Consider the following 114,919-nt stretch of genomic DNA (forward strand, 5'->3'; position numbering starts at 1 on the left):
TTTATTCATAGTAAGATGGCAGTGATGCACAAAGGTAATTTAAAACTAGAAACTGTAATGTGTAAGCATACAAAAAATTCCCTTGTGCATGTGAATAGTTTTTCGAGGGCACAAAAAAGTTTCTTCTGTGCATGTGAAGGCCTGCTGTTGTTTTTTATGGGTTTTTTTTTAAACACAAACATAAGTTAAAAGACAATATGTGACCCTGAACCACAAAACCAGTCTTAAAGGCAATTTTTCTTAATTAAGATTTATACATAAACTGAATAAATTAGCTTTCCATTTATGTAAGGTTTGTTAGGATAGGACAATATTTGGCCGAGATGCAACTATTTAAAAATCTGGAATCTGAGGATGCAACAAATCAAAATACTGAGAAAATTGCCTTCAAAGTTGTCTAAATAAAGTTCTTAGCAATGAATAGGCTACTAATCAAAAATTAAGTTTGATGTCTTTACGTTAGAAAATGCCTACAAAATATCTTCATGAAACATGATCTTACTTAATATCCTAATGATTTTTGGCATATGAAAGAAAAATCTATAATTTTGACCCAAACAATGTATTGTCGGCTATCACATATTCTAAAGATACCATATTTCGCCATATTTCTTTATGTATTCTATTCCATGGGCTGTTTCCTATTAGCTTCCATTAATAATTATAATTAGCTTTAATTAATATTAGTTTCAAAAATATAAACAACGGAATTAAGTAATAAAAATATGTGAAATTACGCTCAAAATTATGTGTCCTTTTTTTTTGGCATTTTCCATTAAAGACAAGAAATGAGAAGCTTCATATTATGAGAAGATACTTCATATTATGCCAACAATGACTTTTTGTCTCATAATTTCTTTATTTTTATCTGATAACTGTTACTTGTATCTCATAATTTAGACTTTTATGTCATAATTATGACTTTTATGTTAAAATTATGATTTTTCTTTTTCTTTTTCACATGTGGCAGAAATAATTTTTCCTAAAAAGTATGCCTGATGCTGAATATGCTAATTATGACCTAAAATCTCGTATGTGTGACTTATCTTATCTTGTCGTTTTAACTTATGTCATAATTATGATTTTTAATGTCACAGTTGTGATTTCTTTATCTCATAATTATGACTTTTATGTCAAAATTATGATTTACAAAGGCATGTTTTTTTATCACATGTGCAGAAATGGTTATTTATATATGGTTATTATTTGTCTTCCAAAAAAGTATATGTTGCTGAATATGCTTATTATGAAATATAATCTCACATGTGTGACTTCTTATTTTGTATTTTCAAAATATGTCATAATTACAACTTTTAATGTCATAGTTATAATTTTTATATTTCAAAATTATGACCTTTATGTCAAAATTATGATTTACATGGCAGATATGTGGCAGTCTTCCATAAAAAGTATGTATCATGTTGAATATGTTAATTATGACCTATAATCTCATATGTTAGACTTTATTATCTTGTTATTTCAATTTATAATATTTTTAGATTTTTTTTATCTCATAATTATGACTTTTATGTCAAAATTATGATTTATAAAAGCATGATTTTGTGGCAGAAATAGTTTTCTATGAAAAGTATGCATGATGCTAACTAAATATGCTAATTATGACCTTGAATCTCATGTGACTTATTTTGTAATTTCAATGTATGTTATAATACGACACTTATTGTCATAGTTATGATGTTTAATGTCATAATTATGACTTTTATGTCAAAATTATGATTTACAAAAGAATTTTTTTTTCACATGTGGCAGAAATGGTCTTCCATAAAAAGTATGTATGATGCTGAACATGCTAATTATGTCCTAGAGTCTCATGTGTGACTTCTTATCTTGCAATTTCAACTTATATCATAATTATGATTTTTAATCTCATAATTATGACTTTTGATGTCAAAATTATGATTTATAAAAGCATGGTTCTTTTTCAAGTGGCAGAAATGGTCTTCCTTTAAATGTATGTATGATGCTGAATATGCTAATTATGACCTATAATTTCATATGTGTGACTTCTTTTAATTTATGTATGACTTTTATGTCAAAATTATGATTTACAAAAGCATGTTTTTTTTTTCTTTTTCACATGTGGCATAAATGGTCCATAAAAATGTATGTATAATGCTGAATATGCTAATCATGACCTATATCTCCTGTTACTTCTTGTCATTTCAACGTATGTCATAATTATGACTTTTAATGTCATAGTTATGGTTTCATCTCATAATTCTGACTTTAATGTCAAAATTATGATTTACCAAAGCATTAGTTTTTTTCTTTAACCTTTTCTCTTCTATAAAAGTATGTTTGATGCTAAATGTAACCTATACGTGTGTAACGCAGGGAACAAGGAATGCAGGAGAAGATGAGGATCTAAGGGGTTTATAAGTCCAAATGAAACAACAAGGAACATGGAGAACAGTAAGGCACACAAAACTAACAGCAAACATTGACAAAGCACAAGTGAAAACACAAAAGTTATATACACAAATTGTATGTATCTAACAAGATACACCTGGGGACACTAATCAAGGAGAACCAATGAACAAACAGACAACAAACTGACTACAAAAACCACAGGAAACAGGAAGTGACATAAAAGTCCTAAAAAGACACACAAAAAAAAAAACATGTAAGTGTGACTTTTAATTGAAATTTCCGTAATTATGACTTTGTATCTTACACTTTTAATTTAATGTTAAAATTCTGAATTTGTATGATTTACCAATACGTGCTTTTTCATATTTGGCGAAAATGTACATTTATATGCCTGTGTATATCATTTTAATTATATTATATTACAGTGTTCCTTTATTTTTTATTGTTCAATGCTGCCAATTTGTAACATCTGTAAAGCCCAGTGCCATCAGCAGAGCAGCTGTTACTCAATGATTGTCATTTAGCTCTGAACAAAGTTGAGAAAATTTAATCTAAAGCTCTATAGGTCTAATCCTCATGTCTTTAGCTGGCAAACACGATGTTAAATGAACGTTTAGACAACACTGGCTTTCCTTCCCTTCAAGCATCTGTGACAGAAATGGCAACAGTACTCAAGAGGAACAAGCGACCTTTCAGAAAATACATTGTAAAGTTCTGATACTTTCTCGCAAATCCCTCATGATGATGTTTTACTAGTTTGTAAGGCAGAAAGATGCACCTTTAACTTCAACAAGGTATTTTTAACTGTGATGTAGATTCCTCCAGATCCACTGGGGGGACAAAACCTAGAAAGTATTGTGTTATTGTAGAGTACCAAGACAGTGTTCCACATATCTTTTCTTTGGGATACCAGAAGCATTGTGTGTAATCTGTTTCTTTAATAATCTTACCTGTTCATCTGTACCATATGCAAGAGATAAATTTGTGAAGAACCTGATGATCATGTTATCCAGCTAAATTCATAAATGAGAGAATTTGAACATCTGCACAAGAAGATCACACAGTTAGAATCACAAATTTATTTGGTTTTGAATTGGTTTGATTCATGGCTCACTCAGTGAGACTGACAAGTGGGAATTTTTAAAATATTCCCTAATAATTCTGAAAATTTCTTAGTCCTCAGTCATGTCATATGACAGACTGACAGACTCGAAAACAGAAGGAACCTGGGAATGGACACCCAACAGCTGTGAACTTTAATATGAGTGGGCTGTCTAAATGCTTATCATTCAAACATCACTTTAAAACACGGGCACATTTTTGTTTCTTTTTCTTTGTTTTTAAGTGTCCCACTTTCTGCAGCACTGCAGACTTTTCAAGGTACTTTTAGTCCCTTTGGACAAAGTTTGTTATATTCTTGATCACAGAGATTATAGGTCTGATTGATTCTGTCTACCGCCGCCAATAAAGTGGACGCATTTTCCCAGGGCTACATTGAGACAAAAAATTAAATTGAAAAACTGAGATGGGGAGAGAAAATACCAAGACTCTAATTCAGTCGAGCCATCAGGCGTTTTTATGGTGCCTGAACAGATGATTGATTACAGGTTTGAAGGTTTGTGGGAAACAGTCATTCTCAGAGAGCACACGTGAAAACACTGACTGTAGTCTGCCATACTGTAATTATAAAACATGTGTCCCAACGAACTTCTGAAGACTCTCGCCTTTCTTCTTCCTCCTGCATTTTTCTTGAACCAAAAAAGAAACCATTGTCCAAAGTGTCTTCGCCCAAAAATACACACAATAAATCTACTGTCCGTCTTTTGGCATGAGAAAAATATGTAACCTCACAGTAATAGACCTGATTATAATTTTAAATGAATACATTTAGTACAAAAAACTCAAAAGTTATTGCCTTTATGGGACAATATTAACCTACTGCATCTCACATAAAAGCACACATCACAGATTTTTTATATACAGTCAAGCCTGAAATTATTCATACCCCTGGCAAATTCTGACTTAAAGTTACTTTTATTCATCCAGCAAGTTTTTTTTTATTTTATTAGAAATGACACAGACGTCTCCCAGAAGATAATAAGACGATGTACAAGAGGCATCATTGTGGAAAAAAATATTACTCATCTTTTATTTACATTTGAACAAAAAGTAGCATGTCCAAAATTATTCATACCCTTCTCAATAATCAATAGAAACGCCTTTATTGGCTATTACAGCAATCAAACGCTTCCTATAATTGCTGACCAGCTTTTTGCATGTCTCCACTGGTATTTTTGCCCATTCATCTTTACAATGAGCTCCAACTCTTTCAGGTTGGAAGGTCTCCTTGCCATCACCCTGATCTTTAGCTCCCTCCACAGATTCTCAATTGGATTTAAGTCAGGACTCTGGCTGGGCCACTGCAAAATGTTAACGTTTTTGTCTGCTAACCATTTCTTCACCACTTTTGCTGTGTGTTTTGGGTTGTTGTCGTGCTGAAATGTCCACTGGTGCCCAAGGCCAAGTTTCTCTGCAGACTGCCTGATGTTGTTGTTGAGAATGTTGATGTATTGCTCCTTTTTCATGGTGCCGTTTACTGTGATTAGGTTCCCTGGACCACCGGCTAAAAAAACACCCCCAAAACATTAGGTTCCACCACCATGTTTGACAGTGGAAGTGGTGTTCTTAGGGCTGAAGGCTTCTCCTTTTTTAAGCCAAATGAAGACTACATCATTGTGGCCAAACAATTCAATTAACCATAAAACAGAAGACCAGAAGTCTTCTTCTTCGTCCAGATGAGCATTTCCAAAGGCCAAAAGGGCTTTTGTGTGGCTTATCTGGAGAAGTGGTGTCCTCCTTGGTCTGCGTCCGTGGAACCCAGCGGTGTGCAGTGTCCGTTGGACTGTCTGCCTTGAGATTTTGCCACCAGCAGAGCCCAGATTCATCAGGATGGCCTTGGTGGTGATCCTATTTTTTACCTCTCTCACTATCCTCCTGGCCAGCACAGATGTCACTTTTGGCTTCCGACCATGTCCTCTGAGATTTTTCACAGTGCGGAACATCTTGTATTTTTTAATAATACTTTGCACTGTGGCCACTGGAACTTCAAAACATTTCGATACGGTCTTATAGCCCTTCCCGACTTGTGAGCAGCAACAATGCACAGCCGCAGGTCCTCAGTGAGCTCCTTTGTCTTAGCCATGACTGTCCGCAAACCAACAGCAGAGAGCTTACGTTTTTCACCTGTTGAGTTGATTAAAACAGCTGTTCCCAATGAATCAGGGTAATATGGATGCTTTAGAACAGCTTGGACTATTTGGAATGGTATTGAACTTTGGATTTTCCCATAGACTGTGACAGTTTGCAAAGGGTATGAATAATTTTGGACATGCCACTTTTTGTTCAAATGTAAATAAAAGCTAAGAAATATTTTTTACACAATGATGCCTCTTGTACATCGTCTTATTATCTTTTGGGAGATGTCTGTGTCATTTCTAATCAAAACTTGTTGGTTGAATAAAAGTAACTTTAAGTCAGAATTTGCCAGGGGTATGAATAATTTCAGGCTTGACTGTATATTAAAATATTAATAAATATTAATATTGCAGTATGGTTTTCATCCTCATATCATACTTTCAGCTGTCAGGAATAATAGCACTTATAACAAAAATTGTACCTACACTATTTAAAATTGGTAACTTACATCTTTTTTACTTAAATATATTCATAAGCTGAAGTCAAGAGCAGTCTTTAATCTCTAGACACTTTAATGAGATAATGTTCATTACATATTTTAAATATTCAGTACTTCAATTCTGTCATACAATTTTTATTTCATAGCTAGCATTGCCCTAACCTCATAGCTGAGATAAGATCAAGTCCTTTATGGCTTCCAGTGACATTATGAGTATGTAATGCATATATTAACTCTTAAATGGTTTCTGTATCCTGGGGGTTACAGATATTTAAGAGGCTGAAGGCTGGAGGGCCTTATTTCCATGTAAAATATTAAAAAGGGTCCCTGGGGGCAGGTCAAGAGACTTATAAAAACTCTGTCAGGATAAAAAACTCTGCCATTAACATATTGTCTTTATCTGAGTTTAGGGTAAATGTAATTCAGAGGTTTAAAGTATTTAAGTAAATGTATTTCAAACAAAACTTTTTGAAAGATATTGGCAACTTTTACTCTCTACTTCACTACATTTTTGAATGAGCATCTATTACTCTTCACTACATTTGCATTAAGTGTTGCAATTACACATTGCATTTTGTATGGCACCTAGCTTTTTCTGCAGCAGTTTATTTCTTCAGAAGAAGTGTTTACCAACTACACTCTTAAAAAAGGTGCTTTAAAAGGTTCCACAACGAACCATTCAGTTAAAAATTCATTAAAGAATCATCTCTTTCTCACCTTTTTATAATCTGATGAACCTTCTTTCACCACAAAGAATATTTTGTGAAACAGAAAGGTTCCTCTGATGGTAAAGGTTCTTTATGAAACCATTTAAACAAAAAAGGCTCTTCTATGGCAGCACCCTAAATGAAGCACCCTAATTTTTTAGCAAGGGCGATGAGGCTGAAACTAGCTCATCCAGTGTTTTAATTAAACGTTTTATTATTTATTACTATTCATCCATATTCAGATCCTGTTATTGTAAAAGTTCAACAAACAAATTAAGTAAAAAAAAAAAGAAAGAACAAAAGTCTAAAGTACTGAAGAGACTTTTTTTGAAGGATGTGTGTTCAGCTTTATTTTGGTTTTAGAAAATAAATGTGATTGCTCTTCTCGCAAATCAACTCTTTCTTGTTTTTCACTGGCATGGCTTCTTTGACTAGTACATCTTTGAGCTTATATGTGACCCTGGACCACAAAACCAGTCATAAGTAGCGTGGGTATATTTGTAGCAATTGGCAAAAATACATTGTATGGGTCAAAATTTTTGTTTTTTCTTTTATGCCAAAAATCATTAGAATATTAAGTAAAGATCATGTCCCATGAAGACATTTTGTAAATTTCCTAGCATACATAAAAAAGTCATTTTTTATTAGTAATATGCATTGCTAAGAAATCGATTTTCTCAATATTTTTTATTATTTTGCACTTTCAGATTACAGATTTTCAAATAGTTGTATCTTAAATTTTGTCATAACCTGTATTTATTCAACTTTCAGATGATGTAAATTATCTGTACTTTTACTAAAGTATGGATTTCAGGTATTCTTTACACCTCTGATGCATTTCATCATTACACATCTAGCTTACTTTTTTTGTTTGTTTTGTCCTAACTTACATTGCATTTAAGGGTCACATACAGTATTATCACTTCTTCCCTTATGAAAATTACCATGGTTTTATAATAGTAAAAGTGTGGTAACCATGTTTTTTTTTGGTGTATTGATTATATTTGTATAACCACAGATTTACTACAAAATGCCATGGTTAAACTATGGTTAGTGTAGCGATGCCATGGTTAATTTGTGGTTACCATGGTATAACTATATTTTGTTTTATTTTGTAAGGTTTGCATTCCTTGTGAATCGAACCCATCACCTTACTTTTACTAATAAAAAATAAAAAAATCCAGACTGAAAACAGTTATTTTGATGTGTTTCAAAATAGCAAAACCTTAATTTAGTATGCTCTTGTTCTTTAGGAATTAAATCAACAACCTTTAGATACAATAAAATCAAACTCAAATTTATTCGTCACATTATCACAGTTTATTCGCTAGTTTAGAAAATGGTTATAAAATATAACAAGAACTCAGAGTTAAACTGTATCAGAACAAATTCATCTTGATAATCACAAATGAATTACAGTCAAACCAAAATTTATTAAATTTAATTTAGTTTTTAAAAATGGTAATAGAACATGACAAGAACTTTCCATACTTTGTTGACCAATTAACAAGCTTGATTTAGTTCAGTCTGTGGAGAAAAAAGGTCGCAATAAAGAAAAACACTCTTTTATCAGTTATACTGGTAGTCCATTGTATGAATAATTTTTGGTTATTATATGTCGTAGTTGACTTTATTTTGCTATCCTCACTTAGATAACTATATGTGTCCTGCACCCACTAGTAAAAACATATCAAAAATGATATCTGGTGTCTGAATATTTTTTGGTTTGACTGTAGGTAGATTTAAATTCAAATGCATTAACTTTAGACAGCAGGAAAAATAAACTAAACTAAAATGGATATCCAACAGGAAAAAGAGACTTTGACAACTTAAATTCAGTTGTTTTTGTTTCATAAAATTAAAAATAACTTTCCTGAGAACATACGGAATAATTAGTTACAAGACGCGTCTATCAGGTTTACAGCACAACTAAAGAAGAGAGTCAAATCCTGTGAGAACATCACCTGCGAACGTGAGAATGCAACTCTCCCTCCAATAGAATGAGGCTGTGGGCGTGTTCTCCTGCTGCCATCCGTGCACAAGTTAAAACTGAGCTCGCACTGAGTCTGTGGGAATGCCGGGCGAGCATCCTGGCGCGCGTGTGGCATTTCTTAACTTTCTGTATTTGCCTCATCTCCCCTCCTGGATGTAAAGCATAAGAGCGGAAAACCCCATCGAGCTCTATTTGGATATTTCAATTCAACCCAAGAACCTGCTGTGGCTGTGTACATTGCGCGTTCAGCATGGAACTTCATAGATTTCTCATTCTCTTGCTTTCATTGACAGGTAGCTCCGCGCAAGGAGTTGAAACGCACGGATTGTCGTACGCGTACACGCCAGAACTCTCCGACGACGCGATATTAGTGGCAAACAACGGCATACACGTGCCTTTCGGGAGATCTGTTTACATCGATCCGATCAACGACTTGGTCATTGAAGTTCAGCCGGGAGACAGGTGCAGTATCACCGTTCTGGAAAACGACCCGCTGTCTCAGAGACCGGGACATGTGTCTCCAAAAAAGTTCCCGTGTGAATTTGGTCCTAACGATGTGAGATACTCTCATTTCGGTTCTAGGAGCCCTGCGGGTGACAGGGTGAAGCTGCAACTCAGGTATGACACTCAGACTGAAACTATTATCATCCCCTTTATGCTAGAGGTGGAGGTTGTTTTCACACAGCTGGAGATTGTTACTAAGAACATGCCTCTTGTTGTTGATAAACTGCGTGGTACTAGTAATCCAATCGGGAGGAAGGTTTTAGACTTCACCTATGATAAAGACTCTGAACAATGTGAGGTAACATCACTGGCTGCCAGCAGCACGCTTCCTAGATATGGCAAAATTGTAGATGAGAGCAAACTGGAGAAAATGATGGACTGCGACCTGTTTCTCAAATCCAATATCCGCTATGAGCACACGTCTACCCACAAGTCCCCTAATAAGGATTACATCCCCATGGTTGTGGAGCTGCGGAGCAAAGAAAATAATTTACTGAAACAGGAGTTCTTCCATGTGATGATTCGAATAAAAGAGGGAGAGGAAAACACTCCCCCCAGACCGAGTTTTGTGGCTATGATGATGATGGAAGTTGATCAGTTTGTTATGACGGCTTTAACTCCTGATATGTTGGCTGCGGAGGATACAGAATCCAATCCTGATGATCTGATTTTCAACATCACCTCTCCTTTGTCCTTCGAGGAGGGCTATATTGTGAGTACTGATGATAGGAATTTACCTATCACATCCTTTTATCAAAGAGATCTCAAAGATCTGAAAATAGCATACAAACCTCCCTCTTTAGACTCGGATACTGAGAGGATCTTTCAAATTGAGTTTGAGGTCATAGACACAGATGGTGGCATTTCAGATCCTTTTGCTTTCATGATTGTTGTGAAGCCCATGAATACATTAGCGCCTGTAGTCACTAAGAATACCGGCCAGCTTTTATATGAAGGCCAGTCTAGGTCTTTGTTTACTCAGAACAATTTAGAAATAAGTGATGAAGACAACCTGGACACTGTGAGGATTACAGTGGTTGATGGATTGCGTCACGGTCACTTAGCTGTTCTGGGCACCAACAGGAAGTATTTCACACCGGCTGATCTGGAGGTCGGTATTGTGGTTTACCAGCATGATGGCAGTGACACATACAGCGATAATATAATATTCAGAATGTCAGATGGCAAGAATGACGTTGAGTTTTTGTTCCCCATCACAATCGTACCCACAGATGATGAGCCGCCCATTATGAATGCAAACACAGGGCTGATTTTATTCAAAAATCAGATGGTGCCCATCTCTCAGCTCATGCTCAGTGCAGCAGACATCGACTCGGAAGATTCCACCATTAAATTTACAATCGAGCCTCCATTTTCTGCTATTGGCGAGGTCGTGGTGAGGCAATCTGAGGCACCCGAGGACCCATCATCCTGGAAATTTAATGCAGAAGATGGCGTGTATGAGAAAGTAGTGACAGAGTGGCTCCAAAAAGACATTACAGATGAAAAGCTCTTCTATAGGCATACTGGTCCACACATCACAGAAACTGTTACAGATCAGTTTGTTTTTAAAGTACAAGACGATGCCGATCCTCCCAACCAATCTGGTGAGAATTCATTTATTATTAAAATTTTACCTATTGATGATATTCCACCCGTGCTGTTCCCAGGCACTACTTTGCAGATGACGGTACATGAGTACCAGCTGACTCATTTTAACAAGAACGTTCTCCGCTACACTGACTTGGACTCTGAAGACCGTGACCTGAAATACACAATAACTCAAATGCCAACTGATACCGATGAGAATAATCCTATTAAGTTCGGGTCTGTTGTTTTGACTGACAGCCCCGATGTTGACGTAACAGAATTTACCCAAGCACAAATTAACCATCATAAGATTTCCTACAGCCCACCAGACCTTGAGCTTGGCATCACACCTCATGTGGTGCAGTTCCATTTCACAGTAGAGGACACTGCTGGAAACAGTGCTAATGGAGTTTTTACAATTTTCCTCCAGCCTGTGAACAACAAACCCCCACAGATTACAAACACTGGATTCACGGTCCTTGAAAGAGGGGTGCATGTCATCACGAGTGCCGAACTTGACGCAAATGACCTTGACACTGACATTAAGCAAATTTCGTTCACGCTAAGCCAAACTCCACAGCATGGCAATGTTCAGCATTTGTTTGCTGACTTAAATAAAGGAAGTAGTTTCAACTTGATGGATATCTCTGATGGAAAAGTGTCGTATGTCCACAACGGGGATGAAACGACAAGTGACTCTTTTAAATTGGATGTTAATGATGGTGTTCATGTTCTAACGATCACTGTGAAGGTAGCTGTAAAGCTTATTGATGATGAGACACCAACGCTTAGCCTCACAAAAGGCACCTTTGGCTCTCGTTTGGACGTGCTAGAAAATGGTGCCACAGAAATTACCACAAGTGTCATCCAAGGAAAGGATGAGGACACTGATGATCTCAGGTTGACATTCATTGTAGAAGAAGCCCCTAAGTTCGGAGAAATTCTAGTGAGTGGAGTTTCCTCAAGCAGATTCACCCAAGCTGATATCATCAGTGGTCTGGTAGTGTATGCTCACACCAGCGGTGAGATTGGACTCGCTTCGATAGAAGACTTTTTCAACCTGACCCTCTCTGACATGTCTGATGAGTGGACCGTAGGGGGCAACCGAGTAAACGGAGTCCGTGTTCACGTCACCGTTCTGCCTGTAGATAACCAAACTCCAGTGGTCACAGTTGGCCCTACCTTTTCTGTCTTTGAAGGGGATAAAAACACAATTGGCAGGCATCAGATAAGAGTTGAGGATGCAGACACCCTAACTGAGGACATTCTGTGCACCATCATTGTTCAGCCCACGTCAGGATATGTGGAGAACATCTCTCCAGCACCAGGCTCTGAAAAGTCAAGGTCGGGAATGGCAGTAAGTGCTTTCACCATCAGAGATGTAAATGATGGTCATATTCACTATGTCCAAAGCATACATAAAGGAGTTGAGCCAGTGGAAGACAGGTTCACGTTTAGATGTTCAGATGGTGTGAATTTCTCTGAGAGGCAGTTCTTTCCGATTATAATTATCCCCACCAATGATGAAAAACCGGAGATCTTTATGCGAGAGGTTGTTGTAATGGAAGGCATGAATGTAATCATTGACACACCTCTGTTGAACGGAGTCGACACTGATGTTCCTGCAGAAGAGCTGACGTTTATCATCACCAACCCCCCAAATCATGGCTTCGTCCTCAATCAGCTTACAAGTGGCTCTGTCCCAATCACAAATTTCACTTTGGAGCAAATCAAGGAAGCCTCCAGCATCATTTACGAACATGATGATTCTGAAACCACTGAAGACAAGTTTGACGTTCTTCTTACAGATGGGAAACACTCAGCTGAGGCCACCATCATGATCATGATTATCCCTGTGGATGATGAAACGCCAAGGCTTGCTATTAACGATGGGCTTGAAATCGAGATTGGTGAGACCAAAGAGATAAACAATAAAGTACTTAAAGCGACAGATCTGGACTCGGATGATGAGTCCCTTACTTTCATCATCCGCTACGGCCCCGGCCAAGGCTTCCTTTATAGAAAATCACCAGGATATGTGGAGAAAAGATCTGCTGGGTCTCTGGAGAACATAACAGTTGGCATGAACTTCACACAAAATGAGGTAAACAAGGGTCTCATTTTGTACACTCACAATGGACAGGAAGGCATTCGAGACCTTGTGAAGTTTGATGTTACAGATGGCATCAATCCTCTAATTGACAGATATTTTTATATCACCGTGGGTAGCATTGACATGGTGTTTCCAGATGTCATTAGCAAAGGGGTGTCTCTTAAAGAAGGTGGCAAAGTGACACTCACAACGAACCTCCTTAGCACTAGCGATCTCAACAGCCCAGATGAGAACTTAGTCTTCACCATCACAAGAGCCCCAGTAAGAGGGCATTTGGAAAGCACAGATACGCCAGGCATGCCTATTGTGTCTTTTACACAATTACAGCTCGCTGGGAGCAAGATCTACTACATTCATACCGCTGATGATGAAGTCAAGATGGACAGCTTTGAGTTTGAGGTGACCGATGGCTACAATCCTGTGTTCCGCACGTTTCGTGTTTCAATCGTTGATGTTGACAATAAAAAGCCGGTGCTGACCGTTCATGACCTTCTAGTGACCGAGGGACAAAGCAAACTCATTACGCCCTTTGAGTTGACCGTTGAGGACCAAGACACAGCTGAGCACCTACTCAAGTTTAGAGTGACCCAACTACCCATTCATGGCAAATTGCTCTTCAATAATAGTCGGCAGGTGACTTTGTTCACAAAGCAGGACCTGAATGAGAATATGATCAGTTACAAACATGATGGCACCGAGTCGGACAAGGACAGCTTTTCTTTTACAGTCACTGATGGCACCCATTCAGATTTTTTTGTCTTCCCCGATACCATTTTTGAGACCCAGAGTCCTCAGACCATGAAGATTACCATTGTGTCAGTGGACAACGGTGTGCCTCAGATTGTGGTTAACAAAGGTGCACCGACGTTGAAGGTCTTGTCCGCAGGTGACTTGGGTTATCAGATCACAAGCAAAGTTCTGAAGGCAGTGGATAGAGACAGCAGCCCTGATGCTTTGGTTTTTCACATCACCTCACAGCCAGAGCATGGCTACCTGATTAGCCTGGACAGAGGGAATGACTCAATCAACGTCTTCACACAAGGTAATGTATCATGTTCTTACCACCTACCATTGGTTCCTGTGACATCTTGTTACTTTTTCCATTCAGCGTGTTAGAACTTTGCAGTGCAGTGCTTTGTAGAACCATCATTTGAAGAGATGCATGTAAGAATTGTCTCTGTAAGAAATGCTATGTTCAGGACAGGTTCTCTGTTCTTATTAATGCTTAACATAATGTAGGTTCCATGAGAGAACAGCCACTTTGGCCTTTGCCGAAAGCGCAAGCTGTAAGATGTGTCTGTCTTTTAGCCTTCGGCTTAAATTCTTGATGAGACAACTAGAGCGTTCACACATTTCCTTTCAATTATTAAGTTCTCATACTTTTGCCTTCTAACGTCCCTGTAGTGAGAAAGAAGTTACTGGTTACAAGCAAACCGCATTTTAAAAAGAGTTAAAGGTGAAGGGTGTGATATTTCTGCCGCTAGCCATAACAAACAGACTTGCAATCTGTGGGGTTTTTGAGCATCTTGACTGGGTTATACTAGCAGCATGAGTTTTGGGTTTAGATAAATAATTATTGTGTTCATATTGTATTATAGAACACTTTTGCTGTTATTGAGGTGGGATACGGGTAAGGTTGGGGACAGGTTTGGTGGTATGGGTAAGGTTAAGGTGTAAGGGATGGGTCAACAGTGTAATTACAGAAATTAATTACAGATGAAATTACATGCAGGTATTTTTTAATATAAGTAAAAACATGTATGTACACAATAAGTGCATTGTATCAAATAATTAATTAGTAGCTAAGGCCACCTAATATAAAGTGGGACCAAACATTTAACTGGCTATTTAAATCCTAACATACTCAGTGTTAGGATTTTTTGTTTTATAATTTGTCTAGAAGTTTACATGCTCCTTGCAATATCTTTAAGAAGTTTAAAAGAATAATAAAATCTAATCCTTTAAAAATGATAAAATATGATCCTTCAATATACCTTTTTATAATCATTTTTGTCTTAACCATCAATAAATGTAAATGAATGTCTTTTAAAATATATACAGTTTCAAGTCTTTAGTTGAAGTCTAACGTTTACATACCTCTTGCAGAATCTGAAATAAGAGGGATCATACAAACTGCATGTTATTTTTTTATTTATTACTGACCTGAATAAGATACATCACATAAAATACATATAGTCCATAAGAGAAAATAATAGTTGTAAAGTTGTATTTATAAAAATGACCCCATTCAAACATTTACATACATGATTCTTAATACCAAGGGACTCATATGCAACTATTACAGAAGGTTAAAATGCTCACTGATGCTTCAGAAGGAAAAACGATGCATTAAGAACCGGGGTGGAAACTTTTTGAATTTGAAGATTAGTGTAAATTTAACTTATTTTGTCTTCTGAGGAACACGTACTGTAAGTGTCTTCTGTAGCTTCTGAAGGGCAATACTAAACAAAAAAAATATTATATTTAGGCAAAATAAGAAAAATGTACCCCTCCTCATTACATTCAAAAGTTTTCACCCCCGGCTCTTAATGCATTGTGTTTCCTTTTGAAGCATCAGTGAGTGTTTTTACGTACTTTTTGTAATAGTTGCATATGAGTCCCTCAGTTGTCCTCGGTGTGAAAAGATGGATCTCAAAATCATACAGTCATTGTTAGAAAGGGTTCAAATAAAAAAAAAATGAGGGAAAAAAACAGAATCTATGGGACCTGATGAATTTTTCTGAAGATCAGCAGGCAGTTTAACTGTTCAGGACAAAAAAGGGACTCAAAAACAACACTAAATCAAAAAAACAGCTGTGGATCATTCATATAACACTTTATAGTACTTTTGAACAGGGTTATTTGTATAAATTCAACTATTTTCTTTTGCAGACTTTATGTAAACCTCTTTATAGTGAAATATCTTATTCAGGTCAGTACTAAATAAAAAATAAGGTGTATTTAATATGATCCCTCTTATTTTGATAAAATAATTAACATTTTGCAGATTCCACAAGGTAGATCCGTCATATATAATTGTAAGAAACTGTGTGTTTTTTTTTTCATCCTAAACTATTAAACTCTATGCAAATAAGCAAAAAAAAAAAAAACATTTAAACACAAAGATAAACTAGCCTGGCTTTTCGACTTTAAAAATATATCTTTTTGCCCATCCCTATAGTACCTATCAGCCAGAATAAGAAGTTAGTGTATTAATCAGCACCGGTTCATGGCTTCTTAAGCATAAATGCACTCCTTCAAACATGAGAGCCTTAAGTGAGAAGATGCAAAATCCATGTCAGGCTTACTTAGTCTGAAATGTGCCCCAGACATTGGAAGAGGCAGAAGTGTGAGAGGGAGAGACCTGGCAAACCTGACTTGACCTCATCAGTATGAGCAGTGAAGCAGAAGGGACAATCACTTCTCTTTATTTACTTTGCCCTTTCCCCATATTCTGCTACCGCTTGCTCTTTGGCATTTACTAAATATTTCACGACGAGAGTGTGTCCTGGCGATGAAAGAAGACATTTTATTTTCAATATGAAAAGCGGTTTCATCCATGCATAAAGAATCACAGGTTTACATTTTTATGAGGCTTCTTCCTCTGATATCAATAATTTAAAGAAGTGGGTCAGAGCAAAGAGAAGAGAGAGCCAGGTTGATCATGGTACACCGTAACCTAAGCACTGTGTATCAGTGCAGATGTGGTTAAGGGGTCTAATTTGAGAGATGGGGCAGACCAGATGTAGAAGAATCTCAGTCTGTGTTTAACATTCTTGTTCTCACCTGTCATTAAGTAACAGCTTGTCACCTGCTTTGCTGATTGTTTTGTGACTCACTCCCTGCTGCGTTTGTGAAAATTCTCACCTGGATTTATTAAAACCTAAAAAGCCTTTTATCCAAAGAAGTTTTTGTGAAAACAAGCATGCTCTTTGAATTATAATGGAGATATTTGTAAATTGAGCGGCTTATAGAGCAATTTGAGATTTGAGCGTTTCACTCTAGGGTTTGCAGATCATCATAAAAAACAAAGATTTTCATAAACATATTTTCCTCTGAATGAATAATAAATTGCATTGTGCAGTTACAATTTTGTCTTTGTGTGTCCTTAGCTGACATAGATGATCTTAAGATCTGCTATATCCTGAAGAACAAGAGCAATGCCACCAGTGACGCCTTTAGTTTCACCGTGGAGGACAATGGTAAGTCCTTTAAAAAAATGTCATTCATTTTAGAAGAAAATGTGCCAATTTGATTATGCGTTTAGAATTATTCATGAACACATTTAGCCATATAAAGTGAAGAATAATACAGCACTAATCATTTGAATTCATGAGTGATATAATGTCCTCTGATTTTAGGTGTCAGTGCATATGAAATTGCCTTGGGTGATTAATTGTGAACCCTTAGACCAGAGAAGGATATATTTAGATATGTAGCATTTAATTAGGCTTTTTCTTTCCATGGTAGGTGAACTGTCTGTGTGTGCAGCTTATTACATGCTGTGCTACCTTTGACTGCAAAGAAAAGATTAAAATGAGTTTTTAGTACTTCAAAGAACTTAAAAGGGAGTTAGTGTGGGTTAGAATGACCCTAAGAACATATTTCAACAGGGTAGGATTAAATCTGGTGAAGCACAGATAATCATGTATAAATTAGGTTGAACGTGACAATCCTGGAAAAGCTTGCGGCTAAAGACCTTGTTGTGATTAGTGATGATTTGTGTTTTATTTGGAAAGCCAAATATGTGTGATATGCACACTATAAAGCGCACTATGTGAAAGGGATGGTGTGCATTGAAGGGTCTGCGTACGTGTGACACAAAGGACTGTTTGGTATATAGAGCTAGAGGCAGGATGACACATAATTAGTGCCTGTAGTCATGAGTAGAAGACACACCTCTTGTCAGGCTTACAATTACTGAGTATTAGAGGGTTTCTGGAATGGGAAAGAGTTGGGAAAATACAAGTTCTATAGGAAAAACAGCTGGGTTTCATGTTTCTCTCACGCTTAAAATCACCAGTTGTGTCATGAAACAAGATAAGCGTTTTAGTCAGCTAAGCACATTTAAGTCAAGAGGCATTACCTGTTTGATTGAATCGTGATGGCTGCATTTTGTGTTTGAAACTGAAATAATTGCACAATATGCTAATTTATTTTGTTTATTAGGGCCCGAGCACTACAGTGCGAGGACCCTATTGGAATTGCTCCGTTTATTATTAGGGCCCGAGCCCAAAAGGGCGAAGGCCCTATTGTTCTTCTAAGGATTCTTATTTGTTTTTTTTTTTTTTTTTATTTTTATTTTTTTTCAACCATTGGGGCACTTTTGGGGGCCTTAACATACTCAAAAACTCTTGAAAATTTGCACACACGTTGGAATCTGCCGTCGTCCGGACGCCACAGAGGCTGGGACCTGGGTGTGGTTCAGGGCCTCTACAGCGCCCCCTGGAACACAGTTTGAAAACTTGATGTACTGCGCACACATACTTGCACGTATTGATATGAAACTCGGTACACATATAGAACTCATCGAGCTGAACAACTTTTGTACTCTATGTCATGGGCTCCACGCAACAGGAAGTGAGATATTTAGGGCTGTTTAAAAAGCGCATGCTCTGGAATTTAACGTACTCCTCCCAGGAATTCCATGGGATTGTCACCAAACTCGGTCAGCATGATCTCAAGACATTGGGGACGCTAAATTGCGAGGAGATTTTTGATATCTCGAACGGTTTGGCCGTGGCAAGGCGACAAAGTTATGGCGAGAAATGAGAAACAGGAAGTGTCTAATAACTGTTGCACACATTGCCTGATTCTGATGGAACTTCACCAGTTTGTTCCTTGTATGATGCCGATTCCATAAATGTGACTATTATGAGTCAAAGTTATAGCGCCACCAACTGGCAGCAGGAAACGTGTCATTTTCAAAATGCTTTGAAATCAGCCTCTTAATTTTACTCGATTTTCTTTAAACTTCATCAAAATCATGTCAAAACACGGCCGATAAAGAATATGTAAAGGGGTCGATGATAAATCAAATGCTGTTGCCATGGCAACGTGTCAAACTTTAAAATTACATTCCTGTCTTTTCGAGGCAGATAACATGCTTAGAATTTCATGAAACTCAACACACACATCAATATTAATTATAGTTAGACACTGGCAAAAGGTCATAAATGGGCGTGGAGCAGGCACTCTATAGCGCCATCTTTTGACAAAAGTTGGGGGGTTAGTTTTTCCTACAGTCACCAAACTCTGTACTTATATTGCTCTCATCAATCTGGACAACTTTCTAAATCAAACTCATTAGCTAAGACCAACAGAAAGCCGGCTATTTTGATTTGAAGGTGGATTTTTTGAAAAATCAGGCTGTAAACAAATTCACACTACTCCTAAGAACAACCAGCTGTTCACACCAAACTTTTTTAACATGAAGAGAAGATTCTGAAGATGTTAAATTGCGAGCGGATTTTGGATATCTCGAACGGTGTTGACGTGGTGATTTTTTAAAGATGTAGTAAAAAACATAACCCTAATTTTTTATATCTTTAAAGTGCAGCATCCAAACTCTTTAAAACTTTTTTCACACAGAGATCTAATCATTCTGAGCAAGTGCTGGAAATATAAATTTTATACAAGCTTCAATGAATTAAAGAAAATTAAAAAAATAACTCAGAAACCTGCTGTCACTCTGGTGAATGTCTCTACAGTATGTGTGTGCGTTCAGTCAGGCACAGAGAAGCTCATTATTGCAGGGGGGAGGGGTGAGAGGCAGAGAGGGTGACAGAGTAGAGAGCCATTCTACAGACCATCTTTGAACAAAAAATGCACATATGTATTGTAATTACATAAATATGTCTGATCTTTGAGAGTCTGATATTTTCATTGTTCGTATTTTGCAGTTGTTGTTTTTTATTTATTTTTTACTTAACTGTACCATGAACTTGTCCTATTCAGTCACATAGCAAAAGATTTAAAAATACAACTTTTTAGCATGATCAATTTATCTTCATTGATAGACAATATTTACATAGTGTTATTTATTGAATATAAAATAATAATAATAAAAAATTAAGACAGACTTTGACAACAAAACAAACGTTACTGTTATCTCTTCAAAACATCTGAAAACCATAATTTTAAGATCAGTTATATATATATATATATATATATATCACCCCGTTAAAATACTCAACTTGATTTTTAAAGATATTTTGAAAGAATGAAGCGTTTATAGAGCACTTTATTGTGTATTGCTGTACACCCACATGAACTGTGTTCATGTTCATGTTAATTCACAGTACATAAACTTTATATGAATACTTTTTTTAGCTTAATATTAATTAACATTAATAAATGCTATTTATTTATTGGTCATGTTAACTAATATAGTTAATTTTAACAAATGAAACTGGATGGCAACATTTTATATTTTGTGTGTATGTGTCTGTGTGTTGATTTTAAAGTGTAACCCTTTCAATTCTGTAAACTTAAAATCAAAACTAGCAGATGGTTACTGTGAATGCATGTGCCAACTGGGCACCGTCTTCCTTATTGATTCTTAGTTATGTAGCACTTAAGAGTGATGTCTTATAACAGGAGTCACCAGCAAAGCAATATCCACACAAAAATTGTACAGATAGGTAACAATGACATTTAAGCAGAAGTGGTGGACGTAAAGCAAGCAATAATAACATTTTGCTATCATCATGAATCATGTTCTTATCATCATCATCAGAAAATAGGCAATTTGTAGCATACTGGTTCACAGTTGGCATTTATCTGAAGTCCTTGCATTGATTGCATTTAGTTAAATCAACATTATATTTGGTCAGTCTGATCTTGAGGCCTTAGAGATGTTAAATTGTGAAGATCTTGAGTTTTCATTAAAGGGCATGTCCGTGGTGGCCTGACAAAGTTTGATGTTTCTGCATAGACATAGAAGTGGTTATAACTTAGCCTGAAAATGTCTGATCTGCCACAAAATTCACAGGTTTGGTAAGAGTCCTGGCCTGAAGACACCTAAAGACCAATATTCAGATATTATCATAGCGCCACCTGTTGGCAGCAGGATATCTCATATATTTCACTAACTCAAACATACCAAGGTCAATCTGCACCAAACTTCATATGTTTGATAATAGTGCTGGCCTGAACACATCTACATGCCAATAATCAGTTATAGGCATAGCGCCACCAGCTGGCAGCGGCAAGTTTGGCACATTTAAGTGACTTTGACATATTTTTCCTACATTTACTGTATTAAAAGCATACTGCCCCCCGTTTGCTGTTTTCCTGAAGCCACCGGTCGGCGGTGAGCCCGGGTGCGAGGGCCCGTTCATCGCTGCTCGCAGCTTTAATTAGGGCCCGAGCACCGATGGTGTGAGGACCCTATTGGATCTGCTTCGTTTATTATTATTAGGGCCCGAGCACCGATGGTGTGAGGACCCTATTGGATCTGCTCCGTTTCTTATTAGGGCCCGAGCCCAAAAGGGCGAAGGCCCTATTGTTCTTCTAAGGGTTATTATTTTTTAGGGCCCGAGCCCAAAAGGGCGAAGGCCCTATTGTTCTTCTAAGGGTTATTATTTTTTTTTTTTTTTTTTTTTTTTTTTTTTTCTTTTTTTCAACCTTCCGGGCACTTTTGGGGGCCTTAACATACTCAAAAACTCTTGAAAATTTGCACATACGTCGGAATCTGCGGCCATCAGGACGCCACAGAGGCTGGGACCCGGGCGTGGTTCAGGGCCTCTACAGCGCCCCCTGGAACACAGTTTGAAAACTTGATGTACTGCGCACACATACTTGCATGTATTGATATGAAACTCGGTACACATATAGATCTCACTGAGCCAAACAACTTTTGTACTCTATGTCATAGGCTCCACCTGACAGGAAGTGAGATATTTAGGGCTGTTTAAAAAGCGCATGCTCTGGAATTTAACGTACTCCTCCCAGGAATTCCATGGGATTGTCACCAAACTCGGTCAGCATGATCTCAAGACATTGGGGACGCTAAATTGCGAGGAGATTTTTGATATCTCGAACGGTTTGGCCGTGGCAAGGCGACAAAGTTATGGCGAGAAATGAGAAACAGGAAGTGTCTAATAACTGTTGACCACATTGCCTGATTCTGATGAAACTTCACCAGTTTGTTCGTTGTATGATGCCGATTCCATAAATGTGACTATTATGAGTCAAAGTTATAGCGCCACCAACTGGCAGCAGGAAGTGTGTCATTTTCAAAATGCTTTGATATCAGCCTCTTAATTTTACTCGATTTTCTTTAAACTTCATCAAAATCATGTCAAAACACGGCCGATAAGAATATGTAAAGGGGTCGATGATAAATCGAATGCTGTTGCCATGGCAACATGTCAAACTTTAAAATTAGATTCCTGTCTTTTCGAGGCAGATAACATGCTTAGAATTTCATGAAACTCAACACACACATCAATATTTATGATAGTTAGACACTGGCAAAAGGTCATAAATGGGCGTGGAGCAGGCACTCTATAGCGCCATCTTTTGACAAAAGTTGGGGGGTTAGTTTTTCCTACAGTCACTAAACTCTGTACATATATTAATCTCATCAATTTGGACAACTTTCTAAATCAAACTCATTAGCTGAGACCAACAGGAAGCCGGCTATTTTGATTTGAATGTGGATTTTTGGAAAAATCAGGCTGTAAACAAATGCACACTACTTCTAAGAACAACCAGCTGTTCACACCAAACTTTTTTAACATGAAGAGAATATTCTGAAGATGTTAAATTGCGACCGGATTTTGGATATCTTGAACGGTGTGGACGTGGTGATTTTTTAAAGATATAGTAAAAAATATTTTTATATCTTTAAAGTGCAGCATCCAAACTCTTTAAAACTTTTTTCACACAGAGATCTAATCATTCTGAGCAAGTGCTGGAAATAAAAAATGTATACAAGCTTCTATGAATTAAAGAAAATTTAAAAAAGAACTCAGAAACCTGCTGTCACTCTGGTGAATGTCTCTACAGTATGTGTGTGCGTTCAGTCAGGCACAGAGAAGCTCATTATTGCAGGGGGGAGGGGTGAGAGGCAGAGAGGGTGACAGAGTAGAGAGCCATCCTACAGACCATCTTTGAACAAAATGCACATACTGTATGTAGTGTAATTACATAAATATGTCTGATCTTTGAGAGTCTGATATTTTGAGAAAATATAAAGGGTCACTAAGTCTTTCATTGTTCATTTTTTGCAGTTGTTGTTTTTTATTTATTTTTTACTTAACTGTACCATGAACTTGTCCTATTCAGTCACATAGCAAAAGATTTTAAAAAATACAACTTTTTAGCATGATCAATTTATCTTCATTGATAGACAATATTTACATAGTGTTATTTATTGAATATAAAATCATAATAATAAAAAATTAAGACAAACTTTGACAACAAAACAAACTTTACTGTTATCTCTTCAAAACATCTGAAAACCATAATTTTAAGATCAGTTATAAATATATATATCACCCCGTTAAAATACTCAACTTGATTTTTAAAGATATTTTGAAAGAATGAAGAGTTTATAGAGCACTTTATTGTGTATTGCTGTACACCCACATGAACTGTGTTCATGTTCATGCTAATTCACAGTACATAAACTATATATGAATACTTTTTTTTAGCTTAATATTAATTAACATTAATAAATGCTATTTATTTATTGGTCATGTTAACTAATATAGTTAATGCTAACAAATAAAACTGAATGGCAACATTTTATATTTTGTGTGTATGTGTCTGTGTGTTGATTTTAAAGTCTAACCCTTTCAATTCTGTAAACTTTAAATCCAAACTAGCAGAGGGTTACTTTGAATGCATGTGCCAAGTGGGCACCGTCTTCATTATTGATTCTTAGTAATGTAGCGTTTAAGAGTGATGTCTTATAACAGGAGTCACCAGCAAAGCAATATCCACACAAAAATTGTACAGATAGGTAACGATGACATTTCAGCAGAAGTGGTGGACGTAAAGCAAGCAATAATAACATTTTGTTATCATGAATCTTGTTCTTACTTGTTAGCAGCAGGATATATCATATCTTTCACTAACTCAAACATACCAAGGTCAATCTGCACCAAACTTCATATGTTTGATAATAGTGCTGGCCTGAACACATCTACATGCCAATAATTAGTTACAAGCATAGCGCCACCATCTGGCAGCGGCAAGTTTGGCACATTTAAATGACTAATGACTTTTTTCTATATTTACTGTATTAAAAGCATACTGCCCACTGTTTGCTGATTTCCTGAAGCCACCGTTCGGCGGTGAGCCCAGGTGCGAGGGCCCGTTCATCGCTGCTCGCAGCTTTAATTTTTTATTTTTTTTTTTTCTTTTTTTCAACCTTCCGGGCACTTTTGGGGGCCTTAACATACTCAAAAACTCTTGAAAATTTGCACACACGTCGGAATCTGCGGCCATCAGGACGCCAAAGAGGCTGGGACCCGGGCGTGGTTCAGGGCCTCTACAGCGCCCCCTGGAACACAGTTTGAAAACTTGATGTACTGCGCACACATACTTGCATGTATTGATATGAAACTCGGTACACATATAGATCTCACTGAGCCAAACAACTTTTGTACTCTATGTCATGGGCTCCACGCAACAGGAAGTGAGATATTTAGGGCTGTTTAAAAAGCGCATGCTCTGGAATTTAACGTACTCCTCCCAGGAATTCCATGGGATTGTCACCAAACTGGGTCAGCATGATCTCAAGACATTGGGGACGCTAAATTGCGAGGAGATTTTTGATATCTCGAACGGTTTGGCCGTGGCAAGGCGACAAAGTTATGGCGAGAAATGAGAAACAGGAAGTGTCTAATAACTGTTGACCACATTGCCTGATTCTGATGAAACTTCACCAGTTTGTTCGTTGTATGATGCCGATTCCATAAATGTGACTATTATGAGTCAAAGTTATAGCGCCACCAACTGGCAGCAGGAAGTGTGTCATTTTCAAAATGCTTTGATATCAGCCTCTTAATTTTACTCGATTTTCTTTAAACTTCATCAAAATCATGTCAAAACACGGCCGATAAGAATATGTAAAGGGGTCGATGATAAATCGAATGCTGTTGCCATGGCAACATGTCAAACTTTAAAATTAGATTCCTGTCTTTTCGAGGCAGTTAACATGCTTAGAATTTCATGAAACTCAACACACACATCAATATTTATGATAGTTAGACACTGGCAAAAGGTCATAAATGGGTGTGGAGCAGGCACTCTATAGCGCCATCTTTTGACAAAAGTTGGGGGGTTAGTTTTTCCTACAGTCACTAAACTCTGTACATATATTAATCTCATCAATTTGGACAACTTTCTAAATCAAACTCATTAGCTGAGACCAACAGGAAGCCGGCTATTTTGATTTGAATGTGGATTTTTGGAAAAATCAGGCTGTAAACAAATGCACACTACTTCTAAGAACAACCAGCTGTTCACACCAAACTTTTTTAACATGAAGAGAATATTCTGAAGATGTTAAATTGCGACCGGATTTTGGATATCTTGAACGGTGTGGACGTGGTGATTTTTTAAAGATATAGTAAAAAATATTTTTATATCTTTAAAGTGCAGCATCCAAACTCTTTAAAACTTTTTTCACACAGAGATCTAATCATTCTGAGCAAGTGCTGGAAATAAAAAATGTATACAAGCTTCTATGAATTAAAGAAAATTTAAAAAAGAACTCAGAAACCTGCTGTCACTCTGGTGAATGTCTCTACAGTATGTGTGTGCGTTCAGTCAGGCACAGAGAAGCTCATTATTGCAGGGGGGAGGGGTGAGAGGCAGAGAGGGTGACAGAGTAGAGAGCCATCCTACAGACCATCTTTGAACAAAATGCACATACTGTATGTAGTGTAATTACATAAATATGTCTGATCTTTGAGAGTCTGATATTTTGAGAAAATATAAAGGGTCACTAAGTCTTTCATTGTTCATTTTTTGCAGTTGTTGTTTTTTATTTATTTTTTACTTAACTGTACCATGAACTTGTCCTATTCAGTCACATAGCAAAAGATTTTAAAAAATACAACTTTTTAGCATGATCAATTTATCTTCATTGATAGACAATATTTACATAGTGTTATTTATTGAATATAAAATCATAATAATAAAAAATTAAGACAAACTTTGACAACAAAACAAACGTTACTGTTATCTCTTCAAAACATCTGAAAACCATAATTTTAAGATCAGTTATATATATGTATCACCCCGTTAAAATACTCAACTTGATTTTTAAAGATATTTTGAAAGAATGAAGCGTTTATAGAGCACTTTATTGTGTATTGCTGTACACCCACATGAACTGTGTTCATGTTCATGTTAATTCACAGTACATAAACTTTATATGAATACTTTTTTTAGCTTAATATTAATTAACATTAATAAATGCTATTTATTTATTGGTCATGTTAACTGATATAGTTAATTTTAACAAATGAAACTGGATGGCAACATTTTATATTTTGTGTGTATGTGTCTGTGTGTTGATTTTAAAGTGTAACCCTTTCAATTCTGTAAACTTAAAATCCAAACTAGCAGATGGTTACTGTGAATGCATGTGCCAACTGGGCACCGTCTTCCTTATTGATTCTTAGTTATGACAACAATTGATTTTATACAAAAATATATTATACAAAAATTGTACAGATAGGTAACAATGACATTTAAGCAGAAGTGGTGGATATAAAGGAAGCAATAATAACATTTTGCTATCATCATGAATTACATGTTCTTATTTGTAGCATACTGGTTCACAGTTGGCATCTATCTGAAGTCCTTGCATTGATTGCATTTAATTAAATCAACATTATATTTGGTCAGTCTGATCTTGAGGCCTTAGAGATGTTAAATTGTGAAGATCTTGAGTTTTCATTAAAGGGCATGTCCGTGGTGGCCTGACAAAGTTTGATGTTTCTGCATAGACATAGAAGTGGTTATAACTTAGCCTGAAAATGTCTGATCTGCCACAAAATTCACAGGTTTGGTAAGAGTCCTGGCCTGAAGACACCTAAAGACCAATATTCAGATATTATCATAGTGCCACCTGTTGGCAGCAGGATATCTCATATATTTCACTAACTCAAACACACCAAGGTCAATCTGCACCAAACTTCATATGTTTGATAATAGTGCTGGCCTGAACACATCTACATGTCAATAATCAGTTATAGGCATAGCGCCACCAGCTGGCAGCAGCAATTTTGGCACATTTAAATGACTTATGACATATTTTTTCTATATTTACTGTATTAAAAGCATACTGCCCACCGATTGCTGTTTTCCTGAAGCCACCGGTCGGCGGTGAGCCCGGGTGCGAGGGCCCGTTCATCGCTGCTCGCAGCTTTAATTATTATTCTTCTTCTCCGGAATGAATCGCATTTTTGAGGCCCTAAACATACCCGAAAACTCATGAAACTTTGCACACACATCAAACCTGGCGAAAATGTACGTCTGATATGGGTTTCAGAGATGGGTGTGGCAAAATGGCTCGATAGCGCCACCTTTACACGTTCCGCGGTGTGCGCTTTCAGCTGTGATTCACATACATGCACGAAAATCGGTACACACATGTAACTCACCAATACCTACAAAAAAGCCTCTTGGGATAAAATCCGAAACCCAACAGGAAGTCAGTTATTATTAATTTTCTCAGCAAAATTTGTGTCATTTTTGCCATTTTCAGGCGTCATACTTGAACGAACTCCTCCTAGAGATTTATACGGATCAACGCCAAATTTGGTGAGTCTAATCTAAAGCCCTTTGTGACGTTAAATTGCGAAGATCTAGAGTTTTCATCGGAGGGCGTGTCCGTGGCGGCCTGGCAAATTTCGATGTTTCGCCATGAAAAAGGAAGTTGCTATAACTCAGGCATAAAATGTCCGATCGGCCCCAAACTTCACATGTGTGATAACACTCCTGACCTGATGACATCTACATGCCCATATTCAGTTATAGTCATAGCGCCACCTGCAGGCAACAGGAAGTGACATGCTGTACTCTACAACCAACTCCTCCTAGAGATTTATACAGATCAACACCAAAATCAGTCAGTCTAATATAAAGGCTTTAGTGATGTTAAATTGTGAAGATCTTGAGTTTTCGTTGAAGGGCGTGTATGTGGCGGCCTCACAAATTTCGAGGTCTCGCCACGGATATAAAACTTGTTATAACTCAGCCATAAAATGTCCGATTTGCCTCAAACTTCACATGTTCGATTAAAGTCCTGGCCTGAAAACATCTGAAAGCCAATATTCTGTTATAATCACAGCGCCACCTGTTGGTAACAGGAAATGACTTGTAGCAAACTCCTCCTACAGATTAAATGATATCAACATTAAATTTGGTCAGTCTGATCTAGAGGCCTTAGAGATGTTAAATTGTGAAGATCTTGAGTTTTGGTTAAAGGGCGTGTCTGTGGCGGCCTGACAAAATTTGATGTTTCGCCATGGATATAGAAGTTGTCATAACTCAGCCATAAAATGTCCGATCTGCCTCAAACTTCACAGGTTTGGTAAGAGTCCTGGCTTGAAGACCCCTAAAGGCCAATATTCAGATATTATCATAGCGCCACCTGTTGGCAGCAATATATATCATATCTTTCACTAACTCAAACATACCAAAATCAATCTGCACCAAACTTCATATGTTTGATAATAGTGCTGGCCTGAACACATCTACATGCCAATAATCAGTGATAGGCATAGCGCCACCAGCTGGCAGCTGGAAATTTGGCACATTTAAGTGACTTATGACATATTTCTTCCATAATTACTGTATTAAAAGCATACTGCCCACCGTTTGCTGTTTTCCTAAAGCCACCGGTCGGCGGTGAGCCCGTGTGCGAGGGCCCGTTCATCGCTGCTTGCAGCTTTAATTAGGGCCCGAGCACCGATGGTGTGAGGACCCTATTGAATCTGCTCCGTTTATTATTAGGGCCCGAGCACCGATGGTGTGAGGACCCTATTGGATCTGCTTCGTTTATTATTATTATTATTATTATTATTATTCTTCTTATCCGGAATGAATCGCATTTTTGAGGGCCTAAACATACCCGAAAACTAACGAAACTTTGCACACACATCAAACCTGGCGAAAATGGACGTCTGATATGGGTTGCAGAAGTGGGTGTGGCAAAATGGCTCAATAGCGCCACCTTTACACGTTCCGCGGTGTGCGCATTCAGCTGTGATTATCGTACATGCACAAAAATCGGTACACACATGTAACACACCAATACCTACAAAAAAGCCTCTTGAGATAAAATCCGAAACCCAACAGGAAGTCGGTTATTATTAATTTTCTCAGCAAAATTTGTGTAATTTTTGCCATTTTCAGGCGTCATACTTGAACGAACTCCTCCTAGAGATTTATTCCGATAAACACCAAATTTGGTGAGTCTAATCTAAAGCCCTTTGTGACGTTAAATTGTGAAAATCTAGAGTTTTCATCGGAGGGCGTGTCCGTGGCGGCCTCGCAAATTTTGATGTTTCGCCATGAAAAAGGAAGTTGCTATAACTTAGGCATAAAATGTCAGATCTGTCCCAAACTTCACATGTGTGATAACACTCCTGACCTGAAGACATCTACATGCCCATATTCAGTTATAGTCATAGCGCCACCTGCAGGCAACAGGAAGTGTCATGCTGTACTCTACAACGAACTCGTCCTAGAGATTTATACAGATCAACTCCAAAATCGGTCAGTCTAATATAAAGGCCTTAGCGATGTTAAATTGTAAAGATCTTGAGTTTTCGGTAAAGGGCGTGTCCGTGGCGGCCTGACAAATTTCGAGGTCTCGCCATGGATATAAAACTTGTTATAACTCAGCCATAAAATGTCCGATTTGCCTCAAACTTCACATATTCGATAAGAGTCCTGGCCTGAACACATCTCAAGGCCAACATTCTATTATAATCACAGCGCCACCTGTTGGCAACAGGAAATGACTTGTACCAAACTCCTCCTAGAGATTTAATTATATTAACATTATATTTGGTCTTTCTGATCTAGAGGCCTTAAAGATGTTAAATTGCGAAGATCTTGAGTTTTCGTTAAAGGGCGTGTCTGTGGCGGCCTGACAAAGTTTGATGTTTCGCCATGGACATAGAAGTTGTTATAACTCAGCCATAAAATGTCCGATCTGCCTCAAACTTCACAGGTTTGGTAAGAGTCCTGGCCTGAAGACACCTAAAGGCCAATATTCAGATATTATCATAGCGCCACCTGTTGGCAGCAGGATATATCATATCTTTCACTAACTCAAACATACCAAGGTCAATCTGCACCAAACTTCATATGTTTGATGAAAGTGGTGGCCTGAACACATCTACATGCCAATAATCAGTTATATGCATAGCGCCACCAGCTGGCAGTAGGAAATTTGGCACATTTAAGTGACTTTGACATATTTCTCCTATTTTTACTGTATTAAAAGCATACTACCCACCATTTGCTGTTTTCCTAAAGCCACCGGTCGGCGGTGAGCCCGGGTGCGAGGGCCCGTTCATCGCTGCTTGCAGCTTTAATTATTATTATTATTCTTCTTCTCCGGAATGAATCGCATTTTTGAGGGCCTAAACATACCCGAAAACTCATGAAACTTTGCACACACATCAAACCTGGCGAAAATGGACGTCTGATATGGGTTTCAGAGATGGGTGTGGCAAAACGGCTCGATAGCGCCACCTTTACACGTTCCGCGGTGTGCGCTTTCAGCTGTGATTCACGTACATGCATGGAAATCGGTACACACATGTAGCTCACCAATACCTACAAAAAAGCCTCCTGGGACAAAATCCGAAACCCAACAGGAAGTCGGTTATTATAAATTTTTTTAGCAAAATTTGTGTCATTTTTGCCATTTTCAGGCGTGGTACTTGAACGAACTCCTCCTAGAGATTTACTCCGATCAACAGCAAATTTGGTGAGTCTAATCTAAAGCCCTTTGTGACGTTAAATTGTGAAGATCTAGAGTTTTCATCGAAGGGCGTGTCCGTGGCGGCCTCGCAAATTTCGATGTTTCGCCATGAAAAAGGAAGTTGCTATAACTTAGGCATAAAATGTCCGATCTGTCCCAAACTTCACATGTGTGATAACACTCCTGACCTGATGACATCTACATATCCATATTCAGTTATAGTCATAGCGCCACCTGCTGGCAAGAGGAAGTGTCACGCTGTACTCTACAACCAACTCCTCCTAGAGATTTATACAGATCAACACCAAAATAGGTCAGTCTAATATAAAGGCCTTAGTGATGTTAAATTGTGAAGATCTTGAGTTTTCGGTAAAGGGCGTGTCCGTGGCGGCCTGACAAATTTCGAGGTCTCGCCATGGATATAAAACTTGTTATAACTCAGCCATAAAATGTCCGATTTGCCTCAAACTTCACATATTCGATAAGAGTCCTGGCCTGAACACATCTGAAGGCCAATATTCTATTATAATCACAGCGCCACCTGTTGGCAACAGGAAATGACTTGTATCAAACTCCTCCTAGAGATTTAATGATATCAACATTATATTTGGTCAGTCTGATCTAGAGGCCTTAGAGATGTTAAATTGCAAAGATCTTGAGTTTTCGTTAAAGGGCGTGTCCGTGGCGGCGTGACAAAGTTTGATGTTTTGCCATGGACATAGAAGTTGTTATAACTCAGGCATAAAATGTCCGATCTGCCTCAAACTTCACAAGTTTGGTAAGAGTCCTGGCCTGAAGACACCTAAAGGCCAATATTCAGATATTATCATAGCGCCACCTGTTGGCAGCAGGATATATCATATCTTTCACTAACTCAAACATACCAAGGTCAATCTGCACCAAACTTCATATGTTTGATGAAAGTGGTGGCCTGAACACATCTACATGCCAATAATCAGTTATAGGCATAGCGCCACCAGCTGGCAGCAGGAAATTTGGCACATTTAAGTGACTTTGACATATTTCTCCTATTTTTACTGTATTAAAAGCATACTACCCACCATTTGCTGTGTTCCTAAAGCCACCGGTCGGCGGTGAGCCCGTGTGCGAGGGCCCGTTCATCGCTGCTTGCAGCTTTAATTAGGGCCCGAGCACCGATGGTGTGAGGACCCTATTGGATCTGCTTCGTTTATTAGGGCCCGAGCACCGATGGTGTGAGGACCCTATTGGATCTGCTTCGTTTATTATTATTATTATTATTATTATTCTTCTCCAAAATGAATCGCATTTTTGAGGGCTTAGACATACCCGAAAACTCATGAAACTTCGCACACACATCAGACCTGGTGAAAATTTACGTCTGATATGGGTTGCAGAAGTGGGTGTGGCAAAATGGCTCGATAGCGCCACCTTTACACGTTCCGCGGTGTGCGCTTTCAGTTGTGATTCACGTACATGCACGAAAATCGGTACACACATCTAGCTCACCAATACCTACAAAAAAGCCTCTTGGAGCAAAATTTGACACCCAACAGGAAGTCGGTTATTTTTAATTTTCTTAGCAAAATTTGTGTAATTTTTGCCATTTTCAGGCGTCATACTTGAACGAACTCCTCCTAGAGATTTATTCGGATCAACGGCAAATTTGGTGAGTCTAATCTAAAGCCCTTTGTGACGTTAAATTGCGAAGATCTAGAGTTTTCATCGGAGGGCGTGTCCGTGGCGGCCTGGCAAATTTCGATGCTTCGCCATGAAAAAGGAAGTTGCTATAACTCAGGCATAAAATGCCCGATCTGCCCCAAACTTCACATGTGTGATAACACTCCTGACCTGATGACATCTACATGCCCATATTCAGTTTTACTCATAGCGCCACCTGCTGGCACCAGGAAGTGTCATGCTGTACTCTGCAACAAACTCCTCCAAAAGATTTAATCAGATCAACACCAAAATCTGTCAGTCTAATATAAAGGCCTTAATGATGTTAAATTGCGAAGATCTTGAGTTTTCGTTGAAGGGTGTGTCCGTGGCGACCTGGCAAATTTCGTGGTCTCGCCATGGATATAAAACTTGTTATAACTCAGCCATAAAATGTCCGATTTGCCTCAAACTTCACATGTTCGATAAGAGTCCTGGCCTGAACCAATCTGAAGGCCTATATTCTATTATAATCACAGCGCCACCTGTTGGCAATAGGAAATGACTTGTACCAAACTCCTCCTAGAGATTTAATGATATCAACATTATATTTGGTCAGTCTGATCTCGAGGCCTTAGAGATGTTAAATTGTGAAGATCTTGAGTTTTCGTTAAAGGGCGTGTCCATGGCGGCCTGACAAAGTTTGATGTTTCGCCATGGACATAAAAGTTGTTATAACTCAGCCATAAAATGTCCGATCTGCCTCAAACTTCACATGTTTGGTAAAAGTCCTGGCCTGAAGACATCTAAAGGCCAATATACAGATATTATTATAGCGCCACCTATTGGCAGCAGGATATATCATATCTTGCACTAACTCACACATACCAAGGTCAATCTGCACCAAACTTCATATGTTTGATCAAAGTGCTGGCCTGAACACATCTACATGCCAATAATCAGTTATAGGCATAGCGCCACCAGCTGGCAGCAGGAAGTTTGGCACATTTAAGTGACTTTGATCTATTTTTCCTACATTTACTGTATTAAAAGCATACTGCCCACCGTTTGCTGTGTTCCTAAAGCCACCGGTCGGCGGTGAGCCCGTGTGCGAGGGCCCGTTCATCGCTGCTTGCAGCTTTAATTATTATTATTATTATTCTTCTTCTCCGGAATGAATCGCATTTTTGAGGGCCTAAACATACCCGAAAACTCATGAAACTTTGCACACACATCAAACCTGGCGAAAATGGATGTCTGATATGGGTTTCAGAGATGGGTGTGGCAAAACGGCTCGATAGCGCCACCTTTACACGTTCCGCGGTGTGCGCTTTCAGCTATGATTCACGTACATGCATGAAAATCGGTACACACATGTATCTCACCAATACCTACAAAAAAGCCTCCTGGGACAAAATCCGAAACCCAACAGGAAGTCGGTTATTATTAATTTTCTTAGCAAAATTTGTGTCATTTTTGCCATTTTCAAGCGTCGTACTTGAACGAACTCCTCCTAGAGATTTACTCCGATCAACAGCAAATTTGGTGAGTCTAATCTAAAGCCCTTTGTGACGTTAAATTGTGAAGATCTAGAGTTTTCATCAGAGGGCGTGTCCGTGGCGGCCTCGCAAATTTCGATGTTTCGCCATGAAAAAGGAAGTTGCTATAACTTAGGCATAAAATGTCCGATCTGTCCCAAACTTCACATGTGTGATAACACTCCTGACCTGATGACATCTACATATCCATATTCAGTTATAGTCATAGCGCCACCTGCTGGCAACAGGAAGTGTCATGCTGTACTCTACCACCAACTCCTCCTAGAGATTTATACAGATCAACACCAAAATCGGTCAGTCTAATATAAAGGCCTTAGAGATGTTAAATTGTGAAGATCTTGAGTTTTCGGTAAAGGGCGTGTCCGTGGCGGCCTGACAAATTTCGAGGTCTCGCCATGGATATAAAACTTGTTATAACTCAGCCATAAAATGTCCGATTTGCCTCAAACTTCACATATTCGATAAGAGTCCTGGCCTGAACACATCTGAAGGCCAATATTCTATTATAATCACAGCGCCACCTGTTGGCAACAGGAAATGACTTGTATCAAACTCCTCCTAGAAATTTATTGATATCAACATTATATTTGGTCAGTAAGATCTAGAGGCCTTAGAGATGTTAAATTGTGAAGATCTTGAGTTTTAGTTAAAGGGCGTGTCTGTGGCGGCGTGACAAAGTTTGATGTTTCGCCATGGACATAGAAGTTGTTATAACTCAGCCATAAAATGTCCGATCTGCCTCAAACTTCACAGGTTTGGTAAGAGTCCTGGCCTGAAGACACCTAAAGGCCAATATTCAGATATTATCATAGTGCCACCTGTTGGCAGCAGGATATATCATATCTTTCACTAACTCAAACATACCAAGGTCAATCTGCACCAAACTTCATATGTTTGATGAAAGTGGTGGCCTGAACACATCTACATGCCAATAATCAGTTATAGGCATAGCGCCACCAGCTGGCAGCAGGAAATTTGGCACATTTAAGTGACTTTGACATATTTCTCCTATTTTTACTGTATTAAAAGCATACTACCCACCATTTGCTGTGTTCCTAAAGCCACCGGTCGGCGATGAGCCCGTGTGCGAGGGCCCGTTCATCGCTGCTTGCAGCTTTAATTATTATTATTCTTCTTCTCCGGAATGAATCGCATTTTTGAGGGCCTAAACATACCCGAAAACTCATGAAACTTTGCACACACATCAAACCTGGCGAAAATGGATGTCTGATATGGGTTTCAGAGATGGGTGTGGCAAAACGGCTCGATAGCGCCACCTTTACACGTTCCGCGGTGTGCGCTTTCAGCTATGATTCACGTACATGCATGAAAATCGGTACACACATGTAACTCACCAATACCTACAAAAAAGCCTCCTGGGACAAAATCCGAAACCCAACAGGAAGTCGGTTATTATTAATTTTCTTAGCAAAATTTGTGTCATTTTTGCCATTTTCAGGCGTCGTACTTGAACGAACTCCTCCTACAGATTTATTCGGATCAACGCCAAATTTGCTGAGTCTACTCTAAAGCCCTTTGTGACGTTAAATTGTGAAGATCTAGAGTTTTCATCGGAGGGCGTGTCCGTGGCGGCCTCGCAAATTTCGATGTTTCGCCATGAAAAAGGAAGTTGCTATAACTCAGGCATACAATGTCCTATCTGTCCCAAACTTCACATGTGTGATAACACTCCTGACCTGAAGACATCTACATGCCCATATTCAGTTATAGTCATAGCGCCACCTGCAGGCAACAGGAAGTGTCATGCTGTACTCTACAACCAACTCCTTCTAGAGATTTATTCAGATCAACACCAAAATCGGTCAGTCTAATATAAAGGCCGTAGCGATGTTAAATTGTGAAGATCTTGAGTTTTCGGTAAAGGGCGTGTCCGTGGCGGCCTGACAAATTTCGAGGTCTCGCCATGGATATAAAACTTGTTATAACTCAGCCATAAAATGTCCGATTTGCCTCAAACTTCACATATTAGATAAGAGTCCTGGCCTGAACACATCTGAAGGCCAATATTCTATTATAATCACAGCGCCACCTGTTGGCAACAGGAAATGACTTGTAGCAAACTCCTCCTACATATTTAATGATATCAACATTATATTTGGTCAGTCTGATCTAGAGGCCTTAGAGATGTTAAATTGCGAAGATCTTGAGTTTTCGTTAAAGGGCGTGTCTGTGGCAGCGTGTCAAAGTTTGATGTTTCGCCATGGACATAGAAGTTGTTATAACTCAGCCATAAAATGTCCGATCTGCCTCAAACTTCACAGGTTTGGTAAGAGTCCTGGCCTGAAGACACCTAAAGGCCAATATTCAGATATTATAATAGCGCCACCTGTTGGCAGCAGGATATCTCATAAATTTCACTAACTCAAGCATACCAAGGTCAATCTGCACCAAACTTCATATGTTTGATGAAAGTGGTGGCCTGAACACATCTACATGCCAATAATCAGTTATAGGCATATCGCCACCATCTGGCAGCAGGAAATTTGGCACATTTAAGTGACTTTGACATATTTCTCCTATTTTTACTGTATTAAAAGCATACTACCCACCATTTGCTGTGTTCCTAAAGCCACCGGTCGGCGGTGAGCCTGTGTGCGAGGGCCCGTTCATCGCTGCTTGCAGCTTTAATTATTCTTCTTCTTCTTCTTCTTCTCCAAAATGAAAAGTCTTTTTGAGGGCCTAAACATGCCCGAAAACTCACGAAACTTTGCACACGCATCAGACCTGGCGAAAATTTACATCTGATATGGTTTTCAAAAGTGGGTGTGGCAAAATGGCTCGATAGCGCCACCTATAAAATTTCAACGGAGTGCCCCTCGAGCTACGTTTCACGTACATGTACGAAACTCGGTACACATATGTAACACACCAATACCTACAAGAAAGTCTCCTGGTGCAACATCCGAAACTCAACAGGAAGTCCGTTATATTGAATTTCCTGTACGATTTTTGTGCAGTTTTTGCCATTTTCAGGCCTCATACTTTAACGAACTCCTCCTACAGTTTTTATCCGATCATCTTCAAATTTGCTGAGTGTCATCATAAGGCCTTTGCGATGTTAAATTGCGAAGCTTTAGAGTTTTCGTCGAAGGGCGTGTCCGTGGCGGCCGGACAAACTTTGATGTTTCGCCATGAAAAAGGAAGTTGCTATAACTCAGGCATACGATGTCCGATCTGCCTCAAACTTCACATGTTTGATGACAGTCCGGTCCTGAACACACGTCAGTGCCCATATTCAGTTATAGTCATAGCGCCACCTGCTGACAACAGGAAATGACATGTTTAACACTGTTACGGACTCCTAGAAACATATTGAAAAGCGTTAACAAGTCTTAAATAGGCTAGCAACATGCTACAAACATGCTAAAACATGCTAGCAACACTTAGCTAAGAGCTAAAGCATGCTATTAATACAAATACAAAAGGAAATTGCTGTAACTCATGTATATAATGTTGAATCTGACCCAAACTTAATATTCAACATGCTACAAAAATAATAAAGCATGCTAGCAACACTTAGCTAATATGCTAAAGCATGCTAATAATACAATGAAACAGGAAGTTACTCTAACTCAGGCATACAATGTCCAATCAGCCCCAAACTTAACATGTTTGATAAGAATCCTGGCCTAAACACACTCCCATGCCCGTATTCAGTTATAGTCATAGCGCCACCAGCTGGTAACAGGAAGCCACATGTTTAATACTGTTGTGGATGCCTAGCAACATTTTAAAAAAATTCAACAACTGTTAAACAGGGTAGCAACATGCTAGAAACATGCTATAACATGTTAGCAACATTTAGCTAAGTGCTAAAGCATACTCTTAATGCAATGAAACAGGAAGTTACTGTAACTCAGGCATGCAATGTCCAATCAGCCCCAAACTTCACATGTTTGATAACAGTCCTGGCCTGAAGATATCTACATGCCAATATTCAGTTATAGTTATAGCGCCACCTACTGTCAACAGGAAGTGACATGTTTAACACTGTGACACACTATTAGCAACACACTAAAAAAGCCATTGAGTGCTAAACTAGTTTAAAACGTACTCAAACATGCTAGCAACACTTACTTAGTGCTAAAGCATGTTGTTAAAGACATAAAACAGGAAGTTACTGTAACTCAGACATGCAATGTCCAATCAGCCCCAAACTTCACGTTTGATAAGAGTCCTGGCCTGAAGATATATACATGCCCATATTCAGTTATAGTCACAGCGCCACCTGCTGACAACAGGAAGTGACGTTTAATGGTGTTACGGACTCCTAGCAACATAATAAAAAGCGTCAGCAAGTTTTAAATAGGCTAGCATCATGCTAGAATCTTGTTAAAACATGCTAGCAACACTTAGCTGAGAGCTAAAGCATGATATTAATACAAAGAAAAATAAGTGTAACTCATGCATACAATGTCCAATCTGACCCAAGCTTAATATGTTTGATAAGAGTCCTGGTCTGAACACAAGCCCATGCCCATATTCAGTTATAGTCATAGTGCCACCTGCTGGCAACAGGAAGTCACATGTTTAATACTGTTGTGGATGCCCAGCAACATTTTAAAAATATCAACAAGTGTTAAATAGGGTAGCAACATGCTAGAAACATGTTAGCAACATTTAGCTAAGTGCTAAAGCATACTCTTAATGCAATGAAACAGGAAGTTACTGTAACTCAGGCATGCAATGTCCAATCAGCCCCAAACTTAATATGTTTGATAAGAGTCTTGGCCTGAATACATTTACATGCCAATATTTAGTTATAGTCATAGCGCCACCAGCTGGAAACAGCAAATTACTTGTTTTACACTAACTTAAGCATGCAATGTACAATTTGCACCTAACTTGACATGTTTGCCAATAGTCCTGGCCTGAAGACATCTAAAAGCCAATATTTTGTAATAGCGCCACCTGTTGGCAGCAGGATATGTCATGACTTACACTCAAGCATGCCATGTTCAAGCTTCACCAAACTTCATATGTTTGATAAAAGCACTGGCCTGAACACATCTGCATGCCAATATTCAGTTATAGGCATAGCGCCACCAGCTGGCAGAAGGAAGATTGACACATATCAATGACTTTGACATATTCCTCCTACATTTTCTGTGTTAATAGCATAGTGCCCACCATTCGCCACCGATCGGCGGTGAGCCCGAGTGCGAGGGCCCTACCATCGCTGCTTGCAGCTTTAATTATTATTATTATACACTACCAGTCAAAAGTTTTTGAACAGTAAGATTTTTAAAGTTTTTTTTTGCTCACCAAGCCTTTGAGTTTATTTGATCCCAAAATTTTGACATTTTTACCATTTAAAACGACTGTTTTCTATTTGAATATATTTTAAAATGTAATTTATTGCTGTGATTTCAAAGCTGAATTTTTAGCATCATTACTTCAGTCACATGAGCCTTCAGAAATCATTCTAATATTCAGCTTTGCTGCTGAAAAAACATTTATTATAATGTTGAAAACGGCTGAGTGGATTTTTTTTTTTTCAGAAGGACAAGATTTATCTGAAATAGAAAGCTTTTGTAACATTATAAATGTTTATCATCACTTTTGATGATCAATTTAAAGTGTCCTTGCTAAATAAAAGTATTAATTTTTATCATTTCTTTCCAAAAGCTTTTTATTTTAGATAAGTGCTGATCTTTGGATCTTTCTATACATTAAAGAATCCTGAAAAAATTGCTCAACTGTTTTAAATATTGATGATGATGATAATAATAATAATAATAATAATAATAATAAATGTTTCTTGAACAGCAAATCAACATATTACAATGATTTCTGAAGGATCATGTGACACTGAAGATTGGAGTAATGATGCTGAAAATTTAGCTTTGATCACAGGAATAAAGTACATTTTAAAATATAATCAAATAGAAAGCAGTTATTTTAAATAGCACAAATATTTTACAATAGTACTGCTTTTGCTGTGTTTTGGATCAATTAAATGCAGGCTTAGTGAGCAGAAGATAATTCTTTAAAAACCGTATCGTACAGTTCAAAAACTTTTGACTGGTAGTGTATTTTATATTTTTAAATTTAAAAACATTTTAAAAGTTACTTTTATGAACCCTATCATATTTATTTATATTTCTTAATCACAAAATTCAGTTGACCAGGACCAGTATTTTTCATATCTGTTTGTTCCCTTCACTTATTGTTTTTTCTTCTTCCCTCCCCCTTTGGGAGCGTTTGTCCCTCTGTCAGTCATCTCTCAATTCAGGCAGGAAAGACTGAGGAGTAGGAACTCGTTGGTATGCAGCTGTGTTGGTGTCTGACCCCTGAGCCCAGTGGGTCATTACCGGTTTTGTTTCTTTGCATTCCTGTGGATAGTTTCACTCCATTGGTGATGGAGGCATTTATTTTATTGGAAAGACCTCAAGCAGTAAGGGACTATCTGTATCTTTCTCATCTCATTTTACAGATGTAGTGTGCAAACACAAATGGGCTCAGCTGAGCTGTTTTTATCACGGGGTTCCCCAAGGCTTTCTCCTAGGACTGTTTTTTTCTAAAATTTGTGCAGTAATACACAGCTTCAGCATGAAATTCAGTGATTACAAACACTTTGCCACATTATGCCTGAAGAAGCTGTGCTAATTAGACTATCTTCGTTTGTGCTTGTCCAAAAAGCCTGACAACCACAGCCAACATCATAAACTCTGTTTTACTGCCAATTTGCGTTAAACAGCTGCATTTATTTAATGCACTCTATTAGACTGCGACATACGTATTTAGTACAAGTAGTATTCCAGAGGGGTTTAATTAATTGTTTTGTTTTCCAGAATGTTCCGTTCTTGTATTCCCTATAACGATGATGAGGCTGTTTTTCAATGCAAAGAACTATTACCATGTTTTCCACATGCAGTTTAGAGGACTGTTTGGGTTCAAAACAAGATTGTGACCTTCTGTACTTTTTCTGAATTTATAAGCCAACCGTAGTTTTGTTGTAAGGCTAAAGCTGAATGCTAGGTTTATTTTAGTCTATAAACTGCCCATCAGAGTTTGGCCTAGATCATCTAGTTTTTGTTTATCTTTGCCTCTGTCTCTTTTGCTCTGTTCCAAAACCTAGCAAGCTGCCTCTGGAGACAACATTGTAAGGCATCAAAGGCATACTCTTGGTGCTAAAGCTGTTCCAAAATGTGGGCAACTTCATTATTCTGCCTTCTAAAGCCTCATTCACACACATATCAATTCAACTGACAGAGGTCAGTGAGTCGCTGGGCTGTTGGTTTCTAAACAGTCAAAAAAATCACAAACTTTCATTGAAAATAAATGATATCCAGTTTTGCGGACACAGATTGTTGTCAGTACAGTATGAATGTACCTTACATGCATCCTCCACATTACAAACAAAGCATTTATTTAATCAAGCTCCAAAAATGGTTTGTTTGGATCTGAGGTGCAAGGTGATGTCACCTAAGCACAAACATTTGAATAAACACTGCCTCCAGAGCAAGGAATCAAGAAATAGTCTTCTTCTCACCATAGGCTCCGCCCACTGGCGTTCAGTCGCTTAACAGCTGACACGATGAATGCGAGTGTTGTGTGGTGTCAAAAAAAAATTACAATCACTGCTGATATCTTGTCTACACTGGATACAGTATACAGATGTGTTTTCGCTTTCTGAGACAGTCCACACACTTGAGTTTGTCGCGTTTGGTTTGAACGGCTTGTTCGCATCTTTGTACTGATATCAGAAGGACCTCAGCTAAGCATGTTGTTTTGTAAACGAGGCACAGTGTCATGGAGAGTTCACAAAGAAACATTTGCTGAAAGAGGAAGTGGTACTAGATCTGACTGCAGCTGCATCACAAGCTGTAAGTAAATTATTTCATAATGCTTTGTATGGAAATTGCCTTTTTTTATTCATCATGTTGTCAAAATATAATGTTGATACTGTTGCCTATGCAATGGCATTAGCCAATCATAACAGTGGCCAATTCCTGACAAGCCTTAAAGGACCCGCCCCTTAAAACAGGTCATTTTAGACATATTTATCTTTTTTTTTTTGAAAAAAACTTTATTGACATTATATAATATTTTCTTTGAGGTTTAATTATAATTTATATATATATATATATATATATATATATATATATATATATATATATATATATATAAATCCATGTCATGACCCCTGTAATGCAACAGCATTTTAGTGCCACATTAAAAAATAAAAATAATCTGAGATTCCGAAAATAAAGTTGAAATGTTACCAAAATAATGTCAAAATTATGAGAATAAAACTGAAATATTTTGAGAATAAAGTAAAAATTATGAGAATAATTTGAAATTTTTTGAGAATAAAGTCGAAATTACAAGAATAACGTTGAAATGTTTTGAGAATATAGTCGATTTATTTGAATATATTTTGGATTATTAGCAGAAGTCATACAATGTGTTATACTTGCGTGGACAGTATGCTTGGAAATTATATTTCACGTCTTCGATTGCATTCATTAGGCCTATTTTAGTGCGCCAGCCACCTCAGCTTTCAAAATCTGTCAGTTTAAAAGCGAAATACAATGTGTCTTGCAATGTTTTTCACACTCTTTATTGTGGTGGGACAGATCGCTGTATTTTTGTGAATCAATCGTCTTTTCAATTACAATGACACATTAGTTTCATTAAATTATACTGTTTTCTTTGTGAAAATTCCACCACCTACTCTGCAAAAAGTCTGTGTTGTCTAATCTTTCATTCCTCACATGTATTTAATTAAAAACAACAAAACATTTTAAAGTTTGAAGTGTACTCAAACTCGTTAACGTAAGTTATATTGCTGTCTTTTCTGAGGTATATAAATACTATTCACAAGCTGTTTTATTTACGGTCTAATACAGTAAATGATTGGAAATAATATTTAACGTCTTCCATTCATTATTTGTAGTGCGTCAGTCACCCAAGAATCGCAATTTTGCGCTTTGTTGCTTTTAATATAACACAGCTCAGCTTTCAAATTCTGTCAGTTTTATCAGGAAATACAAATTATAAATGTGTTTTTCCTTTTTATTTTAAGTTTACAGCATGATATTAACGTGAAGAAACATCAGAAAGAATGAAAAAAAAAAGTGTAGCCTAATTTAATGAAACTAATGTCTCACTGTAATCGGAAAGATAACTGATTCAAATGCCGCTTAAACTGAGGCGAATACAAGGATCTGTCATGCCACATTAAAAAGCGTGAAAAACATTATTGTGATAGGCAATTGCTTGTACTTCGTTATATATTCGCTATTAAACTGACAGAGTTTGAAAGCTAAGATTATGGAATATCTCCTGGTGCTCCCAATCCAGGCCATTTGCTTTCGCAACAGGCTAGAATATACTCTCAATATATTAAAACTTAATATCGTAATTGCTACGGATTAATTCTTGTAATTTTGACTTTTTTCTCAAAATATTTTGACTTTATTCTCGAAACACTGCAACTTCATTCTCATAATTTCGACTTTATTCTTAAAACATTTTGACTTTATTCTCATAATTTTGACTCTGTCGTTGAAATAATTAGACTCTATTCTCATAATTTCATCTTTATTCTCATAATATTTCAACATTATTCTCTTAATTTCGACTTTATTCTCGAATTATTACGACTTTAATCTCTTAATCTTTAAAAAAAATATATTACGTCGCACTAAAACTTCTATTTCATTCAATACCAAAACACAATAATAATTTGTCTGTCCAACATATTTTAATAGCGCCCTCATTTACTATTCCCTACATTACTCCACTAATATAGTGAAATTAAAAGAGTGAACAAATTCAGCATCGGATGTGCTTTTAGCCAGCATTACAAATAGCTGTTCCCTTAAATAGTGCATTATGTAAAGATATACGGGGCAATTTCGTGCACAACATATGTTCAAGAACAGCTAGGATTCTGCCTTAGAAGGCAGTTGCCTACTGTATGTAGTCAGCAAGGCAGCTCACTAAGTTTGAGAACAGACATTATATCGAAACTCTTTTTAGTCACATAAACATCCGCTGACTGACACTAATAAATGCAGTTCTCCATTTGAGCTATTTTGCAACTTGCGGCTCTTAAACTTAACGGCTAAAAGAGGACAGATTTATCAGTTACCCTTCCTTTGCAAAAGGTCATGACGGGTAGCACTTATTCTGAATCCTCTACACCTCTCACTGCAATCATGCCTCAGAGGCAGAGACAGAAATATGACAGGAACGACTGCAGGGACACACAGAGGCTACAAAGAACAGAGGGAAGCTTTACGTGATGCATCATAGCTCTGGGATGTGTTTTTTTTTTTTTGCTGTGGGGCTGAGAGTTTTTTTTTTACATTTGTTGATGTGAACTTATACCAGTGTTCGTTCTAAAGCAAAAAAAAAACATTATGTACTCAAATATTTTTTCTACGTAGTGTTAAAAAGATAGCTTGGTTTATTTTCAAGATGTCTGACCATTAGGTTGGGAACCAAAACGGTGCCTATTTTAAACCATTTTTTGTTTTCTGGAAAGCAGTTTCGCAGACTGTTCACTGCCTTTTAGGTTGTTCCTAAAGCTCTGTTGTGTCTGGGTTAAAAAAGAAAAAAAAAAATCTCATTGCTGGCTCTGTTTTCCCCGGTGCATACCTTGTATTGTGAAGGCTTTTTTGCAGGGGATTTGTTGAACAGGATCCAGAGCGCTGTACGAACAATACAAAACAATGCTAATCTTAGCGTGTATGTTGATAACCGAATGTTTGTGCTGTTAATTTTTTCTTCCATATCAAATTAACCAGAAATAACATTGCAATGGGATGTTTTTGTAGCTCTGTTTCTCAATGTTGGCTAGACATAAGATTGTGTATTCACATGTGGATTTGCATTGAATTTCCACTGAAAGCTTCGCCTATTCAGACTAAACCAAAGGTGGGATGTTTTGTTTGGTTTAGGGGGTAGCGCAGGTATTTAGGGTCAGTGGATTTCTGGATTAACCTTAGACCTGGATGGCTGGCTGTTTCAGTGACAAGACCACACCTGCAGGTATTCCTGGTTAAACATTCGGAAGTGCTGCTGATCGAGTGGACAGGTGATGGACCACTGAGACGTTTGAAGCCGCTGTCTTCATTCGGTCTGCTGAGAGTCAAAAGACCAGTTTTTGAAACAAAGTTTTTCAAAATGAGGTTATGCAGGTCAAGACAGAGGCGTAGAAGAGAGTGAGTCATTCCACAAAACCAGTACGATTTGGTCCAAAATGTATTACTTTTCTAAACACCCCACAACATTAAAGACATATTTAATAGGGGTGGCACGGTTCACAAAACCCACGGTTCGGTTCGTATCACGGTTTTAGGTCACGGTTTTCGCTTCTGTACGGTTCTTGTTTTTATTTTTTTTATTTTTTAATCTTTAACACTCCAGAAGTTTGTTTTGGCATATGAAATGTAGCTTGATTATCCACAATTTAGGATACATTATTAAAAAAAAAGTTTTATCATGTAATCATGCACAAACTGAATTGGACTTGACTTTAAGCACATTATTGAGATCATCTCTGAGGAAAGCTAGGGGAGATTTGATACAGCAATAGAGAAGACATTGATGACATGCTTTTCATTTATTTGGCAAAAACAGGACAATGTGTATCTCCACAGGAATTTATGTGCCTTTTTAGCACATAAAGATTGAACTGAAGATTTAACTCGCATGTCTACCAACACACTGGTGTGATGTCTTCTCAGATGAACTGACAAATTAGAAGTGTTGCCGTTAGCATATTATATGCATTTTCCACAATGCTTGCACACAGTCTCAGTTCGATTTATTCTTTTATTCCCGTCTTCATCATAGGTAACATGAAATCCAAAATGTTCCCACACAACTGACCTGGCTAAGGGGCCGTTCACATGAAGCCTCTTTTGCGCACTCAAGTTTGTTATTTCAAATGTAGACTAGGCTTGCCACGATAGACGGTGTTGACGGTGTTACCGGTTTTAAGACGCAACACCGGTGACATCACTTTTCCACCGTGACACCGTCCCCACATTTTATTATTTATTTTTTTTTAAAGTATGCCTATTCGTTTTTTTATTAAATATTTATTTGAATTAAATGGAAAATATAATTATAAATAATTTACTTAAGACGAGAGCATGCACTATAATTAAAAACTGAACATAGCTACAATGCGTCATATTTCATTTTTTTTATTAGCCTACGTGAGGAGAACGAGAGGAGTCGAATTTACAGAAAGAGAATGGCGGATGATTTAGTGTCAAAACGCAATGCAAAACGCCTGTTTGGCAATAAAGAGCTCTTTTCCTCGTTTTTTCTGCTTTTAAATAGCTTATAAATGCGTGCGTATTATGCTTTCACTTTCAGTTTTGCCGGTATTGGCAATTCGGCGTCAATTGTTTGAATGGACGACAACGAAACTACAAAAAAAAACTTTGAACCCAAAATATTGCCAAACAGGCGCTTTTGCATTGCATTTTGACACTAAATCGTCCGCCATTCTCTTTCTGTAAATTCGACTCCTCTCGTTCTCCTCACGTGATAAATGAAATATGACGCATTGTAGCATAGTTTTTAATTATAGTGCATGCTCTCGTCTTCGTTCCTAGGAAAGCCCCACCCCCACGGTGATACCGGTATTACCAGTATTGTCACATGTCAATTAACCGGTGGGGAAATTTCCTCATCGTCACAACCCTAATGTAGACGCGTGGTATGCGCGCTCGTAATGGAAGCGTTTTTTTCCAGGCGCGTCCGCGCCACATCGAGATAAAAACGTCTCAACTTTTCAAAATTCCGCAAGCTCACCGCAGGCCATGTGACATGAACCAACCAATCAGCTTCATCCTTTCCTTTAATAAAATTGAAAGCACAGCCAAGTTGGATGAACAGCGTATCATAGCTGGCGCATCCTCCAACTCCGGGCAGCCTTCCTTATCTCTCCCACTTGCCATTTCTACACGTGACGTAACCTGCAGCACTCCACTTTTACTGTCTCTATGTCTACACACACCTCTTATTTCGCGCAAAAAGGACACTCACGAGGCTACATTGCGCATGCGTTGAACCATTGAACCGTGCGACGCACACACGCATCGGTTGTTTTTCATGTACCGTGCCACCCCTAATATTTAACTTCCAAAAATGTTCCCACCTCAGGCATCAAATCTCTATTATTATTATTGGTCATTATTTTAAGATGTTGGCACTATTAGTCTTCAACCCCGTTATGGGCACTATGGGAGCTCTGTGAATATGATTATAAAATGTATTTGTAATGAAATCAACATTTTCCTATTAATCAAATTATTTTTATGGGGGGAGAATAATTTGTGTAACGGGGTTGAGGGGTTACTGAGGTACGGAACTAAATAATATGATTTTAATGAATAATCATGAATTTATTCAGAAAAAAAAACATTACCAGCAAAAAAGCACAGATAGATATTTATGAGAATAGCAAAATGTATGGACCTTTTTCTAATTTTATTATTCATATCCCAAGTACACTTTCATAGAAGGCCATGAGGGACATGACAAAATAGGTGGTGTCAACTGAAAAAAGATAATTACTAATATAAAGATAAAATGTTTTTAAACCTTATTAAAGGAGACATTTCAATTAATACAAAGGATACAGAGGGACTCAAATTGTAACCGTTTCGTGGAATGACTCAACTGAAGGCATCCAGGCATTTGTGCTCTTCGTTGAAGATAACTTCCTGTGTTTTGTGAGGTTGTGGACCTTTTGGTTAAGTCTTAGCAGACTGGATACTGTGAACTGTCTTTGTTGAATGTTTCCAAGTTCTGCTAGACTAGCTGAGATTTTTCAATCCAGCCAGAAAGCTGTAAAGCAGCCAAGACTTTGAGGCTGCAGCCAAAAGCCCATTGACTTACATGAGAAGAACCATGAAAGAACCAACAAGCTGGTGTTCGTAGCTCAAGAACAGTTTGAGTGCATGTGTTGGTGATTAATCTAGATGTTGGTAATGTTGTGATGTCCTTTTTTCTTCTTTTTTTCTGCTCACACTTTGAAAAGCTTAAAATAGACTTGATGAGATTCTGTACTTGAAGTTTTTGATCTAGCATCAATTGTGCACCAATGAGAAGGTATAAACTGGCACAACTGTTATCATACTCACCCATAGATGTGCTTGTGAACCAACCAGGAAATTAATATAGAAACATAAGTATGCGCAACATGTATAAACGGGCCTCAAAGTAGCACTTTATGACTTGTGTTTAACTAAGTTTTGAGAGTGTGGTGCTCCTGAGGGTTTGTTGATGTTGATGCTGTTGGCACAGATTTAATAAAAAGCAGGAATCGTGCTTTATGGCACATTCATTCTCATATTCAGATTTATTTTCCAGCCCTGATAGTATAAGACCCTCATGAATCACTATAGTAGTTTGTGAGTACCCTCGGGGGTCATCTCCATTTGACTTCTGCCAGACTTTATCCAGTCACTCAGGAGGATTGCGAGCGTATCTGATGAATAATTTGTGAGCTCTCTATTTTTAGATGCTGTTAAGAAGTTGTTCAAAGTTTCTGGAAAGAGTAAAGCTTCTCGTGCACCAGACACTGATTAGCTTTTAATGAGCTATTCTGAGTGAATGTCAGCTGTTGTGTTGTCATGTCTATCTAGGAACCTCTGTCTGAACTATCCGGCTCTGAAACGCTACTGTTTAATAAAGTCATTAGGGGCTTTTTGTGTGAGGAGCTTCATGGAGGCTGTCAGTATCGGGGTTTGGACAAATCCACTGGGCTTTAAAGCAACTGTCAGTATTTTTTTTCAGAGGCAAAGCTAATGAGAGCATGTTATTGTTCAGCTTGACAACAGAACAAATACAACTGAATTTAAAATTCACATGTGTGATGCTATCCTTTTATGACTAAATAGCTTGTTTTCTCTTTTTTTCCCCATTTATTTAGATCCTTTGTTTACTTCATTTTCAGTGGCTGTTTTTAGGCCTGAATCAATAATGTTATTTCTCATACTTGGTTAACGTTTCTCAAAACCATCATTTATGCTACAGACAAGGCTGTGACACCTTCATTTTTTAAATACATTTTTAACTATAATTATTAACTATGGAAGCCCGTTTCTGCCACTGAATTAAAAAAAAAGGTAATTCTGACCTTTTTCTCAGAATTGTGGGATATAAACTTACAATAGCGAGTTATAAAATCAGAATTGTGAGATATAAACTTGCAATTCTGACTTAATTTCCTCGCAAAAGCAAGTTTTTATCTCACAACTCTGATTTATTTTTCTCAGAATTGCATGATATAAACTCACAATTCTGAGAACATATCAGTCTTTTTTTCTCCTCAAAATTGGACTTTTAAAAAATATTTTATCACATTTATATCATGCAATTCTGAGAAAAAATAGAATTGTCAGAATTTTGAGAGAAAAAGTCAGAATTGCGAGATACAAACTTGCTTTTGTGAGAAAGTTAGAAATTGCGAGTTATAAAGTCAGAATTGCGAGATATAAACTTGCAATTCTGACTTTATAACTTACACTTGCAAGTTTATGTCCCACAATTCTAAGAGAAAAGTTCAGAATTGTGGAAAAAAAAGTCAGAAATATATAAACTCACATTTGTGAGAAAGTCAGAATTGCCCGATATAAACTAGTAATTGTGAGAAAAAAGTCAGAATGGCAAGATACAAACTTGCATTTTCAAGAGTATCAGAAGTTTATATCTCGCAATTCTGAATTTATAACTGAATTATGATTCTGAATTTATAAAAAGTCAGAATTGTGAGAAAACAAGATATAAACTCTCATTTGTGAGAAAAAGTCGGAATTGCGAGATATATACTTGCAATTCTGACTTTATAACTCGCAATTACGAGTTTATATCCCACAATTCTGAGAAAATATGAGAAAAAAGTCAGAATTACGAGATATAAACTCACATTTGCAAAAAAATAAATAAAGAATTGCTAAAAAAAAGGCAGAATTGCAAGATACAAACTCGCATTTGTGAGAAAAAGACAGAATTGTGAGATAAAAACTCAAAATTGCAAGTTTATATCTGAGAGAAAAAGTCAGAATTGTGAGGCAAAAAGTCAGAATTACGAGAAAGAAGTCAAAATTGTGAGATATAAACTTGCAATTGTGTGAAAAAAGTCAGAATTGCAAAATACAAACTTGCATTTGCAAGAAAATCAGAATCACAAGTTTATAGAATTGTAAGAAGAAAAGTCAGAATTCCGAGATAATAAACTCACATTTGCAAAAAAAAAAAAAAGAATTGCCAAAAAAAGAATTGCAAGATACAAACTCACATTTGCAAGAAATTTTTTTTTTTCGAGATACAAAGTCGGAAATTGCGAATTATAAAGTCAGAATCAGAGATATTAAAATTCTGACTTTATAACTTCAAATATTACGTTTATATCCCACAATTTTGAGAGAACAATTCAGAATTGTGAGGAAAAAAAAGTCAAAATAACATTTCATAATTTTTTTTATTCAGTGGGAGAAATGGGCTTCCATAACAAACATCCATTTTAGTTAAAAATAGTTGTTGTTTTTTCAGGGTTTTCCAGCATTAGCTGTTTCTTTTTCAGCAAAGTCAGTTTAGATTACCATCATCTAAATATTCTACAACAATACTTTGGGGTTGATGAAGTCTTAAAGGAACCATCTTTTGCAAGTAAACAATGGCAATTAGCATTACACAGCACTGTGCCATGTTTTTCAGCAGCAAACACCACTCACGTTCTTTAGAAAATGTAAAAATCCATTTGATTTTGTTTGTCTTTGGGGTAACTGATGGTGTTGTGTTTGCTCGGCTCATTGACCTGAATGAACACCCTGAACACAGAGAATAGAGTCCTTGAGCTGAGAGCTTTTCCTTTACTCGCAAATGGATTTTGCCGACATTTAAACCACACCCTATCTATCACTTCTTTTTTAAATTGATAGAACCTGACAAGATGAAAGAAAAAGTGTCATTGCTGCTTGGATAATGCGCTGCAGTAATACCCCGCCATTGACTGCAGAAAGGATAGGAGAAATGCGTTTAGCCTGCTTATTATATCTACTCACAGCGGTATAATAAATCAGTAAATCAAATCAAATATGTTAATATGTGATTATTAGCATCTTTGTATTTACATACAGACGTGGCTATTGCCTTTCTGATTTATTTATATATATATATATATATATATATATATATGAGTAGTTTCATTTTAATTTTATTTTTTAATTATATTTCTCTCTATATTTCTCCTTTTACAATTTATCTGCAGTCCACATCTATAAATGGAGTCGAAATGTGAGTCGATAAGTCCTGATGGACTACTAATTATGTGGACCGCTATGATAATTCAACCATCCATGTGGCTTATCTTGCTAATCTTCGTGAAATGTCAAATATAATCACTTTAATGTGGGAAATGGTTTATTTTCCTTCCTTATGAATTTGTTTTACGCTGCATATCATCTGCCGAACGGTTATCACCTAGCAACTGTACATCATTACAGGCTAATATCGAGTTAGAAATACAGTGGCATTGGCAACGTGTCAATTTTTTTCACTCATGACGTCTATCAGGCAAAAGTAAGAAAGTGAGATATTAGGAGCCCGGGGTTAGCTTGAGGAAATCGAGTGAAACAAGCATAGAATAGTCATGAATAAACATGGTCTGCCTTGTTGAGAAATTGGGAATTTGTCTTTGATGTTTTGAGCGCACGTGAAATGGGTTATTGATACGCTTGCAGACTCCGATACAAGGCGTGAATATAGATTAGAGATGCAGTTGGTCTATAGGTTTTGTGTTGGAAATGTGATGCATTCAGACAGACTGATTGTTTAATCTATTAGAGCTGCCTTTGAAAGCCTCTGTAAGTGTGGTTTGGTTGGGGTAATCATTCACTATACTTAAACTAAATGATGATGGTGATTCAGGAACATCTGGATAAGACAAGTCATGTGAGATACACCAAGAATTGTGAAAGCAAGCATATGTAGTGTGAAGTCAGCATGCAAGGTATAAATATTTCATTAAGTCTGTTCTGCACTGAACTACATTCTCTTTCTGTACGAACAAACCTTTATTTTTAGTCTGTGTGGGTAAAAGACAGGTGCTGAGGCACTCTGGGTCGATTACCTAGGTGTAGAGATACTGCGGATGATCAAAATATCAAAACATCATTTTGATTTTCTGCAAAAAGCTGGATCCTTGTAGAATAAACGAGTTAATTGTGCTGTTTTTATGATATGAAACCTCTCCAGCTTTTCCCAGATGGGGAAATTACATGTAAGATGTAGCATTATGAGGGAGTTATAACCCCTTAAGTAAACAACTGGTGGTGTGTGCATTATGTTATGATGTAAATGATGACTAATTAATCCCTTCGGAGTCGATTATGTGAGAATCATTTTCATAATGTGTTAGTAGGAACATATGTATGCAGAACTCCACAGAATTGTAATGACCTAAAGTTTTACACGTGATTTTTTTTTTTTTTTTTTTTTTAATATGTGACCCTGGACCACAAAACCAGTCGTGAGTAGCACGGGTTTATTTGTAGCAATAGCCATACATTGTATGGGTCGAAATTATCAAGTAGCCTAGATAAATGGTAAATATATCAAAACTTAATTTTTGATTAGTAATATCCATTGCTAAGAACTTCATTCGGACAACTTTAAAGGCAATTTTGTCAATACTTAGATTTTATTATTTTTTTGCACTCTCAAATTCCAGATTTTCCAATAGTTGTATCTCGGCCAAATATTGTCATGTCTTAACAAACCATAATCAATGGAAAGCTTATTTATTCAGCTTTCAGAATAATAAATCTCAGTTTAAAAATATGTACCCTTATGACTGGTTTCATGGTCCAGGGTCACATACAGTGGTGTGAAAAAGTATTGGCCCCCTTCCTGATTTTTTTTTTTTTTTTTTGCATGTTTGTCACACTTTAATGTTTCAGATCATCAAACAAATTTAAATATTAATCAAAGATAACACAAGTAAACACAACATGTAGTTTTTAAATGAAGGGTTTTTTTATGAAGGGAAAACAAAATCCAAACCCACATGGCCCTGTGTGAAAAAGTGTTTGCACCCCCCCCCCCCATTAAAACATAACTGTGGTTTATCACACCTTAGTTCAGTTTCTCTAGCCACACCCAGGACTGATTACTGCCACACTTGTTTGCATTCAAGAAATCACTTAAATAGGACCTGCCTGACAAAGTGAAGTAGACCAAGAGATCCTCAATAGCTACACATCATGTTGAGATCCAAAGAAATTCAGTAACAAATGAGAAAGAAAGTAATTGGGATCTATCAGTCTGGAAAAGGTTCTAAAGCCATTTCTAAAGCTTTGGGACTCCAGCGAACCACAGTGAGAGCCATTATCATGGAACAGTGGTGAACCTTTTTAGGAGTGGCCGGCCGACCAAAATTACCCCAAGAGCGCAGCGACGACTCATCCAAGAGGTCATAAAAGACCCCACAACAACATCTAAAGAACTGCAGGCCTCTCTTGCCTTAGTTAAGGTCAGTGTTCATGACTCCACCATAAGAAACAGACTGGGCAAAAATGGCCTGGAAAAAAAACCCCGCTGCTGAGCAAAAACAACATAAAGGCTCGTCTCAGATTTGCCAGAAAACATCTTGATGATCACTAAGACTTTTGGAAAAATACTCTGTGGACTGACGAGTTGAACTTTTTGGAAGGTGTGTGTCCCATTACATCTGGCGTAAAAGTAACACAGCATTTAAGAAAAAGAACATCATACCAACAGTAAAATATAGTGGTGGTAGTGTGATGGTCTGAGGCTGTTTTGCTGCTTCTGGACCTGGAAGACTTGCTGTGATAAATGGAACCATGAATTCTGCTGTCTACCAAAAAATCCTGAAGGACAATGTCCGGCCATCTGTTCGTGACCTCAAGCTGAAGCGAACTTGGGTTCTGCAGCAGGACAATGATCCAAAATACACCAGCAAATCCACCTCTGAATGGCTGAAGAAAAACAAAATGAACACTTTGGAGTGGCCTAGTCAAAGTCCTAACCTGAATCCTATTGAGATGCTGTGGCATGACCTTAAAAAGGCGGTTCATGCTGGAAAACCCTCCAATGTGGCTGAATTACAACAATTCTATCAAGATGAGTGGGCCGAAATTCCTGCACAGCGCTGTAACAGACTCATTGCAAGTTATCGCAAACGCTTGATTGCAGTTGTTGCAAAAACTTTTTTTTTTTTTTTTTTTTGATTTTGTTTTCCCTTCATAATAAAAAACTTCATTCAAAAACTGCATGTTGTGTTATTTGTGCTATTTTTGATTAATATTTAAATTTGTTTGATGATCTGAAACATTAGTGTGACAAACATACATGCAAAAAAAATAAAAAGAAAGGGGGCCAACACTTTTTCACACCGCTGTATTTGAACAAATGTTTTATAGAGTGCTGCAGGAATGAATTCTGAACCAGAAACAAGTTCACATTTTAAAATTCCAGGTTTTTTAAATTGTTTTTTGGTTGAATGCCTGAAATGAGGTCAGTGGTTAACACAAGCTAGGTATTTTATGTTTTATTCAGTGGCATAAAATTGTAATGCTTTTTTTTTTTAACTAACGACTGGCTAACTGGGACTACAGAGGTTGTCTGGGACTTTAAACGTCATCAAACCGAACAGGAAAACTCATTTACTAACAAGTCTGCTTTTACAGCCTTCATAGTGTTTAAACTTGCGCTCTTGCAAACTATTTTAACTTAGACTTTCCAATTTGTTGCATTTAGATAAAGACTGAAAGAGTTGTCGGTGACGTTGAAGTCATCCAACCATCGTGTAGTTCATTTATAGTCTATGTTTAGCTTTTTAGTTCTGATAATTGTATTTAGGCTTCAGTGTTCATTCCCATATGCAAATGTAACATATGTACATATATGAAATATCAAAATATGAAATATATGCTCATATAAAGTAAAAACTTATAAGTACATATACACTACCAAGATTTTTATTGTTTTTTAAAGAATTGTCATCTGCTCACCAGTTATAGAAATGAATCAAAAGTGATGATAAAGACATTTATAATGTTATAAAAGATTTCTATTTCAGATAAATGCTGTTCTTTCTCAGACTTTCTCAAAAGAATTTCTGAAGGTTCATGTGACTAGAGTAATGATGCTAAAAATTCAGCTTTGAAATCACAGGAATAAATTACATTTTAAAATATATTCAAATACAAAACAGTTATTTTAAATAATAAAAATAATTCTAAATTTGACTGTTTTTGCTGTTCTTTAGATCAAGTAAATGCAGGCTTGGTGAGCAGAAGAGACTTCTTCAAAAAAACATTCATCTTGCTGTTCAAAAACTTTTGACTGATAGTGTATGCACAGCTATGTATGAAACCTATTAGAAATGAAAACAATGTCATATATTGACATATACATTTATACCATAAACCTATATAAAGTCTTATATAAGCATACCGAATATTTGCATATATTTTGTTTAAATGCTTGAACATAAATTACACATATATTGTGTACATAAATGGTCTTAACATACATTACCATCTAAAAATGTATCATAGAAATATTTTTAATATACTTAAAATAATTGTAATATATTCAATATATGGTATGAACTTATAACGTCATGTATCCTAAGGATGTATATATGTAACAATAATAATATATTGTCTTATAAGACAGCATATATGACAATAGCACTCGTGATATAGAGACATATTTGTCATATATTACATTTCTGCATGGGTTTGTGAAGATCATGATGTCCAAAATGTGTAAGATTCAAAAGCTTTTGTTGGTCACGGAACTTATTTTCTGCAATAATCCGAAAGCCAGTGGAAAAATCCTGTTGGGTTTTTGTCGAAGGAAGCAGCGTCACACTAACTTTAGGGTCGGCTCACAAAAATCCGCCATCACTGCAGCACTCTATTTAATTTCATAATGCTTTCAACTGCTGATAAGAGTGCATTTTAATTGTTGCTTTCAGGAGGGAACAAACTGAAGAACCAGCACTTTCATCTGAACTGGGCTTGGATTTCTCTGGAAAAGCCAAACTATGTGGTGGATGAGCAGGACAAAGTTCTCGAGGTGATCCTCAGACGTAGAGGTTTCTTGGGCGAAACATCTTTTGTTGGTGAGTTTCAGAACACTGTATCATACTTTATTCGATTACCTGCTAGCATAATACTTAATTTCATTCATTTTCCATTCACCATCAGCTATTTTTTGCTAAAAAAAACCCAAACAAACAAACTATTATCCGGAATAGATTAAACTTGTCGAGAAATCACCAGTACAGGCGTTAACAGGAAATCATTAGCATTCAGTAGCGTCTGTGTTCACAGTGAGAGCTGTTATTACTTAAGCTTATCAACGGGAAGCTGTTAGAGATGTTTTTCTAAGTGCTTTTGGCTTCTTTGTGTCTGAGATGAAAGCCCTCGCTCTCTCTCTGACATCCGTAGAACAGTCTGAACACTTTTTATTAGCGTACACCTGCTTATCTTGCCCTGCACCGTGCTCAGCACAGCCCCACATGTGGTCAGTATTCATGAAACCAAAGGTCTTTGTTCACGCTGCTTCGGATTTGTGGGGTGTGTGTTGGCTTGAAGGGATATTGAGGTTAAAAAGAGAGAATGCGAAAAAGTGGAGAGCAGAAGGCAACAAGAGAGATGAGAGAGAAGACGGGCAGAATGAAAAATGGGATACGGGGTGTAAATAATGAGGTTCTGGACTAATCCAGGTGAATAAAAATGAATGAAGCTCCCTGTCTCTAGGGGGCAGTAGAGTGATCATGCCGTCTTCTCTCTGACCTTAATCATTCACTGTTGCTTACTGTTCTTGCTGAGGAAAACATGCAAACTCATAGGGGCCGTTCACAGAATGTGTTTTTGTATTTTACTGACCACTGCTTTTTCATTGTTTTTCTACGTGAACATGCACTAGACACACTGGTTTAGCCATTATGCTCACATCTTTTGCAGTGTTTTGTGAATGATGTGGTATTCAAAAAACATTCCAGAATTTTTCTCCATATAGTGGACTTTGATGGGGATCAGAGGGTTGAAGGTCCAAATTACAGTTTCAATGCAGCTTAAAAAGGCTCTACAAGATCCCAGCCAAAGAGATAAGGGTCTTATCTAGTGAAACAATTGTTTATTTTCTAAAAAAGATAAAAAAATTCTATACTTTTTAACCACAAATGCACGTCTTGCACTAGCTCTGCGATGCACATGCACATCTTCACACATTATATAACCACATTGGAAAGGTCACAATCTTTGTCTGTGTACTCCAGTTAAAAAAGTTGGGGTATGGCAAAAAACCCATCTCATTTCCTCCTCTAACTTCAAAATTGTCCAAAATCATTGTTTTACCATTGTTTTAAATCATTGTTTGACTTTCTTTGCATGCTCGCTTTGTAAACACGGGGTCAGTACTTCCACCTACGTGAAGTAGTGGACACAGAGTTATTTATGGTTAAAAAGTAGAAAATTGCAGATTGTTTCGCTAGATAAGACCCTTATTCCTCAGCTGGAATCATGTAGAGCCCTTTGAAGCTGCATTGAAACTGCAATTTGGACCTTCAACCTGTTGGGTCCATTTCATGGAAAAAAGTCTTGGAATGTTTTCCTCAAAAATCGTAATTTCTTTTCGACTGAAGATAGAAAGACATGAACATCTTTGACATAAGCATAAATCAATTTTCATTCAATTTTAATTCTGGAGTGAAGTAATCCTTTAATTTACAAGTAGTTGCATTTAAAAAATCTCTAGACTGTTGTGTTTTTTCTTTTTCTTTGCACTTACATGTATCTTGAGATTTTAGATACTGTACAAAAACATGTTATGTGTGAATGGCCCCATAGGCTTCATTTTTTTTTTTTTTTTTGCCTGATTGATTTTGTCCCTACCACTTTTTAAAGCAAGTGCCAGAATCATCGTGTTTAGTTGAAAAGCTACAATTTTGGTCATTTAAAATCAAATTTATATGAGGCCACAATAAAATCATTTATTTACATTTTTTTGATAAAAGAGGGGATTCCATATAGAACTTTTTGTACTCAAATATTTAAAAATACACTACTTTAAAAGATTAAGATCAAAAATAGGTAACACTTAATCACTATTAACTACGACTTTTCCCTCAATAAATTCCTAATTTGCTGCTTATTGATAGTTAGTAAGGTAGTTGTTAGGTTTAGGTATTGGGTAGGATTAGGGATGTAGAATAAGGTCATGTAGAATAAGGCATTAATATGTGCTTAATTAGTACTAATAAATGGCCAATATTCTAGTAATATGCATGCTAATAAGTCGTAATTAATAGTGAATAAGTGTTACCTATTCTAAAGTGTTACCAAAAAGATGTTACAAATTTTTTCTATTTTATATTAATTCAGTTTTGTTTTGTTTTCTTGCTATTTCCACAAAAATATTATGCAACTGTTTTCAACATTGATAATAATAAAAAAGTTTCTTGAGCAACAAATCAGCATATTAGTATGATTTCTGAAGGATCATGTGACACTGAAGACTGGAGTAATCCTGAAAATTCAGCTTTGCCATCACATGAATAAATTACATTTTATAATATGTGACCCTGGACCACAAAACCAGTCATAAGGTTAAATTTTACAAAACTGAGATGTATACATCATATGGAAGCTCAATAAATAAGCTTTCAATTGATATATGGTTTGTTAGGATAGGACAATATTTGGCCGAGATACATCTATTTGAAAATCTGGAATCTGAGGGTGCAAAAAAATCAAAATACTGAGAAAATCACCTTTAAAGTTGTCCAAATTAAGTTCTTAACAATACATATTACTAATCAAAAATTACATTTTGATATATTTATAGTAGGAATTTTACAAAAAATCTTCATGGAACATGATCTTTACTTAATTTCCTAATGATTTTTGGCATAAAAGAAAAATCAATAAATTTGACCCATACAATGTATTTTTGGCTATTGCTACAAATATACCCCAGCGACTTAAGACTGGTTTTGTGGTCCAGGGTCACATATATTCAAATAGAAACACAGATTTTTAATTGTAATAATATTTCACGATATTACTTTAAAAAAAAAACATTCAAAAACCTTAGCAACTCCAAACCTTTGAACAGAAGTGTACCATATATAATTAAATAACATGTCACAATTCATTTGAAGTTGCAAGAAAGAATGATTGCTTCAAATCAGTGTGTAACAGAAGAAACAAAACACATACAGTGGTGGCCAGAATTATTAGAATTATTAATTATTATTAGTACTCAGACGACCAGCTAAAAATTGTTTTAAGTTAGTTATTTCTATCTTTTGCTGTGGTGTATCAGTAGGAACTATCAGTTTACATTTTCAAACATTCATCGTGCCATTAATCTTAATAATCCAGTGAGGTTTTTGTTTGCACAAGGAGTCTGACAACAGCCAGTGCTCCACACAGAGATCTGATCGCTAATGACATGAAGAAACAGGAACAACTGAGACTAAATCCAGAAGAACTGTCTCAAAGATGCTTTAAGAAACCTACCTGCAAAGCTACAGTACTGTTAAAAGTTTTAGGTGCTTGTGTAACAATGCTGTAAAATGAGGATGCTGTCAAAAATAATGTCATAAATAGATGTTCTTTATCAATTACCTTCTATTAACTAAATTAAATCAAAATTTGGTGTGACTATCCTTTGCGTTTAAGGCAGCTTTTGCTCTAGGTGTACTTGCGCATAGTTTTTCAGGTAGCTCTGCAGATTTCTTAAAGCATCTTTGAGACTAAAGCCCCTTTCACACAGCAATCCCAGTAAGTTGCCATAAAATTACCAGTATGACTTTACCGGTAAATACAGAAATATGCTGTTCAAACAGCCTTTTTAACGGTAAGAGACCTTTCACACATCAGCATCAAAATAACGGTAAATTCTTTAATGTCAGCAAAATCACTTTAGTTTCACTATCTGTCTAATTTGACAACAAAGTATGAGTGACGGGCATATGGGGATGATCAAACAGAACGCGTTTTTGCTTTTATAAACCCGAGACGCGCATAATAGTATCCAACTGCAGAGCCTCAGTGCTGGTGAATGAGAAAGAAGGCTGGTTTTCGAGCTCAACACTTGAAACGGCTGCGAGACGAGGCGCGATGGTCAAAGATATCCATCAAGCGCATACTTGCATAGAAAAATTAATTTAAAAAAGCAGCGTAGCTTGGTAAACAGCTTAGCGTAATGACGTCATCTCCATAAGAACGCTATAATTGGCCAATTTGGACCAAAGTAGACTTTATTCGTCAGCACGTTCTACCTGCTCATAACGGTAATCTTCATTCGGAGCACTGGCTGTTGTCAGACTCCTTGTGCAAACAAAAATCTCACTGGATTATTACAATTAATGGCACAATGAATGTAAACTGATATTTCCTACTGACACACTAGAGCAAAAGATGAAATAACTGACTTAAAACCTTTTTAGCTGGTGAAAATACCAGTGTTCTAATCATTTTGGCCACCACCGTATGTGTTTTGAACAGCATTAGTGAGAGAAAATTAGGTCTGAATTTCATTTTCAGACACAATATCACTGTAACAGCAAAAGTGTAATAGTGATAGTGAAGTTCGCAACCAGTGAAGAGTGTTTGAGATCAGGCTTCGTCTGCCTCTGTGCTCTCTGGAGCCTGGAGCTCTCTCTGCCAAACATATCTACCCCCTCGCCTCATATTGCTTTCTACTTTTTCACACCCGCCTGCCTCGACCCTTTTCTCTCCTTTTCCTCTTGTCTCACTCACTGTGGCTGGCGTCCTATGCCGCTTGTTGTGGTTAGAATGAGCCCCCCTGTTGTTAGAGAAATGGAATTGAAAGTGAACTCTCTCTCTTTCTCTCTTGTTCCCTTTTTTATTGAACTCGCCTTATATCATTCAATCAATTTTCTGTCTTTCTGTGCTTTCTTGGATGATGTTTTTTTTTTTTTTTTTTTTTTGCATGGCTGGATGGAACATGTGAAGGCTTTTATTCCGTCTGAAGTTATATTTTGCTGAAAGCTACAGTTAAATAACCTTTAATGGCCACTTCGTCTCACGGACTAAAGATGGTTTCAAATATGGCCCCTTAAGTGTGACAGAAATAAAAATTATTTTAAATGCAAAAAACATTCTTTAATATTTCTAGATTTATATATTCTTTAGCACTTGTGTATTTATATCGATTTACTTCACTCATGATGTTTCTGATTTCTTTTTGAGGAGATTACTTAAAGGATAGATCTTTAAAGGTACTTCAGGATCTTGAAGGATAAAACTGAAGCATAAAACAGTCTTTCAAATCTAAAAACAAATTACCACTGATTGGCGCAGTTGTTGTCATGTATATTTTTTAAAGCCCTTTAAATTTTGTCAATATTTCATCATGGAGAATTCTTAAGATTTAATTTGTTAACCTTGAACTGGAATAGCATTTAAAGGAGTATTTTGCTTTTCAGAACAAAAATTTACAGATAATGTGCTCAGCTCCTTGTTATCCAAGATGTTCATGTCTTTCTTACTTCAGTAATAAGGAATGTTTTTTGAGTAAAACATTTCAGGATTTCTCTCCATATAATGGACTTCTATGGTGCCCCCGAGTTTGAACTTCCAAAATGCAGCTTCAAAACTGTGGGCACTAAACGATCTCAGGCGAGGAAAGAAGGGTCTTAACAATGGGTTAATTTCTAAATTATTTTCTGAAAATTACAGTTTATATTCTTTTTAACCTCAAATGCTCGTCTTGTCTAGCTTGGCTTGACAAGCTTTTGAGATTGAAAAGTATATAAGTTGTAAATGTTTTTTAGAAAATAACCCATCGTTTGGCTAGATAATACCCTTCTTCCTCAGCTGGGATCGTTTAGAGCCCTTTGAAGCTGCATTTAAACTGGATTTTGGAAGTTTAAACTCGGGGGGCACCATAGAAGTCCATTATATGGAGAGAAATCCTAAAATATTTTCCTCAAAAAACACCATTTCTTTATGACTGAAGAAAGAAAGACATGAACATCTTGGATGACAAGGAGCTGAGTACATTATCCGTAAATTTTTGTTCTAAAAGTGAACTACTTCTTTAATTTTAGCTGACAATATTGTGTGCAAAAAATGGTAAACTGAAACATTATTTATTTATTTATTGATAAATATAAAACATATATAATAAATTTTATATCAATATATATAGTGAAACTGACCTCTGTTCTTGAGAAAAATCTTTCAGGTCCCACAAATCCTTAAGTTTTTTAGCACTTTTGTGTTTTTGAACCCTTTCCAACAATGACTGTATGATTTTGAGATCCATCTTTTTACACTGAGGACAACTGAGGGACAACTATTTCAGAAGGTTCAAACGTTCACTGATGCTTCAGAAGGAAACATGATGGATTAAGAGCTTTTGTCTTCTGGGAAACATTTAACACTTCTGAAGGGAAGTACTAAATAAAAGAAATTAGATATTTAGGCAAAATAAGAAAAATGTGCACATCTTCATTCTGTTCAAAAGTTTTCACCCCCTGCTTCTAATGCATGGTGTTTCCTCCTGGAGCATCAGTGAGCGTTTGACCCTTCTGTAATAATTGTATATGGGTCCCTCAGTTGTTCTCATTGTGAAAAGATGGATCTTAAAATCATACAGTCATTGTTGAAAAGGGCTTAAATACACAAAAATGAACAACAGCCTGTGGCTGCTTGAGATATCTGAAACCTATAGTCTATATTATGTTCAATTTTATGTACATTTTTAATGTCTTGTTTCTAGTGGGTCAATATATAAAAAAATCTATATTAATGATTAAATATCTACAGTCTTTTTTCTACAATTTTCCTTTTCCTGTCATGTATTAGCTTAAGTGTTATGGATTGAAGATCAGCGATCATCCAGCATTGATCTGAAATACTGAGGTGATTTAATTCCTCACATCTGTTTGGGAGGTTCTGGCAGACGGATCCCTGACAGTGTCTCTGCTTGATGTATCCGAGATCAAACGCTTCCGGGCAGGTTCACTGCAGGTTTTCCCACTGTGTGGGAATCCCATCACAGCTTCATACCAGTGTTACAGTAGAGAGGAAGTTGAGTCTACATGCTGCACTTTAGTTTAACATGTTCCTTGATTTTGTTCCTACATCCCAGCTTCGGAGTATCAGACACTTACAGCCCTGAGGCTTTTTTTACCATCTATACAAAGTGCATCTCTATCTGTATGGCGTCGATAGTGCATAGGTGTCTGCGCTGTTGTCCTCGATCTTTATAAATCTGAAAAATGCAGACGTGGCTAATCCCTGCTCACAAATTTCATAATAAGCTTCTTTGAGTAGATCGTTCTCAAAGTCATGAGTTGTGACACATCTGGAGGCTGGAGATATGAAGTTGGGAAAGTTTGTCAAAATTGTTATATTGTGTTATTTACAGGGATTGGTACTCTGGATGGCAGTGCCGAGAAGGAGAAGGATTTCCTGGGAAAATCGCAGAAGCAGGTGCAGTTTAACCCCGGCCAGACCACAGCCACATGGAGAGTGAGGCTTCTTTCTGACGGGAAATACGAACAGTCCGAAATGTTCCAGATTGTCCTGACAGAGCCGGTGATGTCTGTTTTGGAGACGCCAGCAATAGCCACGGTTGAGATTGTGGATCCTGGTGATGGTAAGTCCAACAATGCACAACGACTTAAAGGAGAATTTCACTTCCAGAACAAAAATTTACAGATAATTTACTCACCCCCTTGTCATCAAAGAGGTTCATGTCTTTCTTTCATTAGTCGATAAGAAATTAAGTTTTTTAAGGAAACATTTCAGGATTTCTATTCATATAGTGGACTTCTGTGGTGCCTGTGAGTTTGAACTTCTAAAATGCAGTTTAAATGCAGCTTTAAAGGGCTCTAAACGATCCTAGCTAAGAAAGAAGGGTCTAATCTACCGAAACGTTCAGTCATTTTCTAAACAATTGACAATTTTTCTTACTTTTTAACCTCAAATGCTCGTCTTGTCTAGCTCTGCATGAACTCTGTGTATTCCGGTTCAATACAGTTAGGGGAGGTCGAAAAACTCCCATCTTATTTTCTCCTCCAACTTCAAAATCATCCTACATCGCTGCAAAAGTACCGACTCTGTGTTTACAAAGTGAACATGTAAAGAAGATCTAACTCCCTTTACAAAAAAGGTTAAAACAATGATGTAGAACGATTTTGAAGTTGGAGAAGAAAATGAGATGGGAGTTTTTTGACCTACCCCAACTGTCCTGAACCGAAAATACATGCAGAGCTAGACAAGATGACTATTTGAGGTTAAAAAGTATATAAATTATATATATATATATATATATATATATATATATATATTTTTTTTTTTTTTTTAGAAAATAACCGATCACTTCTCCAGATAAGACTTCTTCCTCGGCTGGGATCGTTTAGAGGCCTTTGAACCTGCATTGAAACTGCATTTTGGAAGTTCAAACTCACGGGCTCCATAGAAGAACACTATGTGGAGAGAAATCCTCAAACGTTTTCCTCAGAAAACAATTTCTTTATGACTGAAGAAAAAAGACATGAACATCTTGGATGACAATGGAGTGAATAAATAATCTGTAAAATTTTGTTCTGGAAGCGAACTTCCCCTTTAAGGAATTTATAGGATTGACGTGATTTAAAACAAACTGTGGTGAAATTGCTCTGTTTGTGCGGTTCATTTGTAAACAGTGCCATCTGAATCTTGGTGTGCACCAAAAAAGCGGACCGAGACCCACCTTTTCAGGGGATCTTGGTCCACTTTCAAATAGACTCAGGTGTTATTTGACTGATGCAGCATGGACCAAAGACATCTAAATGAACCAAATACATGACATGACATTACAAGGTATTTTTCTAAAGAATGCTGAAGCATACCTGGTGGTTCTTGTCATAGGCGCTTTGTTGCACATTACATTTTAGTACAGTTTCATGAGCACTTTGTAAGTTATAAGCTGGTAAAATTCATATCATATGTAGTCAAATCACCTGTATTTTTAAAAAGCAGATTTACAGTGGAAAATAGTGATTCAGTGATGCAAACAAAAAAGGATAGTTCACCCAAAAATTAAAATTCTGTCATTAATTACTCCCCCTCATGTTGTTACAAACACGCAAGACCTTTGTTCATCTTCGGAACACAGATTAAGATATATTTGATGAAATCCTAGAGTTCTCTGACCCCGCATGGACAGAAATGCAACTGAACATAAAATGTTCAAGACCCAGAAAGTTAGTAAAGACATTGTTAAAATAGTCCATGTGACATCAGTGGTTCCGTAATTTTTAAAGCTATGAGAATATTTTTACGAGAAGTTGTTGAATAAAGTTCTCATAATTTCAGAAAATTAAGATTGAACACTGATGTCACATGGACTTTTGTCCTTGAATGTGTTAGTTGTGCTGCTGTCTTTGCAGATAGCAAATTTAATAAAAAATATCTTAATTTGTGTTACGAAGATGAACAAAGGTCTTAGGGGTTTAGAACGACATGAGGGTGAGTAATTAATGACAGATTTTTATTTTTAGGTGAACAATCCCTACAAGTATGCTAAATATATCATAATACCTGTCCAATTAGGTTGTGACCATACGCTTATGTCTTTTGTTTTGTTTAAAAAAACAATTTTAAACGCTAAATGAACCAGGACGTAAATGTATAATTTTCTTTTTGATCCAGACTAAAAGAACCAAGAGAATCAAACTCCTTGTATAAATGCCCTTAATGTTTACTAAAGATTTAGTTTACATTTTCATACCCACCCGAACTATAAAGTGCAATACTTTATTACACTTAAAGTGTGTCATTTCTCCACCACAGGGCATCTCTTAATAGAACAGGGTGATTAAAACAGGGATCAAAATAATTTGGTTCATTGTGAAAAAAAAAACAGTGTTTTCATGTTCTGGTTACAAACCTTTATGGCCTCCTTTTCAAATAGTATTCAGAGAACATGAACCCATCTTTAATTTAATTCCAACTAAGCGTTGAAATTAAGTAACAGCCATAAAAATGAATTTTTTATTGATAAACGTGCTCTGTTCAATGATAGAAAACAAACATCAGTCACAGGCTTCTTTCAAACTCAGTCAAAACAATCGTACAACCCCAAACTTCTGAACAAGGTGTTCATCATATATTTTATCTAATGCACTTTGGCTTTTTTAACAAATACTTATGTAAAGATTATATTAGATCACAGCCCTTTTTCCAAACCCATTAAATTCTTCAAAAATATCCAAACATCACCGCTTCAGCCGCTCAATAAACTAAACCTGAAGATGTGAGTGAGTCAGAGGCAAGATGTTCAAGAGACCAAAAACACAACAAAGCTGCTAAAAACATCCCATATTTTCTAAAATTTCCAATGTTGCAGATAAAAACACAGGCCTTATCTCTATACTGCAGATGCCTTTTTCTCTTTTTTGGACCTCAATTATCACAGCATTTTATATCTCTTCCTACCTGTGAGCTTCCAGCGCACCGCCCACCCCCACATTTCGGCGGCCCCTCTTTTCATCTCAAATTCTGCGCGTCTTGTTTTGAAAGCGTCTCGTCGATAAATGTAAATTGTCGACCGGCGTTTGAGAAAGGTTTGACATGTCTGCGACGGCTGCCTCTGTAATTAAATCGTTCGCATATAAAGGTTAGTTGCTCAGGTTTTGAGGGGTCATTTTGGAGGGGGCGCCACACTTTTATCTGCGAGGATCCAAACAGAGAGGCTGTGGAAAGCTGTAATGAGACAGCCTTGCATAAACCTGTCATCAAAAACCTTTTCTGAGCATCTCTCATTACAAAATACAGCTTTGTCAGTCTGTTGATCAGACAGCGTTTGTCTCACACTGTGTTTTGTTTTTTCTCGCCGAGAGCCGTGACGGAATTATTTGCCTGTTCATCATCACAACATCATCTCATATTCTCTCAATTACCGTTGTATTTAGATGTGCAGTGCGAATAACCGGAGGCTTACGTTGTTTTATTCTGTGTGTTTTTGTCTTTATCGTCTCCTCGGGGTCCCTGGATAATTAAAATTTTCATCTATAATACCAGACGCTGCATCTGAATGTTACTTAAGCTTCGCTATCTTTGCAGAAGTTATTTCTCCTTCGAAAAAAAGAAAGAAAACTCCACTGCTTCCCCAGTGAGCTAATTATCAGTCTTACGGTGGGGTTTGTTTGCTGAGGCTGATGCCCCATGGGAGGCTTAACGTGACGGAGTCTGGCTGCTCTTTCTAATGGCGAGAGGGAGGGGAGATGGGCCGGTCGGCATGCTGCGGTCCTGTTGCTCCACGTGCCGTTTTTTTCCTTTTAGGTTAATTATCCTTTTAGCGTTTGTGTGAGTGTGGCAGTGTGAGGTCGCCCTCCTCGCGCATTAATATTTGAGTGCGCGAGGGAGGTGTTTTCTTCCGACAGGGGCCTTCGGAGACCTGTCTGACCCAGTTGCCACAGAGCCATTCACACATGATGACTAACACCGACCTACGGGCTCAGACAAAAGCTTGCATCTGGAGTCACATCTGTGACTGGGACGGCTGCGATGTGACAAGCTTCCTACTTTACAGCCAGAACCTTTCACTGCTCATTAGTGTAAGGAGCAATAAAGGAAGAGGAGAGGCTGGAAAGGCATTTTAAAGATGCTTACTTCGACTTTACTTTCTGGTTTTAATGTCTTATTTTGGAAATGGGTTTAATGAAGGTTTAAACGGATGTACTTTTCCCTGATTGAACACTGAAATAATTTATTTTAAAGATCATGTGAATTGAAAAGGTCAAGAAATGTACACTGAAAAGATGCTTTCTAACTCCAAAAAAGAAAAGCTTGGGAAGCAAAAGTGTGTAGGACATCACCCAGTGATTTTGCAAGTTTTCTTACTTAGAAATCATGGAGGGGTCTACAATTTTCAGCATATGTGCATTTCCACTGTGAGAGACAGAATCTAAAAATAAAAATCAGGAAATCACATTGTATTATTTTTTTAACAATTTATTTGTGAATTACTGTGTCAAATAAGTATTTGATCACTTGAGTCAAAAAAAATTTAATATTTGGTACAGAACCCTTTGTTAACAATTACAAAGGGTCAAACGGTTCCTGTAGTTCTTCACCAGGTTTGCACACACACTGCAGGAGGGATTTTGGCCCACTCAGCTCCCTCCAAAGATTTTCTATTGGATTTAGGTCTGGAGACTGGCTAGGCCACTCCAGAACCTTGATATGCTTCTTACGGAGCCACTCCTTGGTTTTCCTGGCTGTGTGCTTTGAGTCATTGTCATGTTGGAAGACCCAGCCACTACCCATCTTTAATGCTCTGACTGAGGGAAGGAGGTTTTTGCCCAATATGTCACAATACATGGCCCCGTTCATCCTCTCCCTAATACAGTGCAGTCGTCCTGTCCCCTGTACAGAAAAACACCCCCAGAGCTTGATGCTTCCAGCCCCATGCTTTACTGTAGGTATGGTATTATTGGGATGATACTCATCATTCTTCTTCCTCCAAACACGGCGAATGGAGTTAAGACCAAAAAGTTCTACATTGGTCTCATCTGACCACAGGACTTTCTCCCATGACTGCTCTGGATCATCCAGATGGTCCCTGGCAAACTTCAGACGGGCCTGGACATGGGCTGACTTAAGCAGGGGAACCTTCCGTGCGATGCAAGATTTTAAACCATGACATCTTAGTGTATTACTGATAGAAGCCTTGGAAACGATGGTCCCAGCTCTCTTCACGGCATTGACCAGCTCTTCCTGTGTAGTTCTGGGCTGATTCTTCACCATTCTAGGCATCATTGATACCCCATGAGGTGAGATCTTCCGTGGGGCCCCAGTCCGAGGGACACTGACAGTCATCATTAGCTTCTTCCATTTTCTGACAATTGCTCCAACAGTTGTTCTTTTTTCACTAAGCTGCTTGGCAATTGCCCCATAGCCCTTTCCAGCTTTGTGAAGGTCTACAATTTTGTCTCTTGTGTCTTTTGACAGCTCTTTGGTTTTGCTCATGTTGCTACTTAGACTTTAGCTGATTGTGAGGTGCACAGGTGTCTTTATGACAGCTAACGACCTCAAACAGGTGCAACTAATTTAGAATCATGAGCTGGAATATTTAAAAGCAAAATAACAGGTCTTTGAGGGTCAGAAATCTGGCTGATAAGCAAGTGGTCAAATACTTATTTGACACAGAAATTCACAAATAAATTGTTAAAGAATCATACAATGTAATTTCCGGATTTTCATTTTTAGATTGTGTCTCTCGCAGAGAAATTGCACATATGCTGAAAATTGTAGACCCCTCCATGATTTCTAAGTAAGAGAACTTGCAAAATCACAGGGTGATCAAATACTTATTGACCTCACTGTATATGGATGGTATAGATGGATGGATGGATGCATGCATAGATGAATGGATGGATGATATAGGCTGGATATAGATGGAAGAATGGATACTGATGGATGGATAGATAGATGAATGATATTGATGATTGGATGGGTAGATTAATAAATGGATGGATGATATAGGCTGGATGTAGATGGATGGATGGATGGATGATAGATGAATGGATGGATGATGAAGGCTGGATATATATATATGGATAGATGGATGGATGGATGATATAGGCTGGATATGGATAGATGGATGGATGGATGATATAGGCTGGATATAGATGGATGTACAGTATGGATGGATGATGGATGGATATATATGGATGGATGATATAGGCTGGACTTGGATGGAATGATGGATATGGATGGATAAGTAAATGATGGATAATATGGATGAATGGATGGATGATATAGGCTGGGTATAGATGGATGGATGGATAATGAATGGATAGATAGATGATGGATGGATAGCTGTATCGGCTGGATATAGATGGATAGATGAATGGATAGATAGATAGATAGATAGATGGATAGATGAATGGATAGATAGATAGATAGATAGATAGATAGATAGATAGATTCATACATTTAGAAATGAGATTTCTATTGACTGATTTTATAGTGTCATAATCCCGCCCAAAATGTATTTTTAACACTTATAATCTGACAAAAAAAACTTTAAAACTTTAAAGCAGTGTATTTATTAAACAACAGCTATGTAGCTAATGCATTGTATATTTATTCAAAGTGAGTATAGAAAAGTGCAATATAAATAATATGCTACGATTCACATGTATGTAATTAAAATAAATCCTGTTTATACCATGCAATGCTGTAAATCAAAAGTATTTCGACTGCCTCTCTGCAGAGGATTCTACCAAGAGCTGAATATAAATGCACAGGATTTTACTTTCTCATCGGCCTTGTTTTTGATCCTTACAAAACAAGGTCATTATTTTGGCCCCTCATGCATGAGAGTTTCCTGTGTGAGGGTAAGAGACGGTCTAAATACGTAAGCCTTATACCTGAGAGGCTACATAGATTCGCCTCATTGTTATTCTTTTCTCACAGCCAGCGTTTGAGTCTTGAGGGCTGTAAGATTCGTTCTTTTATCAGGAGAGCAGTCACTCAATCTGTACAACGCTCAGAGACTGAACATTGGAAAATGTTCTGGTTTTGCAGAAAATATTTTGTTCTCAAGTTCACAGTTGTTTGCTAATGTCATGTGATTGAAAAAATCCTGGGTGGATAATTGGCAACTAAATACAGTAATCACTGTCTTTCTGGGAAAATAGACCCTTAACCTTCAGAAAAACTCAATCATCAAAATCAGGTGGTCAAACTATTGCAAATAGTGTATGAGTCATTTTATTTTCTATTCTCTTTCTACAAGGTTTAAATCTTTTACAACTGTTACCATGCTAGCATGTCTAAATACAGATTAATACAGTTGATTTGATGTTGTGCTCTAGCAATGTACGTAATGTAAAAACATACAAAAGTAATTAAAAAAATATTTATAAATGCCAGATTTTATAACACAGCTGCATGTAACAGGGTTGCAGATTTGAAAATTGTTTATTTTATGTTGTTTTCTAGCAAAATACATTAAACAAACATGAAAAGTAAAGAGACAACTATTTAAAAAAACATATATTTGATAAATATGCCAAAATTTGTAACAGTTGAAAGTAACAGGGTTGCAGATTTGGAAATTGTTGATTTTTTTTTCTTAGTAGTTTCGTAGAAATGTCTATTAAATAAACATGAAAAATAAGGAGGCAAAAAATTGTAAAATAAATTTGAAAAAAGGGCAGAATTTGGAAGTAGAAAGGTTGCAGATTTGTAATCCGTTAATTTGATGTTTTTCTAGCAGTATTCATTAAATAAACATGAGAAGTGAAGAGCCAGCAATTAAAAAAAAAACCACATATTTGATAAATAAGCCAAAATTTGAGTTGCAGGCAACAAGGTTGCAGATTTGGAAATTGTTTTTCAAATCTGTTATTTTGTAGCAATATTAATAAACATCAAAAGTAAAGAGGTTAAAAAAAAAGTTAAATATATTTGGGGAAAAAAACAATTTGTAAAGAGCTGGACATAACAGGGTTGCAGATTTGAAAATCCTTAATTTGATGTTGTTTTCTATTAATATACAATAAATAAACATGAAAAGTAAGAAATTAAATTTGTAAATATATATATAAAAAATTGGCATAATTTTAACAGAGCTGCAAGTAACAGGGTTGAAGATTTAAAAATCATTTATTTTATGTTTTTTAGCAATATGCATTAAATAAACATGAAAAGTAAGGAGACAAAACTTGTAAATATATTTTTTAAAAATTGGCAGAATTTGTAACAGAGCTGCAAGTAACAGGGTTGAAGATTTAAAAATCGTTGATTTTAGAATGTTTTCTATTAATATCCATTAAATAAACATGAAAAGTAAGGACAAAATTTGTAAATATATTTTTTAAAAATTGGCGGAATTTGTAACAGAGCTACAAGTAACAGGGTTGAAGATTTAAAAATCGTTGATTTTATAATGTTTTCTATTAATATCCATTAAATAAACATGAAAAGTAAGGAGACAAAATTTGTAAATATATTTTTTTAAAATGGGCAGAATTTGTAACAGCTGCAAGTGACAGGGTTGAAGATTTGAAAATAGTTGATTTTATGATGTTTTCTGGCAATATGTATTAAATAAACATGAAAAGGAGACAAAAATTGTAAATATATATAAAAAATTGGCATAATTTTTAACAGAGCTGGAAGTAACAGGGTTGAAGATTTAAAAATCATTTATTTTATGATGTTTTTAGCAATATGCATTAAATAAACATGAAAAGTAAGGAGATAAAACTTGTAAATATAATTTTTTAAAAATTGGCAGAATTTGTAACAGAGCTGCAAGTAGCAGGGTTGAAGATTTGAAAATCATTTTTATTGATATTTTTTAGCAATATGCATTAAATAAACATGAAAAGTAAGGAGACAAAATTTGTAAATATATATATAAAAATTGTCAGAATTTGTAACAGAGCTGCAAGTAACAGGGTTGAAAATTTGAAAATCGTTGATTTTATTTTTTCTAGCAATATGCATTAAATAAACATGAAAAGTAAGGAGGCAATTTTTTTTAAATACATTTGAAAAGAAATTGTCAGAAATAACAGGGTTAAAGATCTAAAAATTGTTGATGTTTTTTTAGCAATGTACATTAAATAAACATGAGTAAGGAGTAAGGAGACAAACAATTAAAATATATTTGGAAAAGCACAAGTTGGAAGTAAAAGCACTGTAAAAAAATGTTTCAACTTTAAAATAATTAGTTCCCCCGCTGACTTAAATATTTTACTTTAGTCAACTAAAATATTCCAGTTGTCACTTTAATTAACATTAAGTAACTTAAAATGTAAAAAATGTGTAGTGATTTGAAAATTGTTGATTTTTGTTTTAGTTGTCTTGTAGCAATATAAATTAAATGAACATATAAAGTAAGAAGACAAGAATGTTACAAAAATATTTAGAAAAAAAGCCTGAATTTGTATGAGAGCTGCAAGTAACAGGGTTCTAGATTTAGTCTAAATTAATCTGCAATTCGAGTTTTCGAATATAAATTGGTATCTTATATTTCCTATATAATATTCCCCATAATTATTTGATCATTTGTCTTATAATGACTTGAGTAAGAGAGTTGAGCATGAATAATTTATCTAAAAATATAAACATTTGATATTTAAATAGCCAATTATAATGCTAAGTTAATTTTATTTCACAACATTTGTGAATATAATATTTTGATAACACTTTGCGATAAGGTGTCAATTGTTATCATTAGCTGTACGAACAATGAACAATACATTTATTACACTATTTATTAAAGTTTTTAACATTTATTATTACAGAATAAGTATTGTTTGTGTTTACTAATGTAGTTAACTAATGTTAACTAATTATCCTTATTGTAAAGTGTTACCAATATTTTTTAAAAGTCCTGAGACACCAAAGTGTACTATATTCATGTTTTTTCATTCAAAGCTGTGACTGAAAATGCATCTGTCTAAGTATTGTTTTCTTCACTTGCTTTCTCTCCTTCTCACCTATTACTTGAACATCTTGTTGGTCTATTTTCCACCTGCACTCTCCCTTGATACCAAATGACCACTTGCAGATTGATGATTGGAGACGTTTGCAAAGGATCATGTATAATTGCATAGAAGGATCTGGGGCAGGATGGGCCACGCAAAGAGGGATCTCTGTCTTTTCGATGGATTTTCCATCTTTGGCTAGAGCAATTTCATCCCCTTTTTCTTTCAATGCTATAAAAAAAAATTTGTTTATATGTTGACTCAGTCCTGACCTGCGGTATTTGAAAATAGCAATGCCTGAACGAGCTCCCACTCAGTCAGACGGTTTACTCTGCAACACGACGCAATACACAGCCGTTACGGACAGATATCGATGCCGCTTGGTCTAAAGGCCACTAAAAACCTAATATGAAACGCTCAATATGAAAAATCTATTTTCTCATACAAAATGTGCTTTTGCCTTTTGTGCAAGATAAATGTGCATTACACGCCCAGTATAGAGGCGTATGATTTGAAATAATTATATATTGAAGAATCAATCCACCGCCTGTGGTGTTTTAAAGCCCTGTGGTAATAGTTTTTCTGACAGGGAGCCGCTAAATCCCTCTGTGACTGATATAACAGAACAGCAGTCCTAATACTGAGCTATATCTTCTTTTCCCTTTGACAGAGTCCACGGTGTTCTTTCCTCAGGCCAGCTTTGCTGTGGAAGAAGATATCGGAGAGCTCCTGATCCCAGTGCACAGGAGGAGAGATGTCAGTGAGGAGCTGATGGTGGTCTGTCACACTCAGCAAGGTGCAATACACAGTAAATACAACCTTATAGACTTTATGCATGAAAGAAAGAAGTGCACAGCCATTGTTAGAATTTTGTCTTTGAACTTACATTTTTGCAGTAGTTCTATAGCATCACTGTTGAAGAGTAATTGAGTGGTGAAGTGGAATAAGGTGTATAGGGCCAATGATTCCCTTGATACAGAAAACACGGTCGAAATTGCGGAATCCAATCTTAAAACTTTTATTTACTGTGTAACGTGAAATGTCAAGGAATTTGACTAATTTTGGATGGATAAATCAAAAGTAGGTCAGTACACTTCAATCAAAACGCGATATGGACTAGTGTTTGTGAATATTAAGTCAACTGCTCTCATATCTAGAACTGCTCTGAGATTCAATTTATGAGCATTTTACCATTACTTAAAAAGAACTACAACTGTATTATATACAAACAGAAACTTTAAAGTCTTCACAGCAACCCGTCAAAATAAAAGTTTGGTTTAACTTGAAGAAACTGTCACAGAAATTTAAAATATATTACTTTATGTAATGACAGTACTACTACTACTACTAAGATTATTATTAAAGTATTTATTTACCAGAAAAATTCAATACACAACACAGTATTTCTGGAAAGAAAAAAATATATAAAAAATAAAACACTGAAATAAGTACATTGCATAAGTATTCATACCCTTAACTCAGTACATGCACCTTTACAGCCTCAAGTCTTTTTGGGTATGATGTGACAAGCTTTGCACATCTGCATTTGGCAATTATCTGCAATTCTTTGCCTCACCTTTTCACCTCTCAAGCTCTGTCACCTTGGATGGGGACATTTTCTAGAGTCCTAGTTGTTCCAGTCGTCTTCCATTATGGATAATGGAGGCTACATGCTTCTGTGAACCAGTTTTTTTTCTGAACTCTTTCCTAGATCATTGCCTTAACGCAAGTCTGTCACTGAGCTCTACAGGCAGTTATCTTGACCACAGGACTTGGTTTTTGCTCTGATATGCATTTTCAGCTGTTAGACCTTTTCTGAGAGGTGTGTGCCTTTCTAAATCATACTTATTCAAATGAATTTGCCACAGTTTAACTCCACTCGAAGTGTAGTAACATCTAGAAGCAATATGAATGCTCCTGAGCTAAATTTTAAGTGTCCCAGAAAAGGGTATGAATACTTACGCAACGTGATCTTTTCAGTTTTAATAAATTTGCACAAATGTTAAAAACCTATTTTTTGCTTTGCCATTATGGAGTAGGGAGTGTAGATTGATGTGGGAAAAAAAGTAATTTAGTTTAACATAAGGCAGCAACATAACAAAATGTGAAAAAAATTAAGGGGTATGAATAATAAATATATATAAAAAAATTTTTTTTTTTTTTCTATGTAAAAATAAAAATGTATGTTTAAATATAAAATTTAATGATCAAATTTTGTAAATAATTAATTGTTTGAAACTCTTGACCTGAACAGTATTTTTTATTTTTATTTGCTACAGTCAAAAATTTATTCAGAAACCGCCAACATTTCTCACATTATCACAGTTTATTCACTATAGTTTAGAAAATGGTAATAAAATACGACAAGAACTCCGAGTTAGACTGTGTCAGAACAAATTCATCTTGATAACAGTGTTGTTTTTGACAACCAACTTAGATTTAGTCTTAGTCTTAGTCTTTTGGACTAAAATGGTTATTAGTTTTAGTCAAATTTTAGTCACTTCTATATGTGATAGTTTTAGTCCAATTTTAGTCGACGAAAAGTCAAGAAGGTTTTAGTCTAGTTTTATTCGACGAAAAGTCAAAAAGGTTTTAGTCTAGTTTAAGTCAAAAAAAGGGGAAAAAGTAGTCTTTTAACAAATTAATGTAGGTCAGTAAGTATTTTGCTGTTGGGTAGTGTCACTTAGAAGTTGTGAAAATAGCAGATCTATAGTTCAACACAATGTGAGCTTCCGGATCGACTATTTTCACCAATAATTACAATAATGAAGGAATGTTTTAGAACATAAAAGACAAACAAGGATGGAATGCTAAAACGGCTTGCCATACTAGTATGGCAAAGAGCATTTAATGCTAAAACGGCTTGCCATAGCGGCAGGTACTTTTTTCGGTTTTAATTGGCATGCACAATAAGCGGAAATGTCATGCATTTTAAACGTCTGACGGACCACCCACTAACATTTTCGTCTATTCTCGTCTCGTCAACGAAAACTCACACACGTCTCGTCATGTTTTAGTCATCAACGAGCCATTTTTATCTCGTCATCGTCTCGTTTTCGTCATGGAAAAAAGTGGCGTCAACGAAATGATTTCATCATCGTCATCGTTGACGAAAACAACACTGCTTGATAATGATAACTTTGATAGAGAAGTATGTAATGGATTACAATCAACCAAAAATTATTCAGACAACTGTTAGTATGACGATATTTACACAACTATCAATGCTTTGTTGAGTCTGTGTCTCTTTGTTCAGTCTGTGGTGTAAAAAGGTCACATTAACAATTAAAGAAAAAACACTTAAGCAAAACCTGTTCAGTTTCAAAGTGTCTGAATAATTTTTTACTTTATTTTGCTATCCTCACTTGCATAAATGAACTCTAGTGTCCTGCACCTACTAGTAAACAAATATCAGAAATTATATCTGGTGTCTGAATAATTTTTGGTTTGACTGTATAGTTACCCCCAAAAGGCTTCTGCTCAAGCTTTTATTTATGTGTGGAATTCAAAAATAGTCTTGTCAATGTCATTCATAGCAAAACAGCATTTAATTGTGTGCGTCTACTTTTGTGTTCTCGCATGTAAAAAAAGAAATGGGTTTTGAAACGAGGTTGAGTAAAGAATGACAATGCCATTTTGAAAATTGAAATTGTCATTTTTGAGCAAACTATCCCTTTAAAGATTTTTACTTCCAACAATTCCTCTGATGTGTTATTCACATCCTTTTGAAGCATCTGTAAACGCTTTATGTGGATTTGAATGAATTCCCTGCATGTGTACTTTCTGTGCTGCTGCAGGCTCCGCCACAGGAACTGTCCCCACTTCTGTTCTGTCCTACTCTGACTACATCTCCCGTCCAGAGGAGCAGGCCAGCATTCTGCGCTTTGATAAGGACGAGACGGAGAAGCACTGTCGTGTGGTGATCATCGACGACTCGCTATATGAGGGAGAGGAGAGCTTCAACGTGACCCTCAGTATGCCTATGGGAGGCCGTCTGGGGCCGGAATACCCCACGGTGCATATCCGCATACTGCCCGACCAGGACGACGGTAAGGGCTTATTTTCTTTTGTTTGATTGAAAGTAAACATTTAGAGAAACATGAACTCTTCACTCCAGGAAATATTGAATGTAATATTGAGGATTTGATAATAATATGCTCGTGACCGGAACAAAGAAAAAACAAAGTCACTTCTGTGGCTGAGTAAGTAGGAGCCAATATTATTTTAGTATTGTTGAGATAACATAGATTTTTTATAATCATAATCATAATAATGTTTTCATTATTATTTGAGCTGTGTCTATATAGTCATGCTACATATTTATTTATTTATGTATTTATTTGATTATTTTATGAAAATAAAATATTCATAAAATGACATTTTATTATTTTTTTTATATTTTCTTTATATTCATTTAATTCCTATATGTTTTTTAATGTCTTTAATCTTTTTTTTTTACATTATAATAAACCTGGTCAAGCTGTGGCATAGTGGTGTAGTGCTCATGCTGTAGTGCTTATGTGAGAAATTTGAGTTTGAGTCAGGCTCAAACTCAATATACTATATTAGTATATTTTATGAATATAAAATATTTATTCGTTTATTTTTACAATATTATTTTATTTATTTATGTATCATTATTTTTTTAATTAATTAATTTATTTACATTTATTTGGGGTTACTTTATTTTAATAATTTATTTTCTAACAAGTTTTTCTTTTGTTATTGTTTTAATTTCTTTGCTAAAATAAACCTGGTCAGAGCTGTGGCATAGTGGCTAAGTACTCATGTTGTAGTGCTTATGTGGACAATTTGAGTTTGAGTCTGGCTCGCGTCATTTCCTTTCAATTTTTATACTTATTAAATCAATAAAAATGCAAAAAGGAACAAAAAAACTATAAAATATAGTTAAATATAAATTAATATGTTTATGAGCCAATGTTACTTTAGTATTATTAAGAAAGTATTTAAATTTATTTAAATTTATTAATATTTAGCATTTTTATATTTTCAGTTTTCATTTTTGTATTAGCTGTGTCTATATAGTCGTTATAGTTTTTATTACCTTTTTATTTCAGTTTTAGTTATTTCAGTACACATTATTAATTATTTATTACCAAGTATCAAGAAAATGAGTAATATATTATAAATATAAAATATTTATAAAATATGCAACATACAGTATTAAATTATTTTATTTCAGTTTATTTATTAATTCTTTATATTTATCTAGGTTTAATTTATTTTAAATAACTTTTTTTATATGGTTTAAATTTTTTTAATTATAATAAATGTGTTTGGAGCTGTGGCATAGTTGTTAAGTGCTCATGCTGTAGTGCTTATGTGGGAAATTTGAGTTTGAGTCTGGCTATGTCATTTCCTGTTCCACTTTTTCCCAATAAATCAATAAAAGTACAAAAAGTAAAAAAAAAACAACAACTTACAATTCAGTCATAAACGGGTTAAATAATTTTAGCACCATCTATCAATTTTAGTAGAAGTATCAAGAAATTTTTTTCTTTTTTTGGTTTTACTTTTTTTTTGACTATAATAAACATGGGCGGAGCTGTGGCATAGTTGTTAAGTGCTCATGCTGTAGTGCTTATGTGGGAAATTTGAGTTTGAGTCTGGCTTGCGTTATTTATTCTTCCACTTTTCCCCCAATAAATCAATAAAAGGGCAAAAACTAGAATATTTTTCTTAAAAAAAAGAACTTATGAGTTACAATGCAGTCTATAAACCATACAAATATAGCTATTCACAGTTCATATCATTCTCAGACAGATATGTATTTGTTAGTTCAACACGCAGTGATATTTAAAGAGCCGTTTATCTTTCTCCAAAGCCTCGTACAGCGACAGAATTTCTGTGTGTCTTGTGCACATACAGCAGTCAGCGGATGAACCCAGAATAGACACAATGCACATGTAAATGGGCAACGCTGAAGTTTGCACAGGAGTCTCTTTCTCCGCCAGCGTTACGAGGCCTGAAATCACAGATAAAGTTGAGTTATTCTAAAGCCTTCTTTCCTCAAAGCTAGAGAATTAATTATTTTCCAGCGGAAAGCGAATGGATTTTTGTTCTTTTATCTCTGTTTTGCTGTTATTATGGCACCCCTCAAAAGTTTGCTGAGGAAAATAGGAGCCGCTGGCTTAGCCCACCTCAGACAGAAACCGTGAAATTGCACTCAGGAGAGAGCTGCAAGGGATAGAGTTCATCCTTTGGCTGGGAAACTATACATGCACATATGTGTATATACCGCTGAGTGACTGAATCTTGCGCTGCTCCACGCTGAACGTGGATTAGTCCTAATTCCCATGTGACACGAAGGTGAAAGCTTTCATTAAGTTAAATTTCAACTGAGCGTGCTGCATTCGGTATATATGACAAATAGTGTTTATTAAAGCATAAAGCATAAATAGCATGAAAGTAAGAGACTGTGTAATTAGAGGGTGTTGTTGGCGCTTTGTTTTGGCACGTCTTTATCTTCCTTTTAAAACCCCTCTTTCTCTCTCGCACACATACACAGTACACCTCAGGCTACTGAAGTTTTTTCTAGGGCAATCCTGTAGTCTATGGTACAATATCCTAAGGGTATTAGATCATATCTCACTCTATCTGAAACCGTTATCAGTAAATCTGGGCTAAAACCACCTAAACATCAGTCAGCATCCTGCAGTAGCAAAACACTCCCTTATTTTAGTGTCAGAGCTGCAAATGAGCATATACTTTCAGCCTATTGTATTTATGCTTAACATGAAGCATAAGAGGTTCCTTAAGGCTTTCATCATTTACTTAGTGTAATATTACAAGATAAGTGTAACTGTAGTAAATTGTATTTACTTAATCCTAAAAATAAACTGTGAAAGTCACAAACCTGTGTACAATATAAGCCTGTTTATATCTTGATTTCTCTCAAGATGAGAGCTGCTAACATACATATGCAACATTTTAAGGCATTATAAGCACCACAAGCCCTTCAGTCCAAAAGAAATTAAAGAGCAGGTCATATGTTTTTTTGTTTTTTTTGAAGTATCCTAATATTGTGTTGGAGTCCCCTACAACAGGCTTAAATGCATCTAAGGTCAGAAAACGTAATTTTCTTAGAATATACATTTATACATAGTCATTTGTTAAGGATTTCGAAACGGTTCGTTCAAACCAGCTTCGAGCATAATGTCTGTAAACCCCTCCCTTCCATAAGCCTACTCAACTCTGATTGGTCAGCTGGCCAATTCTGTTGTGATTGGCACAGAGAGGAGCACTTAAGCTTAAGCTAAGTCAGCGAGCACTAAAATCAGTGTTGCCAAGTCCGCGGGTTGAAGCAACCCCAATAACGTATTATTTAGCCTCTGGAATGCAAATTTACCGGGGGAACTGACAAAAAGCATCTATTTTACACCCTTGAACCACCTTCGAAATGTGATTAGGCTAGTTTTCAGTAGCAGCTCAAATGCACCTTTACTTAAAACAATAAACAATCCAATCCGTTTTTAAAATAATGACATAAAAACATTTTGTTTAACCCTTATGCAAGAGAATCATGGCCACAGCTAAAGTTTAGCTGCTAAACTGTAAACGCATAACAAAACAATAATGGTGGATACGTTAGCCGAGTGCTAACGTGACTAAATGATGAAACAACACAGTTTGTAAAGCACAATATGCCAGTTACTTTCTTTGTTATTAAACAAAGTAATTAGAACAACAACAGTCTATATTAATCAACAGATTCCTAGGAAATAGTGGCTTCACAGCGAATTATCAGAACTATTTCAGTAAGACTATGATATCATGGTTTACCTGGAAACCTAAAGCTGTGCTAGGTATACATCACATATTAGCGCAGTAGATGTTTTGAGAACTCACTTGAAAATGTACACATAACGTATCAATCGTACTTACAGGTTGTGGTTTGGAGACACTTGTTAGTCCGAATAAAGAAGATTAGAAGCCAAAGGAGATAAAAGCCAAGATTAGAGAAGCAGTCCTCTGTAAAATGACGAGCAGACAACAAAAGGTTGCTTTCACGGTGCAGAAAACAGCGTCTTCTCGACATGATGTAAACATGTCAAGAACAAGCTACATTACAAATGGCAAAAAATATATTTTCTGAAAACCCATATGACCTGCTCTTTAAGTTTTTTGAGGAAAACATTTCAAATTTTTTCTCATATAGTGGACTTCAGTGGGCATCAATAGGTTGAAGGTCCAAATTGCAGTTTCAGTGCAGCTTCAAAGGGCTCTACATGATCCCAGCCGAGGAATAAGGGTCTTATCTAGCAAAACGATTGATCATTTTCTTAAAAAAAATAAGCATTTCTATACTTTTTAACCACAAATGCTCATCTTGCACTAGTTCGACTTTACACATTACATAATCACGTTGGAAAGGTCATGTGTGGTTAGTTCTTCATCTGTGTACTTCGGTTCAAGGGCATTTGACTTTCTTTGTATGTTCCCTTTGAAAATTACCATTTTTTTTCACTAGAAAAGACCCTTATTCCTCGGCCAGGGATCGTGTAGAACCCTTTGAAGCTGCATTGAAACTGCAGTTTGGACCTTTAACCCGTTGATCCCCATTAAAGGCCACTACAATCTTAAAAATGAAGGTGCTTCAATCACGATGCTATAGAAGAAACTTTTTATCTAAATGATTACATAAAGAACCTTCAACATCTGAAGAACCTTTCTGTTTCACAAAAGGTTCTTTGTGGCAAAAGGTTCTTCAGATTATAAAAAGGTAAGCAAGAAATGTTTCTTTAAAGAACCATTGACTGAATGGTTCTTTGTGGAACCAAAAATGGTTCTTCTATGGCATCACTTGAAGAATCTTTTGAAGCACCTTTATTTTTAAGAGTGTATATGGAGGAAAATGCTAGAATGGTTTACTCAAAAACCTTAATCTTAAATGATCAGGAAGTTTTAATTCTGGAGTGAACTAATTCTTTAAATGTTAAAAATGCGACACACTTGCATGAGATTCTGAGAACTAGTGCATGTGTGTGAGTTGTTTTTCTACACTCTTTCTGCTTATGAAATGCTGACTGTGAATAGTCAAAATAAAATTCTGTGTGAAATTGTGCATACCTCCAAAATCTGTATCATCCTGTTCTCCTCAGCTTCTCTATTTCTCTCCTGTGCACACACACTAGCACATACACACACATATGAATTATTGATCTGGTGGCCCTAGTTGGGCTGCTCAAGTAGGTTGTGTATCATTTCTGTTTTTATTTTCCTGTTTATCAAGGTTTTAGATCAGAATGAAGCAAGTCTGAAATTTAGGCTATTCCCCAGATTTATGTTGAGTGGTTAACTGCAGATGGAGAGATAAACACAACTTTGACAAAGTAAAGCACAACACCTCCCCCAAATGATCAGAGACGATGAGAAAAAAGACTGGAAGAGTGTGTGTGTGTGTGTGTGTGTGTGTGTGTGTGTGTGTGTGTGTGTGTGTGTGTGTGTGTGTGTGTGTGTGTGTGTGTGTGTGTGTGTGTGTGTGTGTGTGTGTGTGTGTGTGTGTGTGTGTGTGTCCCCAAAATGTCCCCACAAGGATAGGAATACCAGTAGATTTTGACCTTGTGGGGACATTTCTCAGGTCCCCATGAGGAAACAGGCTTATAAATCATGCACAATGAGTTTTTTTGATGAAGTAAAAGTTTGCACAAACTCCTGTGAGGGCTAGGTTTAGGTAGGGTTAGGGCGATAGAAAGTACGGTTTGTACAGTATAAAAACCATTACGCCAATGGAATGTCCCCATAAAACATGTATACCAGTGTGGGTGTGTGTGTGTGTGTGTGTGTGTGTGTGTGTGTTTATGTGAGGTAGGAGTTTGCAGGTAAACAGACAAAGGTTGACTCCCTCAGGCAATGCAGGACTGATTTTATCTCTGAATGCTGGAGAGAAGATCTCAATGAGCAAGGAAAGAAGGTCAAAACTACATCTGAAAACTCAGTCCAAAACTCAATTACTCACTCTCAGTTGTGTGTGCTAAACATGGGAACTGGTTTGCCACTGCCTTTGTGTGGAGATGACAAAACTAGCAAGAAACTATACGTTTTTCAGTTGTATGATGGTAGTTTTGCTGTTTTCAAAATACTGTTGCTTTTTTCAGTGAGTCGTTGAGTCGTGTTAGGAAGTTACACTCCATACTGCTGTCTCTCTCTGAGAGCTAATGAACTGCATCAAAACAAACAGAGTGCGGATGTCGAGCTCAGTGTTGTTTGGCCGGCAGCGACTGAGCACACTGCAGATTAAAACTGAAGAGATGTTCTGGTGCAGAGATAAAGAGTACAACAAAAACTGGTGGAAACTACTCGGACATAGCCAGGCTTTTGACTCCAGTGAAATGTCTGGTCCTCACTGCAAACTGATTACTGAAATACGATAATATAGCCTACATTTGAAGTGGATCAAAAAAGTTCATCAGTTGTCCTAAGACATGAACAGGTATTGTTTTGAAGTTAGGACAACTTTAATGAAAGATTTTGATCCACTTCAAATGCTGACTACTATATTTGCTTAGGAAAATATTTGCTTTGTTGGACCACTGTGTTTTATCAAGGGCAGGGTCAATGCAGCTAGCTATCAGGAGATTTTGGAGCACTTCATGCTTCCATCTGCTGAAAAGCTTTATGGAGATGAAGATTTCATTTTTCAGCACGACCTGGCACCTGCTCACAGTGGCAAAACCACTGGTAAATGGTTTACTGACCATGGTATTACTGTGCTCAATTGGCCTGCCAACTCTCCTGACCTGAACCCCATAGAGAATCTGTGGGATATTGTGAAGAGAAAGTTGAGAGACGCAAGACCCAACACTCTGTATGAGCTTAAGGCCGCTATCGAAGCATCCTGGGCCTCCATAACACCTCAGCAGTGCCACAGGCTGATTGCCTCCATGCCACGCCGCATTGAAGCAGTCATTTCTGCAAAAGGATTCTTGACCAAGTATTGAGTGCATAACTGAACATAATTATTTAAAGGTTGACTTTTTTCGTATTAAAAACACTTTTCTTTTATTGGTCGGATGAAATATGCTAATTTTTTGAGATAGGAATTTTGGGTTTTCATGAGCTGTATGCCAAAATCATCAATATCAAAACAATCAAAGGCTTGAACTACTTCAGTTGTGTAGTAATGAATCTAAAATATATGAAAGTCTAATGTTTATCAGTACATTACAGAAAATAATGAACTTTATCACAATATGCTAATTTTTTGAAAAGGACCTGTATATGTGTGCAGCCTAAGGCTGAGACCATCCAAGAACCAGATATTGATGTTGGACATGATGTTTTCTGCTCAGCATTATTTGTATGACAGTGTAGCCCTAGGTGAAGGTGGAGAAAACAAGAAAATGTGGTAAACATGACTGTTTGAAGGAAGTATATCTACAGAGACACCTGTCTTTGCTTTCAAATTAATGCCTGACAGCACGCGCGCATGTTTGACAGATGTTCATAGTCAGAGAACAACAAATGTTTATGTCTAGAGAAGCTCAAATATTAGCACACAACTCGGCATGCGCTGACTGTCAATGAGTCTTACATTCACATTCATACACTGAATCACCCCCTCGTGCATTAGCTTTCACGGGCGTCGATATCAGGACGCACCGTGCAGATGCACACCAAACCCATGTAGATCATCAAGAACTGCTGCACACTGAGCTAAAATGGTGTTCTCAGTCAGCAGTATCAGCAGCATCAGACAGCCAGCTGTCTGAAGAAAAGCCCTGTGCTGTTTCCTGTGCTGTCATTTATTGTGTGGAATGTACACACAGGTATTATTGCTCACATAAATCTGTCAGTACTAAATCAGTGCTGTTGAAGCCGCAGGGCATAAAGACCGCCTCTGCATTAGAAAACCACCTGTGTAGCTCCAGACTAAATCAATACTTACTTTAATGTTCAGATGTGGATAGTGGACCAGTGTTCACATACTGGTACATGTTATACTGTAATAGTTTATGTTGTTTAATTTTTTTTTTTTTTTTTTTTTTTTTTTTGGAAAATGGACCATTGTCATATTATAGTTGGCTCAGCTTTCAAAAATTAGCTTTTTTTATTTAGATTTTTTTTTTACAGGAAAATAACTATAAATGTTATAGATCAAGTTATATCAAAAATGATCAAAAATGTTTCTTGAGCAGCAAATCGGCATAATAGGTTGATTTCAGAAGGATCATGTGACACTGTAGACTGGAGAAATGATTCAGCAAAAGTAATTCAGTAAAAACTCAGCTTTTACATCATTTCATTTTAAAATATATTCAAATGGAAAATAGGTATTTTAAATTGTAATAATATTTCACAATATTACTGTTAATGCTTTTTGACCAAATAAATAGAGAGAGCAAAAGAGACCTTTTTCAAATACTTTTGAAAGTGTGTTTGTGTGTTTTTTATATGCATAATTTAATAGAGAAGTATTTCTCTAGATAAAAACAATAAGCAGTTTTAAATAATTGAAAGGGAGGTTCATGGAAAAGCAGAAATATTTCAAGAGAGAATCAATAAAACCTAAAAAAATGTATTTATTATTTTATTTTATTAGGGTTTCAAGCACGTAGAGCTGAAACCCTGTTGTAATTGTTAGAAAGGATCAGTAATATCCATGTAAAACTGATCAGGCAGACCAAACCGTAAGTCGTAGAGACTTGAAACTTGGAGGGACGGTACTACTCCCACCATCTACATCTACAACGTCACCAAAGCTCGCCCCAATCGGCCTGATGGGGGCACTACAGCGATCAAAAGTATGAAATTGTCCATAACTCCTAAACAAATTAGTCCTAGGCTTTTTGCCCGATTGGAACCAAACCACTGCAGGAAGATTCTCTGGAGGGTGAATATCAATAATTACCAAAAAAAAAATTGATCTTTCAACCGTCGGTCTCAAAGGGATGCCAAAACGTTCAAAAAGGGCAGGGGTGCCTGTACTAAAACGACTAGAACGTTTGAACAAAATAAGATATCTTCACCAAACTCACAACGCATATGTAAGAGCTGAATCTGAGGTCACGTGAAAAAAGTCATAACTACACAACTATTTGTTCTATCAACATGAAAATCGGTACAAACGGTCTTGGTCCAAAGTGACATTTGCGTATCTCAAAAATGAAGTTGGAGCACCTATTAAACAAACTTAACAGAGGTTGATCGTGGTGGGCCAGTAGTAGTAGTATTTAGTTTTATTATTATAGTAACTATTAATATAATATAAATAAAAAAAAATCAAATAATAATGGCTATTATTTTATATTTTCATTTTTCACTTTAAATTTAGTTGCAGTGATTTTGTCATTTTTATTTACATTTATATTTATTTTGGAAGCCTGTTTCTGCCACTAAATAAAAAAAATGAAGGTAATCATAACTTTTTATCTTCATAACTGCATGATATAAACTTGAAATTGCAAGAAAGTTGGAATTGTGAGATATAAACTCGCCATTCTAACTTTTTTCCTTGCAATTCAGACTTTTTTCTCTCACAATTGCAAGTTTATATCCTGATATTCTGATGTTTTTTTAGAATTGGGAGATGTAAACTCACAACTGCGAGTTAAAAAAAGTTACATTTTGCAGGGAAAAAAGACTGTCTTTATAAAACTGGTAGTTTATATCTCACAATTCTGACTTTATTTAACTTACATTTGTGACTTTTTATCACACGATTCTGACTTTATAACTTACAATTTTGAGTGTATATAAGTTTATATCACAATTCTGACTTGATAACATGCAATTTCAATTTTATATCACGCAATTCTGACTTTATAACTTGTAGTTTCAAGTTTATATCTTGCAATTCTGAGAAAAAATATGAATTTCTAGTTTATATCTCGCAATTCTGAGAAAAAATGTCAGAAATGTAAGTTTATATCACAATTCTGACTTGATAACATACAATTGCAATTTATATCACGCAATTCTGACTATAACTCACAATTGCAATTCTGAGAAAAAAATCTGAATTGCAAGTTTGTCTCACAATTATAACTTTATTATATGAAATTGCGACTTTATATCATGTAATTTTGACTTTATAACTCGCCATGCTGAGTTTATATCTTGCAATTCCGAGTCAAAATTGTAAATTTATAGCAGTTCATGCTTTCCTTGTGATGGTTTTACTTCAAATCCCACCGTTCAGCTATGCTTAATATGCAAGATGTCACAAAAAAATTCTACATGCCAAAAACATCTAGTTGATGCTTCTTTTCAAAATCACTTCTTTGTTAACAGTAATTTCTAATCTTATTTTCCCTTGAAGTGTAAAAATAGCTTCAGTTTTTGACAGATACAACTAAATGCTGCACAAATCTCAGTGCTTCCCACCTCCTTTTCCTACTTAGTTTTCTGAAGGATGTTTCACAAAGCTGTCAAAAATGCATAAACCCATCCGCACTCCATGCTGCCGACAGACGCGCTAGCGAGTTCAAACATGAGTTTCCAGAATCGGAGAACACACCGACTTTTTATCCGTCACCTGAAGCTTTAAAAAGCTCTGACAGACTCGTGCTCGAGAACAGGCTCCCGGAAATAGACGTGACGTGCTGCGGTTTTGATTGGAACAGGACATCTCGGGGTAGATGGCCGCAACTATTTGCCAATATAATGAATATTTTGTAAGAGCACAAGCTACTTTTAATAATTGGAATATGAAACTAACGGTGTGGATGATAATGTGTCCGTCTAATCGAAACTGTTTGTTTGGACACCTGGATGTGAATTATCCCAGTGTGCTTATATCCATATGGACTTGATAATTTGCAGCTTTGTCTAATTGTATCTTCTTCAAAAAATTGAATCTTGTGCAAGTTTGCTCTCTGTGGTGCAGATGCCGTCATTCATCTGCTTCGTGCATGAATCATCTCTCATTAGCCCCGCTGAGTATGATAACACTCGGATGATTCAGCACAGTTCATATATGCTGTGATAAGTCCTCAAATGGGCTTGCTTGAAGCTTCCGTCTGTGTATCACAATATAATGCAGCATGAGATTTTACCCTGAGGGGCTTTAACCTTCAGCTTCACCCTTCGTCTAATGCAGCTTGAATATTTCAACACACTGATTCTTTTTTAAATGCTTTCCCTCATTGAATCATTTTAAAACATCTTTATCATGAATGATATCCTTTCAATTTTATTACAATTTCAGTTCTTTTTTTAAAAAAAAAGCTGCATCTAGGGACCAGAATGTTTTAGAGAATTGGGATAGTAAGAATTCCCCCTGCAACAACATGGCAACAAACGCTCAGAATGCCTTAGCAACCAAATAGCAGCACCCTTAAAAATCACTCACAATACTTTAGCATCTTTTTATAGGAAATGACAAGAAAATGTGACAGATTCACTGTCTTAATGTCAGTGTTTTGAATTGGAAAGCACTGGCATACAGAAATATTTGATATTTGCATATTTTTGTCTCTAATAATAGTGGGTTAGAAAAATTGAGATTAGTATGTTTACGTGAGCCAGAATCGAGTATGTAATTAGATTACTTTTTCAAGTAACTAGTAAATTATTAATTTTTATTTTACAAAAAAAAATTGAAATACTTTCTCAGATAAGTACTGCTAGTTTCCATTTATTGATTGGCAGCTTTCATGTTCTCATGTTGAGAGAAATCGAGAGTAAGTGCAAACATGTTGTGTGCGCAGGGAACATGATGTTACTGTAGTTCGAGACTAAATATGAACATGCGTTGACTCATCTCACTTGCACAAAAACAGATTCAGTAAATATGTGAAAATAATAAATAAAAAAGTGAAATCTCCTGCCTCCTGTTCTTCATGCAACCCAAAATTGCGGCACAGCTGAAAGGTTTATTTGAGCTGCACCCTCTACTGTACAGACGTGAACTTATATTTCCTTCGGCCTGAGGCTTATTCATTTCACTTTTGGTGTGAAAAACTTTAACATTTGCCAAAAAAAAAGCTCTTTATATTAAAAATAAACAACCAAGACCAGCCCAGGTGAGAAAAAGTAATGTAAAAGTATGTAACGCATTACTTTCCATAAAAAGTAACTAATGCATTAGTTACTTTTCCAGGAAGTAACGCAATATTTTAATGCATTACTTTAAAAAGTAACTTTCCTCAACACTGTTTATATTTCTGTTTAGTATGGAAGACCACTTTCGCCACTGAATGCAAAAAAATTAAAAAAGGTAGTCATGACGTTATATAAACTCACAATTGTGAGAAACAAAGTCGGAATTGTATATATAAACTCGCTATTCATTTTTTTTTTTTCACTTGCAATTGCAGGCTTATATCTTGCAATTGACTTTTCTCAGAATTGTGAGATGTAAACTCACAATTATGAGTTACAAAAGTCCAAAATTTGAAGAAAAAAACTTTAAAACATGTCATTTTATATCTCGAGTTTATATCAATTCTGAGAAAAAAAGTCGGAATTGCTATTTTATATCTCAGATAAAAGTCGGAATTGGAAGTTTATATCTCACAATTCTGAGAAAAAAAGTCGGAATTGCAAGTTTACAGTACATCACGTATTTCTGAGAAAAATTCGGAATTACAAGTCTATATAACGCAATTCTGAGAAAAAAGTAGGAATTTTAAGTTTATATTTCGCAATTCTGAGAAAAAAGTTGGAATTGCTTGTTTATATTTCGGATGAAAGTTGGAATTGTACATTTACAGTACATCAAGCAATTCTGAGAAAAAAAAAACGGAATTGCAAGTCTATGTAACGCAATTCTGAGAAAAAAGTTTATCTTGCAATTCTGAGAAAAAAGTATATCTCGCGAGTTCATATGTTACAATTCTGAGAAAAAAGTAGGAATTTTAAGTTTATATTTCGCAATTCTGAGAAAAAAGTTGGAATTGCTCGTTTATATCTCGGATAAAATTTGGAATTGTACGTTTACAGTACATCAAGCAATTCTGAGTAAAAAATCGGAATTGCAAGTCTATATAATGCAATTCTGAGAAAAAAAGTCAGAATTGCAGTTTTAAATCGCACAATTCTGAGAAAAAAAGTTGGAATTGCAAGTTTACAGTACATCACGCATTTCTGAGAAAAATTCGGAATTGCAAGTCTATATAACGCAATTCTGAGAAAAAAGTTTATCTCGCAATTCTGAGAAAAAAGTAGGAATTTTAAGTTTATATTTCGCAATTCTGAAAAAAAAGTTGGAATTACTCGTTTATATTTCGGATAAAAGTTGGAATTGTACGTTTACAGTACATCAAGCAATTCTGAGAAAAAAAAAACGGAATTGCAAGTCTATGTAACGCAATTCTGAGAAAAACTTTATCTTGCAATTCTGAGAAAAAAGTTTATCTCGCAAGTTCATATCTTGCAATTCTGAGAAAAAAGTAGGAATTTTAAGTTTATATTTCGCAATTCTGAGAAAAAAGTTGGAATTGCTCGTTTATATCTCGGATAAAATTTGGAATTGTACGTTTACAGTACATCAAGCAATTCTGAGTAAAAAATCGGAATTGCAAGTCTATATAATGCAATTCTGAGAAAAAAGTCAGAATTGCAGTTTTAAATCGCACAATTCTGAGAAAAAAAGTTGGAATTGCAAGTTTACAGTACATCATGCAATTCTGAGAAAAATTCAGAATTGCAAGTCTATATAAAGCAATTCTGAGAAAAAAAGTCAGACTTGCAAATACATAGCACAATTCAAAGAAAAATGTTGGAACTGCGAATTTATGTCTCGTAATTCTGAGAGAAAAAAGTAGGAATTTTAAGTTTATATTTTGTGATTCGGAGAAAAAAGTGGCAAAAACCCCTCTAAAACCAGCCGGCTGACCGGCAATGACCAAGGCTGGTTTTAGCTGTTCAGCAGGCTGTTTTGTTCAGCAGGGTACTTTTTAGCTATTGTAATCAGCAATATCAGCTTTGTTTTAAATATGAAAAAAAAATTAATAGGTTCCAAAATAAAAGTGTTTTGGTCTGTTAGTTCTCAGAGACGCACAGAAACATCCACAAAATCTTAGTTTAGGGCAAGTACTATTGGTATTTATACCTTGTATTCTCATGAAGATGAATCCATTCATAAACCCTGCAATTTGTGACCTGATCTTATGTTTGGAGGCTGTTCTGACCAGAGAGGTTACAGGCATTTCTTTGTAAGTGGCTTCCTGTAGATAATGTGAGATGACAGCTGTTGAATCCTCTCCCAGGGACCTCTGCTCTTAGACGCCGCGGGAGAGAAAAACACTAACTTCCATACAAGATGTCAGTTTGTTGTCATGGAAACCAGCGTCCACTGTTCAGTCAGCAAACTGAACAGTGGTGTTGTGATGGTTATGAAACAGAGCTGGTTTTAGCTGTCATACAGGTTTTTTAATTGGTAGGAGGTTGATTTACTATTCAGTACATGATTTATTCAAGGGGTTTTGTCCACCGTTACAATTAAATGTAAATAATAAGGAGGAAGGTTGATTTTTAGGGATAGTACATGTATTATAATTTCAATAACTGCAATCAACAGGGTTCCTGCGGTTATGGAATATATATCTGGAAATATCACTTAAATTAATGCAATTTTAAAGGTCATGGAAAATTCATTAACAATCTGTAATGAATAAAACTTTTTTGCTCTAAAATACTTTTTAAATTGGTTTGATATTGTACTGCAAAACTTTTTTTAACATTTAATTGGATTTTACAGGTTTACATATAAAATATCCTTCAACAGAAAATATATTAACGTTATGTTTAGTTATTCAGTGTGTAAGATAACATAACATAGATAAATAAATAATAGTTTAACATGAATAAAAATAAATAAAAAGAAAAAGAAAAATATCTTTAAATGTTTTTTAATGATTTTTTTTCATTTTTGAAGTTTGAAAGTGATTAAGGATTCATTGAAAGACCAATTAATTGAAATTCATTATTCATGGAAGTTCATTTTTATCCTTTCATCTTATTTTCCCCACAGCTCCAGTGTTTTATTTCGGCAGTCAGGAGTATCACGTCGATGAGAGCGATGGCCACGTTGAAGTCCGTGTGTGGAGGACTGGGACAGATCTTTCTAAAAAAGCTACAGTCACTGTGAGATCCCGCAAAACAGAGCCTGTTTCTGCTGAAGGTGTGTGTTATCATTGGATTTCCATTTGGATAATTCTTCTTTTACCCATCCTCAACCAGCATTGTTACTCATTTTATACAATATTTAAAAATATCAGACATAAGAAAAAAGTTAGAATTGCAAGTTTATGTCTCACAATTTTGAGAAAAGTCAGAATTGCATGTTTATTTCTCACAATTCTGAGAAAAAAAGTTAGAATTGCTAGTTTATATCACAATTCTGAGAAAAAAAAGTTGGAATTGCAATTTTATAAAATACAATTTTGAGAAAAAAGTCAGAATTGAAAGTTTATGTCTCACAATTCTGAGAAAAAAGTCAGAATTTCTGGTTCATATCACAATTCTGAGAAAAAAGTTGGAATTGCAAGTTTATATCACAATTTTGAGAAAAAAAGTCACAATTGCTAGTTTATACCATGCAATTCTAAGAAAAAAGTCAGAATAGCAAGTTTATGTCTCGCAATTCTAAGAAAAAAGTCAGAATAGCAAGTTTATATCTCGCAATTCTAAGAAAAAAGTCGGAATAGCAAGTTTATATCTCGCAAATCTAAGAAAAAAGTCAGAATAGCAAGTTTATGTCTCGCAATTCTAAGAAAAAAGTCAGAATAGCAAGTTTATGTCTCGCAATTCTAAGAAAAAAGTCGAAATTGCTAGTTTATATCACACTATTCTGAGAAAAAAGTCAGAATAGCAAGTTTATATCTCGCAATTCTAAGAAAAAAGTCGAAATTGCTAGTTTATATCACACTATTCTGAGAAAAAAGTCAGAATAGCAAGTTTATATCTCGCAAATCTAAGAAAAAAGTCGGAATAGCAAGTTTATATCTCGCAATTCTAAGAAAAAAGTCAGAATAGCAAGTTTATATCACACTATTCTGAGAAAAAAGTCAGAATAGCAAGTTTATATCTCGCAATTCTAAGAAAAATGTCGGAATTGCTAGTTTATATCACACTATTCTGAGAAAAAAGTCAGAATAGCAAGAATTGTGAGTTAAAAAGTCAGTTACCGTTTTTGTTTTTATTCGGTGGCGGAAACAAGTTTTCATTAATGGCCAGTGAAAGTTTTTTTTTTTTTGGTTGAGGAAACTGACTTGTAAAAAATGTCCTTTTCTTTTAAGATGTCTCCAGTTTCTATTTTCACTGCAAACAAACTAGAAAGGCTGAGGGTATTTCATCAATGTGAGAGTTATCAGCTAGAATTATTGAATATTACAGCTAAGTCCTTGAACAAATGACATGTGGCATCAAAAATTCAGCCTAGAGCTCTCAGCAAAGCTGAAATACAAAAAAAAACACTCTGTTCATCTGAGTCCTCTGTGCAGTCAACCCAAACTTGAGCTGTAAGCTCTATACTGTAAATCGATCCCTCAAAAAAAAAAAAAAAAAGCCGCAACAGCAGTCTCTCTGAGAGAGGATTAATCGAAAGTGAGGATCCTGTGCTTCTGCCGTTAAATATCGTTTGACCTTTCTCTAACCTTAGCATTTTTTCTGTGTTCATCTGCTAGCGGGGGTTGACTATGTGGGAATCAGCAGAAACTTGGAGTTTGCACCGGGCGTGAGCATGCAGACAGTCCGGGTCACCATCCTGGATGACCTAGGCCAGCCTGTTCTGGAAGGGACAGAGAGATTTGAGCTTATTCTCCGGATGCCCTCCAATGGAATTCTGGGAGAGCCAGCGAAAGCCACGATCTTTATCAACGACTCCATTTCAGACTGTAAGTGTTCTTTTTTCCAGCAAAATTTTGACTGTGACACACATTGATTTGCTGTTTCACAGACTTGTCTGTCACCGACAGCATGAATGACCCAATTATTACTAGTTTTTGTCCTTGATGTGGAGGTAGACTGTTCTATTAGAGCATTTTGATTTGTTTGTTCTCTTTCTTCAGTGCCAAAAGTGCAGTTTAAACAGGCTGTGATGACTGCAGAGGAGAGTGAAGGTCACATCACTGCAGTGGTACTCCGCAGCGGAGACATCAGACACAAGTCCACTGTACGATGCTACACTCGGCAGGGTTCTGCGCAGGTGGTGTCCGACTTTGATGAGAGACCCAACACTGACACATCCATCGTAACTTTCTTGCCTGGTAAATAACCTTTTACATAAGATGGGAAGTGGAATGGAGGGAAGTACAACTTAATGAATGAACAAATGAATGAATGAACAAATTATTAACAAAGAATTAACAATGAACGAAAAAACTGATGAACAAACAATCGGAACAATGAACAAATGAATGAATGAATGAATGAATGAATGACCAAACAGTAAACAAATTAATAAAATAATGAACAAATAAATAAATGAACGGACACATGAACAAATGAATGAATGAATGAACAAATTAATGATGAGCAAATGAAGTAATGAACAAACAAACAAACCAACAATCAACAGATTAATGAAAGAATGAACAAACGAATGAAGGAACACATTAATTAATGAAGGAAGAATTAAAATTAATGAATGAACAATTAACAAAAAAGTAATAGCCAAATAAACAGAAAAGTGAAAAAATGAATGAAAGACCAAACAGTAAACAAATTAATAAAGTAATGAACAAATAAATAAATGAACGGACACATGAACAAATGAATGAATGAATGAACAAATTAATGATGAACAAATGAAGTAATGAACAAACAAACCGACAATCAACAGATTAATGAAAGAATGAACAAACGAATGAAGGAACACATGAATTAATGAATGAAGAATTAAAATTAATGAATGAACAATTAAAAAAGTAATAACCAAATAAACAGAAAAGTGAAAAAATGAATTAATGAATGAATGAACAATGAACCAACAAAGAACAGATTAATGAATGAATGAACGAACAAACAGCGAACAGAATAAATGAATGAACAAATAATTGAACGAACGGATGCGTGAATGAATGACCAAACAAAAACCAACAATGAACAGATTAAAGAATGAATGACAGTGAACAAAATAATGAATGAACAAGCAAATAAATAAATGAATGAATGCATGAACAAATCAATGAACAAATGATAAACAAATTAAGCAATGAACAAAAACCAACAATGAACAGATTAATTAATGAATAAACAAACAGTAAACAAAATAACTGAATGGACAAATAAACAAATGAACGAAAGCATGCATGAATGAATTCATTCATTCATTAATGAAAAACAATGAACAGATTAAAGAATAAATGAACGAGCAAATAAATGAATGAACACATGAGTGAATGAATTAATGAACAAATGATGAACAAATTAAGTAATGAACAAAAAACAACAATGAACAGATTCATGAATGAAGGAATGCAAGACTTAATGAACAAACAAATCAAATTAATGAATGAACTAATAAATGAATTAATGAACAAAGAAACCAACAATGAACAGATTAATGAATGAATGAACAAATAGTGAGCAAATTAATAAATGAACAAACAAATGAATGAATGCATGAATGAATGAGTGAATAAACGAACGATGAACAAATGAAGTAATAAACAAACTAACAATGAACAGATTAATGAATGAATAAACAAACAGTTAACAAATTAATAAATGAACACAAATGAATGAATGAACAAACAATAAACAAATTAATGAATGAACAATGAGCAAATGAATTAATCAATGAACCAACAATGAACAAATTAATGATTGATTGAATGAATGAATAAACAAACAGCGAACAAATTAATAAATTAACAAACAAATAAATAAATAAACAAAGGCATGAATGAATGAATAAATGGAACAAACACATGAATTAATGAACAAACAAAACAAATGCATGAATGAACAATGAACAAATAAATTAATGAACAAACAATGAACAAATTAATCAATGAATGCACAATGAACAGATTAATGAATGAATAAATAAATGAACAAACAGTGAACAAATTAATAAATGAACAAAGAAATAAATTAATGAATGAACGCACAAATGAATGAATGAATGAACAATGAATAAATGAAGTAATGAACAAACCAACAATGAACAGATTAATGAATGAATGAATGAATGAATGATGGAACGCATTGATGAATGTAGGAACACATGAATTAAAGACCAAAAAATAAAATGAATGAATGAACGAAAGAAACAACGATGGATAGATGAATAAAAAATGACTGAAATAACAAACTATGAACAAATTAATAAATGAACAAACAAATAAATGAATTATTTAATGAACAAATGAACTAACAAATCGGTGAGTGAATTAAACTTGAATTAAAACGTGTAAGACTTCAACTATGTTAGCCCAAATTCAAGTAAAATATGCAAGTTATGGCCTTCTTTTTAATTTGGGATGTGGAATAAAAGAAACTGAATAAAAGAATGAACACAAAAGAACAAATAAATGTAAAAAGAAACTTATAAATGAAAAAACAAATTAACAACTAAATGGACTAATGGACATATGAATTAATGAACAAAGAAATTAATTACTGAAGAAACAAATAAACTAACAAATAGGTGAGTGAATTAAACTTGAATGAATAATAATAAACATTTGGCGTAAGGCGATGTCAGTTTAGCTTTTTTTAATGAATTTTTTTAAACTAAAAAAATGTTAAACTGTTTACTTTGTTCAGACTTTGGTCTCCATGTTTTGTTTCCCAGGAGAGTCTGAAAAACCATGTGTACTGAAGCTGGTGGATGATTCGATTCATGAGGAGGAGGAGGAACTAAGGCTAGTTCTGGGAAATGCGAAGAGTGACTCACCATACGGAGCGTCCATAGGCAACCAGAATGAAACCCTCATCAAGATCAAGGACAACACTGACAGTAAGAAAGAAACAAAAACATTTCTCATCAAAGCCATTTTCATTTGAAATACACTTCAGATGAATATTAAAAAGAAACACCTGACACTGAGGTTCAGATTCCTAGAATTTGGGTCAAACTGCAGTAAACCCACTAAACAGATTCTCTTTTGGCTAAGAATCTTTTAATGAACAAAACCCCCTTAATTCTCATCTGTCTTCTCATCTTCCTCTCTCAGAGCCCATCATCAAGTTTGCAGAGACAAAGTTCAGCGTTAGTGAGCCAAAAGAGTCGGGGCAGATGACATTGGTGAAGATCCCTATCCGCAGGACAGGAGACGTTTCGAAAGTGTCCCTGGTGAGGGTGCACACGAAAGACGGCTCTGCCGTATCTGGAGAAGACTACCATCCCATCTCCCTCGGTGAGGCTTCCGGAGGCCAGAACGGGTCATTTGCATTTTGAATATGCCGCATCTAATTATCCTTTGTAGATTGGCAGGTGGCTCCAAGCTGCTTCCACATGCATGCATTTCCTGTCTACATCAGGTTATATAGAGTTCAGGATGCAAATGACAAATGCAATCAGGTGTAGAAGCGTTTAGGAGAAGAAATGTCAGGACGTGTTTATCTTTTAATGGACGTAAACATATATTTTGTGTCTGTGTGTGTGTGTGCGCAGATGTTGAGTTTAAAGCGGGTGAGATCGAGCATGTAGTGGAAGTGGAGATTTTGTTTGATGGTGTAAGAGAGATGAGGGAAGCCTTCACTGTCCATCTGAAACCTGACGAGAACATGGTTGCTGAAATCCAGGTGAGAAATGTTCCCTGCGGTACATATCTGGAGTTTAATACACAGTTTACGTAAATTGAAAAATTTGTGTCTTTAGATGACTAAAGCCATAGTGTACATTGAGGAGACCAACAGTATGGCTGACGTCACGTTCCCTTCACTGCCTCATGTCGTGTCGCTTCTTCACTATGATGATATTAGAAGAACCAAAGAAAATGCCCATCCACCCGCTGGATACCCTGTCGTCTGTGTTACGGTAAGAGGAGAAAGTCAGCGAGAAGGTTCTCAAAATGTTTCCTAACTTACGTATGATCAGCGTCATTCATTTTTAATTTTAAGTGCATTTTTCATGCTAATTCTGTGGTTGTTTTTATCACGTTTTTATTAGGTCCTTGAAGTAGACGTAAATGAAAAAGATTATAAGATTATAATGATTTTTCAAATCTTAAGCTATAAAATATATGTGACCCTGGACCACAAAACCAGTCATAAGTAGCATGGGTATATTTGTAGCAATAGCCAAAAATACATTGTATGGGTCAAAATTTTTGATTTTTCTTTTATGCCAAAAATCATTAAGAAATTAAGTAAAGTTCATGTTCCATGAAGATTTTTTGTAAAATTCCTACTGTAAACATATCAAAATGTAATTTTTGATTTGTAATATGCATTGTTAAGAACCTAATTTGGACAACTTTAAAGGTGATTTTCTCAGTCTTTTTGATTTTTTTGCATCCTCAGATTTCTGATTTCAAATAGATGTATCTCAGTCAAATATTGTCCTATCCTAACAAACCATACATCAATAGAAAGCTTATTTATTGAGCTTTCATATGATGTATAAATCTCAGTTTTGTCAAATTTAACCTTATGACTGGTTTTGTGGTCCAGGGTCACATATAGTAATATAGGCTTCACAGTGACAGTGCTTTTCTGAAACCATTAGGACTTAAAAAACAGCACAAGAAACGCAAACAATGTTTAATCTTTTAATTCTTCGGTGTTGTTTCCTGTGATAAATGATTTAACAGAAGTCTGTTGTGTGCAGAAGTTTGTGCTGTGGCACTCTGATACACTATATTGCCAAAAGTATACTCCTTTTGATGAACAGGTTTAACTACTTTAGCCATTTCCATGAGTACAAATCTTAATGCTTAAGCATTTAATGCTGACTTCAAATGCAGACCTTGAGCCAAAAACTCATCACCAAACCCCAATGACTTGTAACTATGGCTACAGTCATTTCACACACTTCCAAAACTGGAAATACAGTTTGTAAATACATGAATTATGCTTCTATCTTTGTTGCCACAGTTTTGGAAGTGCCTTTTTCTGTTCTAAAGAAAGGGGTGTCCCAATACTTTTGTTTATAGTGTAAGTCATTGGTGTTTGGTGATGAGATTTTGGCTCAAGGTCTGCATTTAAAGTCACACCAGAGGAGTTCAGCTGGGATTAGGACTTGGCTTTATGCAGACCAGTCAAGTTCTTCCACACTGACTGAATCAATCATTTTTATATGAACCTTGCTTTATACACAGATGCATTGTCATGTTAGAGTAGAAAGGGTCCTGTCCAGACTCTTGCTATAAAATTAGAAGCACACAATTCCCTAGAATATCATTATATGCTTAAACATTAAGATTTGTACTCATGGAAATGGCTAAAGTAGTCAAACCTTTTCATTAGAAGGGGTGTCCCAATACTTTTGGCAGTATAGTGCATGTGTACCATGGTATTCAATGACTGCCATATTCCTGTACCATTATATTATATTATATTATATTATGTAACACTTAAAGCCTTTATGTATAATGCATTGTAAAAGTATTCCTAATGTATGCTGTAATGCATTGTATCTTTTCATAAATAATAGTAACCAAAGTTAAAATGCATTATAATATTTGAAGGTTTGTTTTTCGTGTGTTTTAATGCATTTATACTTTTTAAATGTCTAACAATAAATAGATAAGTATCACAATTATTCATGAGAGCATACAATGCCTTAGGCGCATTACAAGACATAATTATTACATTAAAACTACATTTATAATTTATTATAAATAAAGGCTTTAAGTAAAGTGTTTCCATATTACTGTATATTATATTATAAAATGTTATATTATATTTAATTATATTATATTATATGCACACTACTGTTTAAAAGTTTGGGTTCTGTATTTTTTGGGTGGTTTTTGAAAGTAATTGAATTGACAATTGATCAAAAACACAGTAAAAAGTAATATTGTGAAATATTATTACACTATTTTAATATACGTTAAAATGTAATTTAAGTGGAAGTTGTAGAAGCTAGACCGTTAATTGCATTAATTAAACTACTCTTTAGGGTCAGAAAGTGAATTCTTTGCACTTTTAAAAATAAATATCTTAATAGAAAAATTTATCTCTTAGTTTCTGCATGTTCTAATGAGTGATTTTGTTTCAAATCATAAAACAGGTTTGTGTTGCCTAATAATATTACTTTTTTTGTCTTTTGGAAATGCACATTTGATAGTAGTACTAGCTTGAATTAGAAAGCAGATGTAAATTTATTTTCATTAACAAAAACAGTAACATCTGTAAGAACTGTAACACAACAACCAAATGTTTATATAATAAAAATTAATTATTCTGACTGTTTGACTTTTATTAAAATTAACCATTGGTATTCCACAGTAACATACATTTAGATCATGATTACCATAGTTAAAACCACTATAATTTTGGTATAAATGCACTATAGCTTAATCACGAAAAAATACTGTAATTATATTCTATTAGGAAAATTATATCATGATAATTATTGTTATCGTTTAATCACCCAGCCCTATCTAATAGTATTTTGGATTTTAAAATGTGGCGTTTTCATTGTTAGATTTTCTTTATCGTCCTTGTTTGTTTCTCTGACTAATCCAGGCCTGCAATCCCAAATATCCCGACTACGACAAAACAGGCTCCATCTGCATTAGCGAACGCATCAACGACACGCTGACTCGATACCGATGGCTCATTAGCGCCCCCAGTGGTCCGGATGGCGTCACCAGCCCCATGAGAGAGGCAGACTTTGATACCTTCTTTACTTCCTCCAAGATGATCACCCTAGACTCCATTTACTTCCAAGCGGGCTCTAGAGTGCAGTGCGCGGCCCGTGCCGTGAATTCTAACGGGGATGAGGGGTTGGAGCTGAGCAGCCCCATTGTGGCTATTAGCATGGAGGAAGGTGAGCCCGAAACATCACATTAAGTCGAATCATATAAAAATGCTTTGCTTTTGTATAGCGGCACCAAAGAACATTATGCTTTCCCTGAGCTGCTGGTTATAATATGCCATTTGCAATGTGGAATTAGACTGTCAGTAGGTGGTAATATGCTTGAAGTAATGTTTCATGTCTTTGATGTTCCTGGGCAGGGATGTGCCAGCCACGTAAATTGGGCACAGTAGGTGCTGAGCCCTTTTCTGCCAAACTGCGTTACACCGGCGCTGAAGACCCTGAATATGCCAATCTCGTCAAGCTTACTGTCACCATGCCCCACATAGACGGTGAGAGAATTATTTTCCCTCTGGCTGCCAGGTTGTTTGCTTAGTTCAGCCCCTCTGAGAGAAACCCCTCTCACATATCCCCTTGGGGGAAAAAGCTGGCATTCTTGTTGGATTTATGCGTTGTTCGCTGTCAAAACTAAATATTACAGCTCTCTTCAAAAGCCTAAATCAAAGTCTGAATGATGCATAAACATGAAGTGTCATGTCATACATTTGCCAACAACATTTTCCATCAAAATATCATGTTTGTCTTCCATCAAAATGATTGCTGGGAAGAAAATAATAAAAAGGGGGCAAAGTGTTTTCAAGTATTTTGGGAAAAAATTGTCACAAGTTTCATGTCAAAAATCTAGGCCATTTGACCAAGTATTGCTGCATTCATTTTACCTTCCTAACTCATCAAAAGCTGCTTTTAACTACACTTTTCTATAACTTTCCTACATTTCTGTGACACTCTGAGATAACTACATTTACTGCAGGCAAAATGTTCAGTTAAATGAATATTTAGTTAAAAATGAGTATTCTATCAACTAGTCTTGAGTAGCATGGGTATATTTGTAGCAATAGCCAAAAATACATTGTATAGGTCAAAATTGTCCATTTTACTTTTATGCCAAAATCATTAGGATATTTAGTAAAGATCATGTTCCATTAAGATATTTTCTAAATTTCCTATATAAAAACTTCATTTATGTTTAGTAATATGCATTGCTAAGAACTTCATTTGAACTTGAAAGGCGATTTTCTCAATAAATCGATATTTTTGCACCTTTAAATTCCAGATTTTGAAATATTATCCTATCCCAACAAACCATACATCAATAGAAAGATTATTTATTCATCTTTCAGATGATGTATAAATCTCAATTTAAAACATTTGAACCTTATAACTGGTTGTGTGGTCCAGGGTCATAGTAATTTCTGCTTTAAAAAATGCTTTATCAACATTTTTGATACCACAGAAATTTCTTAAATCTTGTCACCAATGTCAATATCACAAAAAAATAACAAAAGAAAAAAAAACTCAAGCTCACTAAATCCAAGTAAACAGTCAGCATTTAAATAATAATAAGAAACTTATTTAAACTTACTGAAATACTACAGTAGAGTAAATGATTAACAAATGATACTTACGTTGTATTATATTGTAAGCACTTCATATTCTTCACTGGATAAATTAAATATACAGTATATTTCTTCTTATTAAAGTTACAAAAGTGATTTAGTCAAGAGCAGTCAGAGATTTTCTCTCTTCTGTTGTTTGATTAACATGAATGACAAACAGCAGGAATTTTAGACTGCTTTAACTTTATACTGTTATACATGTTTTATTTCTCAGCTGTCTGCTTTTACATAAGACCTAAATTACTGTGTTTATGAGGATATTTGCAAAGACAGGCATTTTGACACACACAAGTGCGTGTATTTAACCATTCATAGCTTAGATGCGCACGCCTATCTGACAGCATTCAGAAACAGCGCAGACATATAATGAAATGAGTTCTCTTTCACTGCTGATTGTGTTTCAACGGTTTAAAATCGCTTGTTTTTAAACCTCAATGCTTAAAAATTCATGTAAATGATCATTTTTCAATGACAGTAGTCGAAAATCTTTACCAGTTGACTCATTTTTACTAGTTAATCATGTCTACCTGTATATCACCCACCCCTACTATATCTTCAAGTTGTTCCAAACCTGTATGACTTTATTTGTTCTGTGGAACACAAAACATTTTTGGGAGATTGCCCAAGAATGGACAGCTATAAAATTTTGTTTATAGTGTTGTTTTTTAGATTCTCCAGAAACCAACACTGTAAAAAAGCCTGTGTGACTCATAGATCATATTTCTTATCTTTTGAAACCATATTAAAACTATAAAGAAAATGTAAGAAATTATTAAGGAGAAAATCTTCCTGTCTGCAGTAGCTTTCAAATCTCATTTGCACTAATATTTAGTGCTACAGCTTATTATTATTAGTATGACATGTTCCTCTTTACCAAGGCAGTACTGCATATGATTTTACTAAGTCATTCCATGTATGTGTTTTTAGTTCATTAACTGTCATGTATTTTGTATGTGGTGTGTTCCAGGCATGCTCCCTGTGGTCTCTACTCGTGCACTGTCCAATTTCGAGCTGACTCTGAGCCCCGATGGCACTCGCGTGGGAAACCACAGGTGCTCCAATCTGCTGGACTTTAATGAGGTGTCCACACGCCATGGCTTTCTAACCAAGGCCACTCGGAATATAGAGGGTGTCGGAGAGACTCTGCCGTATCAGTACAGCCCCGTCCTCAGAGGCCAGAGCACACTACGCTTCTACAGGAACCTGAACTTGGAGGCCTGTCTGTGGGAGTTTGAGAGTTATTATGACATGTCTGAGCTGCTCACAGACTGCGGGGGAACGATTGGAACAGATGGGCAGGTGAGACGTCGACGCCGCCACTTTTAGAATCCTCTGAATTCTTATGATTAGCGGTTTATAAATTGCAACTGTCCTCGTCTTGGAGTTAATAGAACGCACATGAAAGAATGAAAGCTTTGAGATTCTGATGCCTCATTTATCTCGTATTTACACCACTGTAGTTTTAGCCAGATTATCGCAAAACTCCATTAAAGGGATAGTTCCCCCAAAAATGAAAATTCTGTGATTTAATTACTCACCCTCATGCCATTCAAAACCTGTAAGACCTTTATTCATCTTCGGAACAGATATTAAGATATTTTTGACGAAATCCGAGAGTTTTCTGACCCTGCATAAACAGCAATGTAACTGAAATGTTCAGAGGCCCAGAATCAAATTTGTTTTTACTGTTTCTCTTAAAATAAGAATAAAGTCAAAATTATGAGAATAAAGTCGAAATACTATGAGAAGAAAGTCCAAATATTTTGAGAATAGTCCAAATTTATTATTTTTTAAATAATATATTATTTATTTTGAAAATAAAGTTGAAATTACAAGAATAAAGTCGAAATGGTTGACTCATAAAAAAATATTACCAACAAGTAACTATTCACAAGATTTTTTTATTCACGGTATAACACAGTTAATAATATTTAACGTCTTCCATTCATTATTTGCAGCACGCCAGCCACCCACATTTCGACTTTATTCTCGAAATATTTTTACTTTATTCTCTTAGTAATTTGACTTTGTTCTCAAAATATTTAGACTTTATTCTCTTAGTATTTCAACTTCATTCTCTTAATATTTAGACTTTATTCTTGAAACATTTCAACTTTATTCTTGTAATTTCAACTTTTTCAAAATATTTCGACTTTATTCTCTGACTATTTCATCTTTATTCTAATAGTATTGTGACTTTATTCTAGTAAAATTTAGACTTTATTCTAGAAACATTTCGATTTGGTTCTAGTCATTTCTACTGTATTTTCAAAATAATTCGACAATTTTTCGACTTTATTATAGTAATTTCAACTTTATTTTCAAAATATTTAGACTTTATTCTCTTAGTATTTCGACCTTATTCTCTAAGTATTTTGACTTTATTCTCGAAATATTTAGACTTTATTCTCATAGTATTTCAACTTCATTCTCTTAACGTTTCAACTTTATTCTAGAAACATTTGGACTTTATTCTAGTAATTTCTACTGTATTTTCAAAATAATTCAACGTAATTTTTCGACTTTATTCACATAATTTTTCGACTTTATTCATGAAATATTTAGACTTTATTCTTGTAGTATTTCAACTTTATTTTGAAAATATTTTGACTTTATTCTTGAAATAAATTTTGATTTTATTCTAGAAATATTATTACTTTAATCTCATAATTTTTTTTTTTTTTACATGGCACTAAAACACTGTCATGAGTGTTAAATTGGTTAGATTTTCTTTATTTTTGGATTGTAAAAAACCCTCTATAATAAATGTTTAAAATTTGTCCAAATTATTCTTTGCACCTTTTTTTGTGAAAATAAAATGTAATTATTTTTTGATTATTCAAAGAATCCTGGGGGGAAAAGTAGAGTTTTCACAAAAATATTAGGCAGCACAACTTTTTACAATGATAATAATGTCTCTTAAGCAGCAAATCATCATCTTAAAATGATTTCTGAAGGATCATGTGACATTGAAGACTGGAGTAATGATGCTGAAAATTCAGCTTTGCCATCTCAGAAATAAATTAGATTTTAAAATATATTAAAATTTATTTCACAATATTTCTATTTGTACTGTATTTTTCATCAGAAAAAAAAAATATTTTTTTATATTATTTGGAAATAAATTCTGATCAATATTATAACTTAATCTGATACAGTCAGGCTGGAATTCACATGAATTTTGTCAAAGTAGAAACTACACCGTATTAAATATTACACAGAATGGTGCAAAATTAATAAATTAATTTAAAATAAATTAAAAGATATTATGAAATCTGTATAATACAAAATTAAGAAGCCAAATATGCTAGATTTAAAAGGGCATCTGATTTAAACAGAAAATGAGAATGTTGTGTGGATTTAGCCCATAATTTTCTTTACTGGCTTCATTGTATGTTTTGGTACCAGACATCTGCTATTCTATAGACCATGTATAAGAGTGGGAACTAACATGTTTTAATACAACATCCAAGTTAAACTTGATTAACACATCATGAACACATCTCCATAGGTAGGTTTCCTCTTCAGGACAATTTCTTTGTTTTCATCTATTATTATGCACAGCACTTAGTGACAGCCATAGCTCTCTTCGGGTTTTATTTCTGCCACACTCCTCATTGTTCTCAACAGAAGAGGAGATTGACTTCACCATAACCCGTTGAGCTTTTGTAGTCATTAATTTCATTCCAGAATTTGAGGTCTTGCTTAAATGGCTCCCCCCTCCTAATCTAGCGTCTAAATGTCTGAATGATCTATGTTATTACCAAAATAAGCCTTAAAGTCTGTGATAGCTCCGTAAAACGAGACATGAATTCAAAACACTTCATCTAAAAGAAGACGTGCTCGGATCCTGCTGAGGATATTGAACGGAGCCGGTTGAATATGAAAAGCCTGGATCTTCGTCTCCCTCAGGATGGGAATTTGACAATGTTCGTGGGGATTTTTCTCGTCTTGATTAAACCCCGTCCAGCAGGTGTTCAGACCGGCCTCATTACTGAGGAGCACATTTTTATAGCCTGGTATTTTGATTATAATTGACTATGTAAATTAGCAAATGTTTCATTCAATCAAAACAGATTAGGCTTTGAGAAAGCTAATCTTTGCCTCTGACAAAATGCATCCTGGCTTATTGATGAACTTTACTTTGTCTAACAGCCAGCGCTGATTAATAGCAACCTCTAGTGGAGAATTGGCCTCTTTTTTTAAATCTTAACAAGTTTCTTTTACAGTATTTGTAGCTGTTCATCTTTAATATATCAGTTGAATGTGTTTCTGAAAGGTGCTGAACCTGGTGCAGTCATACGTGACCCTGCGGGTTCCTCTCCACGTCTCATACGTGTTTCATTCCCCTGTGGGAGCAGGAGGCTGGCAACACTTCGACCTGCATTCTGAACTGCGGCTCACCTTTGTGTATGACACTGCCATCTTGTGGAGGGATGGTGTCGGCAGCCCTCCGCAGGCAGAACTGCAAGGCAAGTTGGGAATTTGAGCACAAATGTATTGATCATGTGTTTAAAGGAGACTTCAGGTGCTAAATTCACTTTAACATGGTGTTTGTGTCTCAGCAGTGTGTGGACTCAACCCCCCTACAATGATAAAAATCCATTGACTTCTTTTTTTAATCCACAAAAAAACTAAACAATCTCAATTATCAAGCAGTTCTGATTTTCTGAGCAGTATGACATCATATTGCTCAGGCCCCGCCCACAGCTTCTGACAGACTATACCGTAATACTACGGGGCCTTCGAATGCTTGTATCTGATTGGCTGATGAACGTTCTAATGGTGTGCATTATTTTTAGGGAAACACACGGCGAACGTGCAGTGTCTTGCAAAAATATTCATACCCCTTCATTTTTTTCACATTTTGTTTTGTTGCAGCATTGTTAAACTGCTTTAAATTACTTTTTTTCCACATTAATCAACATCTCATACACCATCATGAAAAAGCACAAAACAGGTTTGTAACAACTTTGCAAATTTATCAGAAATAAAAAACTGAAAAGATCCCGTTGCATAAGTATTCATACCCTTTCCTGGGACACTCGAAATTTAGCTCAGGAGCATTCATATTGCTTCTAGATGTTACTACACTTCTAGTGGAGTTAAACTGTGGCAAATTCATTTGAATGAGTATGATTTAGAAAGGCACACACCTCTCAGAAAAGGTCTAACAGCTGAAGATGCATATCAGAGCAAAAACCAAGTCCTGAGAGCCTGTAGAGCTCAGTGACAGACTTGCGTTAAGGCAATGATCTAGGGAAGAGTTCAGAAAAAAATCTGCTGCACTGAAGGTTCACAGAAGCATTATCCATAATGGAAGACGATTGGAACAACTAGGACTCTAGAAAATGTCTGCCAGCCCCCATCCAAGCTGACAGAGCTTGAGAGGTGAAAAGGTGAGGCAAAGAATGGCAGATAATTGCCAAATGCACAGATGTGCAAAGCTTGTCACATCATACTCAAAAAAACTTGAGGCTGTAAAGGTGCTTCAACTATGTACTGGGTTAAGGGTAGGAATACTTATGCAGTGTACTTATTTCAGTGTTTTATTTTTAATACATTTGTAAAATTTGCAAATCTGGTTTTGCTTTGTCATTATTATGGTGTATGGAGTGTAAATTGATGTGGGGAAAAAACTAATTTAAAGCAGTTTAACATAATGCTGCAACAAAACAAAATGTGAAAAAAAAATGAAGGGGTAGAAATAATTCTGCAAGGCACTGTAGTTCCAGGCAGCACTTGACCGCATTACATGTCTATATCACTTCGCCACACGTCGGGTATGCATTATTTCTGTAGAATTCAACGGACCGAAGTCAATTATTCCGCTTGCGCAGCTCATCCAATGCCTTTGTTGCTAATTCCAAAATGTCATTTTAGCCCGTTGTCAGTTATTCCTTACATATTTCTGCCCTCAGCCAGTTTTACGTTGTCCGCCATTTTCTCAGCTGAAACGACAATATCTTGTAAACAAGTTTTGTAGTTGGATGTAAAAGTAAACATAAGTGTCTTATTTTTCTCTCGACATTAGAGGCACTGAGGACGCAGTCGATTACTATTGTTTTTGATGGAAACACGTGGAAGTGAGTGTTGGGGTTAGCAGTAGCTCATTATCATTTAAAGAGACATGCACTGAAACGGGTCACTGTGAACATAGCTGTTTTTGACCAGGTAAAAAGGGTGTTTTACATGACCATTGAGGAATTTTAGCCAAAGCATGTTGCAGGCATTTCATGAAGACCTTAATGAATCATACCAGCTTGTGGAAAACTGGCATCCAATGTTGATAGTGATGGGGAGCACATCTCTACCTAATTCCCATATTCTTGGGATGCAGATATCACATGTGGACATTAGAAGATTACAGAATTAGTTGAGGATGTGGAAATTGGAAGTTTAAGGGGAACGTCATACATTATTAATACTGAAGTGAAATGATAATGACATTGGACATATTTTCTCTGCAGGAGCTTTATATCCAACCAGCATGAGGATTAATGAGCAGGGAAAGCTTGTGGTGAACTTCCGCACAGAAGCTCGCTTTAGGGGCTTGTTTGTAGCGACACATCATTGTGAGTTTTGGCACCTTAATTATGTTCATTCTTATTAATTAAATTTGTATTAATTACATTAATATGAATAAATAAATCAATGTTTTTTCAACCTTTTGTCTTCTTTCCAACAGCAAATTTGAGGGGGCAGAAGACTGCAGGTAAAATCAAAATATGTCTCTCTTTTTAAACGGTATACAGTTGAGGTCAAAGGTTTACATACACCTTGCAGAATCAGCAAATTTTAATTATTTGACCAATTCACTGATGCTTCAGAAGGAAACAATGCATTAAGCTAGGGGGTGAAAACTTTTTGAATTTGAAGATCAGGGTAAATGTAACTTATTTTGTCTTCTGGGAAACATGTATCTTCTGTAGCTTCTGAAGGGCAATACTAAATGTAAAAAAAAAATCATAGTTAGGCAAAATAAGAAAAATGTACACATCTTTATTCTGTTCAAAAAGTTTTAACCCCCTGGCACTTAATGCATCGTTTTTCCTTCTGAAGCATCAGTGAGCATTTGAACCTTCTGTAATAGTTGCATATAAGTCCCTCAAAATGCAGAAAAAAACAACTTGTGTGACCTGGAGGATTTTCTGAAGAACAGCAGGCAGTTTAACTGTTCAGGACAAACAAGGGACTCATGAATAACTATCACTAAACAAAAAAACATAGCTGTGGATCATTCAGGTAACAACACAGTATTAAGAATCAAGTGTATGTAAACATTTGAATGGGGTAATTTTTCTAAATTCAAAAAAATGTAAACATATATAATGTTAAATATCTTATTCATGTAAGCACTAAATAAAAAAGAATGTGCATTTTGTATGATCCCTCTTATTGTGGTAAAATAATTAACATTTTGCAGGTTCTCCAAGGTGTATGTAAACTTTTGACCTCAACTAGAACTGTGGAACATTTGTAATACATTTAATTAACTTGCTGTCTTGCTATCTTCCTGATTTCCCAGCATCCTCTGTGAAGTCCATAGTATTGAGTGCAGAACACCCAGGCTTGACCTTTAACCTCACTCTGGTCAGGACGGAGCCGACCTACAGCCAGCCTGTCCAGCAATGGATGTTCATATCAGACTTTGCTGTGAGTTTATCACTGTTTCCCCACTTTGTGGTTGTAAGGACAGTAAATAAAAACTTGTATGATGCCTGTGTTTCTATGACCTGCAGGTTCGTGATTATTCAGGTACATACACAGTGAAGCTGATTCCCTGTACAGCAGCACTGAATGTGGAGTACTCCGTTCCTCCAGTCTGCAACCCTAGAGAGCCAGTCACTTTTGATCTTGATATCCGCTTCCAGCAGGTATACTATAAAAATATTCTGTCAATAAAGCAGACATGAAAAAAACAAAAAACGAGAGCTCTCTGACCTTCCATTGACAACAAGGGTCCTGCCACGTTCAAGGTCCAGAAAAGTATGCTGTCTATGGAGGATCAGAAAGCTCTCGGTTTTCATCAAAAATATCTTAATTTGTTTTCTGAAGATGAACGAATGTCTGACCGGTTTGTAACGACATAAGGGTGAATAATTAATGACAGAAGTTTTTTGAGTGAACTATCTCTTTAATCAGTTGCTTGTATATCAAAATGCAAAATGTATTTGTGATATATTTTATCAGTCAAACCAGAAGCTCTTCTAAAGAAGTATTATTGTCTTTTCTTTCTGTAGGTGAGTGACCCTGTGGCAGTGGAGTTCAGTCTGAACACACAGATGTTCCTGTTGTCTAAGAAGGCATTGTGGTTGTCAGATGGATCAATGGGCTTCGGTCAGGAGAGTGATGCGGCTTTCTCTGAGGGTACGCCTACTGAAACACCTCCCTTAATCAGTTCAAAAGGCTATTTCTTTAAGCACTTGAATATAAGCAATCAACTGTATATGATTTCTAAGGTGTTTCTGAAGTGGTTTTATGTGTTGGTAGGTGAAGTCAAAAGTTTATGTACACCTTGCAGAATCTGTTAATTGTTTTACCAAAATAAGAGGGATAGTACAAAATGCATGTTATTTTTCATTTAGTACTGACCTGAGTAAGATATTTCACAGAAAAGATGTTGGGATTTGAAACCCTTTCCAACAATGACTATGATTTTGAGATCTTTTCACACTGAGGACATCTGAGGGACTCATATGCAACTATTACAGAAGGTTCAAACGCTCACTGATGCTCCAGAAGGAAAAGCAGTGAGCGTTTGAGCTTCTGTAATAATTACATATCCCTCAGTCCCTCAGTTGTCCTCATTGTGAAAAGATGGATCTTAAAATCATACAGTCGTTGTTGGAAAGGGTTCAAATTGGTAAAATAATGAACATTTTGCAGATTCTGCAAGGTGTATGTAAACTTTTGACTTCAACTGTAGCAATGCATTTTGACAGGGAGTTTTTGCATGGATAAACATCACTTATAAAAATTGTATGTAAAAATTTAGTTTGAGTGTTTTGTTGTTGTGTAATTTTTAGAACTGCCATTCTTGTGATTTATGTTTCCTGTTCTGTGTTATGCTGACACTGAGCTGGTTCTTTTCAAGGTGACACAATCTATGGACGGGTGATGGTGGACCCTGTGCAGAACTTGGGTGACTCTTTCTACTGTAACATTGAGAAGGTGTATCTGTGCACCGGTGCTGATGGATACGTTCCTAAATACAACCCCGCCAAGTCTGAGTTTGGATGCCTTGCAGATTCTCCATCCCTGCTGTACAGATTCAAAATTATTGTGAGTATGGTAGCAGCGTTGTTATTGTTAACTGAAACTAATTGGTCAAGGAATAGGTAATCCAAAAATGAAAAATCCGTCATAATTTTTCGCCCTCATGTCATTGCAAACCTGTAAGACCTTCATTCATCTTCAAAACACAAATTAAGATATTTTTGATGAAATCCAAGAATTCTGATCTTCCATAGACACATTAAAGCCCCACTTTTCCCTCAATGCTCCCTCTACAGGTTAGAAGCGGAATTGTCCATTACCGCTGTCGTAACTAATTTAGCCTACCGTCGCGTCACATGCACGTTATTTGTTTGAAAGGCTATCCAGGACCGGCTTTGGAAATAACGATGTCCAGTGACAAGGTAGAGTATGTTGTACGACATTATAAAAGTATGAAAACCTTTAGTGAAGCAAGTCGCATTTGTAGTCTCATTTGAACTACAAAACCGCGACTCGACGACCCAAACTTACATAGTGCTGTTATGGCTGATAGAGGGTTGCAAAGTGAATACGAAAGTGCCGTTTCACCCTGTTATGAGTTGATGAACCACTGACATGAGTTCGGAAACATTATTTTAAGGTAAAAAAAGTTACTTAGTGGGGCTTTTAATGACCGACACAGAAGAGAAGAAATAGTTGAATAAAGTTGTTATTTTTGTATTCTTTGCACACACAAAAGTATTCACGTAGTTTCATAACTTTACGGTTGAACCACTGTTGTCACATGGACTATTTTAACAATATCCTTACTACCTTTCTGGGCCTTGAACATGGTAGTTGCGTTGCTGAAAGCTCTCAGATTTCTTCGGAATTTGTGTTCCAATGTTGAATGAAAGTCTTGCGGGTTTGAAACCACTTGAGGGTGAGTAATTAATGACAAAATTTTGGGGTGAACTATCCCTTTAAGACATGTTTTTACATTTTCCGGAACATTTGTCTGAAAAATGTCCCATGACTCCACCTTGCCTCTAGGACAAAGCCCAGCCAGAGACTCAGGCCAAGAGTTTTGGGGACGTGGGTTTCAAGGCCCTGCTGGCTGTAGATGACCCCTCTGCCCTGTCTCTGGTGAAGCAGCCAGGATCTGACGGATTCAAGCTGGATTCTACTCCTCTTTTCCAGGTCTAATCTTTTTGATGGTTTATTAGTCATGGTATGAGTACATACAGTGGCATACTGCTAATCTGTGAGACAAATCTGACACAAAGTCAACATCCTCAATTATCTTCTGGTCTCTAGGTGGCAGTAGGGAGAGAGTGGTTCATTCACACCATCTACACTGTACGTTCAAAAGACAACGCCAAGCGTGGCATTGGCAAGAGGAGTGTAGAGTACCACTCAGTAACATCAGGTGACCTTGTACCAGCGGAGGCCAGAGGACGCTACAGACGATCCAACAGAGACGTCCCGATGCTGGCGGAGGAGATCGGACCTGAGAACAACCGAGGAACGAATATCATGCACATCGCTCTGGACCGCAGCCGTCGACGCTCTGCGTCCGGGGTGGAGCTGTTTGCGGACGGACTGTCTCCACGGGAGCTCAGTGGACGAGGTGCGGAAGAGGACGTGGTGACGGTGACAGGAGCCGTCGTGGGACTGCTTCTCACCGTCCTTGTGGTAATAGTGTTGGCACTGATGGTTCGCTCAAGGCGGACGCCTGCAAAAAAGGCCCCAAGAGTCTCGCCTAGCCTCCAGCCTGTTATAGTTAGAAGTAGCCTTGATAATGGTGACAGCTCAGAGGTCTGAAGGACTAATGGACTACTTGGAGACAACTCTACTGTTCTCCTTTGTCATACATTGGATCAATTTGTTTTGTTTATTTTGTTTTAAACAAGTGCCTCTGACAGGTTTTATCTTACGATCCAGTTCATCACCAGCCCAAAGAATTCATTTTAAGTGATGTTTTATGCTGTAACTTAGAATTTTTGCTTGTCCAGTAATGGATTGTTGAGGTTTACCCAGTGTTCATAGTTCTCAGGGGTACCTACAGTGCCCCACCCAGTTTTTTGGAAGTGGACTAGAAGATGATTAAAAAATAAATAAACAAATAAATAAATAAAGGTAAATACAATGAAGTAGGTAAAATAAACCATAAATTCATTCATCCTTTAATACATTAAATATCAATTATTTTATTCCTTTATGCCGGTAATAGAAACAAAATCTTATTTGGTTCCATTTTAGTTACATTAAATTCCAAAAATGGTGGTTTGGTTAATATAAGAAATAATAATAAAAAGAAATAACAAAAGATTATTATTATTGTTGTTTTCCCCGAACTTTTAATTAGTTTTTTTTTTTTTTGGTTTCCATTTTAGTTCTATTAAATTCCTAAATGAATTTTTTGAATCACACAAAGAAAATAATAAGAATAATAGTAGTAATAGTAATAGTAATGACTTTTTACATTTATACAATTTTAGTTCCATTAAATTTCAAAATGATTTTTTTTAATCACACAAAGAAAATAATAATACGAATAATAGTGGTAATAATAATATAATTAATAATAACAATAAAATTAAAAAAGATCACCCATTAGAAGAAGAAAAAATTAGTGGTTTGGTTCATTTAAGAAATAATAATAATAATAGTAATTTTTTAAACAGACCACCAATAATAATAATTATTATTATTATGATAATAATAATAATAACAATACATTTCAAGAAAG

The 114,919-nt window shown here is 36.0% G+C and overlaps 1 protein-coding gene across 2 annotated transcripts; it reads left to right on the forward strand.

Annotated features, from left to right (window-relative positions):
- The first annotated feature begins 9,035 nt into the window (after positions 1-9,035).
- Positions 9,036-114,592, forward strand: frem2a (FRAS1 related extracellular matrix 2a). 2 transcript variants are annotated; one of them, XM_073829876.1, is made up of 25 exons: positions 9,036-14,034; positions 17,105-17,194; positions 56,164-56,310; positions 63,600-63,830; positions 74,339-74,464; positions 77,466-77,717; positions 92,606-92,755; positions 94,260-94,469; positions 94,644-94,841; positions 97,376-97,540; positions 97,758-97,940; positions 98,198-98,328; positions 98,405-98,563; positions 101,221-101,524; positions 101,713-101,844; positions 103,937-104,268; positions 107,249-107,445; positions 108,353-108,360; positions 109,443-109,544; positions 110,498-110,625; positions 110,712-110,846; positions 111,213-111,339; positions 112,067-112,254; positions 113,221-113,367; positions 113,485-114,592. In XM_073829876.1, the coding sequence occupies exons 1-25, from the start codon at positions 9,036-9,038 to the stop codon at positions 113,989-113,991; spliced, it is 9,348 nt and encodes a 3,115-aa protein (XP_073685977.1). In that variant the 3' UTR covers positions 113,992-114,592. The 2 variants fall into 2 exon arrangements, with proteins under 2 accessions (XP_073685977.1, XP_073685976.1); XM_073829875.1 differs by lacking the exon at positions 108,353-108,360 and adding an exon at positions 109,658-109,684 and having other exon boundaries at positions 107,249-107,441; positions 109,440-109,544.
- The last annotated feature ends 327 nt before the right edge of the window (positions 114,593-114,919 follow it).

The sequence above is a fragment of the Garra rufa genome, chromosome 23 (genome assembly GCF_049309525.1).
Source record: "Garra rufa chromosome 23, GarRuf1.0, whole genome shotgun sequence".
Lineage (NCBI taxonomy): Eukaryota > Metazoa > Chordata > Actinopteri > Cypriniformes > Cyprinidae > Garra > Garra rufa.

Coding starts and splice junctions, on each gene's coding strand:
- frem2a (XM_073829875.1), top strand. CDS start 9,036: ATGGAACTTCATAGATTTCTCATTCTCTTGCTTTCATTGACAGGTAGC. Junction 56,311..63,599: donor GGGCGAAACATCTTTTGTTG/GTGAGTTTCAGA, acceptor TGTTATTTACAG/GGATTGGTACTCTGGATGGC. Junction 101,525..101,712: donor GGCTATTAGCATGGAGGAAG/GTGAGCCCGAAA, acceptor GTTCCTGGGCAG/GGATGTGCCAGCCACGTAAA.